General features: G+C 43.6%; 5 protein-coding genes across 14 annotated transcripts; 3 read left to right on the forward strand and 2 right to left on the reverse strand.

Moving 5' to 3' along the window:
- Positions 1 to 2,930: 2,930 nt before the first annotated feature.
- Positions 2,931 to 14,993, reverse strand: LOC143338980 (myosin-3-like). The gene is made up of 38 exons (XM_076759922.1): positions 14,786 to 14,993; positions 14,566 to 14,699; positions 13,572 to 13,728; positions 13,459 to 13,486; positions 13,242 to 13,356; positions 13,050 to 13,142; positions 12,905 to 12,968; positions 12,728 to 12,826; positions 12,495 to 12,598; positions 12,271 to 12,409; positions 12,035 to 12,153; positions 11,675 to 11,824; positions 11,432 to 11,602; positions 11,029 to 11,335; positions 10,861 to 10,928; positions 10,668 to 10,755; positions 10,455 to 10,572; positions 10,258 to 10,381; positions 9,717 to 9,853; positions 9,335 to 9,590; positions 8,848 to 9,090; positions 8,588 to 8,764; positions 7,919 to 8,064; positions 7,739 to 7,829; positions 7,272 to 7,661; positions 7,056 to 7,182; positions 6,846 to 6,964; positions 6,518 to 6,714; positions 6,242 to 6,425; positions 5,595 to 5,760; positions 5,316 to 5,440; positions 4,922 to 5,230; positions 4,619 to 4,822; positions 4,396 to 4,521; positions 4,026 to 4,196; positions 3,730 to 3,930; positions 3,501 to 3,632; positions 2,931 to 3,026 (listed from the first exon to the last, which is right to left on the reverse strand). The coding sequence occupies exons 1-38, from the start codon at positions 14,991 to 14,993 to the stop codon at positions 3,009 to 3,011; spliced, it is 5,805 nt and encodes a 1,934-aa protein (XP_076616037.1). The 3' UTR covers positions 2,931 to 3,008.
- Positions 14,994 to 19,814: 4,821 nt separating this feature from the next.
- On the forward strand, positions 19,815 to 22,594 carry rsph1 (radial spoke head component 1). Its single transcript, XM_076760561.1, has 8 exons — positions 19,815 to 19,962; positions 20,123 to 20,236; positions 20,507 to 20,612; positions 20,760 to 20,850; positions 21,019 to 21,154; positions 21,304 to 21,375; positions 21,944 to 22,052; positions 22,460 to 22,594. Exons 1-8 carry the CDS (start codon positions 19,912 to 19,914, stop codon positions 22,513 to 22,515), a joined length of 735 nt encoding a protein of 244 aa, XP_076616676.1. The 5' UTR covers positions 19,815 to 19,911; the 3' UTR covers positions 22,516 to 22,594.
- A 504-nt stretch (positions 22,595 to 23,098) lies between these two features.
- adprm (ADP-ribose/CDP-alcohol diphosphatase, manganese-dependent) lies at positions 23,099 to 26,364 on the forward strand. The gene is made up of 3 exons (XM_076759268.1): positions 23,099 to 23,884; positions 24,329 to 24,451; positions 24,758 to 26,364. The coding sequence occupies exons 1-3, from the start codon at positions 23,311 to 23,313 to the stop codon at positions 25,081 to 25,083; spliced, it is 1,023 nt and encodes a 340-aa protein (XP_076615383.1). The 5' UTR covers positions 23,099 to 23,310; the 3' UTR covers positions 25,084 to 26,364.
- A 74-nt stretch (positions 26,365 to 26,438) lies between these two features.
- map2k4b (mitogen-activated protein kinase kinase 4b) lies at positions 26,439 to 37,649 on the forward strand. 4 transcript variants are annotated; one of them, XM_076759317.1, is made up of 13 exons: positions 26,514 to 26,707; positions 28,392 to 28,427; positions 30,241 to 30,273; positions 31,484 to 31,586; positions 31,939 to 32,113; positions 32,731 to 32,850; positions 32,929 to 33,048; positions 33,146 to 33,197; positions 33,354 to 33,481; positions 33,654 to 33,731; positions 33,852 to 34,000; positions 34,113 to 34,158; positions 34,621 to 37,649. In XM_076759317.1, the coding sequence occupies exons 1-13, from the start codon at positions 26,596 to 26,598 to the stop codon at positions 34,732 to 34,734; spliced, it is 1,266 nt and encodes a 421-aa protein (XP_076615432.1). In that variant the 5' UTR covers positions 26,514 to 26,595; the 3' UTR covers positions 34,735 to 37,649. The 4 variants fall into 4 exon arrangements, with proteins under 4 accessions (XP_076615433.1, XP_076615432.1, XP_076615434.1 ...); XM_076759318.1 differs by lacking the exon at positions 30,241 to 30,273 and having other exon boundaries at positions 26,439 to 26,707; XM_076759319.1 differs by lacking the exon at positions 28,392 to 28,427.
- Positions 37,650 to 37,732: 83 nt separating this feature from the next.
- On the reverse strand, positions 37,733 to 119,549 carry myocd (myocardin). Of its 7 annotated transcripts, none has more exons than XM_076759312.1 (13): positions 119,502 to 119,549; positions 85,393 to 85,614; positions 55,570 to 55,635; positions 46,222 to 46,406; positions 44,842 to 44,946; positions 44,397 to 44,725; positions 43,774 to 43,930; positions 43,145 to 43,678; positions 42,475 to 42,972; positions 42,252 to 42,386; positions 41,688 to 41,816; positions 41,064 to 41,121; positions 37,733 to 40,821 (listed from the first exon to the last, which is right to left on the reverse strand). In XM_076759312.1, the coding sequence occupies exons 2-13, from the start codon at positions 85,556 to 85,558 to the stop codon at positions 40,283 to 40,285; spliced, it is 2,901 nt and encodes a 966-aa protein (XP_076615427.1). In that variant the 5' UTR covers positions 85,559 to 85,614; positions 119,502 to 119,549; the 3' UTR covers positions 37,733 to 40,282. The 7 variants fall into 7 exon arrangements, with proteins under 7 accessions (XP_076615427.1, XP_076615424.1, XP_076615425.1 ...); XM_076759309.1 differs by having other exon boundaries at positions 37,733 to 40,899; XM_076759310.1 differs by lacking the exon at positions 55,570 to 55,635 and having other exon boundaries at positions 37,733 to 40,899.
- Between the last annotated feature and the right edge of the window lie 319 nt (positions 119,550 to 119,868).

Here is a 119,868-nt window from a genome sequence, read left to right on the forward strand (position 1 = left end):
ATGGATAACAAAATCTTTCTTCATTTTAAAGGTACCAGGGAACCCTGGCAAAAGGGTCGGAGGCAAGAAAAATCTCCTTCTGGCTGAACTGGTAAATACAACATATGTGACTGATACATTATGTAAAAGTGCATACAAAGCCTATGTAACATTTGCTAAACAGTGTCATAGTTAATGGTAATATAGTGAAACAGTTGCACAAATGTATAAAAGTCATAAAGTCAGCATAAAATATGTTTTGTTTTGTTTTTTTCCAAATTATTATAATGGATTACAGTTTTGTTTGTAGAAACATGAGCCAATCCCAGGGTACCATGCATTTTCTATCAGCGTCCTTCTTTAATGTTACCTCTGGGTGGCAGCAGAGAGGGAGATTTTCAATTCTTACATACAGCAGCTTTAAATATACGGTTTTTATCTAGTCTGTGGTACCTTGACGCACATGTATAGCTAAAATACAGCTATAATGAATCTGTAAATTCATAGTTCCCAGAAGAAAAATTGATTTTGGAATAACAGTGAATGACTTGTCTACAGGCAAGTATACAATTCAACACAAAGGGAAGTAAAGCAAAGTTTTGGGAGGTTGACAAATCTCTCCGATCCATGAGGTATTGATAGTCAAGTCAAACAAACAAACTATAAAAAAGTGTACAAACACTTATGTGCGGCCAACAGTAGTAACAAATGAAGTTCCAACTTAAAGTCTCTGTTTCAAATGATAAAACTCAAAACAAAAAGGGCACATTGTTGACCTGAGATGATTAGTACAATCCTGACTTGTCATATAAAGTATGAAGAGCTCACAAGAGAGAAACGCCTTTCACTGTGGCTCCAGCAAAAAGGTAAAGATGCAGTGAGTCACATGCTCCTCCTCTGACATCACTCCCTCACTCTTCTTCTCTCCTTATCTTCCGACCATAAAGGTCACATTGGAGGGTCTTCAAATGTTTCTCTCCATCATCCACACAAAAGCGGAGCAGGATGTTCAAACCTTCCTCTGCCACCTGTCCAACGAGCAGCTCAGCTCTGTACCAGGCTCTCACTTCAGCACGCGTTCCAGACTGACACTGCTGGCCAAGCTTCAGCGGACCACTGCACCTCCAGTACCGCAGGTGGCGGGAACTGCTCCTCCTGGATGACCTAAAGCCACTCGCTGAGGTCAGGACCTCCCAGACCGAGGGTGCCGTCATGGGCAGGGACTCAGGTTTTGCCTCCGCTCTGAGAAACAGGGCTGCAGCTGCCAGCGCTCTGATTGGCAAACAGCTGGCTGATGCAGCAGCTACGTCTGTCTGAACACACCTTTCACTTGAGCTCGTCTCCGGAGCTGCACATCAGTGGCCCAGCACGTGGTCAAAGCCATTTCTAAAAGATTTGTTGACCGCTCCAGTACCTTCCACCTCATGGACTTTGATGAAAGCGTCATCACTGCCGGAGAGGGCGTCGTCTGTGCCACCAAGAACATGGACAACAGAGTGCCGAGCGCTGCATGCAACTGGGCTCTCCGTCATCTGCTGAAGAACCCCACTGTAGTAAGCCCTGCTAACAGTGAATCACACTAGCTGCAACTGTAATCTCAATTACATCTATCATACTTATCTAATAAATTACACTAAGTGTAAAGCATATCGATGCGTTCTCCTCTGTGTTTACTGTTTCCACATTAAATTTTACTTACTAATGTGTAACTTTGTGTCATGGGAAAGGTGTTGCTCATAATGAGGAGTCCACAGAGTCATATCCACACTCTAAGTTCCCCAAACTCTTCATCTTGTGAAGCTCAGAGACTCTTTATGACACATGCAGCTCAGCTTACTGTGTCTTCATTTGACTTAAAAGATACACAGAAGTCCACTCCATGTGCAGCCTGTGACAGATAACAACAAGAAAGGGATTTTCCAGGTGTGTAATGAAATTCTTTGAACAAGCTTAATCCTCTTTTGGGTCTTTCTCCCTCCGTGCTTCTCCTCTTGTTCGAGGGAGCCCTCTAGCTGCTGTTACTGTATTATTACAGACGGCACAGGAACACTTTGACATTACCTGGTTTATAGTCTTCCTTGCAAGAATCACCTGATCATTAAAAATGTAGAAAATGAAGGGCAGCTCCTGACAGACACATGTACTTCTGGAAGGTTCTGGAGACCCATTTTTAATGGGTGAACTGAACATCAAAACTTATGGGCTGTTACAGAGTATTTGCTGCTGAGTTTTCCCGTGAGTGCCTGTATGTATGCAAGTGTTGATGAGTATTATACTCCCATGCCACACTTTAACCTCTAATCTGGGTCTCAGACAAATGAAATTCCTGTAATGATGAGGACAGCGACTGAGAAACTAAAGAAAACAGTGGAGAATCCCTCTGTCTGGAGCGCTAAACAAACAGGCTGGAGGATGGAGTGACACAGCGAAACCCACGATGCTCTGCGGCCTCTCTGACTGCTCCATACGCTTCTTTGATTAGGCTGCTCTAATCGGGCTTAATCCACGTCTCTCATGCCAGCATTAGGTATAGTATGTAGATGAGCGACAGCGAAGAGGGGGGCTATTTTAACTCAGAATGTAAATGTCAGCAGGCGTTCTGTTGGGATCTGCCCTGATCTCTGCAAACAGATGCTCAAATTAGACGCAAAGTGCACACGCCGAGAGGGGGCTCCTATAAACTGAACGCTCCTTCTACGAAACCGATTATCTGTTACACTGACTCCTCTGACTGACTCATTAGCACTCCAAAGCTTCTACTAATCTGCTAATACACCGAGAGCTATGATAAACACTCAGTTTCCATTCATTTGTGTTGCTATTCAGAAACACGTTTGGCTGCACGGTATTTCTAATGAAAGACTGTAATGTCTTAAGATGTGGAGGAAAAACAGACAAAGCTGATGCTTCACACCACTTTATTCTGCTACGGTGTCACAGCAAAACAATAGGTTTATTTCATTCTGGTTAGTGTCTACTTGTACTAAGAACTTGCATAGAGGATGTCCTATGTTTCATCACTGCAAGGTCTACTCAGATTCAGCAGCCTGGCAGAGGACAGGACAGGACAGGTAAGGCAAGATGGAAAGGAAAGGAAAGGAAAGGAGAGGAAAGGAAAGGAAAGGAAAGGAAAAAAAACAGGTAAACAGGAGGAAGTTACCTCATTCGTGATACAAAGCAGCACAGAAAATGAAGGAAACATTCTCGATTGCAAGGGGAAAATAAGGAAAAGTGAAGTAGTAAGGAGTGACTGTTAACTGTGGTGTAAATAAAGTAGAACATCTAAAGGTACTTTGTGGACAGGTCGATGTTTTGTCTTTGAGATTGTGGTTTTTACCAACTTATATGATGCATTTTTTGTTTCAGTGATTTTGTTTCCACTTGTTTCATTCATAATTAGTGACTCAGATGTCGACCATGTATCAGATTGTTTTATAACCCCAGGAAGCTTAGCCAACAACTTAACCCATAAAGATCCAAATAAACCAAAGCAAAAAATATATAAATGTATGCAGTGTTACCTTTCCAAAGTCTCTGCTCTTCGTTCTCAGCTTGTTGACCTGGGACTCAGCAATGTCTGCCCGCTCCTGTGCTTCTTCCAGCTCGTGTTGCACCTTCCTTAACTTAGTGAGGTGAGCACTGGCCTGCTCCTCCTGCAGCGAAAGCAGACACAGTGAGCTACAATTGTCATTTAAAAAACAAAAAAACAATTGTTCTTGTTTGTTTTTCTGAAGTCACGAAAGATCTTACAGCTTCTTCATTCTGCCGCTTGTATGCTTTGACTTTGAGCTGCAGCTTGTCTACCAGGTCCTGCAGTCTCAAAACAGTCTTCTTGTCCTCTTCAGTCTGGTAAGTGAGCTCCTTCACTCTCCTCTCGTATTTACGGATTCCCTTGATGGCATCAGCAGCTCTTTTCTGTTCACTGTCCACTTCACCCTCCAGTTCACGCACCTAAAGAAAAGGAAGTCCCAACCCCACAAACAGCCTCTGCTGTAATTGCTGTTTTCTACAACGCCACATTAATCTCATATGGGCAAGTGTGATACCCGAGTTTCCAGTTTCTGGAGCTGTTTCTTGCCCCCTTTCAAAGCCAGGTTTTCGGCCTCGTCCAGGCGGTGCTGCAGATCCTTCACAGACACCTCCAGGTTCTTCTTCATCCTCTCCAGATGGCTGCTGGTGTCCTGTTCTTTCTTCAGCTCCTCTGCCATCATGGCTGCCTACACAAATACAGCAAGTGATGTCTGAGATCAATATTTGTTAATACCAACATTATCGATGCTCATAATCAAGCTGACCTGACAGCATCAACAGAGGCACCCAGGCTGCTTAACAATTATCTTGGCTTCTTGAAGTTACTAGTTACACTATTAGAAACCTGTAAGCAGAACAATTAGAAGTAAAGTCCGTTATACTTACATCAGTGATCGCCTTCTTGGCTTTTTCCTCTGCGTTGCGAGCCTCTTGGATTGCATCCTCCACTTCACTCTGCAGCTGGCTGACATCTGCATCCAGCTTCCTCTTGGAGTTGAGGAGACTTGTGTTCTATGGTCAAAGGACGGTTAAGAAAATGTAGTTTCTGAAGACATCACACATTCATGGTGCTGTCCCCTCACTGAGACACTGTGATCATGTTGCCCACCTGGGAGTGCAGTAGCCCGACTCTCTCACAGGCATCAGCCAGTTCCTGTTCAGCTAATTTGCGGCTTCTATCCGACTGCTCCAGAGCAGCCCTGAGCTCCTCCACCTCTGCCTGCATCAGGCAGTTCCTGCGCTCCACCATGGCCACCTGCTCCTTCAGGTCCTCCTGGTTCCGTAGTGCCTCATCCAGGTGAAGGGTTTGTTCCTGCAGAGAGGCAGGATGGTAAGAGCTGTATGAGTTCCCCAAAAAGGATTTTAAAAGCTAATAATCTCGTGTTAAAGCTGCCAGTGAACAGTATTTCACTTTGAGGTGAGCTTGGATGTTCCTCAGCTGCTTCTGGGCTTCAGCCGCCTGCCGATTGGCGTGGCTCAGCTGAATCTCCATCTCATTGAGGTCAGCCTCCATCTTCTTTCTGATTCTCATGGCATCGTTCTTACTGCGTGTCTCAGCATCTAAGGCAGACTGCATTGTTTCTACAACGCGCTGGTTGTTACGCTTCATCTGCTCGTTCTCCTCATCCTTCTCAGCCAGCCTGCGATCAACCTCTCCTTTGACTTGAGTGAGCTCCAGCTGGACGCGCAGAATTTTGGATTCCTCATGTTCCAGAGAAGCCTAGAGTGAGATAAAAATATGTATGCATGGATGAACATAGCGATGTGCCATGAGGCAACTACTTTCTTTATATTACAAAGGTTACCTCGGCTTCTTCCAGAGCAGTCTGGATCTCCGTCTTCTCCGTCTCAGTTTGTTTCTTAGTCTTCTCCAGCTCATGGATGGCTTTACCATTCTCTCCAAGTTGTTCACTCAAATCAGATATTTCCTCTAAATATGAAAAAATGTATCACACTCTGAGTGATGCACAGCTGTCAACATAAACTGACATATGAAGGTAAGATCTCAGTGTTTAGTTGCTATCATCTGATCAAGATGTCCCTTCCCTTTAAGAAAACACTATTTGACAGTATTATATACTTACGTTGCAGGTTTTTATTCTCTCGTTTTAGGACCTCAAGGTGCTCCAGAGCTTCCTCATAAGAGTTTTTTATTTTGAAGAGCTCAGTGCTGAGGGATCGAGACTCCTTTTGTGCTCCATCCAGCTCAGCTTGACTCTCTTCGTACTTCTGCTTCCACTCAGACAGAATCTAAAGATGACACCAACGACTGCTTTGTTTGTTTGATTTCGCAATGTCGCCATTTTTTTTACTTTTTGTGCTCATTGTGTGTTTCTGTCGGTGATGTGTGACAGTTATTGTTAACTACCCAGTTCTTCTATATTTCAAATTAACTTCTGCTGCTGCATGAACTGATTTATTCAGCCAATGTTAATTTAATTATGAAACTAACTCATTTGAAATAAAAAACTGCAAACAAAAACAAACTTTTCCTTCAAGACTTTTCCAGGGCCCCTTATTTGGGCCCTAGGTAGTCTGTCCCGCTTTTCACGCCACTACAATGCCCCTGATTACTGTGTATAGGTTGAGTCACTGGTATGTTAACCTCTATCAGTCAACAAATGCAACAAGAAAACAAACCTTGTTGAGAATGATAACCTTGCAACCTAGCATTTAGCATTTGTGGCTTGTTGTTGTTTAGCACAATTAACATGCAGGATGTCTTTGTCACCTTATCAAAGCTTCTCTGCTTTTTATCCAGGCCTGCTGCTTGAGCATTTGCTCTTTCCACATCAGCCATGAGGTCCTCCACCTCTCCTTGCAGCCTCTGCTTGGTCTTTTCCAGGGATGAGCACTTGGCATTCACAGCCTCAGTGGCCTCCTCAGCCTCCTGCAAACGTTGGGCTAGCTTTTTCCTGAGCAGAACAAAATGAAGTAGGAGTAATTATTGTCACTTTTTCACTTTCCAAATATCTCATTTCATAATATGTGTGTAAACAACTCTCACTTGGCCTCCTCCAGTTCATCGTTGCGCTGGATGGCATCAGTCTCATACTTGGTTCTCCACTGGGCCACCTCACTGTTGGCCTTGGACATTGCTCTCTGGAGCTCAGCCTTGGCCTCCTGCTCCTCCTCAAACTGCTCCCTCAGCAGATCACAGTCATGACGGGCAGATTGGAGAGCGTGAGCGAGGGCATTCTTACCCTGACAGAGAGGCAGGTTTGGATTTTAGCTGAATACACTTTGATATGTCTAGGCAATGCTAATTAGTTAGTCTACTGATCTTCAAACGTCATCAATATCACAGGCGTTGTTTGGTTGTTGGTGCAACAAACCTTGGTTTCTTCTTCAACCTGCCTCTTCAGTTCCTCAATCTGCTGCGTGGACGCCAGCTTGCCCCTCAGCATCTGAGAGAGTATTGCTTCTTTCTCCTCAAGAAGACGAGAAAGCTCGCCTGTTCAAGAGTTTTCAGAAAACAATGTAAGAAAAGAGAGAAGCATTTGACTCCAGAGGTCTGTTTAACAAAATTTAGTTGTGTTCAGTACCATTTTCATTCTGAAGCTTTGCCCTTTGAGTATTTATTTCAGTGATCAGACGAGCGTTCTCATCGTATTTTGTCTTGTAGTCGCTCAGTTGGTCTTCCAGAGAGTGACACATCTTCTCATAATTGATCTGTAATTATTATTAAATAATTGAAGGAAAATTGCTATTTTTCCAATGATATATTGAATATGTATACTATCTGTCGTGGTGTAGCTTACCTTTGACTTGACCGTGACCTCTATGTTTGCAGACAGGTCATCGATCTCCATCTTGTACTCACTCTTCTCCTTCTCCAGCTTCTGTTTGACCCGCTGAAGGTTGTCGATCTGCTCTCCCAGCTCAGCCACGCTGTCAGCGTGCTTCTTTCTTAAAGCTGCAGCGGTGGCCTCGTGATGCAGGGTCGACTCTTCGAGGTCTCGCCTCAGTTTCTGAAACTCGACCTCCCGCTTCTTGTTCATCTCTACCTGAGCAGTGGTGGCTCCCCCAGCCTCCTCCAGCCTCTCGCTGATCTCCTCGAGCTCCCTGGAGAGATCAGACCTTTGCTTTTCCACCTTAGCCCTGGCTACACGCTCCACTTCAATTTCCTCTTCCAGCTCTTCAATGCGTGCCTGGGTAAAGCAAGAAAAACCCAAGATCATTCATTGACTTGCAGCAGATTATCCGCTGACCTCTGAGTTTCAAGTACCTGAAGCTCCTTGATCCGCTTCTGAGATTGTACAGCCACATTCTGCTCATCTTCAATTTTGGCTAGTAGTTGGCTGAATTCAAAGTCTTTCCTGTTATTCAAAACCAAACCATGTGATTAGAGAATAAGTTAAGCACTTTTCTTATCATTATGCCCAAACACTGCTGCACCAGTACATACTTTTTGAGGTGTGCCTCCAGCTGTTGCTTGTCATTTTCCAAATCCATTACGGATTCTTGAGTTAGTTTCAGATCTCCCTCAAGCTTTCTTTTGGCCCTCTCAACATCCATCCGGACTTTTTTTTCTTGTTCCAGAGAGCCTTCAAGCTGACACATTTTCAGTAAAATTACCAAATCCTGCATTCGTCCATTGTTTAAAGAGTACTCAACTGATATTGCCTTGTTCAGTCAACACATTCTTCCTTGTCAAAACCTGCACAAACATTACTCACAATGCAACTTTAGTGCCAACAGTTCACTCAGAGCTTCTGCTGTGTTATGCTCGTTGTGGCTAATGTAGCTGTGAGCGGGTAGCCTCAAGCAGAGATGAGTAGCGGGCTACAGCGCTCTAATAAAAATCGCATCTTTTTCACTCAACACCCTCAGATTTTCTTAATTTTCAAACCTGCAGTCTTCAGCCCCAACCGACATTTACCAGATTTCATAAAGCTCCTTCTGGAGTCACAAAAGGCTTTATACAACTCTTCGCATATGCAGTAGTACTCCCCAACACCTGTAAACAGCCTGTGATGCATAAAATCAGAGTTCCCCTTTGAAATAAAAACACTCTCAAGAGCACCTTTAATTTACACATGCTATGATTTCTAGTAGGTAACTACCAAACACTTACATCATCAACTTGTTGCTCCAGCTTGACCTTGGCTTTGGTCAAAGAGTTGACTTTGTCTTCCTCTGCTTGCAGGTCCTCCAGTGTCTGCTGGTGGGCCTCCTGCAGGGCCAACTTCTCCTTGGATAACTTGGCAATGGTATCATCAAGAGTGGACATCTCCTCAGTCAGATTCTTCACCTGCACATGAAACAAAACGTCGTTTTTACTAAGTTTTTAATGTCCGGGCTTGCTGTTGAGATGACGAACCAGCAGATACACACCTTGTTTTCAGTGGCGTGTTTTTCCTTCTCCACTTTAGCCAACGTGAGCTCCAAATCATCAATGTCTTTCTTCAGCTCGGAGCACTCGTCCTCCAGCTTCCTCTTCTTGGCTGTGAGCTCAGCATTCACCTCCTCCTCATCTTCCAGTCTCTCGCTGAGCTCTTTGGCCTTGGCCTCCAGTAAAATCTTGTTCTTAATGAGCCCCTCACATCTTTCCTCTGCATCTGCCAGACTCTCACTTTCCTGTTTAATAACAACACAATGTCCAGAAGAACATGAAAGGAAGTGGAAAACAGCACATGCGCTTGTACCATGTTGAAGATAGCAGTGTTCATCTTTTCCTGATTTCCTCTTCTACAGCAGCATTCCTGTGTGCTTGCTGTAGACTGGTCCATAAGAGTATGTACACATAAATTGTTGTGGACAGTGTGCACACCCGCAGAGGAAATCACACCACGAGAAGCATGCATGCTTTTTTTCTACTTACTGACTGAATTTGCAGACGCAAGTCATTCTTCTCCTGAAGCAGAGAAACCATTTTGGCTTCCAGTTCCTTCCTCTTAGTCTCAGCTTTAGCTAAATCCTCCTTGCACTTGGCAAAGTCCACTTTCATGATGGCCATCTCTTTCTCAGTCTCAGCACTCCTCAAGAGTGGCTTGATCTTAAAGTAGAGCTTCATCCACGGCCAGTGTTTCACATTCATGAAGGAGCGAATGTTGTATTGGACGATATAAATTGACTCTCTGAAATGTGATGGAATTGTTCTTAGCTTTTGGGTTCAAAGTACATTCATATACTTTAGATCTATGGTATTTTACTATACATGTGACCAGTGATCTTAGATTTTGATCTACCACAATTCTGGTTACCTCCTCTCCATCATTTTCTGAAATTCCTTCCTCCTGAGGAAGCCACGACACAAGGCTTGAGTAATGGTGATGAGAGAGGCCAGTTTTTCATCCCTCATCTCTTCTAGTAGCCCCAGAAGTCCAGCTTTGAAGAACACCTTCAGGAGAGGGGAATTTGGTGTATCTTGAGATACTTATGAATGGTTTCTGTGACGTGTCCCCTCAAAAGTGGCATTATAGCCTTTTCTGGCTGCATCTCACATGGGCCCCCAAACTCTCCAAGAACTCAATGCCTTTGTGTTCTTTTGTAATTTCAACATAGTCAATCATACAAACAGGAAAGACAGTGCACATGGGACATAGTTCTCTTCTTGAATGCATTCATGCTATTGCACTCACGAAACCTGGCTTACTGTGACACCTCCACACACCTGTTCAACCACTCCGTAAAGTTGGTGTAACATCAGATGATCTGTTTTGCACAGTTACAGAAATCAGATGTTCCCACATGCACTGCAGATCAATCATAGTGACGTCCTTAGTCAGATTCAAAGTCATTTACCTTGGTATGTCCAAACTTATACTGCGTGTGATCCACATCAATAGACCCCAAAAGCTTTTCGGCAGCTTTCTTGTTGTCAATGAATTGTCCCTCAGGTATCACACTAGCATTCAATACTTTGTACCTACAAGAAAAACTCTTGTTAGAGAAAAGTTTTTTTTTCCAAATTCTCAAATAACCAAATCTTTGCTTCCTACCTTTGCTTGAAATCCCCGTACTGGATTCGACTGGGGAAGCCTTTCCTACAGATCCTGATTCCTTCCAGCACACCGTTGCATCGCAGCTGATGGATTACCAGATGGTGTTCCATAATGCCTGAAGGTCAGCCGGAGCGACATTATAATCCGCCTGACACACTAATTAAATGGTCAGATAGAAATTGTGTTTATAATATGACATTACTGAATTACCTGGAGTTTTAGTTTCATTTGGAATTAGACACCGAACAAAATGAGGATGGGTGCTCTTGAGATTTGTCATAAGCTTTCCCAAGTTCTCCTGTTAGAGAGAATCTGTGTCATTACTTTGTGACAGAAAATCATTTGTCTCAAAATTACTCTTAGAAAGTTAAGAGAATTGAGTATTATTTCAGTCTCCAGTTACCCGGAAGAGAGCTGACACAGTCTGAAAGGATGAGCCCTTCTTCTTTGTTGTTTTCTTACTACCACCAGCTCCGCTACTTCCCCCACCAGCAGTCTCTAGAAGAAGAAATATTGGTCGTATAAGGCTGCACCTTGAAGTAAAAAAGCATCCCCTGTCTCACATTCTTACCCTCAGATGAGGAATAGGTAGAATACAGGAAAGCCAGCAGTTTGAGGCAGGCTTTCTGGTAGAGCTGGACGACAGTATCATTCAGTGGGTCCTTGTTCTTGTCCAGCCAGCCTGTGATGCTGTAGTCCACAGTGCCAGCATAGTGCACCAGGGAGAAGTGAGCCTCTGCCTTGCCTTTGACAGGCTTGGGCTTCTGGAAGTTGTTGGATTTTCCAAGATGCTGGTCATACAGCTTGTTTTTGAAGGTGGTGTCTGATGCCTTGGGAAACATACACTCCTCTTCAAGGATGGAAAAGATGCCCATTGGCTATTGAGGACAAAAACACCTAGTTTTAACACAAACATCCACTCTTTGTAGAAATGTGTTTCTGTGACTTTGTATATCATATCTGTATATACTAACTTTTTCAATTAGCTCTATACAGGCAGCTAGGTCCATCCCGAAGTCAATGAACTCCCACTCGATGCCCTCCTTCTTATACTCTTCTTGCTCCAGCACAAACATGTGATGGTTGAAAAACTGCTGCAGTTTCTCGTTGGTGAAATTAATGCACAGCTGTTCCAGACTGTTAAACTGTAAAACAAACCATTTAGAGCATAACCACACTACAAATTCCGGTAAATACACTGTTCAATGTTAACTTACATCAAAAATTTCAAACCCAGCAATGTCCAGGACCCCGATAAAGAACTGCCTGGGCTGCTTGGTGTCCAGCATCTGGTTAATGCGGAGGACCATCCACAGAAACATCTTCTCATAGACTGATTTGGCCAAAGCACCAATAGAATTGTAGACCTGCAAAATGACAAGTGCCAGTCAAATCTCAACACATTAGTAACCTTTGCATAACCTCAAGTATTATACTGTAGACCATGAACATGAAATTCACCTGCCACCTGCTGTGGCTGATAATGATGATTATAAGGGTGTGGTTACAATAAACTATTATAAGGAGTGACATACTTTTGGGGTAATATAAAATTCCTTTTGGTTTATAACACGTACCTGCTGAACAGTCTGCCCTTTGGTCACATACTCATTCCCAACCTTCACTCTTGGATAACACAATGCTTTCAGCAGGTCTGCAGAGTTCAGACCCATCAGGTAAGCTGCTTTGTCAGCCACTGATTAAAAAAAAACAAAAACAAAAAACAAATAAGACAAATATAAAGCACACTGTGAGAGAAGAAAAGATATGAAGACATTAAAAGATTGAGGTAAATCCAGTGAATAACAGTTACCTTCTGTCCCATCTGGCTCTGCTTGCTCCTCTCTCTGCTTCTGCTTGAACTTCATATTCCCGTAATGCATCACAGCACCTGTTAGCTTGTAGATGCCAATCCTCTCCTCTCCAGTGAAGCCTAGGGTGTCAATAGCGCTCTGAAAAGACAGCACAACAAGGCTGATGTAAGGGCCAGCGAATGTGAGCAGCGACGGAGAAGAAAACACTGCGAATCTGACTCACATCCGTAGCCATCAGCTCTTCACTGTCATCAATACTGGCCACACAGATCTCCCCTTGGCTAACAAATGGGTAGTCGTAGGGGTTGGTGGTGATGAGGAGAGTCTCTAGATGCAAATAGTAATGTGTCAGTCAAATGAGCCTTTAAATATAAACACATTGTGCATACAATTTCTAACAATGTACAGAGAAAGCTGCTGCACATCAGTGTTACATGTGACATTACTTCATGTTACCTATCAGCTCAGGCTTCTTGTTGGACATGATCTGGTAGAAAATATGGTAACTCCTCTCTGCAGCCAGCTGAAACGTTACTCTGGATTTTTCCAACAAGTCTGTGAGTGAAAATTAAATGAGCTTGAACAAAAGCCTCCAACAACAAAACATTCTGTCTCCATCATATTCTGACTCACAAGTTTCAATATCAGCAGAAGACAGTTTTCCTGTGGTACCAAAGTGGATTCTTATGAATTTGCCCTGAAAAAAGAAAAAAAAAAAGAATGAAGGAAACAAGGTGGCAAATCAGCAGAATCTCCATCTTTTCACTTTTTCACTCACGAAACGTGAAGAGTTATCATTTCTGACAGTTTTGGCATTTCCAAAGGCCTCTAGCAGTGGGTTAGCAGAGATGATCTGGTCCTCCAGATTCCCCTATAGAGACAGAAAGAACAAAAATAAACAGTCTAAATGTAGATAAGCAGTGATTTGGTTACAAATATATGAAAGAACAGAAATTCATTATAACATTACATGTAATTTTCCAGAGGCAGCAGTATCTTTCTTCCTGTCTCCAGACCCAGCAATTGTCGCAAAGTACTGGATGACCCGTTTGGTGTTGACAGTCTTTCCTGCACCAGATTCTCCACTACAGAACAAGAAAAACACACAGCAGGAATCTTTCATTTCTTCTTTTTTAATAAAAAGTAGCAAAGATTGGCTGTAGTATTTGTATCAACATGCAGCTTACGTGATAAGGATGGACTGGTTTTCTCTATCTACAACAAACAACACCAGAGTTACAAATGAACCATGCGTTGCATCAGAACCTTGAAGAAAACTGAACAGAACAATTCAGTTTACCAGTGAGCATGAACTGATAGGCGTTGTCGGAGATGGAGAAGATATGCGGTGGAGCCTCCTGGCGCTTTTTGCCCCTGTAGGCCACCACCACCTCTTGGTTGTACACTGGGAGCCACTTGTAAGGGTTCACGGTGACACAGAACAGCCCAGAGTAGGTCTGAAAAATGTAAAACAAAACATTTGATGGGGGAAGCATTAATTGGATCATTTGCAGGTCAAAATATGTTAAGAAGCATAGGTTAAAATACATGGAAGCGTCTGCATTATTAGTTTCTTCTCGCCTCATAGCACAGGCATTATGCTCATATTGGACAATTACTGTCCTGCACATAACAATTTATTCCAATTCCAACTTCAGTGGTAATGCAGGGAGTAGCATGGGAAAATCTATTCATCAAACATGAATAAATATTACTTGTTGCTGAATAATACATTTATTTATATGTATTATTCAATACTTTTGGCCATCACACAGTAGTAAGAACAATAAAAAGGTGTCCAAATTGAGAACATGCATTTCTATGAAATCCATTAATAATTTCTGACCAATCAGGATATAATGCTAATGAATATTTTGTAGTTTTGTACACAGCAAGCAGATGAGGAATTTAGTAATCCATATGCATGAATTGTTAAATGGAGAGCACAAATGACTAATCTGAGAGGCCAACTATTACACTGACAGCATAAATTAGTAATTAGATTTTTTTTTTTCCACCCTGACCTCTCCCAGGCTCCGTACAGTCAGATCACCTCACTGCTTTCAAAACATCCCACCAAAGGACGGCTGTTCAAAATCAAATCCCTTGTCTTACCATGTGACACTTAAAGTGCATAAAAAGTAGCTACTGCTTACAGCCTTCGTCGAGGCAGACGATGCACTTTCAGCATCATACATCACAAACTTACTGCAGCTCTAATGTTGGTCCACGTGGTCTTTTGGCATTGTGTGGGAATGACCATCATCAACTACAGTAAATGCTGCATTACTCACGTAGATCATCCACGCTGCGTAACGCTCTTTGAGGTTAAACAGCACGGCGGCCTCATTGAGGTGGGTCATCATGGCCATGTCCTCGATCTTGTCGAACTTGGGCGGGTTCATGGGGAAGACTTCGTCATCCTTCACTGTTACAACCTGCGAAGAGAGACGTGCCCTTCAGTGCTGAGCAATATGCAGAGCGTAAGGCTGAGCCGCCTCATCCCCAGCCAACGTACCTGTCCTGCATTGGTTTTAACGGTTGCTTTGCCGCCGTCTTTGCTTTGCAGAGTGCCTTTGACAAACAGCTCCTTTGGATCCACCACAAACACTGCAGTTTTAGCATCAAAGGGTCTATTTTGGCATTCGATTCTCTCTCGCTCAGGTCTCCTCAGGTACGGGGCAGCCTCCCCGAACACACTCATCTCAGCATCAGAACTCATCTCTGCAACACACCCCGGAGGGGACTGAAAGGTCCAGGATTTAAGGTTAGAACAGTGACTGCAACATCTGTGGAATAATATCAGTCATCATAATCAATACCAACTCTTACCTCAGCGGGCTACAAAAGGTATGCTTACGCAGCCTCCACCTAGAGACACCTGATTCAGAGACAAGAAGAAATCCTACCAGTGAAGCGAGTATCTATAACAAACACACAACAATGAAACAGAAGCATGCCCTCACCAGGAGAAGACCCAGCTGAAAAATGCAGATGGCTTTGACCCTTACTGCTTTTATAAGGTCCCTCTTGGTGCATTAGGAGACACATCAAACACCTATATTTAGGTCAAAGCCTCAAATGAATGTGGGTGGAGAGAAGTGATTAGTTTGGCATGCGATATCACAGAGATGTCACTGAGCTTTTGTTATAAATCCGTGGCGGGGAGCAACTGCAGCTCAAGAAAAGAATGAATGCCAAAGGAGGGTGACCTCTGCCTGAGATCCAGCGCTCGCATAGATGCTGAAATGTTCCAAGCATGCAGGGACCGGCACGCTGTTTGTTTAGCATCTTCATTGCTGTGTTTGGAAGATTACAACTAAACGGCACTATTAAGGACGCATCTCTACCCTAAGCTGCTTTTAAACTGACATAACCAAATAAAGAAATTCTTCATAAGCATAATGTACGAGTCAGCATAGACATGTGGTTGATTAACTCAAGTTTCCTCAAGTTTGTCAGGCACGGCACAATGTGCAGGACACCGCCCTAGAGAACTCAAAACAAATACTATGATGGATATGGGTCATACAATATATTTTTGTTAATCTAATACATTTATTTAACCTTTATTTGATCAGCATGGTCTGTTGAGATCAAAACCTCTTTATTGGAGAGAGTGTTAAGAGTAAAATATGTACATGACTCTGTGTTTAAAGTCATATAACTAAGCGTGTTTTTGCTGTCTGTGTGAGAGTGAGATTTATTATTATTATTATAGTCTAAAGATTGGAAGCAGGAGTAAACAGCTGGCCTGGATCTGTCCAGAGTGATCTTGCCTGTTTAAAGAAACCTTCTATCACATATTGCAACTTGCCAAGACATTTCTCCAACACTTAACTTCTCCTTAAACCTTAAATTGTCAAATTTCTTTATGCTACAGGAAAAGGAAGCTCGGCTTGGCTGACCATGCACACTCCAGCTGAGCTGATATCAATCTTGTCATCTAACTCTCAGAAAGAAGTGACAACACCGGTTAAACTATTACTTAGAGGTGTGTATTGTGTGTTAATTCTGCCCTGATTCTGTACATTATCTACTTTGCCTAGTTGAACAGACAATGTTGGTGTACAGAGTATTTTGTCTTGCATGTCAGAATTCATGGAACATTATGCTGGAATATGTGTATCCTAGCAATGGTTTAGACTTGATAAATTCATGTAATTTATAGAGGAAAGGTTTAGGAAAGGTCACTTTAATCACTTTATACAGTTATTGTGTTCAAATGCAAATATTTCAGTGGTGGAAAACAAACAATACTACTGTCTCTGAGGCTTAAAAACTGTTGTGAAATATTACACAAAATGCACCCGTGACCCCTATGATTGCTATGACAGGCTGATAAACAAAGGCATAGCTGATGAATCCCTTGATAGAAATTCCCCCAGGATCCTCCTGGGGTGGCTTTAGAGATTACAGTGGACTAATAGTCGTGTCCTCTCTTTTCTGCTGCCATGATTTGCCAAAGAGGGACACCTCAGGACAGCAAGGAAAATAATGATCTATTATATTAAAAAACACCTACAGGATATCAATAACTTAAAGAAACAGCATAGAATTTATAGAAATATTCACTTTCTTTCCAAGACTGAGAGGAGACGACCGATATCACTCTCAAGTATTAAGTACAGCCCTGATTCCAATATAGGTGAACAGGTTCATTGGTAACAGGTGATAGTATAATGATTGGGTATGAAAGGGGCATCCTGGAAAGGCTCAGTCGTGAACACATGATTGTATAAAGCAGATCAGGACATGGACTCAGGGACACGTCATAAAACTGCTGTTGGTTACTAAAGTTTGTTTGCAAATGACTGCATTCTGTTTTTATCTGTTTTACAATGTGGTCCAACGCCTTTGGAACTGGGTTGTACAGAGCTGGAGCCAGTACGTGGTCAGCCCAGCTTAGCATAAAGAGTGGAGGAAGTGGAAAGCAGCTAACCGGTCTGTGTTAAAAAGATACACCAACTCCTCTTAAGCTCACAAGCAAAAATGTAAAATGACATTTTGTGGTTTTGGTTATCCATCCACACAGTATTTCTGTGCTTCTTCTCAGGCTTTGGCGTGGATTGCCATACTCACAGTGAGTGAGTCAGTGGCCAGTGAGGCTTTGGTGTAGGTTTCTGTACAGGTGGGCTACTCTGAATTGTATCCTAGCAATCTCAATGTCATGACAAGACTGGTCCTCTTATGTCCCAACTCTTGACCACAAGACTTGACAGTGATATTGATCCTCTGATGAATATCAATCAATCAAGATCAAAGCAACTAAGCATATTTCCCAACAAGATTATCTCAAGTAAGATCAGAATCTTGAATTAGTGTGCTTACTAGTTTGGGCAAAAATGTATCTACATGCAGGGAGATGCAACCAGCCCTATATTACACATACCAAGGTAACACGACATCAAAGTCCGTAAACAACTCTTGAGTAAAGCGAGGTCTTCAATCTGTCAATCATCTGTAATTCTCATGTCATGAGAGGGAGCTTAGGTGGCTGTAAACTGACAAGAAGGGTGCTAAATCATGAACAAGCAGCCAATGAACTTACGGCTTAGACTGCCTCCATCTTAAATATGGGGTACTTTAGGGAATTAATCATCAGTGGGATATTCTTAGGGACTGTCCTCAAAGGGACAATGATACTGCTCAGTGTGAGGACAATGATGCAATGCGGATTATCACTGCAGCCACAAACTGCCTTTCATTTGCCTTTTTTAACTGGCGTGGGTGTTTCTTTTGATTGAATAACTGCTTCAGACATTTTGAATATGGCCTCCTCATGAGTCTCAGAAAGCCAAAGTGAATGCAGTGGATCGCAACCAGAGTTCAGTCTAATCTTTAATGCAACAGATGGCAAAATCTCAGGGCTTATGAGTTAATGTCAAGTCAAGTTCAAGTTGTCTAAATAAAGGGCTGCTAAGCAAAGGTCACACGGTCCATTATCTGTCACTGATGCACTTTGATATCATTTAATGGTCAGCTGCAATTCATTAGTTATCATCAATAATATATAAAAACAAAAATTGTTGACATATTGAGTAGATTTGTGTAACTTATGTAAATTAACTTAGGACATTGCTGCTTAATCAATTAATAGATAGTCTACATTTATTTCCACCCCTGCATGTTGTCATTTTCTGGTACTGGATGGTCTTAAATATTTAGCGGTGCAGCTTGGATAAAGTTAAAAGAACATAAACAGAACTCAAACTTTAGAAGGAAGTTAGTCAATAGTGATATGTTTAAGGAGCATTATAAGGAAATCATTTTCCATTCCAATGAAAAAGTAGACCACAGCACCCTCCAGTGTCAGTGCTGGGAAACCACAGGCGCTGTATTTGAAGACTGCGTCATGCATTATATGGTCAGCATGCTGTACTCAGCAGGGAAGACTCAAGCTGTGTGAGGGCAGGGTGGAAAAAATGCAAAAGGCCACCAGCTGCATGTAGTGGGGCACCAACACGACAAAAGTTGGGATTAATTTATGGAGAAACGGCTCTAAAACCTGGTTAAGATTAAAACTGTTTATTATGTGATTCAGATTTAAAGTAGAACTACTGCACCTCTGCAATGAAACCTTTGTGGCTTTGCACTCGAAATGAGAATTTTGGAATTACTGTTAAGTATTGTAAAGAGAATGGCAGTATAACAACAACAACAGACAGTCCAAGTCCATTTTGTCAACAATACTTGTGTATTTTCACTGTGTGGTATGCCGACTTTAGTAACAGACCTGAGCAGCACAGGGTGAAAATAAGGCACAATGGAGGCCCCATGGCAGAGTTTGAGTGGGGTCCCCAAATCAACAAATCTGCCCCTGTGCATGACCACACAGTCCCCTTTGTCTGCATGTTCCATATGAAGGACTACAGTAGCCTGACACTGTTTTACTCATTACATATATCAGAAGTCATAAATTGGAGAGTGGCATTAAGCTAAACTTGACAACGTGAGCTTGTGAAGCTCAACATTCAAATGTGCAAAATTACGGAAATCTTAATGTCTAAATGTTTTTTGACATCTTAAGTATCACAAACTGTGTAGCTAGCTGTACACAACTTCCATAATCAAGAAGCTACTTCCGGTCTGTCAGTGAGTGAGCGCTCGCGCAGGGTTACCTGCTTAAAACGCCAGTACACCTTTCTGAAGCATTATACGATTGTGTTAAATTATATGAACGGTGACTTTGGGTTGCAGTTCTTTGCTTGCCAGAAATGATATTCTGCTCGTACTTGTAAAATAATAGACAAAACTAGACTAAGTAGCCCAGTTTCTCCAAGTTGAGACTTAACGTTTTCAGCACTATTGAAGGATTGCGCAGGCTGAAAAAAAGATGCTATCTCTTCTTTAAACCTTTAAAAACTCACCAGATAACCTTAAAGATGTTCAGTAACCAAGCTGCAGACGAGGCTATTTTCTGAAAAGCTGATATTTTGGATAGTTGGTTATGGTGAGCGACACCGCTCAGCAGGCGGGAGGACTGCACGACAAGCAGCTCTTGGTCACGTGTGATTGACAGTTGTCATGGCAACCGTAAACTAGCAAGCGCACGCTGCTGGCTGAGCATCTTTAAAGTTTGTCCCACTCAGCCTTAAACTGAAAATCACATCGGTCCGGACTAAAATATTGACAGAGAAATGTCTGACGCAGGGTCTGATGAGTTTGACGATGAGCGCAGTAAACTCGGGGTGAGAGATAGATGGCTAGTTAACTTTATCTGTGGAATAATGTTAGCTGGCTGAAGCTAGCGTTAGCATTACCACCTGTTAGCCATTGGTGCTCGTGTTTGTTGTCTATTGATGTGTGTTGCTTCCTCTTCGCCTTTGGATACAAATGTTTTTGGCGCAGGAATACGAAGGGGACAGAAATGAAGCGGGGGAGAGGCACGGAGTCGGTAAAGCTGTTCTGCCCAACGGAGACATTTATCAGGGGCAGTATGAGAACGGCAAAAGACACGGAGAGGTAACGAGATTAAAGACGTGCCTGTGCTGAGTCCATAGTATGTCAGTCCAATGGGAGTGAGTGAACACTGATGCCACAGCAAACCTGCGCCCACACAAGACATATGCACATTCAAACCTAGAATAATAATGATGTCGCTTCTTAAATGACATGAATTAGATGTATTTAAGAAGTGTCTCTTCTTCTTTACTCTATAATGAAAACAATTGCCTCAGAGGTTTCCATGATGTTACCTGAGAACTGTCTCTCTGACTAATCAATGTTTGATAGGGAACATATCGCTTCAAGAATGGCGCGAGATATGTGGGAGACTATTACCAGAACATGAAACATGGGCAGGGCACCTTCTACTATCCAGATGGTTCTAAATATGAAGGTACAACAAAGCTAACGCATATAAACTGAGACATGCCAACTCCTGGCAGTCCTGTGACGGTTCTTAAACCTTTTCAGCTGGCAGACGTAGGTCCAGCTGACACAGAGCCTCAGAAACCAAGCCCTGATTGTTGCCTCTGTCTGTCAGGGTCGTGGGTTGAGGACCTGAGACACGGCCGAGGCGTCTACACTTACCCCAATGGGGACACATACGATGGAGAGTGGCTGCATCATATGAGGTGTATCTACAGTTTTAAAATCATGTCACTGAGATGTTTGTATTTTTCATTTTTGAAAGCACACATTCCTCTGCCCGTTTGGACCACTTCCTGTATTCAGAAGCCACTTTCTGCTTTGGCTTCTCCATTTCAAGCTTGCTCGATGTTGTGGTGTTGTCTGATTGACAGGCATGGCCAGGGCATTTACCACTACCATGAAACTGGCTCAAAGTACAAGGGCTCATGGGTGAATGGCAAGATGGAGTCAGCTGGAGAGTACATCTACTCTAACCACAGATACGAGGGTAACTTTGTCAACAATAACGTAAGTTCCGCTTTGAATACTTATTCACAGAATGCCTGGTCAATGAATAATGAAATGATTTAAACTTTTACTGTGGCCTGAGTACGGTGTGCAGGGAACAGTGACAGCAGTGTTTGATCCGTCTTTGCCATCCCATTCTTATTTTGCAGCCGTCTGGCCCGGGGAAGTATGTGTTTGACATTGGGTGTGAGCAGCATGGTGAATACCACCAAACAGAGGAGGTAATTCAACAACAACCCAATCCAGTTTTTTTTTTAATGGCTTTAACTCTATATGTACTTCATTTACTCGCAGTAATCTGGAGGTAGAACACACTGAATGAATACCAGAACATAACCATGACAACTCTCTTGACTGAAACTCCAGCCAGCGACCGCTGAGGGGAACGGTAAAAATATGAAAGCACAGAGGTCACCCTACCCGGGTTCCAGGGAGAGTTATCTCACCTCAGGAGGAGCAGAGGAGGTGCTGCCACAGCCTTTACAGACACGTCTGTGTGTTGCATGATGGTGTTTTTTCATGCACAAGAATTCATTATGGCTAGTAGTATTATTCTTTTTCAGTGTGCACTCTTCCCTGTTCTACGTGCATGTTTGACTTAATGTGCATGATGTGATCATCATCAGTGACTATATAAATAATTCAGGATGCATGTTGTTAACTTAGAAGTATGCAAGTGTGTATCATGTTTAGTGAGCCTGGAGTTTGTATAATAAATACTGAACACAGTGAGGCCTGCTGTAATTTGTGAAAACATGAAGTCTCTCACTCTCCGTCCATTCTTCGCAGGACCAAGCTGAGGCCAATTGGGACGAGTTGGCCTCCACCACGGTCCTCAAGTGGATTCCCAAGTGTGTCACCGGCCTGACGCATCGGAGTTCAGGCAAAGAGACTTCAGGTGAGCTTCATCCACCAAAAGTAGAATCCCACCTACTGAAGATATTTTTACTAGCCATGAAGTATAACCAAGGAGGGGAATTTTTTTGGAATCACAGTTATCCATGCAGTTAGGGAAATGGTAATTTTTTACATTGGCTTTTAAATCATCAAAAACACTGACAGACCTGGACTTGTTATACTGTAGTAAAAGGGGTGGGGCTGGGGGTGGTGGGGTCAGAATTATAGAAATGTCTTATAATACAAATTCAAGACCTGCAGTAAATATAGCAATTTGCTAAAGTTCAGTATTTGTTGTTGTTTGTAGTGTTGCTGTCATATGTTTCAAATGCTGGAAGGGATCAAATCTATACTTAAGTTTGTGTATGTGTGTGTGTGTGTGTGTGTGTGTGTGTCTTCTTTTGTCAGCTGGAGAAAAGGACACAGGTTCAGCAGAGGAGGGGGCAGAGATCCAACCTGTGTGATCCACCCACGGTCCTGCATCTTTCAACCTTTGTCTAAAAAGCAAAGTAACATAAATATGTAAATAAATCTGTTAAATTTGTATTGTCCGTGTTTTTAGGAATATGTATGGTTACAGCAACTGGAAACTTTCCATTGCCTACTTTAATTATCATGGATGTATACAGGACATAACCAAAAACTAGAAGCCCCCATCACAAGTTTAAGGTCAGTATCTGAGGGGCCAGTCTCAGCCTTTTCAGGGGCCTTTGTTAAACACACTCCACACAGTGCTACATTCTGCAAAATGTGTGTGATAAAGAGCACAGGAAGTGAATTTCGGTAATCTAATGAATTCATTGACTTATTTTCTACAATTGCAACAGGGGAAGAATGTGTTTGTGAGCAGCATGTAGGTAAAAGCTTTAGGGCAGGTAGGCGAAACACCTGTTGTACCTGTTACAGTAAGACCCTTGTCCTAGGTCGCACAACACTGGCTCCTACTGGTAAAAGAATCACATCCACGGTCTTTACCGACAGGCTACCTGACAGCATTATTTTGAAGGGTAAACGCGGAAGTGGCTGCTTTTATTGCGCCTTATGTGCCGCTTGCCGCAGCGGCTGCGCTGGTAAGTGAACTGTCATCGTGTGGGGCGATTGAGGAAATTAGCACCACATCAGACAGGCTGGCTGGATTTCATCGTGTGAGGGGGCTACGAGGATACCGGCACCTGGTTATTGCTTCCTGTACGGTCAACTCCCTCCGGAGACACAGTAAACACACTCACACGTCGTTTGTTCCGAAGACAGTGTCGAGAATGGACGACCATCTTCAACAAACACCGCTGTTTACATTCGGCGTGATAGCTGACATTCAGTACGCAGATATCGACGACGGACACAACTACAGCCTGACGAGGAGGCGGTACTACCGGAGCAGCCTTCAGCTGCTGAGGAATGCCCAGGAAAGTTGGTCAAAGTCGGCTGTCAAACCCGAGTTCATCCTCCAGCTGGGAGACATTATCGACGGCTTCAACAAAGGCCACGGCGCCTCTGACCGAGCGCTGGACACGGTGCTGAGAGAGTTCAGCTCCGGCACCGCGGAGGTCCACCATGTGTGGGGCAACCACGAGTTTTATAACTTCAGCAGGAGCGCGCTGCTGCGTTCACGGCTCAATAGCAGCCTCCACACGGACGGGAGCCCGAGCAGAGCCCGGGCCGGCTCTGACATCTACGCCTACCACTTCAGCCCCTTCCCCGGCTTCACGTTTGTTGTGCTGGACGCTTATGATGTGAGCCTGCTGGGCAGAGAGGAGACCAGCGAACAGTACAGCGAAGCCATGAATCTGATAAAACAGTACAACAACAACAAGGATCTGAACTGTCCACCTGGTATGCTAGCCTGCTAACGGGATTTTGTTTTATAGTAATTTAAGATGTGATTCAGTACCATGCTAAGAACAATTAGGATAAATATTGTTGTTTTTATTATTATATATAGCTAAGTTGTGGATAATTGTAACGTTTTAGAGTTGGCTTCAGTAGTTAACGCGAGACTCTGGAATTCCCGTCCGAGAGGCTGAATTCATAAGCATTAAAATGCAGGGAAGAAGGTCTGCTAAGCATCTGTATGTTCTTAACAAAGACTCTGATTTCCATTAACACTGTTACAGCTGCTGCTGAGACATTTCACTGTCAGTCCCTGGGTGCAGCACCTTGCTCAAGGGCACTCTGTCAGCTGGCTGCAGTTGTGCAGAGGAGACACCATTAATCTAAAGGGCTGCACCCTGATGTCTCCATAGATTCTGAATTTCCTGTGTTGTGTTTATGTTTCAGAGTCTGGAGGTCTGCAGCGGAGGTTCACAATGTTCAACGGCGGTTTCAGTAAGGCTCAGCTGGACTGGCTGGATTGTGTTCTGACGTCGGCTGACGAGAAGCGGGAGAGAGTCACAATCGTCAGTAAGTAAACCATGTCGCTTTTGGTGGAATCCGTAAATATGTAATGCCATTTTTGCGATCTGCCCGTTGAAGCACTTGTTTCAACATTCTCTCATGCAGTTAACATGAACCGCTCAGTCATACTGGCTTTTTTAAAGATCTCCCCATTGTGTGGTGCAGGGTGTTCAGCCAGCCCTTGTACAACCAGTGGACTTTGAGTGCTGTTTACTCTGTGGCTGGACGGATAACCAGACTAACTAAGAGCACCAAGTTAGTCCATGCTGCAGCATATACCAGAAATAAATGCTTTTTTTCCTTCTTGCCCAGGTCACCTCCCCGTCCACCCCAACTCCACGGACGCCATCTGCCTCGCCTGGAACTTCGACGAGCTCTTGGCCATCATTCGGTCCCACAACAGTGTGGTGTGTTTCATGGCTGGACACGACCACGAAGGCGGATACCACCGGGACAGAGACACAGGGGTGCACCACCTGACATTAGAGGGGGTGATTGAGACTCCACCCGATGACAACGCCTTCGGCACGGTCTCTGTGTACGAGGACAGGATGGTGCTGAAAGGGAACGGGAGGATCACAGATCGAGTGTTTGTGTTTCCCGGGTGCCAAAGTGACACAGATCAGGGGGCAAAATGACACGTGGTGTAATGAAGATCCATAGATTGCTGCTTGGAAATTAGAGTTATATTCCAGATTGGAAAAGGAAAAAGTCAGGGAATTTTACAGGAAAAGATATACATGCAGCTATCCCTCATCCCATAGTAAAGGGCTTTCTTTGTTTTTCCCAGCGGAAAAACACATTCACAAATCAGGAAGGGATGAAGTTGTGGTGATGTGGTTCTCCAGTAATGGAGAAAGTAACGGTAATGGTTTAGTATGGTTTTTTATTTCTCTAGTTTTATTTAAAGGCCAAGGTGTGAATATCTTAAAAGGTGAAGTACAGGCAGGTCTTATGAAAACTTGTGCTTTTTAGGTGCATGTCCACTTACCTCAGCAGAACAAATACAGTGCCTCAGATAATTTATTGGACCTATGAGTTTTTATTGTTATTTTTTTAGTAATGACAAAGTGTGATATACACTATACGCTGGATGTGTTTTAATCTGGAGGGCACGCGGTAGAATTTGCATATTTACATGCACTGTTTTGAGAAGCAAGTGATTTTCTATTGCTATTGGTGCCTTTTTTTTGCATGTTGCATATTGTGCACACTGTGACGGATTTTGTTATGCTGTTATACTTACTGAAAAATGTTTTGTGCAATGTAGTGAGATACTTGATTGGTGCAGTGTAACTTTAAGTGATAATATTGACCAGTTTTCAGGTGATGAAGATCAGCACAAGATGAGTGCAATCTGTATGGTTTACAATGTAAAACAATACACTGAGTAATAAACATCTTTGCGATAGCAGTATTTGCACTTCGCTGCCCAGCTAAATGACACGTGCTTGTCTCTGGTATCTTACGCTGCATTCAAATATCAAAAAGTGCTAGATAAAAACATGATAAAATGCTATTGACAAGCGACTGTTAAACAGGGAGCGATGATGGTATTGTGGGGCTCAGCAGGTGGAGTTACATAAGTGTGGACATAGAGCAAATGCCTTTCTCTTAATAAACTGTATAACCATCTCCATGACAAGTGAGCAAACACAGACAATCGATTTGAATCAATGTGATTCAAACCTCTGATTCAGCTCGTAAAGTTATTTTATTTATAAGAGTGAACTTTGATGCTAAATGTCATACTGGATTATCTTTGACATGATGACATGTAACAGTAACAAGAATGTAACCGTGACATGTAGATGAAATATAAAATACTAATATGTTAAACTGTGATTCAAACTACACAAAGAACATGATTCAGAAGAACATGTACACTAATGTAGATTAAAGGAGTATACCTTGCGTACAATGCGTAGCGTGTACTAATTTGTCTAAGTGATGGAAATATGTGAATCACTGCGCTGTGAGGTCGTGATTTATTGTATTTCCGACAGCCCCTGAAGGCAGCAGCGGCACAGACGTGGCCGTGGTGCAGCTGTTGCGTTCAAGTGGCGCAGTGTCCCGACTGGAGGCAGAGAGGGCGAAGTTTCACTCTCTGCATTGCAGCCTGAGCGCTGCTGCCGGAATCCAACACAACAATGGCGACTCCCAGTCCTGACAGCAACTCCACAAGCTCCAGCAACAGCAGCAACATTGTAGGATCCACGTCGCACCATTTTCACCAGCAGACACAGAGCAGCAGCATGCAAGGTAGGCGACAATAGCCTTTATTTCATATTTTTCTATTTCAACTGAGGACACTGGAGTTAGTAGGAAAAGATAGCTTGTAGCTTCCCATAACCAGAGAAACCATTGTCAAGATGGACAGAGTAATTCAAATTTTCCGGTCAGAATTTTCAAAATAAAATGCGCGTTTTCTGTAAAACACCATCCATTATTTTGTTGTTGATAAGTTAATTTGAGATGTACAATGTTCTCCTCTCGTGAATACAGGAATAGATTTTGGACTGATTATATATATATATTTTAAATTCGGAAATGTATATTTCTGAATTGTTAATTCAACAGAGAGTGAAGCGGGCTGCATGTGTAGATGTAATTAGCCAGGATGATGTATAAGCACTAGCAGTCCTATATGGAAGGTTATTCATTATTTCCCCTGTATTAATCTATGGCCTGTTATTTAGAGAAATATTCTTATTGTGTTGTACAATTTAGTGTAAGACTGGCGTTTTACACATTACATGTTAACATGATACACTAGTGTATTTTTCGATTTTAATATCAAAGTATTTGTAACCCACAGTTACTGTTTAATACTAACAATACAATGTCGAATTTTGATTACAATTGTCTGTAGCATGAGCCTTTCGTCAAACTGCACGCTTTTATTATGAAGGCTGCACTACGCAGTTTCCGCTAACGCTCTAGCTTTCTTTGCGTAGCTTGAAGTGGCTCCCTGAAACTACACGGCTATCAGGTTAGCAGTGATGAAGTCGCCCCTGTTTAGCTGCTGGGCTGACATAGCTGCAGTGGCTCAGCGAAGCGATTCCATTCCTTCAGTCTAACATGATTCTCATGACGCACAAAGCTCAAATCCCAAATGTATAACAGCGTAAAGATGCGTTCAATGAACGTCTACTCCCCGATATTATTAGCAGCAGGCTGCTACAAGCACCACCAAGGCCTACACTGAAGTGTTTCTCTCTCCCTAGTCAGGCCACTGTTTGAACTCACTGATGTTTGCTGCAAAGAAGCTACACAAACAGTGCTGTCAAAGATCCTTGGAGTAGTTAAATCGACCATGCCAACATTCATTTACAAATGCTGATGATGAATCTGCTTCAGTCGTCTGATAACGTCACGAAGGTCCTCGTTTAGGACGTTGTTAGTTCTGTCGAGATATCAGCCGGATGAATAATACCATGACTTAAAATAAACCCCTCATTTTACCTCTACATCTGTCATGAAACAACATGTCTGTCGTTTGTTACCAGTATATTTCTAGCTAGCCAGTGTTCTCCGATGCAACCTCGCCTCTGAGTCCATTATCGGACGGAAAGCTAAGCCTGGTCGCGACCGACACCGATAACGTTAGCTCACTTGGTATTAAATTCAATTTGTAATTTTACTCCTAAACGTTTGTATCCAGTCATAACTAATAGTAAACCAGTTTAAAGGCAGAAGGACGTGTGTTCGTGTGATTTGCCGTCTTGATCTTAATAGAAAAAGGACGTCTGACAAGGTCGTGTCCGATAATGGACGTGTTGATGGTAGGTAAGTGAAGGGATTTCCATTGATTGATTGACTTTAAACATCCCATAACCTAATTAAGAGCAGTGCAGTCATGTGTCCAGTGATCAACAGATCTGAGTTGCATTTTCTCACCCTGTGGCAGATGTCTAGTATCAAATGTTTTATCTAAACCTTACAGAAACCAACACCTGCTGGAGATGTCAAAATGAAACAGGTATTCACACTTCCTTTACTAGGTTTCAGTCTGCTGTTTGGGGTTTAAACTGTGTTTGTTTAGGCCACATCTTGGCAAAAGGAATTTCTGGAAATGTCCCCTCTCCCCCTCCTTCTGTCGATCATTATTTGTTTCCAAATTTCAGTTATATTTTTGTGCATTTTCCCTCACTTATCTGCATGTTTCCCTCATGTTAGAATGACTTTATGTAGACACAGTAGACAGACCCCGTCCGATGAGACACTGCCCCGGTCGGCCCCGTTCGCGGGGGTTTCTCTCAGCCGCACAGATATCAGAACGTGGCTGTGGCAGTGACACCTCTCACTTCTGTGTGGTATGTTAACCTCTGGTATGTCGCTGCTGTTCTGCTGGCTTATGGCATATGTAAACAGAACGTCAGTCGTGTTCCGCTGGTGAATGCCACTTCCTGATAGCACAGACCAACTCTCACTGGCGTACACAGCTGCTGGTTACGGTATGTCACCGCTGTGTGCCACCTATTAACAGCTTGTCACTTGTGGTCCGCTGATAGATGCCACTCTCGGTGGCACATGCCAGTCAGGTGCCACTCTTGCTGTCCTTCCATATGCCCATTCTTAGTGGTATGACACATTGGCTATTTTTTCGTAAGACACATAAAAAGGACATGTTACCTGCATTCCACTGGCACATGACGATTCTCAGTGACACATTCCACTGCTGTAGTAATGATTTTGGAGAACGATATTATGTGGGAACGCAGCCTGCCGTACCTTAAATGGAATAGTATGATTATACCTCTGTGTTCTGCGGCTGAGGGATGGGAGCACGGTGTGATGCAGTGGCCTTGGATACTGTACAATATCATATTTAGCTATTTCACTGAGTCTCTTGCTACCAGCAGTGAATATTCGAAAAGCTTTGAGGCTTATCAGTACTTAATAATAAGATCAGACTCAGTGTTTTAAAGGAGGTAGAACAGAACCACGTCTATCTCAAAGCAGACGGAGAGCCCAGTCAGAGCCCCAGGGTCCCACATCATTCAGCTAACAATAAGATAACTGTTGCATCCTGCTTCCTGAGGCCACTTCTTCAGGTCACCCTCCAATTTCCACGGTTCATTTTCGTCTCTTTCACCACATTCTATCTTATTTGTTTATTAAGTCATGCAAGGTATCAAGGTGGCAGGAATAAGCTTGGAAAGCCCTCCAAACATCAGTGGCAGGCAGTTGTTATCATTGTCTTCCAGTGTAAAGTCATGGCCACCAGTACACGGTATCTGCCAGTGAAGAGTGGCACCTGTCAGTGGCATGTCATCATCGTGTGGCACGCAGCATCGGGATTCCAGCTGTCAGCAGCAGCACAGGCAAGCGAGACTTAGCAAATGCTGGTGGGGAGCGAAGCATGACTGATATACTGTAAGTGCTTCATGCTAAAAGAACAGCAGCAACATATGAATGACCAGCAGTGATATACTGCTTAGAACTGGCATATGCCACTAAAACAAGACGCAAAACATCAGCCACTTCTTTATCTCAGTGTCACTCATTTTGTGTAATGTCAAATGACGTTGACATGATAACTGCTGGGTGAAAGAAGGGACGAACCAAAGCAATCACATCGAGTTCCACATGCAGCTGCATGGCAGTGCACCGAACCAGACCCACCAAAGTATGGTGCCACGCTCTACCAGCTGAAGCACATTCAAAGTAACCTGCCCTCTATTCCACTTTCAGCATTGGCTCTTCCTGGGATGGCATTTTCGAATCACGACCCACTCACACCTAAACAAGCCGTGAGAAAATGTAGTAAAATGTTTTTTCCTTTACTTCAGGGTTTCAGATAAGCCTGTCTGGAGTGTCCCAAAGTAAGCAATAGTCTCACACACAAAGCACACCGACCTCTACTCTTTGTGGGTACACCTCAGTAGTCTAAAGTGGCTTCCTCTCCTCCTGGACCATCGTTGAGCCACGTTTCTGTTCAGTTCTTGCCTGACCCCTCAGTGATTGGTCGGCGTTGTTACTGAGTTCCAGATTCTTGATGTTTTTATCACGCTTGTGTTTAATTGGATAGAATCAGTGAAAGGAAGCCACTGTATACTATTGAAACAGCCTGTGTGGTGCTCTGGTAGTTGGGGAGTCTGTCCACTGTTCACTGCTATTGTCACCAATTCAGTTATGGCCGAGAGAGATTCATTTGCACTGGGGCTTAAAGGTTAAGGGACCTGTTTGCACTCGAGCTGGTTGAACAGGGCATGGCAAAGACGACTCAACGCTTAAACTCAGCACTTGGCAGAGAAACTAGTTTAATTGGCAGTTATATTCTGGAGGTACATCCTAACAAACGTGTACAGGTAACAGACGCTGTGGACTTATTCCAGTCTTAAACTGGAATCTAGTGCTTTTTAAGTGTTGGGTCACTTTGGTATCTCAAGGGAACTGTTCAGATCTTAATTGCAATTTTGAAAAGTTCTTAATGGAAATGTATTGGACAGGGATTCCCAATATCAGTATCTGGCACTGTGGCTCTGTCGTGGCAACAGCAGTACCAAAGACTTGCATGCATGTATGTATGGTTGGGATGCAAATGGGTCTAAAAGCTAAAAGAACTGGTGCAGCATCTGAGGATTGGGAACCCCTGTACATTCGGGCACTCTGCTTGTGTTCAGAATGCATTTTGTGCTTCCTCTGATCTTGAGAAGAGCTTGAGATAACCCAAAGGTCAGAGTGTGGATGAAAACAGCTGTTAATACACTGGATCTTTAAGTCATATTCATGCCACAGCGGTTTTCTCCTCACTGCTCTCCACTGACCTGTTAGCCAGATTTCACTGTACCAAGCACAAATTGTGCTGGTACTGGGCCTCATATTGTGGCATGTTTTTTTTTTTTTTTTTGGTTAATATTGCTTACTGCACACATTCAAAGGCGTATCTCAAGTGCACAGAGCCATAAGTTGCTGAGGTAAGACGAGCATTTTATCACGGTGTGTGTCCTCTGTTTGCACCAGCTGGTTGGACCCACAGTGTGGTGTGCATGCTGTGGGATTCTGGATCTGTTTCTCTCTTTGTCCCGCCAGGTAAACGTAAAGCTCTGAAGCTGAACTTCGCCAACCCTCCAGTGAAACCAGCCTCCAGGCTCCCGCTCAATCCAACACCTCCCTCTTTCCAGAACCCTCACATGTGAGTAGAGACGGCTGACGGTGGGATCTCGTGGGTTGTTGGTTTAGATCATGCATCAGGCCCTCGTCCTACGAACAAGCAAGCTTTCTCATATTGGCCCATTTCTGCAAATCAGAGAGAGTCAGATCATATAAGAAAGCTCTGATTACAGATCCACTTCATGGAACCTTCAAATGTTCCAGATTAGGGAATCACTGATTAATTATTGATCATATCCACATGAATCTATAATGCATGTTCCTCTCATGGCTCCACACTGTCCTCTCTCTCCCCCCCCTCTTCCTGTGGCCTCCTCCTCCTCCTGCTCTGCCTCATCCAATCCTGTCTCCTCTGTCCTCCGTGCTCCCCCCAGAGAGCGTCTGCGGACACACAGCATCGAGTCGTCGGGGAAGCTGAAGATCTCTCCCGAGCAGCACTGTGACTTCACCGCAGAGGATCTGAGGGACCTCGGGGAGATCGGCCGCGGGGCGTACGGCTCCGTCAACAAGATGGTCCACAAACCCACGGGCCAGATCATGGCTGTCAAGGTGACCTGATGATAGACAAGCCCCACGGTTTTTAATCTTCAGGGAGGATAATTTATTAAGAGAGGCAGTTGTTTAAACCACCGTCTAGTAACTACATTAGTGTGTCAGGATGTGTGATTTAGCTCATCAGGTGACTCATACAGTTGCTTTGCAGTAATTAATTAGAGCGGCCTGTTCCCAACAGAAAGAGGTTTGGTAATCACCAGTGGGATTTATATTTACATGTGATTTGTACCGGGATACTTCATCTGGAAGTCTGATCCCCACAGGCCTTTGTATTTACACCAGTTATCCATAATGTTACTCATCTCCGTTCTGCCTACACTGTGATGGGATCTCAGAGTCTTAAAGGCAGTATTGACCAGCTGGACTTGTATCAACAGTGGCTTGAAAATTGGTTTTGTTGCAGTGAAGCTGCATGATGGCGGCTTTAAACTAACCGTAGCAGCTCATAAGAAAAATATCTGCATTACACAAAGTGAAAAAACTGCTATTAATGACTCTGCTGAAACAAACTGGTCTGATAATGAGTGTGAATCGTGGCTGAGTAGATGGTGTGGAAAGTGCGACGACTCCGGATTGTGATGGTGTTTTGGTGTCGCGTGTGTGTCTCTCAGAGGATTCGCTCCACCGTGGATGAGAAGGAGCAGAAGCAGCTGCTGATGGATCTCGACGTGGTGATGAGGAGTAGTGACTGTCCCTACATTGTCCAGTTCTACGGCGCTCTCTTCAGAGAGGTCTGACCTCAAACGCACCTCATCGCGCTCTGCCTTTGAATGTTGACTGACAGACTAACTGCTGACTCTTCATTTCAGGGGGACTGTTGGATTTGCATGGAGCTTATGTCTACCTCATTAGACAAATTCTACAAATATGTATATTGTGCATTAGATCACGTCATTCCAGAGGAAATATTAGGCAAAATAACATTAGCGGTGAGTAGAGGATTCCCTTTTCCTTCACGCGTTTTGGATTTCATGCCGTGCACGTCCCGGAAACAGAGGTGATGCTTTTTTTTTTTGTCTTCAACAGACCGTTAAAGCACTGAACCACTTAAAAGAAAACTTGAAAATAATTCACAGAGGTGAGTTCATGATAATTGTAAAGTTGAATTAATCAAAATTCAGATCCTCTTAAATGTATCTAATGTCAAAAACCTTTTATTGTGCTTTCCTTAAAGCCTTGGATCAGTTCTGTTCACGTTCCTCTGGATGAAACCGCCTTTTTCTGTCATTTTCAGACATCAAACCTTCCAACATTCTCATGGACCGAAGGGGTAACATCAAGCTGTGTGATTTCGGCATCAGCGGCCAGCTGGTGGACTCCATAGCCAAGACCAGAGACGCAGGCTGCAGGCCTTACATGGCGGTAAGCAATCCAAAGTATCGAGTGGAAAAACTCCCAGTGAAATAGATCAGAGGCAAACGGATATCAGGACGCTCCAACACAAATGAATAAAAGGCTGTGCGCAGTAAAGCTGCTCAGTCTTTGAGCCTGACCTTTGACCTCCCACATCAGAGTCTTTTCTTGTGTGTTTCAGCCTGAAAGGATAGACCCCAGTGCTTCCAGACAAGGCTACGATGTCCGCTCTGACGTGTGGAGCTTGGGAATCACCCTGGTAAGACAAATCATGTCGCCCGCGTGAACTTTAACTTTTTGTCGCGTCAGAGCGAGTTTGAATTGAAGGGAAGTCGGGTCTGCAGGCCCCTCAGAGTCGCTGCTTTGTGTTTGCTTTCAGTACGAGCTGGCCACGGGAAGGTTCCCTTACCCAAAGTGGAATAGCGTTTTTGATCAGCTGACGCAGGTGGTGAAGGGTGAGCCCCCCCAGCTCAGCAACTCTGAGGAGAGGCAGTTCTCCCCCAAGTTCATCAACTTTGTCAACCTATGGTAAGCACCGTTACACTCAGCCTCACGTCCAGTCAGTGAGGCATTGCAGGCTTAGTGGATGGAATAAGTGTCGGTGCCGGAGTTTGATTTTTGTTTGTGTTTTTCTGTGCAGCCTTACAAAGGATGAATCAAAAAGGCCAAAGTACAAGGAGCTTCTGGTGAGTTCTTGGACTGCCCTTTTTTTCTACACCTCACAAATTGATACATCAGATGACCCCAAACTCATCAATTTGACTTTTGAACTGTTAAAGCTGCACTATAGTGTAAACAATAGATGCTGCGATGTGGAAGGGGGTCACTCACAGTGAAAAACCCACTGAGAGTTATCACTCAACTCTGCAGTTCCTCTGAGCTCTGTGGAGCCTTTTAGCCTCACTGTTTGTGCTTTCCTGCCACAAACGCAGTAGAAGGAAACACTTGTTTCGCTGCCCCCAAGTGGCCAAAAATATCAGTGCAGCATATTCTACCACATGAAATGTTAAAATGGAAAATTCGTGTTTCTTTAAAATCCATGTAAATTCCTGTAGAACTGCCTATCGTCCACCAGGCAACAGATCTTTTTGTGAAGTCAGAGAGTTCCTCAGTTCCTCACCCTGAGTCTCACTGTGTCTCTCCTCCAGAAACAGCCCTTCATTCTGATGTATGAAGAGCGTTTCGTGGATGTCGCCAGTTACGTATGTCGCATCCTGGATCAGATCCCCGCCTCTCCCATCTCTCCAATGTATGTGGACTGATGGAGTCAGGTTGGGGAGTTTGGGGAGGGGGGGGGGGGGTTGGGGTGGTGTGGGGGGGACACTAAGCTTTGTGATGCAACGCTTGACATCTTAGAGTTACGTAGGATCACCTGTTTATTCACACGTTCCAAAGAACAGAGGAACTCAGTCTGAATTGCCCGGTGCAATGAGATGAATATCGTTAAGCAAACCCTTCCACCTCCCATCACCTCATGATAAAGTCAGTGAAATCTAAAATATTATCCTCCATCTCCACCCAGAAAAACTTGAAGACATGACGGTGTCTCAGTAAAATGCAAATACAGAATCTACCAAATAAGATGTTGAACAGTGACCCTCGCGACGTATGAACAAACATAGCCACCTATGGGATTGTACTTTGTGGACTGTATGTATGCATATGTGTGTTCACCTCTGAACTGTTGACATGTACAGATGTCCGCAATAGACCTACTGTCTAAACACACACACACACACACACACACACACACACACACACACACTCTCTCTTTTCACACGTTTTGTTGTGGGCACCTTCACTCATGGTAAATGAGTATGCAAAAAGTGTTTTCTCTTTGGAAAGCTCATGGATTCGGTAGCGTGGCTTTACTTCTTCCTCCAATATGCAATCTGTGAGAGTTCGTCTTGACACATTATTGGGACATGTACATTTCTCACATCCAGCGTTAGCCCCGTTTTGGACCTCTCATGTGTTATGTTTGAGTCCCAGAGCTAAGCATGCGGTTTTCTAAAAGATACACACTCTTCGCACAGCAAAACTAACATCAGTATATACAAATATACCTGGTAGTAAAATAGCATCTTTGTCGGGTTTAGGAAATAGAGTCTTATCTTGTGAAGCGTCTGAAAGTCTGGATTCTTTAGAGCTCATCAGCAATTTATCTCCCATTAAAAAACTGCTGAGCTCCACGACTCAAACGTAGCGACAGTCCATAATGGGCACAAAGTGGGGCTAATGCACTGCTACATTGCCTGATGTAAAGTTACCTTAGGATGTTACGTCCGCTGATGTAAATGTGTATGTATATAGTACATCTAATCTGCTGTTCCTGGCAGGTCCTGCTTGACCGTTAAGGCTCATTCCTAAACGCAGATGATGGAGTCAAACGGTGGCGAGATGCGGACGCCGGGTGCAAACGCGTCTGTGCGTTTCAGTTTGAGAATGAGCCCTAACGCTCCTCGGCAGCCTGTCATAGCACTGTACAGTTAAACTGCTCATCCACACTGATCACAGATCCACCATGCTGCCATATAGAGGCAAACAGTAGTAACTACCTTTTTAAGAGTCCTGGCAAGGGTTTCCTGTCAAGAACAGCGACACCCAGAAATGCTGCTAAATGACGTCATTCTGTACCAACCACACACGTGTCAGGAGAGGATGAAGATCGCTCCTCGTAGTTACTGCTCTTTGACCCGTAAGGTCACCATGGACTCAGCATGTTCCTCCGTGACTCGGCATGTCTCTCTGGCTTGCACTGATGATAGAATGTTTCCCGCGCCAAACCATGTATTACACTCGTGATGCATCTCCATCGTCTGGAAGGCCTTGCCTCACCTGTGCTCCTCCACCGGCGCTGATATACCCCAGTTTAGCAGGTGAAGCAGAGGCCGCAGCTTGAGACTATTGAGATCCATCCGCCGTCATTCCCTCTCAGAAAGCCACGTCTACCAGGCGCAACTTGGCAGTTAGCTACTAAACCAAACTGTCTGTATGGATGGTGGTCCTTCAAGACTGGGACACTGTAGAGACTTATAATGGAATAAATGACTTTAAAGGATAAGGATGGCATTATTTTCTATTTTCTTTAAATCCCATTAATATATCATTGAATGTTGCCAGCTTTATCCTTTAATCCAGCAAATACTAATGATGTAATTTAACAGAACATGCGATAATAAGCCATGAGTATGCAGTAACCTCAGTCAGCTGTTGACTCTGTCACATGATGCAACATGATATTTTACGTGTCTGAGTATTATTATTATTGTTACTCGCTCAGCTTCATGTGGAAAAATACATTTGTCGTCTGTTTTCAACGCTGACATCGTCACAGTTCGAGGTTTGATCATATTTTTTTTGGCCTTTTTTTTCTCACTATGCTTTATTACATTTAGTTTCATTGCACTAAAGGAATTGCCACACTTAAAGGGCCACTCCAGCCATTTTAATAGTGAAATAACCATGTGAGAGACAGATTAACAAAGAATGGTCAAAATTCATGCCGCAGAGGCTGAGGTCTCCTTCGTGTGGGGGAAAAACCAAAAAGGCCAATCTTGCTGACATCATCAGGTTATTTTTCTAAGACTTGACAAAGCTCCTCCAGAACCACAGAAGACCGTATACAAGTGCGGAAAAGTACGCCTGATGACAGCTTCATTGACACACATCTGTAAAATTCCCTGGAGTTCCCCTGTAACGTTTGATTCAAAATGCTGTGACATAGGCCTCTACAGATGTCAGCCATGTTGGAAAATGGCCACCATCATTGGGAAGGCTCTGGGAGTTTGGGGACTTGCTGAGTAGTTGTGGGCTATTGGGAATGGGGATAAAACATAAATTTGGGGAGATGCAGTGTAGACCAGACATGATTCTCTCTATTGATGAAATGGAGTCATCGCGTCAGCTCTGTTTTTCCTTTGTCTATCATGCAAAATGGTGCAAAGCCTTGAGAAAAAGCCCACAGTCTCATGTCTCACTGCAGACCGTCTCCACATCTCTTATGGGATACATTTCCAGGAAGCTAACGCCACTGGTGAACATGAATCTCCAGGGTACATGTTGTATAAATTGCAATTTACTAGAATGTTCATATTAGATTATAAGATGATATTAAGGGCGATGAATATTATATTGTATCTTTATCAAGGGTTACAAATAAAGTCCCCATGGAAAAGATTCAAAAGCTGTATTGTGTGCTTCTTGTGAATTGGACGTGAATAAAAAGTGACTGCAGAAATGATTTTGCTGTGATAAGTTTATTGCTCTTCGTTCTGTAGTATACAGGGATGCAGGCAAATACTGGTTTTACAATAGTAAAGCAAGTCAGTGGCCAAGCAACATGGAAGCTTCTGTCAGATTTGATTGTCTTTTTTTTTTCTTGATTAGGGAAAATTACTGCAAAATGAAGCCCAGATAAAAAGGCCAGGAGATATTCTTTCAACAGAGGACGGGATGGAAAGAATATCAGCTTCGTCATATATTCAGGATGGGTGTTAATAGCCAACAGGCGACTGTTGAATCCATTTAACAAGTGCAACACTTCATAAGTAACAGGGAAAAAAAGCAACATTTGGTCTAAACAATAGAAAACGACACCCATGTTTACAGAGGACATCACTGAAAAGGCAAGAAATGAATTGGCCGATGCGCTTAAAGCAACAGTTTGACATTTTGGGAAGAATATTCACCCGCTCTCTCACTGAGAGTGGACTAGATGAGAAGATCGACACCGCTCTCGCACTTGTCTGCTAAATATATAGCCGGAGCCAGGACGCCGTTAGCGTAGCTTAGCACAACAAGCAAGCAAATAACTACCCTGACTCTGAGGGGAATAAAATCTGCCCACCAGCACCAATAAAGCTCAATACTCATCTGTACAGAAGGTGTGAAAACAACCTGTGATCTGATGATGGGTTATGTGCTGGATTAAATAAGAGGTATAACGTGTTCATGTGTGAGTGTTAGAGGAACTGGTGATGGACAGCGATGGAGGGAGCTGACTGTGGCCGGATGTCCCAGAGGATGAAGTGAGTTCGAGGTGTTGGTGGGTGGATTTTGTTACTTTCAGACAAAGGCAGGTTAGCAGTATCCACATTTCCAGTCTTTATGTAAGTTAAGCTAACAGGCTGCTGGCCTTTAGTGTATAGATGCGAGAGAGCTATCCATCGTTTCATCTGAGTCTTTTCAGTCTGTGTGGAAAACAGACAATTTCTGACCAAAACTCCAGTCTTAAAGGTGTTCCGAGTCTGAAATTGTCTCCTTAGTGTGACTACTGTGTGTATGGGCTGGCTCTGGTCCAAGTCTACGCTGTGGTAATATGCAGTATTCACAGTAAAGATCAGAATATATTACATTTTTCTATTCACAAGTGCTAATAATGGACATTTCCACTTCACAGGAGTCTTTAAAGAGAAGTGATTTAAGAAAGCATGGCTTTTCGAAGTGGTTCCTTCACTTTGTCTAACGTGTTTTTAAGAGAACTGATTTACTAAGAAGTGTCTGTGGTCAAAATGGCAGCACTGGAGTTTTCAGGTAAATCAGCGAGCCCCAATCTATTAGAAAGGAATGTCAGTATAAATACAGGATAAAATATAAATATAAAAACACAAAATAAATAACTGTGATTGGGAATAGAAAGGGTGAAAAAAAAACTACTTCGTAAGGAAAAATAGAGATGAACTTGTATTTTTAATGAACGTTTGCCCGATTTTGCAGCTAAAGGGAAACTGACGGAGCTTTCTAGATTAATCTGTCAACAGTTTTCAGGGACTTGATAACATTTTGTAAAGGGGAAACTGGTAGAAAATGTCTTCAATAAAAAGCAATAAGGCACAGTTTGTCTGCTGATTAGAACCCATAAGACCAAAGTTTTCTCAAAGACATTCATTTGTCTCCAGAATGTCACGCTGTGGATAGAAATGCCAAATAGTGTAAAGTAACTTGTATAAAAAAAAAAGGGGGGGGGGTCCTTCAAGGGAATGACAACCGTTTTTACACACATAGTCTAAGCTCAAGCAAACTGTGAAAAATGTGTATTTAGATAGAGGTGCACAGTGAGATTTTTTTTTTTTTGTCATATTTACATCAATTGATGAACTGATTACATAATACACTTGATTTGTGGTTTGTGTCGTCTCCCACACCACTGACAAAATATGCAGACGTCAACTTGTCTCTGTCAGTACAGATACTTAAGATATTTACAGAATGGCCATACTAAGCAATCCAATTCACCTTGTAATTCCTCTCATTTTTTTTTGGTTTTTTTTGTTTTTTTTTCCAGTAATACAAACATAGACCCCGAAAATATACAATGATTGTCAAAATGTGTCTTCAAGTCAAGGTGGCGTAACACTGATATTGCATAAAGTGTTGGTATAAAGCACTGTAATCATGTATCTCCATTATCTAGAAAATCCTTCATGTGTCCACTGTCATACTTATTTGGCTGTTGTGCGTGTCGTTGTCCAAAATGGACAAAGATCATGTCAGAAAGCACCTAGTCTTTGGATTCTGGGTATAACGACAACATGAGAACCTCATCTCAGCCAAGTGGAGAAAAGAATCAAAAAATATACTGTAATTCTGCAGTTCAACCTCGGACTTAGCCGTCAATGTTTGGATGTAGGTTATTCAATGTACATCCCACTCTCATAAAACAAGAGGCAAATTCTGGTGCTTAGACTTAAGGTAGGATTCAGTAACTCTTTGGTATGGTCATAGCTGATATGAGCGGACGTACAGCTACTTGCGAGCTGGTGTCTTGTGTTTTTGACGGCTGATGGCGCTTTGGTGGCGCTGATGTTTTCACCAGTGCTCCAGGTGAAGGTCCATGGCAGAGTTCAAGTTAATGTCTGTGACATCCAGGAACTCTGTGTTGAAGATGCTGGGCCCACTGGGTGGAGCAACGCTGAAGGCCGTGGCCGAGCTAGGTGGCGTCAGGTCCAGCCACTCCATCGTCTCCCACGGCGTCTCGCTGAAAGTCATGCTGACCATCCCCTGCACCTCTGGGACAGCGGACACCTTGGTGCTGATGGGTGACAGAGGGGTGTCCATCAGATCTCGGTTGGTCAGAAGTTTGTCCTGTTGAGGGTGATGAGGTTGACGGTGGTGGTTGTGGGGGCTGCTATACCCTTCGCCGTCTCTGTTCCCTTCATCTTCCTGCCCCCCGTCCTCAGCAGCCATTTTGAGAAGGGCCGCCTCCCCTCCCCGGACGATTGGACTTCCCAGCAGAGTCTCCAGGTGGCTCTCGGTGATGTGACTGGCCGAGTGGTCGTAAGGGAGCTGGGCAGAGGACAGGTGTTCGTAGTGTCTGTGGAACCTCGGGATGAGGAGGCCGGGACACCCTGGGGACACAGTAATGTGAGGCACAACTTTGGTTACAGAGCACCGCTCCCTCTCCTCTCTGGCGTTAGCTGGCATCTCTTGAAGAGAAAGAGGAGAGGAGGGAGGGTCACAGCAGGTACTAGTGGGATCTGATACCACTGTGATTCCAAACCAATGCACGTGGTGATTCACCACTTTTTAACCATCTTGCATATGCACTCACAGTGCTTTCTATGCTAACATCTGTTGAATGTCACCTTACCTCCACTCTCTATGAGCACATCCAAAAGCTCGTCCATCTGCTGACTCCTGGTCAGTTGCTGGAACAGGAATGAAAAGAGTTATTCTTTTATCAGTTGAACAACGCTTAAAAATTCAATGCAGTTATATCAAAGGGTTTTTCATGACAAATATGCAAGCTGTCAAGCAGTCTACAAAGACTTGCAGAATAGGGTTTGGTAATACAAACTTTTCTTGGAGACAGGCCAGTTTATTGGGTGAGATTACACTCACTGTTGGACAAACTATGTCATAGACACAGTTTGTCAAATATGTTTGACATTTCTGTGCTGTTAATGATATATTAGCTAATATCGGCTGTTCGTATCAGCCTGGCTAATAAGCTGGTTGGGTTCCAGTACCGACCTCTCCAAAGCGTTTGTATGACTAAAACACCAGTCTGCTTCAGACTTGGTAATAAAGGTTCGAAAGTTAGTGCGGTGAACACAGCGAATGGATGAATCAAAGAGGTGCAATGCAGGTGATGGACTTCAAGAGACAAAAAAAGGAGACAGGAGGAAAAGTGGAATTCCAGCAACGCCGATAGGTAAAATAAAATCTCTGGACAGCCAATCTCTACTGAATTTTACCATGATTTTGAGTTTACCTGCTTGACTGCATCCTCATAGCATGGGGGCTGTCTTAAGTCAGATGCATCTGAATCTGAGCTACTGAAGGCAGGGGGAGAGACCTGGCACTTTTGGCCAACATGACGAGGAGAGGGCAATACTGACATCTATATGAGAAATAGGTGAAAAGTGACATTAGCCCACCTATTAGAATAAGGGAGTTTACCAAATGTGAGTGAACTGCAGATTGAAAATAAGCAAAAAGATCTATAAATCAGGCCCTGGTGATCCAATCATCTCATCACATGAAATATTTCACTTTAAGAGGAGGGTTGGCGTTGTGTTCTTGTAAAGGCAAAGTCACCAACATGTGAAGGAATATGTGATGAAAACAGATGAACTCTGTTTTAAAGAGCAGAGCTATGACAAGAGTGACAATGAACCTCATAACAAAAGACAATTATATAGAGTCAGAGACAGACACAAACACAAATGAATAGAAAAGAGAAAAACGGTTACGTGACTGTGAGGTGATTCAGATGAAGTACATGACGCTGACACGACAACACTGCAAGTGCTGTTAATGTCGACATAATATTTACCTTTGGTTGCATATTCTCAGTCTTGGCTGAGCCACCGTGGCCACAGTCAGTTGAGTTGGGAAAGACTCCCTGAAGGCCTCTTTGGTCAGAAGGATAAGAGCAGTTTACGGCCTGGCCACCGTTCTTCTGCTGCATCTGTAGTTAAATAGTAAGTAGTTCCACAATCAATGAATTTGCTCATTTAGATTTATTTAATTATCATCTATCCATGAATCCAACATACCTGCATGTTACGTGCTCTGTTATTGCTATGGGGGTGGGGGTGAGCGCAGCCGTCTCTTCCCAGTGGAGGTGACAGCAGGTAGGGGTTATTAGGAGACGAAGGCTGGGGGCTGCTAGAAGGCTTTCCAATGGGGGAGTCTTGTGGTGAGCACTGTGGACTGAGGAAAGCTGACATTGTGGAAGGGCTGCCAGAGGACGGGGTTGTGTCCATACATTGTTGCCCACCGGTGGCCCCCATATTGGAGAGGGGGGCGTTGCAGTGTCCCATATCCTCCATGCAGCTGCCAGGAGAGCCCTTCAGCTGTTTGGGAGAGGACAGAGGACAGCTGGAGGACAAGGACATGGGCTCCTGCTTGATTGTCACCCCAAAGAAGTGCTGGCCCATCATGGCTGGAGTCTGCTGGTGGTGCATGGAGGGATGAGATGGAGGAGGGATGGTGTCCTGCGTTGCTCCATAGCAGCGTTTCCTCTTGTGAAGCTGCATCTTCAGCTCTTCAACCTAATACGAATGGTGACGAAGGTTAACATGTCAATCAAAGAAAAGCTTCTGAAGATGTTTGCAGCTTTAAACATCAACATTTTGCTCTTTAACATTGCGTCCTGTTATATTCTATGAAGGCCTGAACCTCCAGAAAGGCTTATCATCGACTGACAGGCTGCTAGTTACTCACCTGTCTCTGCTCCTGATGCAGCTTCCATGTCAACTCTTCAATCACCTTCTGCTTTTCCACGAGCATCTTATCTTTTTCAGCTTCCACGCCATCCATACCTCCACCCTCCCCCACCCTCAGTCCTCCCCCACCCAGGTTGCCTCCTCCCAGACCGTCCTCCATGCTGAGCTGGGCCGGAGACGGTTGCAGGGTGAACTGCGTTGGTGAGGACATGGGCACGTCGCTGAAGCTGTCGGGGAGTGAGCCGCTGAGGGACAGCTCGGAGGAGGCTGGAGAGATTGGAGGGGTGGAGGAGGTGCTGGGGTAAGGGTAGTAGCCTCCCTGGGACAGGGCGCTGGAGGAGGATGGGGACTGGTAGGAGGAGAGGGACCCTGTGGGTGTGACAGGGAAGGTCACTGTGGTGATGTCAGAGGAGCTGGAGGGCGAGGAGCCGGCATTGGAGTCCTTGAAGGGTCGGAGTCGCTCGATGAGGGCCGTCTTGGTGCCGGAGACAGGCATGCCGCGAATACGCAAGTGCTGCCTGAGCTCTGATACCTTACACAGCACAAAAAGAGATTACATTAACCTCCTTCTTATTGTATCTCCAGCACATTTCTGATCTTATGGTCATTTTACTTTGTAAAACCTACTTTTAGGTCATCCAGATTAGCTGGCAGGGGCCCAGGTTTGGCCGGTGAGATGTTGCTTTGGTTGGGATATGTATTCTTGACTGGGGAGGAGGAGTTGCTGTTGGTTTGGCTGGACGGACCACTGGAGCCACAAGCTGATAGCTGCTCACTGGCTCCTCTAGAATGGGAGAATTCAAGTGGGTTAGTGAACATAGTAAGTCAAAATAGCATCAGTGGAAACGTACATCGACTTGGTACCACTTTTAAAATAAGACACCATTTATAAATAGATAACAAGTTGTAAATAATGACATTATTAATGGTAACTATGTCCTCTACCTTGTAGATCAATTGTAAACAACTAAAAGACAAAAGAAAAATTGAACTGAAACCAATGCTAAATAATGCAAAGTTTCCTGTTTTCCTAACCAAAGCTATAATTTTCCTGTGTGTATGATGATGAGTCCGACACTGAGGGCCACCTCTCAGGCAAAACTGAGACAAGTGTACCATTAAGAGCATGCAGAATTAGCTATTAGCAGTTCCTGTTTGTAGTGTACCCACAAATGTACAGACAGCTAGCACTGGATTACTTTTATATCTTTTATCAGATTTCTTATTATTTGTCCATGAGTGTGACTTACTTCTGGGTCTGAGTCTGGGGGTGAGGCTGGTAGCTGAAAGCAGGCTGCCGCTGTTGAGCCTGGGCCTGGGCCTGTGTCTGTGGACTGTGTGTGTGCTGCTGTGACTGCTGCGACTGTGGATGTGTGTGAGCGTGTTTCTGCTGGCTGAGGATCTGCAGCTGCAGGAAGAGCTGCTGCTGCTGGAGGAGTCGGGCATAGGCCGAGTCCATGGGCGGAGGGGACTTCTCTGCCTTCTGGTCCGGAGGAATGTACTGGTGGTACTTGAGCTTCTTCACCTTTGGCTTCACATCTTTGGGCTTCTTGTGTCGGTTCTTGTCTGATGTCTTGGACTGTTCAAGGTAAGGAGGGTGAGATAGTATGAGCGTGCAAGCTGATGGGCTCAACTCAGCACTGGGGAAAAGAATAAACTGTAAAGTGAAGATGGTAGTAAATTCTTGTTGCTGACCTTGACAATAGCAGGTACAGGTATTGTGGGAGTAGCCTGGCCGTTGTTGGCACCAGACAGGCCTTCATCCTGGCTTTGATCAGGTGGATCTCGGGGTGCGCTTCCCTGTTCACAAACAAAAACAACACACTGTTTACTGCTCTGTTGGTCACAGTGATGCTCTGATGCTTGCTAATATGCTGACATTAACAAGTAAATGCAAAATGAAAGTCTTGGTTTAGCATGTTGGAATGCTAATATTTGCAAAGTAGTACTAAACACTAAGGATGATGGGAATGTCCTTAGTTTTGCAGGTAGTATTTGATCTATATTAAACCTGAAGGTGGCACTAGATGAAAGGTCACCAAAGTTATTACAACTCACTCTGAGGGCAGTGGTGGGAAGTGGCTGATTGCATTTATTCAAATATTTTCCCATTGGAGTGGTGGGCTGACGCTAACATCTGTGGAGCCACGCTGCTAGCATGGCTTGAAAAAATACTTAGTGCAGCTCAAACCAAACATTGTGCATATTAAGAATACAGTGGTTTCTCTTCATGTTGCTTTTGGAGTGTTTAGAAGCTCAAACAGGTTTATCCATCAAGCTGTTTTATGATCCCCGCCTTGTGCTAAACAACACTAAACACTTAGATCACAGTATATAATAAACGTGAATAAAAGTATACTAAATGACTTCCTTCATATGAATATTTTGTAAACTCTGGGGACGTTATTTGTGCTATTGTTGCCTTAGATTCTATGATTTTAGTCTGAATTTATCTGTTTTCCTCATCCGCCTGCGATACTGATTTCTCCCTCAGGTTATGAAGTTGGGTTGAGGAGGCATGGGGACAGTTTATAAGACAGTCTGTCCTCCAAATGGAATAATTACACTCAGAAATGCACATGTATTGATGTTTCATTTGCAAAAGTATTACAAAAAGCTCTAAACAGAAATAAGGCAGTGAGAGTTGGTGATTCAGTTGAAACATTTCAGAGAGAAGCTCAGCAGATATAAACAATCCTGTTCTGGCATGATTTTCAATCGTGCGACCGTTGCTGATGGCGTCCGTTGGAATGAGGTCATGATGAGTGAAAGGTAAGCACTGAGGAAGTAAAGGCAGCTGTGCTGATGGGACGGCTCAGCATGCAGGAATGTGACACCTGCCTAGTTTAACTCAGTCCAACGGTCAGTGGAAAACAGAGGAGGCTGAGGATGGTGGTGCAGTGCACTCTGCCACCACAGGAGGGCAGAAGAAGAAAAGCAGTGCCAACACCTGCTAGAGGTACAACAATGTCGGAGTGAAGACAGATGGAGGAAAGCAGAGAGGAGACAGAAGGAATTCTGGGATAAAAGGCATCTTCTACCACCGCGCCATCAAGATAGAGAGGCATCCTTTACCTGTCGTGGGCTGGTGAGGGCAGGTGAGGAGGAGGAGGAGGGCGTGCTGCCAACAGCCTCAGACGAAGGGCAGGCCGAGCCCTGCGACTCATCACTGTGGTGCTGCTCTGGAGACAGACTCTCACTGCTGCTGTCCTCCTCAAATGCATAAGAGTCCTCCTGCTTGGGGAACTTACCATGGTTTACTGGAAGGAGAGCAAAAAGGGAGAAGGGTGAGCGGTCAGTAGGCATTACCTCGAGATCAGTGAGGAAAGGAAGAGGGACAACAGAGCATGCGTCTAACTTATAACTCCAGTTTGTTACAGCTAGGGTCTTATTTTCAGTGTTTGGCCATAAGTGGTCTGATGGGGCAGGTTTATCCAGATTATTTAAACCACTTTATTTGGAGGTCAAATTGAAGGTGAGCACATCCAGAATATCTCTAATAATCCCTCATATAACAGGACACACAGCTACAGTAAGGACAGAGGGTCTGCAAACCCTGATGACTGCCCACAACTGACAATTTGGCTAACAACATCTACCATCTAACCTGATTCAAAGCCGTGATTGTCTGACTGCTTGTGTTTCTTGCTCTGTCTGACTTCTTTTTAGTGATGTCACCACATTTCCAGATCTCAACAAATAACTTCAAATCGCCAAAAAACATCTTATTGAATATAATCTTGTAAGTGCAGATATGAACGTTGGCCAAAATTATGAAAGTAAGATCCAAGTTCAAGGCTTGATTACCAACAAGGTGAAGCAGCAACTGCCCAAGACCATCAGAGGGGCCAAAGCCTCCATGTTTAACGTTGTATCAACACTAACAAACACTCTAATTCATGATTGGTAATACCTGTTGGTTATATGCAGCTTGCACGTTGTACACAATGTATGTTCCCTATGTGACCAGTGGTATTCACACACAGCCTGTCTGTCACTGACACCTAGTACGACACTCAGCCCGAAGGTGTTACGCTGTGTGGGTGACCGCCACTTTACATCTACCACGCTCCTGATTGGCTGGGCTGATAGTGACTGCAGCTTTCATTGGAGGAGCTAAGAGCGGCTATCTAACAGAGCTGAAGGGACAGAGCCAGGGGAGGGAGGTGGCAAAGGTTGGTGTGTGCATGTGTGAGTGTGTTGTGTGTGTGCAGAGGTATAAGTTTCTCTTTTTGTATCCAAACATGTGACAGGCAGGAACAGACCCTGGTTTCAATCACAGCACCAGGCCCATGTGCAACTCAGTGACCTCGGAATACACACAAACACACACACTCCCAGAGCTTAACACTCAGCTTAGTGCACAGCATTGTCCTAAATGCCATTTCCTCCCACCTGTTCATTTTTAACTCCTTCCCTCTCTGCAGTCACACACACACCACAACACACACACTGAATGGCTCATGTGTGAATGTGCTCATCATGGTGCAGTTTGTCTCTGCGACATGCAGTCCAGCACATGCTGTTTCCATGAGTCTTTAAGTCAATTCGATGTCACCAGGAGATTGAGATGGCAGAATTGCAGGAAATCTGCGAGCTGTGCACACTTCCGCTTTCCAAGTGGCTGGTTTAGAAGTTACGGCGGGTCACATAGTTTTCAACATTACTGGACAGAGGTTGAAACAATCGTTGGGAGTGCTGTGGACAGGGATATAGAGCTTTAAGGTGAGGGGTTAATGCTGCAGGCGAGGGGAAGGCAACAGCCTGGTCCTGTCACAGAGCTTTGTAGGTGGCTGAACTGGTGGCCTGTTAAACGCAGAGACAAAGCAGGGAGGAGGAGGGAAGGGACAAACATACACACAGGTACACCCACACATACACACAAGGATGCACTCAAACTCAAACACACATCGCCACTTCTAAAGAAAAAGGGTGGACCCAAATACAGCTGCTGTTCGTCTCAATAAACGGCGCTCCCCTCCTCCTGCAGAGGTAGTGTAAACCAGCTGACGGCAGCTCGCCGTCTCCTTTACGCAACATGTTTACTGGAAGCTCAAGGGGGCAAACATAAAACTGCTAAAACGCCAGAGTCTAAAATACACTAGTTGCACTGCCAAGAATGATATAGAGAGAGTGAGTAACATGTTGAGTATTAAAAGACAAACAGTGCGAGGACAGAGGGCCACGGTCGAATGGCTCGGGCCCGATCCTTCGCACAGCGCTAAATCAGCGCAACGTCTAAGCATGCATGTTGTGCATTTCCTTAAATCAAACACGGGGAGAGGCGGAGGTCTCCAGAGGGCTCGCCATACACCTTAGTCCACTATATGCATTTGTGAAGAGAACTGCCAAAGCTCTGCCTCTTTTAGATAATCTACCTTTTAAATGCCACAATGAGAACATTTTTGGAGATCTACACTGGGTTCAGGAGATTTCAACCAAATATGTAAATAACATTCTGTGTCCAGGGAATACAAATAAATACATTTTCCTGCCAAGACATGTGGATCGCATTAAGAAGGAACAACAGGAAACACGTGTTGAGAGAGTCCAGGAGAATGTAAAGGTGGGGAGATCAAGACTCACCAATTTCTTCTGAGTGAAAATGTCGTTAGGCATTTTTAATTCATGGTTAATTAACATTTATTAAATCTTTATAGATCAGTTATTAGATTCTAATAAGAACTAATGTTGGCTTGTGAAAACCTCCTGGGTTGTTTGTTTATTTTCCTGTTTGGTTGTAAATGAGTTACAAATGTTGGTATCTATGAATAAATGATGCTGAGGTCATTTCTGAAGGGTTCATGCAGCTGGCAGTGATGATAAGCTGTTAATAAATGGATTTTACTCAAAGTAAATTGTCAAAAAACACTTCCTGGTTCCATCTCTTTTCATGTTGTGACCTGTGATGTGTCTTATAACATGAACGGTTAGTAAGAGAGGAAGTAAGTTTGAGGGTTTGAGGGCACAGTTAAAGTATCTCAGACGTCAGATCTTCAGTCATTCGCAGGATAGATGTAACGTCGTCATGCTGGTGTTACAAACGAGGAACACAATGCTGATGAATCTACAATAAACATTCTATGTGCTTGTTTGACAAAATGACGTGACTGTGTTGAAGTCCAGCACTGCAGTCATTAAAGCACATGCTTGCTTGAGTCGATAACAATCTCTCACAGAGTGCTTTGTACTGCTTAGCTTATGACTTGAACAATGGTTTGTTAATACACACACACAAAAACACACAAACAAGTAGTCATGAGGAAGGCTTGCTCTCCTCTTCATGGAAACAAACTGATGCTACTACCAAACACACACGTGTGGAGTCACGCAGCCGGAGCTGCAGCAGGTGTTAAAAGGTAGGTCACACGGCACGGCAGCGTCTCTCTGCTGATACCTGTCATCGTGACGGCAGAGTCTAGGGGAATGATATTCTTTTGGACCAGCTCCAGGGGCCCCGGCCTGAGAGCCAGCTTCTCATTCAGGTCCTGGGCGAGCCGGGCTCGCTTTAGCCTCATCTGGGCCTCCAGAGAGGAGCCGTCTGAGGCCGGGTCTGCACAACACACAGCAGCACCACACCATCAACAACATGGGACACACCAGGGAAACACACGTCCTACACTGCCTACACACGTCTGCACATACTTCACTACATTTGCTCAAGGTTGCATATAAGTACAATTTGGTTTGGTATTGCTTTTATTAAAAAAAATGTTTTTGATCATATAGACAATTCAAGATTGGTTTATGGGAATTAAACACAGTGCCACATATAATAATTGAAGATATTAGTCCAATAACATACATTATTGGACTGTCATTCTGTGGCTAATTATACTTTTTAATATAAAAAAGTATAATTTTCAAGTGTTGCTAGCCTACTAGCCATGCTAACTCCAGCAGTTCATGCTTATTCCCCAGCAGAGAACATTTCAAGCAGTAACATTTAACCATGAACATACAGACTGTAAGTTATAGCAGATTCTGTAATTGTCCCTATCAATGTCCACATTCTGAATCTACAAATAGTGTTTTGCTTTTTCCATCTCATTTTGTCCATCTATCACATCATTCATTCATGCAGTTCAACCCTGCTGTATTTAAAGCTGACATTTCCCTAACAAACACATTGCACATGACTCCCCTCGGCCATCAATAATCAATATTTCTGTTTTAGATCTAATATCTGTCCAGCTGCTGCGCTCCCAGCACAGCCAGATACTTTGAGTGCTAGAAAAATAAATGGAGTGGCTGTAATTAAAGGGCAGCATTGGGTGAGATTTTCAACCTTCCACAATCTCCCTCTGTTAAGTCCAGTATAAATAATCAGGGCCAGAGCTAACCTGGCTTGGCACACAGTCTATCCACAGCACTCACAGGACTGATTACCCAGCAGTGAGGAGAGAACACCACATCAGTTTGATTATCTGAGAGCAAGAAAGAGCAACAGCACTTATTTGGTCAAATATAATTTTAGTGGGATATTTCTGAGGGCTGACATAGGATACAGTGCCAAAATGAAAGGAATGATATTGAGCTTTGTGCTGGACAACTCAGGTAGAGTATTACTGGCTGATGAAAAATGGAGCTGAAATGTAATACTTCATAAGAAACTTTCAAAAATAACTTTAACATCAAAACTAAGTTAAGATTAATGTGCAATATTGAGCATTTTTATCCTCCAGATACAGCAAATATTTGTCTTAATGTCTCACTTGAATTAGACTTGTGTAATTCTTTAGGAAACTCAGAGGATGAGGGAGAGGAGGACAGAAGAATGTCCCTGAAGGACGAGGAAAGGATGGGAGAAAATATGGAAGGAAGGAGGAATACTTGGGTGGGAGATAATGAAAGACAACATGGAGGAAGGAAAAATGGACCTATGGAGAAAGTGAGGAAGAAAAATAAAATGAAGAATGGGTTGAAAGATGATATGTTTATGATGTATGCTGACCCCCCCGAACAGGATCCATGAACAGAAAAGGAATGGATGGATGGAGGAAATGAAGAAAGACCGTTATGGATGTAAGACATTATAGCCGAAAACAAATATTGGAGGGATGAATAAAAGAATAAATGAAATAAAGAAACATGGAAAAAGAGATTGAGGAAAGAAAGAAAGAAAGAAGTATGACGAATGACAAATGCAGAAGACTTAAAAGACTTATAAAGACTTATAAAAAATGAAAGAAGAGAAGAAAACAATGGACAAAAAGGTGCATGATGGGAAGGAAGGAAGGAGGGACAAAGGGATGCAACGACACATTGAAGGAGCAGATGCCACACAGATGGAGGGCAGCGGATGGATCCAGTATGGAAGCCTGATTCCAGTGCCCTTCCCGCCTCAGAGGGGAGGTGGGGAAGGATCAGCTGCCGGTCACGTTGGCGAGCCGTCGCTGTCCACCAGCAGGATGACATCATCATCTGTTTATAACTCAGCTAGCCCACCGTGCCTCCCGCCTCACCTGTCATTGACTGGCCTGATTTAAGACCTGATTTGACATCGCGGGGACACACGGAGCTTTAAGTGTGCCTCGACTGTGTAACCAAACTACTTAAAAAACGTGTTCGACCGTGGCTGCGCTGGCCCGCACGGGCATGCTGTAACATTATCCGGTGTGTCTGGAGCTGGCTTACAGACTTTTAAACATTCTGCAGCAGAATTAAAACACACGACGCACTTTAAACCTACTGTAATACATATACCTGCTGACTGTATCTGCCCAATGTAAACACTACACTAAGAGGTAAGACATATGGTGCTTTAGGCAGAATTATTCCCTTTGTGTTTCCATCCACTGAGGATTAAAGCACCGCTGCCGAGCGAATGAAAACGGGGTGTTTTTATGCACAAACGTTTGCAGGAAAAAGCACAGTAAACCTGCAGCTATAGCCCTATTATCTTTATGAGGAAATATTAGATTGAATGTGTGTGTGTATGTGTGTTCAGACCTGTGGCCAGCAGGCAGACAGTGTGCTCCTATGCAGGCCACACGCCAGTCAGGCCTGAGAGGCTGGGGCGGATTCTTGAATAGCCTAATAAACACCAGATGTTCGCTGGGTAATATATACACAGACCCTGTGCCGTGTCCATCTCCCCAGCAGGAATAACACAGCCAGGCTGAACCAGCCAGCATCGGGGGGGGATCACATCTACAGCAGCACAGAGGAGAAGGATGCTGAAACCTCCTGAAAATGGCTTCTTTTAGGACATAACGAGCCGGGTGAGGCCAATTATTTTGCTGCTTTAGAGAGTTTTAAAACATCCAGCGTGTGGGTGTAAGAAAGTGTGTACTAACAAACACAAGTCTTTGAAAGCCTCTCGCATCTGCGCCACCGCCTGCAATCAAGAGATAAACAGCCAATTGAAACTTCTTTTTCAAAAAAAAAAAAAAAGTGCTTGGAGCCCCGCTGGCCAATTGCAGTTCTCCTTGCTACCTTATCTGTGACAGACTCCTAGAAACTGATAGGGCCTCGCCGGGCCCCTGGATTCCGTTCCCCCGCACACTTACCAGCAGTTTATCTGGAGGCTGGAGCCTCTGTGAAATGGCAAACGGTGCCAGAGATATCATTCGACAAATCCCTGGCCTGCAGTCCCAGTCCCCTTGTTGTTCCTGCAGGCAACTAACCAGAGAAAAAAAAAAAAAAACACACTACACGCTGCACGCTGCCATCGCTCACTGCTCCCATGTTTGCCAGTGCTGCAGTTTAAGGAATTGATAAGATCTTAGTTTATAAGTGGCTGTCTGCTGTGTAACGTCTCATGCTAAACAAAATTTCTGATGAATTTTCAAAATTTTGTATCCCAAAAGTGCACGGCAGAATGACTTGTCTTGTGTCGTGTAGTGTAGCCTGTTGGCAGTCAGAGCTGAGGGAGATACATTACAGTGCTACCATGACCCAAAGAACACGAGAGGCCCTTAATCACGGCGGTGAGGATTTAAGAGTACGCCCGGTACAGTCAGGTCTACTTGTTCTCATCACTGTGTCTTACGTGACATTAAAAGCACAAAGCCTCGGTCTTATAAATGGCAGCTCACGCTCCCTGTTGTTGTGCATAGGCGCGCCTCTGCTTTGATGTGGCGCTCTGCAGGCGCTGTGCTGTAAACAGGTAACGTCTCTGTAAATCTGGCCCGAGCAGTCGCTGATTCTTCTGAGGGCCCGAGCCTCTTCCAGCACGAGAGCATTCCTCGGCGGTCACTCACCGACCTGTCTGCCCTACTCGCTGGCTGCAGGCGCTATCTGCCTGTCTCTCTGCCTGTCGGGCGCACGCTGCATATCCACCTGCTTCCTCCGTGTGCACCTTTTGTATCTGTCACTACCTGTGGATTTATCCGTCTGTGGAGTCTGGATCTGCTCGTCTTTAGAGCATCTGTCATCTCCACTGTTTTCTTTTCTCCCTACCTGTTTCTCTCCGTCTGTTTTTAATGCTTTAATCTGCGGCGTAAGCCTTTTGTTCAGTGGCAGAGTTTCTAAGTTGACCTCAGCTCTAATGCAAGTTGACGTTTCTCCTCTCAGCGAGGAAAGTGCAAAAAAAAAAAAAAAACCTGTATGCGCTCGCAGCAATCTGCAGGTTTCCACTTTGATTCCAAAGAAACAGCTACAGCAGCTGATTTCACTGATTGGCTGCCTCGTTCTGGTCGGAGTTCATCAGTGAAATCATCTGCTGACTCCTGAGTCTCCATCGTTCTTTCTCTCCCTCCCTCCCTCACTCTTCTGTTCCTTTACAAGCAGCTGACATCTGACTTAACTGTTTCATTTCCAAACTGCAACAGGTAATATCAAATCAGTCATATCTTTATCTTTTTACATGTCAGAATCAATGATCTGATTCACGTGAAACTTGAGGAGGTGATGCTTCTCACACCTGCCTTCCAAGATTTTTAAAAATGATACTGATTGAGCCGAGGGGACCTAGAATTAAAGGGCCACTCATGGACTGAATGCTTGAACCTTTCCATCCACGTTGCTCTCACCACACACAATGTTAGATTTCTCATTGTCCTAAATTATTTCAAAAATCTCCTCATTTGTCTACTTAATAGTTAATTGCATCATTTGTGTATTTAAAGCTTCTCTAACTCACAGTGTGAGCGTTGCTTCCAGACACAGCAGGCATCTGTTTTCAATGATTAAACCCACTGGACACTACATGTCCACATCAGACACTAAGCAGACAATGTTAGTGATTAGCTGGTGAACATAGTCGAGCATTTGGCAGCTAAAGAGACAGATGTCTTCCTCAGGAGCTTGTGGACACCGAAAACAGAGGAAGAAGAGGGTGAATATTGGGTGTAAATTTGCCAGATGGTGTAAATAAGCAACTGCTTGCTAACAAGTTGGCTATGCAAATTGTATAGAGTGATAATATGGCCGTGTTTAGTTGCAAGCCTGTTCCACTGCCCCCAAGTGGCTGAAAAAATATTATTACAGCTTTAACCAACTTTACGTCCAAATTCTAAATAGAAACCAGTGCCATTCAAATATAATGATCCTGATAATTGTCATGTGACACAGCTCAGTTCATAACCCAGTTTGGGAGTCGTGGTTGGGTGCAAGTACAGTACAACAAAGAAAAAACAAATCCAAGGATACGTTTGATATCATCTGGGTGATGCTGTTGAATGTGGAGCAACACCCACACACCGTCCTCGTCTTACCCACAACTCTCTCCATTGTTGTCGCTGACCAGCTAATCTGAATTGCACCCAAACAACTGATATAATGGATGCAGGATTTGCGCTCACCATAGTGTGACTGATTGTTGTGAACCTTTCTGCACTACATGCATCAATCGATATACCATGTGGTCTCCAAGCATTGGATCGTGACCCCTGTTCATCCCTGTACAGCTTGAATACACAAACCATTACAGCCCGATGTGACACACTTTAGTTTAAAGTATCTGATCACACAAACTGAATGAAACGCACTTCATCTCCTACTCCTAGTATCTGGTATTTATCCATGAAAATAGTTTTGGTTGGATTTTGTTTGTGGCGCTCACAGCACTGAAAAACAACATTTAAAAAAAATGGAACAGCAACATCTTGAAACAGTGTCCCCATTACTGTGGATAATCAGCAAAACAAATGGCGGACAGTCTCTGCAGGGACTATTTCTTCAGTAAAAAGACAACATGGCCACATACCACAACAGATAAGTGGAGAAAAAAAAGGGGTTTTATGTCAGTTGGGGTTTATTTGTACCTTTATATCTTGATTTTAACTGTCCAAAGGGTTGATGTGTTCCTGTGATTGTTCATCATGTGTCTCACTCTTTCCCTCTGTCTTACTCACACTGCAGTCTAAAAGCGAGTCTAAGTGTGTGTGTGTGTGTGTGTGTGTGTGTGTGTGTGTGTGTGTGTGTTCGTGTGTGCGCGCCTGCATGTGCGGCAGCTCAGTGATGGAGGGCGTTACTCACGAGGCATGATGCCTTGGTCTGCCAGCTGTTCTCGTGTCCTCCTCTGCTGAAGTCTTAACTGTAGGACTGAAGTTGGAGGGAGGAGGAGGAGGAGGAGGAGATAGATGGAGGGGAAGAGCAAAAAGAAGGGAAAAGATGAGAGAGACATGTGGAAAGACAGGTAAGGGACAGACAAAAAGCGGGGAAAGGCTGAGAATTCAGCCCACTTTGAATTTCACAACTCGAGCTTGTAGTTTGATTTCATTTCACTTCTTAACCTGCAGGCTGATTGAAAACAAGCTGCTGATGTCAATCCGGTGGTTCACAGATGCACATGTGTGCATGAATGTATGTATGTATGTATGTATATCTGCGTACGCATGCAGACAACACAGAAAAAAAAAAAAAAAAAAACAACGCCGCTTGCTCACAAATATTTCTGTGAGCAGGATGTAGGGAATGATAAACACAGCTCCTGGCTTTTAAACAGATCTGCTCGGCAGTGTGTGGTCCGCAGTGTGTGTGCACGTTTCTGCGTGCTCCTTGTGTCTGTGTGTGTGTGTAGAAGTGGTCTAGGTGGGAGTGCGGGGCCATAAACATAGAGTCTCCCCCGTGTCTGTTGGTCTGCTCGTGTCTGTGGCTCTTTTGCTTTCTTTCCCTTTCTTTGTACATGAGTGTTTTTCCTCCTCGCTGTTATCTGACGGTCTCTCGGCGAGACCCTGGATCTGACACACGAGTATGAAATGTTCCTCCTTTTCTGCAAGGCCCTCACCGCTCTCTGCTCGTCTAATCTATTCTTAATGATCTCCATCAGGTGGTTCCTGTTCCCGCACATTTAGCTACATTCGAGCATTTGATGAATTTCCTCAAGCCTTCCACCTTTGATGTAATCCCTTTTTTTTTTTTTTTGAACCGTTGCACTGAGTATCGGTGAGCTCGGGTGCCACATCGGAGCGCTCGCTTGGGAGAGCACCTCCATTATGTAACAGCAGGCCCTTCCCTTCATCTGACATCTGCTTTAGTTTACAGTGAGGGGGTCGCGACCTGCTGGTCGCAACATCACAGAGAGCAAGCGCAGGCATTAGTTCCTGCCTGAAAGCTGACCGTTAACGTGTCAGTTTTTTGTCATCTCCCCTCCAATAATGACCACCCGTCAATGCATGCAGGCACGCAGAGAGTCAAAGAAAACACAAGTTACAAAAGGAATGCAGCTGCTGGTTTTAGCTAATTCTGCAGAGAGTCTTTGATTTTAACCCCAGGGATGGCTCCTCGTTCCTCTGTGTTATATGACGAAGCTATCACATAATCTGCTCTTTCTCCTTTGAGAGGGAAGAAGTTGGGGTTTTACAGCTTTGCTCACAAAGCAAAACATTTGGAGCAGACAGTTTATATGAACAAGTTTGTTCGAACTGAACCCACATCGCCTAATCTCTGACCCTAAATTCTGTGGTAGATCTGGCCTTGTTTCTGTCATTTGTGGTGCCTCCACTGTTTTACTTGAGTGATGAGAACGCAGTGGCATGTCAGCTTAGACACTTATGCAGGTTTAACCTCTGTCATGGAAAGAGCAAGGTGACAATGAATGTAACTTGTAGTATTGGTAAATTCTGCAGCCCCTCTTTGATTTGAACTGAAGAGCTGGCTCCTTGCTGCTCTGTATTATGCTTACTGAATAATTCTGTCTGGAAAAGCACAGAAGATGCAAGATAATCTGCCTTTTTCTTAAAAAAAAAAAACAAACAAACTTTGTCGTTAAGGCAGATTCTTTAACAATTTTGCACATAACTCCTTATGTTCAATTCTAACACAACCCACGTAGCCCCATCCCTATGCTGGGGCTACGTGGGTTATGCTGGAGGAGTTCTGTTCATTTGCGGTGCTTCTAACGAGCTAATGCGACGCGCTGACTTTACAGGGAGGCACAGAGAAAGCAAGGTGACAAACTGCATGTAACTGTTACTGTTAGCTCATTCTGCATCGGCTGCTTTGATTTCAGCTGAAGGAACGGCTCTTTGCTGCTGCGTGTTTACCGAGAGCTTATCAATAATTCTGTCTGAAACAGCACAGCAGCTGCCATATCATCTGCTCTTTCTCTGCAGGAAAGCAGAGGCTCGTCTGTCCTGACTGCAGAGCCTACATGTTATAGAAAGAGGACCTGAGCCAGGCTGTGTAATCACAGATCACTGAACCATACGATACTCGGCCTCCCTCACTGTTGACTTTGAAACCAAAGACATTTGTTTTAACTCGGGCTTTCTTGACAACAAAGGACATACAAATCCACAGCCACATTTACAAGTTTTCAGATTTATAGTGTAAATAAATTATCATTTGGCCTGGTTTGCACCGGTGAAGTGGTGATAATTACACAAGCCGGTGTAGTGATATTCTGATTTATGGTCCTCCTGTGCCTCGCACATCCACAGCCACCACACGGAAAAGAAACAAGCTAATAATAACAGCGCACTTTTATGCTTAAACTCCACCATCTCAGCGAAAGAGACCGGTTGCATTTGTTCCATGAATTCTCCTGAACTTTCCCTCCGCTCTTGCAGGAATGTGTTTGCGACAGATGTATGAGCGCGACTGTATAACTTCTAATAAACAGGTATCCCTAAATGAAGTATTAGGTTTATTTTAGTCTAATACCTCAGCATAAAGGGAAAATCTACCTTAAAACACATCTCACATATTTTATTCCTATGGTCTTGGACAGTTTTAGGCAGATTTGTGAACGTGAGCCAGAGCCAGATGCAGGGGAGCCAGCAGTCCACCATTAAGATACAGTTTCTGGAGCAGCTCCATTGACAGTGACTTATAGTCAACAGTGGGATAGTAGGGTGATGAGGAAAAGAAAAAAAAAAAAACCACAAGTGTACAAGCCAACCAATTCCACAGGTAAGTGCTTTTTTATCTGCTGCCAGACCGCTATTCAGTGTCAGTGGAGTGTTTTTCGGGTTTGTCTCTCATATCATTACTGATGGTCAGTTATGGCAGAGTTATTAGCAAGGGCATAGAATTGGCCAGGATCACTGCAGGAACATTTGCTAAAGGAACAATTGATACGCAACGACAGCAGTTGAGGCTGTCGCCTTGTGCTGTTATGGTCAGACAGTTGCATTTTAAGTCAACAGCCTTAATTTTATCTATGATATATTTAGCAATAACAGAATTTTTTCCTGTTTCACCCGTGATGATTTGGTTTCGTGACTATCCGTTTGACACCGCTCGCAAGCTTTCTCCACTTTATTTTAGCTTAGAGGACAATAGTTTGTGTGAGTGTGGGCTCTGCAGTGAAGCAATGTTGTGCTTCTGCATATGAATTATGAATTCACAGATCAGTGCACATGCAGTATATATATATATATATTTTTATGGTGGTTATGGAAAATAACATGTTGGAGGTTTTTATTAACCACCGCAGAGAAGCAGATTTTGAATGAATTACAGTAGTGTTTTTCCATCTAAGTCAGGTGAAAACATCCAGCATCTGGGTGCGGAAGCTGATACAAACAAGGAGCTTCGTAACTACAAGCGGCTTCGTGTGGTGCTGATTCCCTTTTCAACCTATGCTCGACACCTTGGAGTATCGACTTATATTTGACGCTTCTGCCAAGCGATTATGTAATGGCAGCCAGCTCCAGAGCACGGACTACAGCCCTTTGAGCTGTTAATCAAATCGGCATGAGAACAAGTCAGTAACATACACACTCAGAAAACATTTGGCAGTCCGCAGGGAGCACTTAAATGAGATCTTTATCTGTCCTTTTAGCTTCAACCATGCAGCAGCAGTTCCCATGGCTTTGACAATATAGTACCAGCGTGGTGCAAAAAGGAGCAGCAGTCGCCGGTTTTCATGGGGCGCAGACTGTAAGTCGAGCTGCAGCAGCTTAAAGAAAACTGTAAATCCTGGACAACCTGATTGTCTAAGACTCCCTCTGTCATCAGCGGTTATCACACAGAGAATTATGGGCAGTTTCACTTCTCTTACGCTCCATATTTCACTCACGCACCCCTAAATTCACTCCACCAGTCATGTCAGTTGTACCTTGTATCACCCAACATTAATCCCTACAACTGCAACACCCAGCAGACTTGTAGGAAGATGACCTTTATCTCTACATCTGTGCCATATTAACCAGCTAGACGACGCAACGGTGCCTTGGCGAAAAGCCTCCTGCTGCTTTTGAACACAGCTCTCATGCTCCCCGGAGCACCGGGGGTCATTTCCCACCCTGCCGATCCGCTCTAAACAGCTCAGAGGAAAAGCATCATTTGCTCTGCCATTTCTGGTACGCAATTAGAGCTCGCAAGTCAGGACTGAAGCCAGTCTTGCCAACATTTTGTAGGCTCACAGCGGTGTGGAGTGCCACTTTCAGAGGCGGCGGCGTGCACGTCGAGCTTCACACGCCAGAGAGCAGGAGTTGAACTCCGTTGCTCTGCTGTTGCCACCATCAGTTACATTTTCCTCAGGGAGATGGCAGTGTTGGTCAGACTACACACACTACGAGCAGCACAGCACACACATCACAGAAAGTATCTTCAAAATAAAGACTCAGAAAGTGTGTGTGTGTGTGTAAGAGAGAGTAATGGAATTAAAAGTGTGTGTGTGCATGTGTATGTGAGGGAGATAGATGAATACAAAGCCCCAACAGCTGCTGTGTGTTAAGAGGAGTTTAAATCAGTGCTGTAGTTCATACCCTTCCTCCCTCTTTGCTATGCCCAGGTTAGATGCACACACACACACACACACACACACACACACACACACACACACACACACACAAGCGCCATCAGCTTCCAATTCAGCCATATTAAGATAACCTGTGACCTCTCCACAGAGTCTAATCTCCCTTTATCAGCGTGCACAGAGTGAGGACGCCTCGCTGGCTTGCCTCAGCAGCGGCAACAGGTTGGCGGCTGGCACGGAGCAAGTGCGCTGACCTGCCCGAGACAACACCCTCACATGTCGAGCTTTTATGAGGAGGCGGATGAACATTAAAGAACACGCCCTGCTGTAAATCCATCACGCTGTGACAGGGGCCTGTTGTTAGGGCTTGGCGCTCGGGAGGATTTCTGACTTAGGCTGGCCTCCCTCTGGTATTCCTCGCACACCGTCACATGCCTGCAGTATATTGCACACACCTGTCACTTCGCTGGTGTTGCTGAGGAGAGCGTCGTGAGTGTCAACACAACTCATCCGTGAAGACAGATGAATGACATAATGTACACAGCATAGCCTATAAATGCCAAGTGTTGACAGACAAACTGTTTACGAGAGCATAAACACAGCTGTTCACAGAAACTGTTCACCAATCAAGTTGACAGAGCATACACAGATACAGAGGAGTACAAACAAGTCACGTGTCAATCATCATTTGGCTTACCTGATCTAAACTTGCTTCGTATCAGTATGGAGTGTTCAGAGCCCAGAAGAGTCATAATGCTTACAGTACAGTTCCAGTGGTCAAGAGTCGCAAAATAAAGTCACACACACTTGAGAAGCGGTACACACTTCGACCCCCCGGGCCACCTCTGGACGCCAGACTGAGATGAGATGGAGCTGACCCAGCCTGCCTCATCAAAAGCTCTAGAAGAACACTAGTCTAAGAAAAAAATCACACACTCACACACACACACACTGGCTTTCTTGTCTGTCTCTCAGCCAGTGTGCACCAGCAGCAGCCCTCCGCTCTCTGTTCTACTTTCTCTTCCTGCCTCCTCTTCTCTGCTCTCTCTCCCCCAGAGGCTGATGTGGGAGTGTGTGAGTCTGGGGCCAGCGAAGCTTTGGTCCCATCTAGCTGAGAACTCTGAGCAGGGCCAGGGACAGCACACAGAGATATGCCCTGCTTGGGGAGGGGCTAGCCGGCCAGGGTTTCCTCGAAGCCCCGCCTGCCACAGCCCGGAGGCTGGACAGGGCTTGGCTGATGACTCCTTCCTCCCTTGCCAACAGTGTAAATATATCTGCCTATCAGCCCTGCTGACTGTCATTAGAGAAGAGGGAGGGAGAGCAAGATTGGGGCAAAATCAAGATAGAGACACAGACGTTGATAGTGGAGCAGTAGTACAGCCAGGAGGAAGAAAGTGGGAAAAGCAAGGATGGCAACAAGTTTCACTTCTCACCTTGCGGCAGCTGAAAAATCACCTGTCAGCCTGCATTTAACAGCTGTCACATCTGCACGGTACATGTGTGATATACACTGCTGACACTGTGTACTGAGCAGTTTTACCATACTGTGCCAAAAACACAGACTCGACCTCATCAGCTTCATTCATTTTTGTAAATATCTGCTTATTCTGAATTTGATGCAGCAGCACGTTTCAAACACGTTGGGACAAAAGACTGGGAAAGCTGTGGAACGCTCCAAAAACACCTGTTTGGAACATTCCACAGGTAAACAGGTTCATTGGTAACAGGTGATAGTATCATGATTGGGTATGAAAGAGGCATCCTAAGGCTCAGTCATTCAAAACTTTGTGAACACGTGATCTTATAAAGGATATTAGCACATGGGTACATTTTGGCCTTAAATCCATCACGTGGACATGACTCCAAATCAATGTAAATGTTACATTGAAATGTTTTTTTTTCTCTATATGCTTTGGCAACACAACTGTATTTAGAGTAAATGTGATGCCAAGAAAGCAAACAGCAGTTGGAAAAAGAAAAAAAAAAAAAAGACAGAGCTACTCAGAAGGATTATGGGTCATCGTGAAGGTTAAGAGTTTGTCAGACTGGGATTTGAACTTCATCAAATGCAACATGCCTTTAAAGTAATCAAACTCTAATTGATTTCAGGGTACGTGAACGCCAAGTCACAGAGTGTGCTTCTGTTAATGCTGAAGTAAAGGACACAGAGGGCTTCCTACGAGAGAGAAATGATGTATTGGCTGCTTAGATTTTTGCTTATATTGCCAGATAAAAGCATTCTGTGTTTATCTCTGTAAGCTGGTTGTTGCCTCGTTCTACTTTCATTTATTGACACAGTGTACAGTAAGTGATCGGCTGACTGCAGTCAGTCACACAGCAGCTGAGAAACAGCAGGTTTATCTTATCAGCAGTGTGATAGCAGATTCTCCAGCCTGCATTCAACAAAGCATCCCTTCCTCCAGCTCCCACACAACCAGGCGGACATTTGTCAGAGTTAAAGTAAGCTCTGTGCCCGCTCGCCTCGGATGGGCGGCGTTAGCCAACTGCAGCTCCCGTACACCGCAGAGCCTCCTGAGCGTCCGTCAACACAGGACGTCAGCTGGGCCCGTCGAGGCTTCCTCCGCAGTTGCTTATTCCCGGGCTCGATTTGGACATAATAAGGAATGTGACACAACGCTTCAAAGTAGGCGCAGAAGAAACACACCAAAAGCATATGTTGTGGGAATTTAACTTAGAGTATGTGTTCTTGTTTTCGTTGCGCAGCAGGTGTCAAAGGGCTACTGTCTCGCTAAAGCCTGATTAAAGGGTTCAGTGGTTGCAGCTGAGAATGTGGGGAGGCTAAATGGTGAAATACAGTATGCATCCCTGGACGACTGTCTTCCTGGCTCCCTGGTCCTACATACACTGTGTTCGTGTCATTCAAAAATACATCTACTAACACCTGTCAAGCTCACTAATAAAATATTTGATCATGTTTTCACAGTCAAACAAACAAGGCACGTGTTAATTAGTGACCTTTGGAGCTGCTGCTTGCTATATTTTTGAACTATGGAGAGAGCCAGGCTAGCTTATTTTCTCACCTGCTTCCAGTCTTTGTGCTAAGCTAAGCTAATGCCTTCTTGACTTTTGCTCAGTACTCAGCACACGTCATAAGAGTGGTATCTTATTTAATTTTTACTTAGCATATTTAGCAATTAGCAAATTTCCCAACAACTTATGACTTTAAAAGAAGGCAAAATTTATTTGCTTATTCCAAGAATAAGATCAGTCTTGTAACAATGAAAGACACTAATATTGTTTTCTTTTACTGAATTAAAAACACAGTGCACATATCTACATAAGGAGGAGTTTAACATTTGGATTAAAGGCAGATTGCTGCATTGGTGTTAAGAAATATTTGGCTTTTTGGACACTTGTTTTCCTGACTGGAAGATTTCTTTTAATGGTGGCGTTTCTCTCAATCACACAACATATTTTGCTTGTTCATACAATGGAATTCATGCAGCACTTCCTCCCTGTCCTCGTGTCATTCTTCCCCTCATTTGATCTCAATGCCTCTTTCCTTTTTTAACCTCTTCTATCTACCTTTTGTATCCCCTTCAGCCTCATCTCCGGCTAGACTTTGTCCCAAAGTTATTATTCCCTTAAAATATCCACCAATTTCCGACCCTGCCACCTCACGGTTTGCTACTGTAAATAAAAAGAATCCCAAAGAGAAGTGTGTGATTACTACAGACCTTTTCTCCACATTGTGTAAAAACTGCAGTGACACAGCACTAATCAGTCATTGAGAGCTTTGTCCAGCAACAGCTCACTGCTCCTGCCTCGCCGCAATCCATTTTAATCTCTTCACACCATAAACACTGCTTGGCTTTTGTTGCCGAGGAGCCTCTGCACACAGCAGCGAGATGCACACACCAAAACATGCAATAATTTAATGTAATAAATGACACGGCCTGTCTCTTCGCTGTGGCTTGTGCGCCGACGTGCACTGGAGTGAACTCCAGAAAAACCCATACAATGCTCAAGTCAAATATTTACATAGAAGCGTCTCGGGCTGCAAATCTATCACTCACATTCACGGGTACATCTGTCTTGTTTGCACGGTGAATGAACACACACATGCACGCACAAATTACACAGATGTACATGCACACACACACACATACACACACACACACAACAGTCCTGCGTCTTAATTAGCAGGTGAAAGTGCTTAAAGGGAAGGTCTGTCAGAGGGTTTGACAGTGTACACACAGCGTCTCAGAAAGATTCCTGAAGAGGTCACCCAGCCCTGGCTTAATCCTCCCCTTTAATTGGGCCCTATGTCAACGGACGTGACAAGTCTCATCTGAACTGTCTGGAGCTGCACATGTTGGTGTGTGTGTTAGACTGTGTGTAATAAAAAGAAAGAGACAGAGAAAGAGACCGATTGGACAGATTGAAGTGCACATTTTGCACATTATATACAATAAGCGTGCAGCAGGATGTCACAGTCTGTCTCTTTTCTCTCTGTTGCATGATGCATATTGTAAAATAATGCCCCTCTCATGCAGTAAATCATACCCCTTTGCATGTTAAAAACACACATTTCATAATAAGTGAGCACAATGTGTTTATTGGCCGACTGCGCAGACATCTAGATCAAAAAAAGGACTGTTAGTGTTTTGTGTGATTTCGTGTGTTTTAGATAAAGCAGATGTGACTAGTTGAAATGCCCAAAGTGGACAAAATATCATAAAAATGATGTCCAAGTTACAAATATTTATCAAAAAAATACAATGTTTTTTTTAATAGAGTTGTCGTCACATCGTCGGAGTCATCAGTTCCAATCAATGATGAATCGGCGCTATGTAGCTCCCCTCGCTGCTGATAGGAACAGACACGTATTTGAAATGCTTCACATGTCTCTACTCATATGCCATCCGTGGAATCCAGCTGTCCCTCAGCCATTTGTCTGAGAGAGTGTCACAGGAGGAAGTGTACTGGAATGCAGCGTAGTATGAATGGAACATGTGCTGGACACCATGGGAGCTGCACTCAGCTGTTACGCTACAGGAAATGAGAAGAGACTTGAAGGTTTTATTTCCTTCATCTCTTTATCTTCAAGCCTCCTCTGTCCTCATGTTGCCTGCCTGCTTCCATCAGAGGAAGGACAGAGATAGACTTTCAAACCAGGGTCGAGGCTGGACTACCAACCAGGGATGGGGGGCAACTACTCTGCTGGCACCAGATGCCTTAAACCCCCAGGTTACCTGCATGCCAATTGCTTTTGCATTATTATCTTATCTTGTGGCCTTGTCTTTTGGAGGGTCCCATTGTGAGAAACTAGTTTTTACCAGGACAGTGTGTCTTAGTTCCAGACCTCATCGGTGATTGTTATGTGATTTAAATAGGTCTGAAATTTGGCCTTTTTGACTGCTGTTTCTCTTGGTTTCTGAAACAAGCAGCGAATCAGAGGTTTGTAAAGCAGGATTAAGAGAGAGAACCTACTGGTCCTACACAGCTAGCTCGCCACCTGGCTGTATAAAGGAAACACAGGGACAGAAAACGGACACAAAAACTGCAAGTGTGAAGACAGATGCACCACTAGACAGCGGAAACAATCTGGCAACGAGTCCTCTGCAGTCCACAGCCTTTATACTGTGCTTGATTGTGATGAGTCCCAGCTGTGTTGGAGCCAGCGCCCAAGCCACCTGGAGAACCACACCCACCCTCTGCCAAAAAAGGAAACACAGGAACCAGTGCCCCACACCTCTCCACAGCACACAAGAAAATAACTGAATTTCCCAAACCACCACATCAATGCCATTTAAGATACTACTTGTTGATCACGTGGGATTGGGTGAAAATAAACTGTGTGTTCATGGTAATGAACAGCCAGTTCAACAGTGTGGCTCACTGATGTGATTTTAATAGATTTTGGAGCTCTATGGCACAGAAGAATAAGATGGATCAGGCTTTGATACACACACAATACTTGTTGGATACATTGACTGTTGGTTTGGGTCTTTTCATCAAATTAACTGATGATAAAAAATGTGGTTCATATTCTTTTAAAAAGTTGTGTTTAAGTTCTCTGACCATTTAATTCGGCCATCCATATTTGAGGAAAGAATGTAAAGGTATTGGAAGAGCTAGTATGGAGGTGTGGGTGTATGTGCGTGCGCACTGGACATTGCACTGGAGGAGGAGGAGGATGGGAGATAGAAGGTTGATATAGTGCGAGTAAAGAGTTTGTTTGATGACAAGAGATGAGTTTCTCAGGTCAGCAGTGCACAGGATGTGTGTGGGGGGTCTTGGAGGGCACTGTGTGTGTGTGTCTGTTTGTATGCATGCTTGTAAAGGGGCAAACATAGTGGCCCCTGTGGCCCCAGCAGCAGCAGCAGCAGCAGCAGCAGCTGTGTCCAATCAGTCTGAGTGTTGTGTTGCTGCTCAGTCTCAGATAACAGCTCTCCTCTGCTCACTCTCCCTGAGCAGGTAAACGCTGATATTTAATCAACCAATCACAGTGCTGGAGAAAGAGGCATTACTGAGTTGTACCAGTGAGGAATGAATGAATTGACAGTTAAACCACTTCCACAAGAGAGTGTGATTTCCAATGGCAATGAGCACATCATTAGCTACCGTAACTTCAAGCTACTACTTTGAAGTTTACCCACCAGCAGCCCCATCAACATCTGTTAGCCAAGACTGTGTTACTTTTCCTGATGACATCAGGCAATCCTCATCCTAAAAGCCTCTTGCAAAATGAACTGTTACGACCAATGTAAGCTAATCAGCCCGTGTCAGTTATGGTCGAATGAAACAACAGTCTGATCTCACATTTTTACTCATCACACTTATAATGTCATCTATACATTGCAATACAGAAAAAGCATGTTCCTTTATTTCCATGAAGATCCTAACTGTTTGTCTGGGACACGCAGCTTCATCCTCAGTGTTGTCGGATGATATCATGTTAGACAAGTCAGCTGTAAACAAAAAGCCAGCTGGAGACAGCGATTTCAACCAACTCGTGGAGCAAATGCTAGCTTATTTAGCTTAATTAGCGTAGCTACTTTTGTCTACCCCTCTGACATTACAACCCAATGCTTCATCAATTAATTCCAATGACCAAAATTCCACGATTATTTCCGTAAACTGTGGCGTGGCAGAAAGCTTGACAAGCATAGCAACAGTAACGAAGGGAAGAAGGGTTTAGCCAATAGTCAGCGGCCATTTGACTTTGATTGGTCTGAAAAACTGACTTCATCTGTTTCTTTTATGTAATCTGCGTCAGTATTAACGTGAACTTGTGTTTTTGTAAGCTATTATTTAACATTTAGCTCCACTGTACAAAAAAAAGAAGAGTTAGCAAGTCAGTGGGGTGATACGGGGTTAGATGATGGAAGTTGGACTCGTCAACAGAGAGACTTGAGAGTGATTCAGTCCTTTATCAGCGCCCAATCAGTCTTATCAGAAAACTGAGGAGTTTCTCACGGCACAAAGCGACCGGCTGAAATCAAAAAGACGGGAGGGAAAAGTGGAGATCATGGAACGCAAACAAAGTGAGTGAAGTATAAAGAATATAAGAGGACAGAGAGAGGAAAAGAGGGCATGGTGTAGCAGCGAGGGTGGAGGAGCCAGAAATATACTGTGAGAGGAGAAGGAGAGGTGAAGGAGGGTGGGAAAGAGAGAATGAGACGTGGACGCAGCCAGACGTGGAGTCAGGTTCAGCGCTTCCCCTCTGCCTCTGAGCTGCGGTTTATAATGAAGAAGTTCCAGGGGGAGCGAGCCGAATCCAAACCAGCAGTGACAGAAAGACGAGGCCGAGCCAGCAGCCTCCCCTCCTGTCTCCACATGCATCTCTCCTTTGGGCTCTCTCTCCATCTTTATCTTGTCTGCAGCTTGGTCACCTTCCCTCTCCTCAGGCCTTGCAGGCCCGTGGGTCCGAGCGGCGCTCGTCTGCCGCCGGGGTGGAAATGTCAGTGGGTTTGAGACAGCGGCGCTGCAACCAATCCGAATGGAATCCCAAAACACAACAAGAGCGCAAGAGAGATAGGCTGTCTCCACATCATGTTAAAACCGAAAACACAGGGAGATGCTGTTTTGTGTTTTTGTGGTTGTTTAGATTTCGGCAATTGACTCTGCCTCCGTTGTAGTCTGCAGGCGCTGGCCGGTGGCCACGGCAGCGTGGGCAGGAGGCGGAGGGGAGGGATGTGTGTGTGTCTGTGAGGCTTCAGCACAGAGACAGGCCTGCATCACCACAGCTTAACTCTAACTCCTGCCTATTACCGAGGGCTATGGGCTGGCTTTATGCGGTATTCCCAAAACTTCACTATCAGAAATTTAATAACTCAAAGTCTACTTTGTTGTTGTTAATGTGTGTGTCCGTGACTAACGGGCCAGATGAAAGGCACATCAAGAGGAACAACCATCTATGCCAAACAAATGTCTTTCATCATGCTTGACGGAGTTATAAAGAGAAACTAATTAAGTAAAAATTAGTGAAATCGAAATAGAATGATTCAGTATTAGCTGAAATAATTCCTGGGAAAGCAGTATGGAATAAAGTGTGGCATGCCACTGCTGGGTTTGTTGGCCGCCATATCAACATATGGTGCAGCAGCATTGCCTCAGGTGAACCAGTGTATCAGTGAATCAGTGCGTCTTTGTCTTTGCAGAATCCAGTTGTGATGCTCTCAGACAGTCTGGTTTATCCTTCAGTGTGTGCTGCAAATTGCATATAAATGTACAAATTAGTTATAGCTGTCAAACCAATGTAGTGGAGTAAAATGTGTAACATTCTCAGAAAGCCCTATAAAGCTAGGTCTTATATCCCTACAGCAGTGACACTCTCTTCCATCCATTCATACTCAAACTATTGCTCACAACGACTGTTATAGAACATGTGTAGTGCCACCGACATACCAAGTGATGGCATCTCTGACCAGCCTGATGCTAAAAATAACATACCTGTCGCAACTACTCCATAAGCCTGTAAATAAAGGGTGTGTAAACTGAGCCAAAGCATCGTAGGGTCCAAACTATTTAAAGAATGGCCCTCTAAATCTGCATCTCCTTCACATGTGCAGTCACAGTGATGCAGGCCCACCACGGCATCATTACACAACTCAGAGAAGGCATAAAGAAAAGATCCAATTGTGCAAATATTTAGCTATCTGGATCTCCTGAGCTGGTCCAGCACTTCCAAATGGCCTGGCTGAAATGGCCTGTCAGCCAGCACATTCTTTCTCTCAATGAGGACCGACCGGAGCCATGTTTTTGTTGGTATGACCCCACCCCAGCGACCCCGTTATCCCCACAACCCCTCCTTCCACCGCTGACGTCTATTTGACAGAGTAAAACATGCTGCTCCAGACGCTGATACGGGGTCAGATTTGGGTTCTCGCATAAAAAACAGTTTTGCCGAGGTTCCACTGCTGTGTAATCTGATCTGGGTACAGCATTTGAGGCGGTTGACAGACAGAGTGCAGACACAGGGGTTGCCACGGGCCACAGACTGATCCCTGGGTACAGAGCTGGTATCTGCTGGGCTGGACTCCACTTGACCCCACAGGACCAAAGACTTATTTATAGGACTACGTCTGTGTGTGTGTGTGTGTTTATCTGTCCATGCGTGCACGTGTGTTGTCCTGTGTGTTTCCACACTCGCCCAGAGGGGAGTTCGTCTTATCAGCACCACGGAGCATTCATCAGGGGTGACATTTTCTGCCATTCCACGTTCAAACCAAACACATGGCTACATGTGCTATCTCCACTCTGCGGGATGTTGAGAGGCCTGACTTATGCGACTTGTCAGTAAGAAATTACACTATCGTCACGCCAACCCATTGATTCGGTATGTTGCCTTTTGTATTATTTTTCCTGTGATAGGTAATTTGGTCGGACAAACCTTTCTTTCTTCCTTGCCCGATTCTGAAAGCTGAAACAACAAAGGGGCACCAACAGCTACATGGTGCTGCTTGTTTTTAACACCCCAGGGACCCTCGGTGGGTCATGATCAAATGTTGTTCTAGGTTTCTGAAAGGGGCTGCATGTGTGTGTTTCTTGGTGTCTTTTTTCCTACCTTTGTCTGTGTGTGTGTGTGTGTGTGTGTGTGTGTGTGTGTGTGTGTGTGTGTGTGTGTGTTAACCCCCCCACACCTTTCCAAGTGGGTTTGGAAACTTGTAGAACTGTCGTGATTGAGAGTAATAGGATAAAGCAAAGCTGATACTGTTGACTCAGCTAACAGGATTGTGAACTGTGGAAAACTATTGCCTTTACCTCATTGGTTATGGCAATTTTCATGGCCTGGAGGCAGCCTGGGTTCTGAGTGGGGTGGACAATCTCCACTGAGGGCCGAATGGAAAAGACAAACCAAACTGAAAGTGAGACAGAGAGACTCAAAGTCCTCTTACTTGCTTTGTTTCCAGAGCTTTCAACCCCATGTTGTGATAGTAGAGCAATGGCAGGAAATGAGGGGAGAGAGAGATGGGGAACAATATGCAACAAAAGGTCCCCAGCCAGACAAGAACCAGCGATGCTGGGGTTCATGGTTGGTGCCTTAACCCTAAGGCCACCAGGTCACTTCCTCATTTAAGAGATGGAGATATGGAGAGTCTAGTTTTCTGCGCTGCTCTCTGCTGAGCTGTACCAAGCCTTGCGCACACGCCATTGTTTCGCGCGCACAGTGTCTCAAGAACCCATGTTACATTCAAGATGAAAACAGGAGTCACATTATTCCAGATCCAAGAGATCCAAAGAGGTTTCTCTGAGCTCAACTGAGCTTTATTTCATTGCAGCAGAGACAGCTTTGAAACACAAAATGCTCCTATATCCTGCGATAATCACCCAGTGTACGGTCACAGTGTCCACACTGTTTGCTCAGGACACCGTCTACGGATTTACACTGCTGAAATGACAGTAGCTCTATTACAAATGATTCTAAATGTCACGCAGATTAGAGATGAGAGGGTTGGCTTGTTCGTTATTTGCTTTTGTATATACACGCTCTGGTACAGAATGACACGCTCCAAATGTGAAGGATAAGTTTAAGCATATTTGTTTTCAAGTTCTGAATTCTGTTATTAGTGTGTGTTTTCCTTCAGAGCCTGCAGGTTATGGTTCATAGCATTTATTACAGAAATCAAGTATCACAACTTTCTCAATGTTGCGTTCAGTACTGTTAGAATTTGCACCTTTTTGTCCAAAGCAGAGTTAGCTTAGTACTTCAAGCACAATTAGATCTGACTCACAGCGTGAACTTGGTGGGTGAGACAGATAGTGTGTCACAGTGACCAGAGGTGTCATTTTCTGCCCCCCCCCCGCCCCCCCCCCCAACAGATACACATATCCACGGTGAAGTATGATGTCATTGGCTGCCTGTCCGCTGAGTCGTGGACCAGCGCCATGATCACAGACTGAACAACTCACAGGCTCCACACGAGCCGGGAGGACGAAGGCGAGGGAGGGAGAGTAAATGGCAGGGAGGAAGGATGGAGACAACTCCACGGTGTCCTCGACTGCAGAGAAATGATGCTGGAATCAGAGAGACTGCCAGTGATTCATCTACCCCCCCCAGAAGTGATATCATGTTTTAGCCTGTTAATGTGTACTTTATGAATGAACTGTCTTCCTCGGCTGCCCATGTTGTACACAATGTGCATTCAAATAGCAATAAAAAAGCAAAAAACAAGTACAGCATATATTTAGTGAATGAGTTAAGGCCTTGACCAGGCCTTTACAAAATTTCCCCGTACGCACAGGAATGTGAAAGCTACGCCGAACGCTCAAAAAAGCATGCCTGGCCAGTAGGTGGCGATAAAGTCGACATCAAAGATACATGAAATACCAGCGCAGAGTTGAGGTGATGACATCATCGTTCTGAAACGCTCCATTTTTCATGTTCTTACAGTTACACAGAGGCCGGAGTTCTGAAAAATCTGGACTTTAGAGAAAAAAAACTGGACAGTTTTGGTGAAAAGGAGGAAATAACTCGTGCTCGTACAGTGATAGTTTGGCTTTTGAAGTCAAACTTAAGTCACATTTTGAAGCAAACCAACAAAGTTAGGTGTGAAACTACCGTCAGCTCATTTCAACTTTCTGATCTTCAGTTGAGGAGCATGAGCATAAAACTGGCAAATGGAATAAATTCAGACACCACGCAGCTGGTCCTGACTAAAACTGTCAATGTACTGATCCATCTTTGGATCTATGGCTCTGATCTAATTGATTCTACATTCAGATTCATTCACTGAGTCATGTTATATATAATATATATGGTACAGTACATTGGTCACATGTTAGCAGCACTACAGGTGACAGCGGTCTGCAGAGCCTCTGTTTGGTAGAGATGCCTGGATTAAACTCACAGGCTTCCACGTATGTATACACACACAGACACACACACGCAGATCCCTGTCAGCAGTGTTCTACATTTGCGTGTGATGGGAGACGCCTCAGCACCGTGCTGACAAGGAGGACTTTCACTCTCTACATAGTTCACACAAGCCTGCAAACTGTCCAATGCTCCTCTCAGCCGTTCATCAGCTTGACTGACAGCTCGCAAATGTTTGTGCTTCTCGACATGTCCGAGGGCGCAATTTGTCAGATAAACAACTCTCAGAAGCAGACAGCAACCGGCTCGTCAGACGAGGAGGCGGAAGACAGCAAATTGGAGAACTTGAACGCAACAGAGAGGTCATTGGTGTTATCTCTGTCAGTGTGTCCTTTTCACTAATCAGGCCATTAGTGAAAGAGATAACGGGAATCTCTCTCTCTGGACTTCTGAGTGTTTTCACCACTTGCGTGGAAAAACACACCTTTCTGAGTGAAAAAAAAAACAAAGTATCACCTTCAGCACGTTGTAAAAGCTTCAGAGTCAACCTGTGGGGACATGTGTGGGATGTCAAAGATTCGACTGGAAAAAAGGAGCCGACTGCCTCTGCAGAGGGAGCCTTTTTTTCGAGTCTGACCTTGTATTGTACTGCGGGATTTGGCTGCATGGTGATTGGGAACGTGCTGCCTGGCGACTCTTATCATTCCTGTCTGTCAGAGACGGGAACACTCATGGCCTGTGGGGATGGCTGCCTGAAATTCTCTGGAGAGGTCTGCTGTTGGCTCAGACTCTGCAGGTCAGAGATCACATCGGCCACCGGCCACATACCAGGGAGACAGGAGGCAGGATGGTAGAGGTTGTGGAGGTACTAAATGGCTATGGTAGGTGTTGCATTTACAGAGAAAAACTGTAATTATATGGTATTTTAAAATGGGCTGGACAGGTGAGAGAGATGAAGAGAGAAACATAAGCGAGACGGGAGTAAGACAAACATGTGGGTAAAAGGAGACAATCACATGGAAAGAGAATAATATGATCATAAATTTGGATAAAGAAATAGTTGCATGTGGAGAAAGTAGCACGAGGGCCAGGAAAAGTACGATTTACATTGACGTACATTTGAGGGTAATTAAATATGAACTTGAGGTATTGCGGGCGAGTGCCAACTCAGAATCCCATGAATTATGGTCATATTGGATGATTCAAGACCTAATGTAACTAATTTCCATCCTGTGCCAACTTTCAGTGCCAGTGCAGGATGTACAGTGCCCTTCATGCAGTGGAAAGTAAGGGTATCAGTATGCTTCAAAGAGCTTTTTGGATTGTCTGATGGCACCTATCCCACCTCGGTGTTGGGAGGGGGATTGGGGGAGCAGGAAAAGCTGCAACAAAACCAATAATCCAACAATTATGCCCACATTATGCAGGGATTTGCCAGGTTGAGGCAAATCAGTTGCATTCATGCAATCACGCCAACTCAGTTCTACCGCCACAGCAATGTCTGGCCTCACGTTTTATAAAATGATTCGGCTTTTAGTCAAGAAAACAGGAAATAGAAAAAAAGTTAGATTGGTGCATCTCTAGTAAAAACCTTGGGCTTCGTGGTCAGATGTGGTCAGGTGACACGCTGTACGAACTAATTTATTTTAAGTATGCTGAACCCTTAAAGGGGAAACATGCCGATTTTACACATCAGAGTATGCATATGGGAAAGAAGTTGTTTAAAGCTGCTGCTACTGTGTGAAGTCTGAGAAATGTCCTCATGTGATGTCACTTGAGTCAGTGTCGGCTGGGGCTGAAGACTCTGTTAGAAAATGATAAAATCTGGAGGTGTGGAGTTAGTTTACCAGACTCTCTGTAGCCCACTGCTCGAGGTTAGCAGCTCGAGGCTACATGAACAGTTAGGACCGTAGCATAAAACACCAGAATATCCGATCAAATTGTCGCCGGTTGAGTTGCATTGTGGGTAATGGAGACACCAGGTTTTGAAAAGGAAGAAGAATGTGTGGAATAAAAAAGATGATATCTCAAGTTCTTGCAGAAGGGAAAGCTTTATGGAAAGAAAAGGTGTTGAACATTTTCCCCTACAGATTCCATAAATAGACAAAGCAGATATAGTTTGACGTAAGTACATATTTATTTTTCTGTATTAACATAAATCATAAAATGGACTCCTTTCACCCCATTCTCCCCTTCTTATTAGATACAAAGTCTCTCTTAGCCCAGTCTTTCCAGTTCGTAATTTCACAGGAAAGCCAACTTGCACAATGCTTAGTATCATTCGACAGCCGTCTACATCAAACCAAAGCAAACAGTGGATCAAAAGCCAGATACCTGTTGTAGCTCTTCTTCATTTTAATGAAATTTCCAAGGTGTATTGAAAATGAAGTGCAGTGTACATAAACAGAGAATGATCAGACTAGATTGCTGTCCTGAGCGTTAATTGAAGAACATCTGTAATGAACACATACTTGACCCCTGATAGGATCTCCATACAATTGGCTCGAGCGTGATCTCAATATAAAAGTTGTTGTTTTTGCTGAAGCCGATTCCCATAGCTCCTGGTATGTCAGCTGAAACCTTTGAAAATATGACCCTCTGTGCCATGTTATACTTGGCCTTTGGGATAGGCAGCATTTAGGAGACATTTGGAGGTAACATTTGATGGATTCTCTGTTCCACACTTTAATGAAGAACATATCTAGAACAGGGGAAAGGCCAGAATCTGAGCATTAGATAGCGAGGCTTATCAGTCACAACACTCAGCCTGAGTCTGCCTGCCAATAAAGCACACTATCATATGGTGAGCTGGGATTATCTTTTGGTGCTGCAGCGTGTTTCGATCACTATAGTTATATTACTGGTTCATTGCAGACACTCGTGTCTGTAATGGTGGAGACCAAACCGGGACTACAAAGAGACAGAGTACTGGAAACCTCACCAAATGTATGTTAAAACTTCTTTCCAAAACCTTTGACGAGCTCAGCCGTTTCACAGAAGACAGATGGAGGAACACTGCAGTCAGTGACATCCACACTGCCAGTACGACGGGCTGCTTTTAACACTAAATTCAGTTATAAGGTACTTTAAGTATCAGGTATCAGGACAAGCAGCCGGAATGATAACTAAAAAGCCGGTTCACTGCAGTGCGCCTTCTCTGGCTTCTGCTCCTGACAACACTGTCAAGAGAGGTGGTGACCACAGCGGCGTGCAGTCGGGGAAGCAGTCATTTCCATTGTCTGCTGTGGTTCAAGTAGATCTGACTTGGCAAACATTCCTCACGACTGTGTGTTGGTTTTTACGGAGCTTCAACTCCACCACTGGGCTGAAAAGTTACACTTGATGGGACGTTAATGTGACCTTTTCTTTTTTTTTTTTTTTTTCTGACAGGGGCTCACAGGTCACAGTGGTTTCTACATGTTTTCCATCAGCTTTCTCTTTTTTTCCATCATAGTTAGGTTGACAGTCACTGCATGCACTGCAGCGTCTGCTTAATTAGGCGTGCATGTGGACGGTGTTGCTGTCTCTGTACTCATTACTCATCGAGCCGACATCCCAAAAATGTGGCACAGCCATTAGATACATGGCTTGATGACATGTCAACTCATTATTTGACACTAAGTAGCATTTTGCTTTTTCGCAGCTGTACTATATTTCTGCACTGTCTCGATCTACAAAACAAATATCTGAACAGAAATCTGATCAGATCACCTTCATTCCCAGCACCTGTTAAAGGTTTGGCTCCGACAAACACCTGAAATTTGAAACACCTCAAAAACATTGTGTTGTGAGCTCTGTCGAGGCCTCTACGAGAGACAAGAACTTTGTGCTCAAACAAGCCCACATACTGAGAGGGAAGTAGTAAAATAAATTACATTATAATTTATGGAAAATGTAGTCTTTGTGTGGAGATTCTGCCCTGTCCATCAGCGCACTGATCTGCTCATAAACACAGCATACGGACGTGTCCTCAGTAAGCCTGTCCATCAGCCAGCTCCTTAAGATGAATCCTTTAGATCTTATAAATGTTTTTATTCTGATTTGAGCCCGTGTTGTTCTGTCCATTGTGCTCTCCCTGAGCACAGCCCAGTGCGTTTCTATCATCCACAGCATGGCCCTAATCACAAGCAGGTGCCTCCCATTCAAATTAACATATGGTTCTAACTTTCCCCCTATTTTGACAAATGCATACCTGGGTTGCTGACTAGTAAAACCGTAAAATGAATTCTTCTTTTTTATTATTCACAACACATGAGGATGGTTGAGAGAGCAAGGTGGAACAGAGCTGAGAATGATTTCACCTTGCATGCAGCCCTCCTCTGCTGGTACTGTGTACCTTGATACATGACTGGGATCGCAGTTATTGGAAGCAGGACCTATTGTATCTGGCTGCTCCAAATTCTTTTTTTTTTTTTTTTCATGAGTGTGTTATTTGGGTTATTGGTTGCATTTGAAGAGTGCAGTAACACAAGCTTTAATATGAGGTTTTCATGATCTGCGATTGCAGTGAAACAGACAAGTTCAAAGCGACGTTGCAGGCTGTGTTTTTGCACCGCAGCAGCTGCAAATGGATGCAAGTTGAAAGTCTCTTGGCAGTTTTAGTCCCAAGTCAAGATCCCGGTCGAGAAAGTCCTGATTTAAGTCCCACGTCAAGACATTTACGTCTCAGGTCAAGAGAGTTAAATCCTGAGTCTAATCCCAAATCAAGACAGGTAATCCCAAGTCATGCCCCAGTCTAATAACATTAGACTAACAGATTTTAGCCTACTTACACACCCCTTGTGTTTAATCACTGTACTAATCCTGATTCAGGACTAGTACAGTGATGATCTTAAATGAATATTTCATATTATATTGAATCTGATATGAACTGAAGCTTAACTGGGAGGTTTTTTGACAGTTGATGTGCTTCACACTTGTGTTTCATCTTACCGAGTCATTCCAGGGAAAAGGCTAAAAGTCTAAGTGAAGTTAGAGTTGAAGACTTTTTTTTTTTTTTTTTTTTTTTCTCAGCTCCAGGCACATGACTTGGCCAATAACACACTTCAGATTCACGTCCACACCTCTGCCTTACACTACAGAAAGGTGGACGCGGCAGTAACTCAAACGTGTTTAGTTTGTATCTCAGTCTTTCGGTGATTAGTCTCATTAAACTCGTGCCAATATGACAAACTGATTTGTAGGGATCAACCGCTTTTCACCGTTGCAGCTCCACTTTGTCATTCAGGCTGAAAATACAGTCGGGCTGAGACTCATTTTACATAAGAATCAAAAACGCATGTGGCAGTTTTAAGCAGTGCCAATGAAAGCAACGCTAGATGACTAACAGCCCAGGAAAGGACTGATGATGACAGAGCAATATGTAAAAGAGGTGACAGGATGGACTAAGATGTCTTTTTTCTTCATATTTATGTCAGGGTGTCAGACAGTATTATTTAAAGGTCTGAAGGGGAAGGGGGACCAGTCAACTTTTTTTTTTTTTTTTTTTTCACAAATAGCCCCCATGGGAATACACAGCACCAACTGCCTCCAGCCCCCATTCACATAAATGCCTACATGTGATCGATATCAGAGAATGATCCGGAGCTGGATTTCTCGCTTCCTTTCTCTCGGCTCTGGAATGCGCTCCCGCTCTTGCATCTGAGCCGTGAGCCGGATCAGAGCTGTATATTGTGTGACTGTTTTCATTTCTACCGTGAGGATTTCTCCCCTTGGTAAAAATTCACCGCCCAAAGCTCTTGTATCCACAATACAACACCTGGAAAAAGAAACTCTTCATTAATCTCCGCAGCCCTTAAGAATCTGTGGTTTTAAGCACTCCTGTTTCCAAACCACATGTGAGGCGGCATAGCGGCTGGTCGGCAGAGCCTTTGTTTTAGAATAACTCTGGGTTATTTTCAGGTCATTGTGGGCGAGTGGTTTCTTAATTGAATTTCTAAGCGTTTTGTTTAATATGCCACCGTTAAAGGGCCCTAAAAATAGCCCAGTGGATGCAATGACCTAATCTTTTCCGGAGTTTTGAAGAGATAGATAATCCTAGACGGTCTTTATCTCTCCGACTAATAGCTGATGAATGAATTATTACAGAGGAGCACAGATTAGATCACTGTCGGTGTTGTTCTTAACTTAAGTGTACTACATCATGTGGTGCTGCACTGATTGCTGATACCTCTGAGGATAGAGCCCATATGATAAACTGTATGGACTTTCTTGTTCCTGTCTCCCTCAGTGTGTGTGTTACTGTATCCCTATTAATTCCAGAGAAGCTTTTAAAGCCTTTATAATAAATACGGTTGGTATCTGTGGTGACAGATGAGAGAGGGCACTCCTTTAATTGCCTGCCTTCGTGAAGACCGTAACGAATAATGAAAACTTTGAATGGAAGCTTCTGAACTAAGCCCTTTAATTCCCTCTATATTACATTTGTCCTTGCTCATATCCACAGCGCATATTAGCGACAATCACGGAAAGTTTAAGAGCCGCCCAGCTGAGTTTTTGTTTCCAGTGGACAGTAGCTTCAAATCTGAAAATCCTTTTCATAATAATAAAAGCCATGAAATCATAATAACATCTATTCGCCCTCAAAAACTGTCCAAATGGGAGTCAGCCGATGAGATTAAACAATGTCATTTTTCCCGCTGCCTAAATATGGAGCCCCAGAGTATTTTATGTTAAATAAATACATTACATTACACAGAATCTGGATAGTAGTTTTGCATCTCACGGTTTAGTCACTTCGGGTTTAAACCCGGAGTTTGTTAAATCTGCTTTGCGAAACAGGCCTCAGGTAGCAGCTGTTGAGCCTGCTCGCCTGCTAAGTGATTTTTTTTGGCCACTTGGGGTCACCTGAAGCAAGCTATTAACACAACATCGTCATAATATAATATTTAAAGTGGTCGTCAACATGCTGGCCAGCTGTTGTCTCATCCAACAGATAGGGGGCAACTTCAGCAATCGATACACCTCAGTAATGTTTCAACGTCTCCTTTGGAAAAAGAGGGTTTTCTTGTCCAACAACAGTGTGAGAGTGAGTCACAAAATAATTCTCTGTGGGTTTGTTATTACAAGTGACCCCTTTCACGTACAAGACCCAATAAAGATACTGATCATAGCCACTTTAAACAAAGCTGGGGTCATGTGACGAGTAACCACACGACTGTCAACTCCAGTAAAACTGAACGATCTGTTTTATTATTTAACATGTCCACACTTGACACAACTGATTTGTTATTTACTTGATAATAACTTACTAACTGTTGTGAAATGAATCACTATAGGGCTTCACATCTAACCAGAGAGAAGCTGGGCAGTGAAGCGCTCTCTGGGAGGTGCGAGCGTCCAGTAAGCAGCCGGTTTGTCACCGAGGATCACCGACACGTTGATGTGTTTTCAATGGTGACCTCATATTCTTAATTACTTGTCAGTGATCGAGGGCAGGAGCAGAACACACACACACACTCACAGATTTATCAACATAAAAGCTAACATGACCACCTTTCACTTCACTGGAAGAGCCCATGACTAAGAGTTGCTCGCACTCCACACAAGGGCCTGCCATCTCTCTGCACTGCAGCAGCCGTGGCCTGTATTTATGTTAGCTGCAAAGCAATTTTAACTGTACATTCCAGATAGGTGAACAGCACTTGGCCCAGGCAGGCGAATATTTCAAAGCTTAGAAGAAAAAAAAAAAAAAAAAAAAAAAAAAAAATCGGCAATCAATGTCCAGTCAACAGAGCGCTTGGCATGAGGAGGTGCACAGCATTTTTGCAACAAAGGTAACAAAGACTTATTTATGTGTCTGAGCTCACAGAACCCTGGTATACCTTTCAATAAGTTTTACTGTAGTATAACTAAATATGAAACCAATTAGGAACTTGGGTCGGCACTACAAACACAGTCCTTGGGTTGAAATCTTTTTTTGAACCCTTCCTGTTGAATACACGTATTTATTTCATGTTCTCCCTTTTGGATTTTCATCACGTCACACAGACTGGTTTGATAAATAATAAATCTGTTTACTGCCCATGTGGACTGAGGTAATATTTGCCCTCAGAAATGTTCTATCCATCAACTGATTCCCGTCTCAGGGCCTGTTGCTCTCGACTTCGCTCGGATGATAAATGAACATGTGAGTAATTTCACGGATGAATTAGGAGCTAAAAACAACAGCGGGGAAAATGCATCGGCACACATTCCACCTGTTGCCTAACGCAGAAAAAGGCAGGTTTTTGTTATGGTGCTGAGGTTTTAATGCTGATCGTGGCTAAGATAGAGCGTCTGGCAGGTCTGCAGAAAACGCTTTTGATAATGACAATAGAAAGGTAAACATTTTTGTCTGTCCATATTTACAGAACAGGCTGTTCTTATCATGTCCAGAGTAATATCTGTTCATTACATTCATTTAAAATCTTTTTTTTTTTTTGACTCAGCTAAAGGTTCAAATATTCACCACAGGCATGGAGCTGAAGCTATTGCACAGTGCATGATTGTCTATAATCAGAAAGCTAAGTTAATTTCCCCTGATGAAAATGAATCATGTCAGTTTAGGGGCACAGCGCTACATAAACAAGCACGCTGTGCAGAGTCGATGTTAACCTGCAAAAAATGATGAAGTGTTGGGCTGATCATGTCTATCAGCATCACTGACTAATCTCCTCCAGATGAGAGTAATCTCCCAACTCCGGCCACCATCAAATCAGTGAGGAATCCACTCGGCTTGCAGGGGAAAGGTGCTGCACGAAAAGCCAGACTGGAGCAATAAGGCTTGTTTTTACAGCAGGTGTTAGAGAGTCCTGGGCTGCCAAACAACCCTCTTACCAACTCGGACCTCTCCTCCGCTCTTATTTGACTAAATCAAAAGAGCGTTGCCCAGATTCGTATCAGGTAAATCTCTGTTTTCATGTTAAACCCCGTGGATAATTAAAGTGGTGTTGGGCCACCTTCAACCGAGCGGTCGGAGCACTGGCCAATCAGCATCTCTGATGTGAGGCCAATGAAGTCTGATTGCGTGTTTTTTGGGAGCCGTTCATTAAAGAATTTTCAAAAAAAAAAAGAAGAAAAGGTGATTACAGACGTAGTTCAGGGACAAACTGATCAGTCAGTGAATGATTTGAAATTAAGGATAAAAGGATAAAACATACTGTGATTTCATGTCATGTAAATAAAGATCTTTACTGTCATGACATGAACATGGAAATGTGAATTAACAAAAAAAAAAAAAAAATATTGCCCATTCCAACAGGAGCAGGCTTTGAAAGTGTGAGCGGGCCCCAGTACACTGGTAACACCTCCAATGGCAAAATTGTGTTAATGATGCCATCATGTGGACTCTTATAAAGCTCTAGGAATGTCATAGTGAACAGATGTATTGTGTGTATCACGGGACAGCAAAAGAGGAACATAACTGAACTGAATCTGAATCTCTAGTCCACATTTCAGTCCTGTTGCTCCCACAGGAAGCAGCTCGTTTCAAAAAGAAATACGAATCAGTCATTTGAAGCCCCACGGAGAGCAAACATCACTGTGACGAGACGCCAGCTCTGGACATTTACCTCTGGCAGAGAACCATGCCTGACACTCAGTGCACAGTGTGAACACACCCCCTGTTTCTGTCCTCTCGCCCACACACACACACACACACACACACACACACACACACACACACACACACTGACAAAGACGCAGTTTGTGAGGCTCTGAATGCTCTGCTCAAATCCTTTCTATGTTATTTTGTATGCCTTTTACATTATTCTGCTGCACTCACCTGAAGGCTACGCTATCACCTGCTGTGACGCCTGCTGCCACTGCTGCTGTTCACATGGTTTTCACGAGCCCCCGCTTCCACCCCAGCATCTATCCCAGTTCACACATCATCATCATCATCACTCGCCACTCTCTGCTCTGCTGAGGCTGGTGCTTCAAAATAAACAAAAAAAAAGCTTTGCTCTGACTTGTATGGCAAAGTGAAGGATAGATTAATGCAGACAAATATAGTGATGTTTTCCCTCCATGGGGCTTCAAATGACTGATTCTTATTTCTTATTGAAACGAGCTGCTTCCTGTGAGAGCCACAGGACTGAAATGAGGGCTAGAGATTCAGATTCAGCTCAGGTATGTTCCTCTTTTGCTGTCCGGTCATACAGACAATACATCTCTTTACTCAGACATTCCCAGAGCCTTATATGAGTCATTGGTGATAGACTATCCATACACAAAATCCATGAAAATTGTTTAATTTTTTTTAGTGACACCAATTTAATTTTCTTTATATTTTCATCATTTCCATCATATTCCAAACAAACCTCAGGCGTCCTTCCTTATTAAAGATCTTCATGAATGTTAGGGACTGTAAAAAATTATTAGGGAGGAAGGAAGCGACGGAAAAGGGGAAGATGGAGTTCTATTTTTTTCTCTGATCCAATTTTCTTTTTTTTCCCCTCTTTTTTTCCCCCTTCCCTTGCAGTATTATAATATTTTATCACAGTATCAATAACACTGGGGAGGGCCATGATTTTTCAAAAAGGATTCACGCTCCAATAGCTTTCATACAGTCCCTCATTTTTTCCAATTTAAACTATTATACTGTATGATATATATGATTTATATATGAGGATTTTTATTTCACACTTAAACTTTAAAACTTTAAGATTGATGTTGACGTGAAAAGTCAGCCAGGCTCAAGCACACAGCGATGAAACGACGTTCATAAGGTTTGAACAGCAGACTGCGTTTCTACCATATCCCTCAGCAGTACATGAGGAAAAGGTCACTGTGTCATTCACAGTCTTATCTTTCAGTTGTGTTTGCAGTCTGTCATGTGGAGTTTGGCAGGACCACGAGGAGCCACGGTCTGGGCTCCTCACTTGTTTTGTTTCTCTTGTCCCTGACGTCTACAGGCTGATTTGAAGAATAAGGCGATTAGATGAATGGCTGAATCTGAGGAGATTCCAGTTTATGTTCATCTGCCTCTTCAATTACTCTCACTCCCTCAGCACCCATGACATCATGGAAAACTTTGTCGGGTCTAGGAGTACAGAGGGAAACGCTGCGTTGCTCTCGCTATTCTGAGAGTCCGCAGGGATACATCAGTCTAAAAATACCGATTTCAATCACAGGATTCCTCAGATACTTTCACCTTCAGCCCTGTGATGCGAGTGGCATTTAAGCCAGGTTGATTTGGGCTGTGAAGCTGAAAAGCAGAGATATTTCAGAATGGATTAATCATCAGACGGATTCAATAAAATGTTCAAACGACCTTGTTTTATCTGGCGTGGGGACGTTCTTGGCAAAGATGCGTGACTTGCATTCTTACCTATTTACCTGCCGTATGTATGTTGACTGAAATAATACTTGTAGTTGGGGTTTTGAAAAACGCTCCTAAAGATAACAAAACAAAAATGTTCATATCAACCTGAGGTGCGCTTGTTCGTGTTTCACTCTCTGCTTTTTTTTAAATTAAGTTAGACAACTTCATCAATCATTTGAAGGCTGCCGTTGTTGTCCCTGCAACTGTGAATGTCCGAAACAAGTATGCAAAAGTGCAGCTTACACACAGTTAGATGGATAAAGGCCATGTCATTTTGAGGTGAACAGCAAACAGGAACTCATATTCATACGAATGACTCCTCACCTTAGAGGTACCAATGCAAAAATGTCACTAAAATGAGGACTTTTGATGATAACATGCAGATTACTCAGAAATCAGGTGGTAAATCTCTATACATGATGAGGGTATATACGAAAATCATGACACATCCATACAATTTTCACTCCTGCGCCCTTTGCACTGCCTCCCACCTTTGCACTATTTTTAACCCTGCAGTCTGTACATGTAGCTATATAATGCAATTTGCTTATGTCAGTTTTTTTTGCTGTCTTTGTACAGCAGTGTGTGCACAGTGTGAGTATCCTCCTGGACAATGTTCATGGCACTGTGAGTAAACACTGGAAACTTCTCTCTGATTTTCCTTCTGAAAAATGCCAATCCAAATTTATGCTACGAGCAAAAACAACATCGTCAAATCAGAGTTTCTGATTGGTGCTGGAAACAGAGAAGATGGTCATTTGTTATGACATTAAAACACTAAAATGTACGAAATGTTTGACAGATCTTTTCCACTGTTTTCATTGTGGAGACGGAACATTTGCACAATTGCGGTTGCATTGAAAAATATTGGTTTATTTAATTACAATCGAGTTAGTTTCTTAAATTACAGGTGAATTGTGTAAGATCGATCAATGAGCTCATTTTGTTGGAAGTTTAGCATCTAGCTTGATTCAATTTCTAAAGTTTAAGATGTCTTGAGAGATTTAGACGGGGTCCTCTTGCATGTTTTGGAAACTTTGTTTGAAATCCTGTGTATTTCTGGGTAACATTAGATATCCATGGCTAAACAAGCAACAGTCAAAGTCACAGTTCTGAAAAGCTCAGCTGCTTTGTTTCATCGGCGCAGCGTTCGGCAAACGATCTCCAAACTAGCACCAGATTTTGTTTTGAACGTTGCTAAACTCTGATGGAAGCACGGGCGCGTCACGTGACAAGCCTGTGAGGGGAGCACAGACAGAAACCGAAGAGAAACATCTCTCAGGCAAAACAACCAAAGCTGCTCTAAACTTGGCAGAAAACTGTGTTTGTGTCGGACCCCATCGCTCAGAGTCAGAACTGCACATGAACTACTGTGCAGCGGAGCTAAAAGTGGAGCTATGCTGCAGCACGACTGCTCATCCTATGATCAGCCAATCATATGAGAGCTAAAGGCGGTGCTGTCCCTGTCTAATCTGTTTTCCTTTATTTTGAAAAGCATAATGCTGCTCGACGTCCTCAAAGACTAACGTACGAAACCTCCAACTGCACCGAACGGACCGCACTTACCGTTGTGGCCTTCTGTTGATGGCAGCTGCTTCTTCAGTACACGGGTTCTCCTCTCCTTCAGCTGCTCAGCATCTCCGTGACCCCGTGAGTCTCTCTGCAGGTGTCCAGGACCCTGTCTGTCCTCTGGACCATTGCCCACGACCTTAGAGCAGTTCACAGCATTCATGGCCCACGCTTCACTCGCCAGTAGATGACATCTCTTCTCGGGTCACCTCAAGTCCCCTTTCAGAGAGAACGAGACACAATGAAGGAGCATACTGATCACAGTGAGCGCACTTGACTCTGGCTATTGCCTCGCTCAGCTGTAACAGCTTGAGAGCCAGCATTAATTGAGTTTGAACCAGCATGAAAGACACAGCAAACAGTCATTTGAATGTTTGCATTTGAAAAATCCTCTGCGGTGCCGGGAGCTGGAGGAGAGCCATGTTAGTGTTAGCGCAGAACACAACGTGAGGTCCAGATTTTGTATTGTTTCTTTTCGGAGGTCCATCTCAGCTCAGGCAGACGGCAGGGCGCGTCTGTTTGTTTACAGAGCTTTAAGCTCACTGTCAGCCTCCCAGATGCATCCCTCCGTCAGCCACCACCATCCTCTGCCGCTGCCAACTTATCAATTTACACAATTTACAAAGAGCAGACTTTCCTACCTCCTGGACAAATATTAAACACATCTACTCTGTGGGTTCAGTAGCTTAGAGAGCCCCACAAGGTGTCGATGTGAAAAATGAGCCTTTTGCTCAGATCCCAGACAAGCCTTCTGTGCAGTCTGTCTGCGCTCCATGCACTACATCACCTCCTGAGGCCTGCACCATAGGGCACCACAAACATACATAACTGTTTTCTTTAATAAGCTCTGTTTGGAGAAGCGCTCATATACTTACTTACTTATATAAAACTCCCATAATTGTATGCAAGTTTTCAAAAAGGCTCCTTCAGAAGTTTATGATATTGTCAAGGGTGCAATTTTACTGCAGAATCTCTGCAACATAAAAATAGTATGTATAGATATATGCCAATAAAGCTGTGTGCACATACAGGGAGTTTGATATGTCTATATATACTGTATATAAAGCTCCACAATGTCACAAAAGAGGTATTTAACAAACAGTTTATTTAAAGGTATCTTTGGTGGAGCTTGGTGATGAAAGTAAAGTAACAACTAATGTAATGCATTACTTTTGCTGCTGTAATTAGTACAGTAATGCAGTTACTTTTCAGAGTAATGAGTAATCATGTTAGTGTTGGTCAGTTAGACTTTTGATGGAAGGCTAAAAAAAAACTTTAGCAAAGCTGGAAACAGCCGATTATGGTGCTCCCATCAAAATGTGCAAAACAAATGTTATTAATCAGAACTCAAGGAGGAATTATCATAATGAGCTCAGCCGGAGGATCCCCCATATTGATTGCAACAGAAATTCACAATGGGTATCATGCAGTGACCCATGAGACACTTTGAACCATTAGGTCCAGAATTATTGTGGAAGCCAGTTGGGTCCATTTCAACCCTGTCAGTCATTTAAATTGGATTGAATGGACCTCCATGTACAAAATACCTCATCCAGTGTGTTCAACTGCTCTGCAAAAATGGGAAGTGGTTCAACAAAAGTACCGTTCGTGTCCACTGCAAAACGTTCTTGGTGTGAGACTGACAGAGATGACTGTGTCTGAGGAGTATCTCAACCCATAAACCTCAGCCAGAGTGATTATTGCTTCCCTGTCTCTTCCTCAGCTTCTCCACTTGCTTCCCAGCTAGATAAAATGTTATCGCTCAACCGCATTCAGATGAATGATGCAATAGAATCTGCCAGGCTGATTGCATTGGCCCAAAACCAGCTCCAGCATTGTTAACTCAAGGTGATTTTCAGTCCACCAAAAAAAAAAAAAAAAAAAAAAAAAGGCCAAATCTGGCAGCCATATGTAGGCCAAAGGCAGCCCAGACCCAGCAGGCTACCTGGGCATCTGCCCACATTCGTAATGTCTGCCTCCATGAACTGCCAAGGCAGTTAACCCAAAAAGCAAATCTAGAATTCAACACTTCCTTTCAGAAATCTACGGGTGACTCCCATGTTTCTCTGTGGCCTTTGGTCAAAACCAGTAGAGAAGTCAACTTCAGTATGTCGTCTGTATCCACAAAGCTGAGCACATTTAGACACAACCAGCTGTTTGCAGCCTGTTTTGCCAAAGCCCTTCAACATGGCCGCCAAAGAGTGTGTTATCACCTGAAAGCCCTCAAGGATGCCCTGATGGTTTTCTGGGATTCCATTTGCCTCTTCCTGGAAACAACGCTGAAGACACTGCATCTACTCACGCCATATCTTGACACATGGATTACACGTCATGTGGATGAAGGAACGAAAAGGGGTTGCACGCTAAACTGTACATAAACATCAGCCGGGGCAAACAATAACAGAGCCGTGCATTTACCACAGAAACAAGACAACACTTAGAGTAAATCATAGTCTGTTAAAAGGCAAGAGGAGACTGGGACTCCTCCATGGAGCATCAGGGGGAACCTCTTTAATGAAGCCTTAACTGATGGGCCTGGCTTAAAAGCCCACCCAGAGCCCACCCAGACACAGAGAGGGCCCACTCTGACAATTTATACCACAGTGACAACCCCTGCTGGGAATAGGTGGAGATAGGCAGAGGAACGCTGCCTCAAAGTCATGGAGGGGACAACAATGACACCCGAGCACAACTTGATGTTTCACATCAGCTCACATTACGATAAGTTATCTGTGAATCTGCTGGTTATACGACACGAGATTCACCGAAGAAGAATGCCCATTTACCGAAAGGCTTGAAGGGAAAAGTGAGCATGGAGAAGAAAAAAAAAAAGAAAAAGAGAGAAAAGGAAAACAAGGCAGTCTTCAAAAGAACCAGGTTATAGTCTGATGCTATCTGAGGCTGCGTTGAGTGAATAGTGGCCTGTATCTCTGTGTCAACACAATGAGAGCCAAGACACGTGGCACTCGGAGCCCCATCAAGATGAGCCGATAGGAGGCTCTACTTAACAGTTGTCCTCTTATCGATTGCCTGGGCCGGGCCAAACGCTTGTTGTATTATCTGCCCTTCTCTCTAATGACTCAGGGATTAAGGAGTGACTGGATGGTAGACAGTTACTCGCCTCAGGATGTTTATGACCCCTCCTATATCTTCTGCGCGGGCGGATGTTAATCTTTATTAGCCGGCGGTGTCTAAGTTATCGGTCACAGAACTTGCTTGTGTGATGTCACGCTTGAAGACGCCATGTCGTAGATTTTGTCGGCGATGAAAATGTGAGGTGAGACATTGCAACGTTTCCAACTCTGATTTATCATTTAGTGGTGAAGGCTTTAAACTTGGACCGATGTTAAAATTGCTTGTAAAAATTTTAATAACAAAAGGAAGACATGTAAGTTTTATTTATTTTTCTTCGGTGCCTCCCACACTGGAGTTCCCTTTCCTTTTTTTTTTTCTTTCCATAGAGCTGTGAAGTGGGAGAAGCTATGTCATGTGCCCCTCGTTCTGGAGAGAAAAGTCCCATTAATTTTTCCCATAATCAGGGTCAGGTGATGACAGTTGGGACATTTTTGGGGCTCAGATCAACATGAAACTTCAGGGACAAAATCATTGGTACAAAAGATGAACAACTCAGAGTCAACTACGACTCCCAAGGTGCATTTCAGCAAGAACCAAGCATCAAATTCTGTTGCTGAGAAAACGGAAAATTGACTTTTGTTTTACAACTGCAACAATGAAATGCTTTGATTTTTGCAGCCACTGACGTCCTCCCCATAGCAACGGCAGTCGAGGCTCATGGGTATTGTAGTATTTAGAACCATCTGGCATGCCAGCTCACAGACAAAATGTGATTTCTCAGAATCACAGACATAACCTATATGGCTGCTACGTTATCCAGGAGAGTGAGGAACAATGGGAATATCATTTAAAGAAAAATTTTAAATGTGAATCACCGGCCCCTCCCACTCCCCAACGCTATTGGACAGCAATGACTTTGAAGAAACATTAGTGAAAGTACAGATGTAGTGGGTATACAGGTATACAAGCCCACGACTTACCTTTTTCAAAGCCAATTTGCCTCTTTTGAAGCTAACATATTGGGAACGTGGCACATATCCACTTCCCGAGTGGCGTGCAAACTCAGCAGCATGATGGATCCCCCCCGAAATTAAATTGCTTGTTGAAAAACAGGAAAAAACATCTGCATTACAGACTAAAATGAGACAAAAAGTATTTCTGGCACCGTAAAGCACTGAGGTCATCTCATCCCATTCATCTGACCATGACATAGTTAGGAAAAATATGCATGCACTACTTTGAAATTATATGAACTCTTCTAGTAGTCTACTTCCTATTATAGTATACTTATGCACTAACAATGTCATTAAGCAATTTCTTGTGGCATTCACGAGCAGCTTTACTGTAATCGAGCTTTTGTTTTATTTAACTTGGACTAAAAGCACAGGTCGCAGTATTTCATGGTGAATTATAATGCACTTTCTATTTCGAGGCATTTTATATCACGAGCCAAAGATTCACACATTTACTGAATATCCTCATCAGCTCCGCTCGTCTTTCATTGACAAATTATTCATTCGAGCGGTCACATCTGATGTTTTCCTTCCTGCTTCTCTCACACTCTCCGGGGCTCGCAGGCGACCACCAGCCGAGCTGAAGCCCGGCCAGATTTACGGGAGGCTTTCATGGCCTGTAGTATTTATGCTGGGTTTACTCCAGGATTTCCAACTGATGATTGTGAATTTATGTTGCAATCAATATGGGGGATCCTCCAGCTGAGCTCATTATGATAATTCCTCCTTGAGTTCTGATTAATAACATTTGTTTTGCACATTTTGATGGGAGCACCATAATTGGCTGTTTCCAGCTTTGCTAAAGTGTCATTACAATACAGGTCCTCTTATTTATGCCTTCCACCAAAAGTCTAACTGACCAACACTCACTATTGGAATTCTTTTATCTTAAAGACTCTTCCTCACACTATTATCAGGCCAAATGGTAATCTGCAATAATTTCAGCATCCAAGGCTGTGCAGTGCATCCTTAATCCAGCAGCATGATAATAGTTAGCAGCGTGGAATGCGAGCCTGTACCTGTGATGGGTGACAAACTGGATTTGAAGGAGACAACATCCCTCTCAGCAGGCCAGAGGGATGCTTTTATCCTGCTGTGGATAAAACAGCAGTGAGCGGCCAACGTCTTCACCCTTTGTGTAACGCTCTGCTCGAACCTGAGCCTTTACTCACACCGCTGTTGAAACAGGTGGTGTTTCGGGATTTGTTTGAAACTAAATAGACTTGCGAATAATGAAAAAAAAAAAGAAGAAGAAGAAGAAGAGGCATGGCGCTTCACTTTAGACAAGTTGTTATTAGATGATTTTTTAACAGAGGATTTGGCAAGATTTAGAACTTTTGCCATTCTATAATAAACAATGGTGTGTCCATAATGAAAATATTTACTTAATTCTCTAAAGTGACTTATGGCAACTTTGGCCACTAAACAGAGTGTCATGAGTGTTATGGCGTCAGGTGCCACGGTCTGTATAAATACTGCCTGTACACTTGTTTATAGGAAAACCCCCATCTGGCTTCAGCCAACACAGTCAGACACGCTGGTGACCCCTAGGATTTCTCGAATGGAAAATATAACAGGACTGTTTGCTAAGCGGGGGGATAGCTGTACGGCAGTCAACTGTCAAGTGACAGACAAGACAACGTTGTAAAAGACTGCAGGCTCCACATCCCTGAGCCCAGCCCTTTCCCAACCTGTAAACACAGAGCCTGGCTTTTGAAGAACTTTCCAGAAAAGCCCAGTGGCCTTCTTCATCCCCCATTTACGGGATTTATAAACGATGACGGCGTTATAATGCGGCGCAAACTTAAGTTCAAGTGGGTCATAACTGAAGGAATTAGCAGAAATATGTGCAAAAGGAATGTACCAATGACGAGGAAGCAAAAACTAAAAATCAGCCGCTCAGCAGTTCCTTAAAATGTAAACAAAACAATAAGACATGAAGATAAAATGTACGCTATCAATGCAGCTTTTCAGCCTCAGCTCATTCTGGAATTTATTATAGAACACGGGATTATTAAGCTTATTCATTTGAAACTGCGTTAAACAAGCCGAACATTTTTTGTTACTTTTACCTATTTTATGACCAATGTGGTTTAGTCTAGAAGGCCCCTAAAAGCAGCGGGTGACAGTTGATGCATACACAGAGCTGCTGTAAGTTATGGCAGATAGAGCGTTGGAGAAAGTTGAAAGGTCAGTGTTTCAAATAAACAAGCGAGGGCTACAATAACTGTTTTTGCTGCACATTGTGGAGGAATGGGGACATGAAAGGATGCTGGTGGAGGTAAAGAGTTTGGAGGAGAGCTTTTTGCACAACAGTGCTACTATTGTTCAGTATAATGAGGTTGCCTATATGGGCTGGATGCTGTCTGTTGCTTAGGATAAAGTTTGTGCAATCAGTTCTAAGGTTTAATGTCATTTTGTCTCTTCCTGTCGTCATTGTCTAAATCAGACACATTTGTGCAAACACAGCATATATGCAGGGTGTCAGTTTGGTGATGCATACTGGATTTCTTTGTTGCAGTGCTACTTTAAGATTCAGCGTGAATAGTTTGTGCTTATTTTTACCCCCAAAAATCTTCCTTTGTGTGGCTCCAACACATCTTCCAAACTTCTGTCAAATGGCTGCAGTAAGTGTGTGAATTTAGTGATTAGTATGAGCGGGTAAGTGAGGAGCTGCAGTCCGGCCGACATGTTTCCACTCTTGTCAATGCAGCTGGGCTTCTAGTATTCCCCTCCTTCAAACTGTTTAGCTTGACGGCCTTTATCCACATCAGTCACACGAGGAATCGAGCCATGGGCGTTTCATCAACAGCTTCCACAGTTAAAACAGTGGAAGATGTCCCAGACCCACTTACGCACAAATTAACTGGAATGGTGTGCAGCAGCAGGGGCTTGCGTCGTGTCTTGTCTGGTCGCACATGCCAAGAGAGATTAAGATATTCCAGAGAAGAGGATCCGTTAATATTTTACAGTTCACCAGACATGTCCAGAGTGTTATGAAAAACACGCTTTCGATGAATCCATCATCTTCCAGTCCTGCCCGGCCCTCAGAACTCACCAAATACTTCAAAGGCAGTGGCACGCGGTGGATGAGGAAATATTACTTCAACATTAAGAGCCCTAAGCAGATTCCCCTCTGGGTCCCTCCCACCCTGGTGCCAAAAGATGTTACAGCACCCAGCTGAGCTGCACAGGGAGGCGACCTGAGGAGGTCAAAGGTCTGAATCCAGCAAATATCAATACTGGAGTTCTCACATGCACACCGAGATACAAAAACAGACATGTGGAGAGTTAAATGGTCTGTGTTTGAAATGTTTTGTCACAGCCACAGCGCAATGTGCATGATTTGCACCTCCATGTTCACCCTGTGCGCATCAGGCCTCGTCCTGTACGTCATCCGCCACACATGTTGAAGGAGGATTTACAACCAAACTATGTGCAAGTTTAAACATTTTACTGCCAGCGTAAAAAACAGCAGTACGATCAGAACTCATCGCTTTCTTTGTCTTTCCCAAATTAAGAGAGACTAGACGACAGAACAACGAGATGAAAAATACAGAGGATAGATACGAGTGCAAGGAGGAGAAGTGACCATGACCTCCTCTGAACTGGCCTAAAACTGATCCAGCTCACAGGAACACCGAGGACCAATTGAAAGAGCTTTGGGTTCTTTCGCAGGAAAACACAGGAAACAATTTAATATTTATTGGCCACACAGTTCGAATCTTCAAGGTAAGAGTGTTGTAACCCAGAAACTGCAACTTGTCATCAATAAAATACACTGGCCAGTGATTAATTATTAACCCTGAGATACCATTGGGTGCGTATCTGTGACATCACATATGCAATGCGCTTTTGTTCTGTCCTCTGCATGGCTGCAAAACCCACTGGGTGCGTCTCAGAAGCCTGCTTTGCTTGTTTTGTTAACTTACTCAGATTTAGCTGGTTTGGTTATTCTTCCTTGATTTGTGCGTCTCTCCTGGGTAAGTAGGCGTCATAGCTAAATGTTTTTACTGCGTTTATTGTTGATGTATGATCAGGAGTCTGCACAGGGTGTTTTATTTTGAAAACTTACTAGATCTCTACACCGTTCTGATGTCTGACTTCCTGTCTTGCTCGATTTGCTCTGAGCAGATTGATGCGTTGTCGGTCAATTAACCTTGAATTCGGTGAAATTGACACTGGCAGAGTGTAAAGGCATACGGCTGCAGATGGCCTGCCACTGCCAGCTGTTTGCATTTCGTCAACAGTACACTACAAATGAACAACAGTGCAATACATATGAGTGTTTCACCACTATGGGCTAAGGCGCGGTCACACCAGACGGCGGCATTGTGAAATTCATCCATCAGTTTATTACCACCTGGGGTTCAGTTCTTGGGACTGTCATTTAATTCCATGAAGAGTAACTAAAGACAGACAAAAATGGTTGATACACTGAAAATGGATGGTGCATCACACCAAAGCTACAAAGGCTTGCCTCCACTTTGGACTCAAGACAGCTTGGTCAACAGTGAAAATTTGTGGTGCTTAAGGTCAGCATTATATAGTATATGTCCCATGTTGTGTTAAACTTAATCAGTCACGGATTTAACGTATAAACCAGGGACCATGCCAAGGGACCCAAATTGAAAACACCAACCACTATGAACGAGTGCAATGTCGCCTAAAATGCACATAGTGAACATTCAGTGGTGACTTCTGCACAAGCCTTTGTCCCATTTTTGACAATCCCTGTGACAGTTGCAGCTGCTACTTGGTTATTCTCCAAACTCAAAAGGAGGAGCCAGGTGTGTTTCATACAGACGTCTGTATGAGACGACAAGGGGAGGGACAATGCGGTCTATTTGAGGCTCTGAGAATGAGACGCAATGAGCACAGTTTGTTCCGTTGCATGTGCAGCACGTGTAATGTCTTTTATGTGTTTGTGTTAATTGACTGTGTGATGTTTTATTACACTGTTGATTGCGTAAAATGTCAGACTAGCTGATCTATGTAGATGTTTCACCCGCAGTTTGTAAGATTTGTCCTTTGCTGGTTCATAGACATCAGGCTGTACAGAGAAAAGCATCTGTATATTTCTCAGTAGCTGTCTGTTGTATGCGTAGCTGCAAAGAACACATCTATAGAAAAGGAGTGACTACCTGGTTTGAACCTAAAGGCCGCGTGACTCACTCCAGGGTCGATTGAGACTAGTCAGTATTATTTGGACACAATATATACATTTTCACAGACAGTACTGTACAGTCAGCTCTGCAAAACATCAATATCAACGATCAATTTATTTGTGCTAATTTCTGAAATGCGGTGCTTGTTAGTGAGTTAGTGACGTACACAGAAGTCTGCCAACACTCAACTTATCCTGCAATAACCTATATGACATCACTGCTCCTCAGCCCGGCAGCCACCATGCTGCTGAACAGGCTCCCTGCTGGCATCATGAATAATGGCCTGTGTGTTTAACTTGCTCAATACAAAGAAGCCATGTAATCTAAATACATAAGGTAATATAAATACAAAGGAACCGTATAATCTAACACACCGTGGTCGCGGACTCTGAGTGTGTGCGGACCGCGCGTGTGCGACTGTGACATTTTGGCTGTGCCTCCCGCTCCGTCTCTGGTTGGGTAGGCTGGCACTCTCTGTGTTTAAAAAGCTCCCGGAAAGTTTACAGAGAGTGTACTTCTGCTGGGCTTTGTGTGACAAGCTTTAACGCACCATACCCATCAGCAGGAAAACAGCCGCAGACCTCCCTGGAATCCACTCTGCCACTTTCCATTCAAGCATTTCCATGCATTCCCCTGCTTCCTTTAGTGTCCTGTCTCAAAAAACCCTTGTTGACAATTAATACTGGCTTTGTTTGTCAGGCTGCAAGCTAAGAGGCTACTGTGTGTTTACCTCGCCTTTGTCCTGCCATGTGTCAACATGTAGAATAGGCCTAATCCAAGATGGAAAAGAAGACTTAATTTCCAATGCAACAGTCAAGTCAGGCCTCCAATATTCAAGAAAATGGTCCCGGGCCTTCGATCACTGTTCTGAAAAGCTACGACCCCTAGCTAGCTATGCTGGTATTACACTTGTGAACATAGTGCCAACAAATATGCTTAGTGGCATCCAGAAATGGTTGGTTGGTTTTGGTTTTATTTGCTTGATTTCTTTGAGATTTCCACACAAAAACCAAAACTTTGCATGTCTAGATGCAGTAGGGGTAAGTGCAAAGTCTCAAGGCTTTAGGCCAGTGTGAGAAACCAACACTACTATCTATCAAAGTCTTTTTACCCTCCTCAGTTAATGACATAGGTCTGAAAAAGTGCTTTATAAATAAAGCTTTACTGACTTATTTGCTTACTTAATACACATATAAAACATGCAACACGTGGTTCTTTGTTGCCATATTGCTCAGCATATCTACAGAGTCAGGAGCTCGACTTCACCTCTCAGTCTTGTCACTTGAAATACAGCGTTAGCTTCCAAACTTCAAGCTTCACATTTTGTCTCTTTCAGCTAATATTTTACGAAAATGCTCGCCAAAACATTTCAACTGTCATGTTCCTAGACACGGGATATTTTATTTAACATTTGTATCACTTCAGGAATGATAATAACAAGGTTTTGGTATTCAAATAAAGTTTTTTTTTTTTTTCCTGTGTGTTCATATAACTTACTTCATTTTGAAGTAAATGTGATCAATGTTTTATTTGTGTTCGGACGCGACGGCCCACGAATGCTTCACATGCACTCCCTGACTGGATGGAACAAGCATCGTATGAGCGCAAGTGTGAGAGAAGACAACATCATCGATCTGTTGTTTTAACTCATCGCAGATATTGCTAATAATACCGTGTCTCCATGATGTCAGTTCTAGGAAGCCACATCCCTCAGAAACAATATTTACATTACACTAGGTGCTTGGGAGTTACAAAGTATTCTGAGTAATGCTCACAGTGGCGTTGTCATGACCGGAAAACAGTCTGGGGTAAAGAAGGGGAGAGATTTGGGTTACCAAATGTATTTCATGCATCCCTCATACACTCCTGGATTATGTAATCTCCATTTAAAGCACACACACATAAACAGACACGTTAACACTGTAGAGCTTTAACACTGAAGACATTTGTCCTAAAAACTCAATCTGTTCTTGCTAAAAGCTTATTTTGCCTGATAGTGAGGTGAATTATTACAAGTATGGAAAGAGATGAAAAACCTTGAAATCCCAGACATCATGTAAACATCTGCTTTGTGTCAAACTGTAGACACTTCAATACATGTGAATTTCTAAGTGACACCCTCATAACAGCCACGGCAGCAGCTGACTCTTCATGAGGATGAAGGTTTCCCTCTGTTTCGCCGCATTGCCGAAATGTCATCCTGACCTCGCTGCTTTCATTCAATCTCTTCTACAACATGAGACGCTTGTCATGCAGGCATCTACAGGCACTGAGTGCTGATGTAACGCTCCTCTGAAATGCATTTAGTCGAGAAAACAAACTGAAGCGGTCCAGGGAACGGCAGCGGCGGGGTGACAGTAATTATGAGTGGCAGCGAACACACTTGCCGCCTACTTAGGTCCCTCCAAGTTAAGACCTGAATCCAATGTGAGCTCCAGAATGAGACCTGGCAACTCCACCGGAGCTCACCAGCCATTACCTCACTGCTTTCAGGCCCTACATGGCCCTCTGAAGTCCTCTCCAAGACAATCTAATATTCCCACAAATGTTCCGTCTAAGGTCGCTTTACTAATGGTTGACCTCTATCCGTTTTGAGAATGACTCTGAAATATGCTGTGTTTTTATGTAATTTGAACACGACAAATACTGAACTGATCACTGTTACAGCACAAAGTGAGTTGACTTCATGAGACAAAACAGAAAGGGGACACTTTAGAGGACAAAATGTGGGAACTGTGGGAAGACACATAGGAACAAACGTCATTTTCTAATTTCTAGTATAACATTCTGAGTTAAAACAACTTACCAAAGTAACCATTGAGACCTGAGAACATGGTGAAAGTCAGACAGGGCATGAAATGAGCAGTGTGATTGGTTGCAAACACTCTAACAGTTTAGCCAGATTAGCTAAAACACTTTATTTGGACACTGGTGAAAGCCCCCAGGAAGATTGTGTGTGTGCACAACTATGGCAAGTATGACAGGTCAAAGTAGAACCAGAAAAGCCAGTGATGAATGTTCCCAACTGACAGTTTGGATAACAATTTTACCATTCAAGTCTCTTTTCTCTCTTCCAAAGTTTAGCTAAACTGCAAGCTTGTTCTGACTGCCTAACTATTTGTGTTTCTTGCCACGTCCAGCTTATCTTTAGCAACACTGCTCCCAGAGTTCCCAGATCTCTGCAACGAAATGATGGACGAACTATGAAAATAAGGCTAAAGTTGTAATAAATCATGAAGGTTTTGTGTCCACTATGGTGTTGGCATGTTTACCACATCCAAAAACAAAAGTGCGGGATGTCACACCTTTCTGACGGATCGGACAAACACACCATTTGATGTATACTGACACATTAACAGCCAGCTTCTTTTACTGCCTGTAAGCTGAATGAAAAAGGAACCTCACACTGTGAAATTCTAGAGTATCAAGACCCCAGACCAACCTACCACCATGATCCCAACTGTCTACATAATGCTGCATTCACATTAGAGCAGATGGTAGATGCTAACTCTTGCTTTTCTTGTAATGTCTCAGTGGGATTTCAAGCTCTGATCATATTTTCCAGGTGTTCCTACACCAAAATTATTAGCTTCTCGTTGTCCAGGTTGTTTTCTCCTTGGGTTTGGAAGCTACGTAACATCCAGTTATAAATTCAGTTGCAGAGGATGGCAAGAAGTCAAAATATTTTAACTTTGGATCGCAATGCTGTTTAGCGTTACCCTTGCCAGCGTGCTTGGCCGGCCTCGCCTAATTTTACTGTCCTGCTCTCAGTCATTAAACAATCTGGTTTGCCATCTACCGTCTGCCTGAAGCCATGTGAACGCAGCGTAAATGATACACAGTAAGACGTCTCAATGATAAATTGATGTCGCCCCTTGTAGGCTCATTCCCTTGTTGGAAATGTTAGTTAGCTTGACTACCTGTGCTACGCCACTGGATTTCATGACAAAAACGTCTCATTCCGCCGTGACCTTTTATCTTCAGAGGACCGGCAGACACACAGAGCACAGGAGATACACACCAGCACATTCCTCCACCCAAACATTCGAACGTGACACGCTGCAGGAGCGCCTCGCCCTGACGCGACTCTATCGAGCTGCTTGACGAGGGCCATGTGTGGTTTTTTTTTTTTCGCCAAATGCCCCCCCCCCCCCCTTTTTTTTTCTGGGACGTTATGAATAGATGTATATCTGCAAATGGTAAGAAAAGAATTGATGGGTCTGGTTCTCGGAGCGCAGCGTGTCTTACATCTGAGCCTGTGCTGGCCTCATCTGACACGGAAAACTGAAGGGAGACCAGCGAGATGCTGTTCTTGTTTAATAGGTGTCACATCAGCCTGAAAACACTAGAAACAGACAGCCAAAAGGTCTTTTTTTCCATTCCTGAGGCCCCAGATCAATGTAGCCTGTGTACTTTCACTGTTTTATAAGAGCGCAGACTGTAAGAGAAACACGTCGACAATGTTTTTTGTCAAAGATGTGGTGTTTGCTCCGCATGAGTGTATGAGTTGATGTGCCTGGCTGTTTAGTATTTAGTGCATGCCTTCACATCTCCAAATAGTTCAAAATACAAACCTCATAGACTGCATCACTTTGTTATATTTATTCAAGAGGAAATAATTCTGCATCTCTGAGTGTTTAGAGAGATCTAATGCAGATAAGTGCGGTAGGAATTTCTAATGAATGATGTCATCTAAATTGAAGCCTGCTGTTTCAATTGTATGTTGCTAATATAATAAATAGCTGCACTTTGGACAAAGAGCTTGAAAAATATCTATTTGTGATGAGTGCAGATAAGTGAGGACTAATATGGTGATTACGTTTTGTCTAATTGGCAAGGCTCAAAGATTCGCAAACTGTAAAATATGTGCTTCGTTCCCTCTGTTGTTTTACACTGTGTGCTTTTAAAATGTCCCACTATCTTGCCAAAAGGCTGCAGATAGTTGAGGAGCAGTGATACGAGGTGACGGGGACAGCCATCCCAGAATATGAGACTCGTTTCTGGGCACTGAAGTTGCGGGGTGTGCAGAACGAGCTGATTTAAGGAAAGAAAGCCATAAAAACAAAGGAGGACCTGACGCCCTGTCACACATGTTTGATGAGCTCTTGCTATTTGGAAAATAAAAGAGGGGTTCTGACGCGTGTAACATCTTATCTCCTTCGCTCTTTTTCTTTGTGATTTCTGTTGTATCTCCAAGACAAGCAAAGCCAGCGCCAGCAGAATCTGATGCACCTTGGATGGGCCCTCTTGGGAAGCAGCGCCCAAATAAGCCCCTTAGCCCCCGAGGTGGTAAGAGTTTGGCCCGGGATGGAAGGAGAGGAAGACGGGGGAGAAACTGAGGGGAGAGGAGAACAACGGGAGGGAGGAAACGACGAGACCGGAGCGATCAGATGAAGTGGTGACATCAAGGGTGAGCTGTTATCTGGGTGTGCAGAGTTATGGTGAGATGTGGCGATGATATTTAGGATGTGAGAAAGAACTTTAACATCGTGTTTTATGGTGCCTGAAATTACAGTCGTTCACAAAAGAGGAATGTGTCTGAGATTACGGCATCGCTTCGAGAATCAGAACGCAACAATTTATTTGGATTGAGATCTACGTGAAAACAGATCACATGAGCTTTCCAAATGATTTGTCTCAGTTAGCGCGTTAGCTGTATTTCTGTCAGGCGTCCAGCCCCGCAGGGATTTACAAGACACCAGGAAGACAAGACATAACTCCTTACATATAACATTTCACTGCAAACAAAGAGCTCCTGTCCTGTCCCAAGCTCCACAAATAACATCTGCCACAAGAAGGTACCCTCCCTCGAACACAACTCAACTTCTTTTTAATCACATAATCCAACCAAAAGAACTCATTTCACTCAAAAGGGGAGTCGCCCCCGAATCCACCTCTGATCTAACCAAACATATGTTACTATATGGTGGTTCAGGTAAATCTGATGAACTGGGATTGGTTCGTAATATCAGGTAGCTGGTAGAGGGACAATCCACACAGGTAATCACTGGAGTTTCGCCTCTCCAGTCCTGCTGCTGCTGACTCGGCACACCACCACCAAACTCGAGGCCAGTAAGTGACATTCGGTTTGGTCGAGCACAGCTGATTCTCTGCAGGTCCTCACTGATTCACACGCAGACACTTGTTTCAACACTCGCTCCTGTGGAGTGTCAATAATCGTCTTAATGTGAACTACGTCCCTGAAGAAATCCTCTGCGTGTTTGGTGGCCTGCTCAGTTTGCCTCCAGTGGTTCCCCTGGTCGAAACCTGGAGACGATGCCGAGAATCAGCTTTTAATCTCTATGCTATTTGTCACTCTCATGTCTTTTACGACTGGTGCTCTTCTAAACTTCTGTGCAGACGTTTGAAAAATAAAGGGTTGAATCGAGGTTATTATTTTGCTGATTATATTATAATCTGATTATGTTGTAATCAGTGTTACTTACCAATATGACAAAAGAAAAACACAAGAAAATAGACAAATTAATATTGCCTGGAAAGATCGTATAACGCTGTGGTCTTATTGGAATAAGTTAAATCTAAGCTTTCCTGTTGGATTTAGCCCATTTGAAGCCACTGGGCATATTAAGCCACACTAAGCACTTCTCTTCTGTGTGTGTGTGTCATGTGAAGGCCCTCTGTGTTTACAGGGCCAGTGAGCAGCGATCCACAGCATAACCATGGATACTGGTGCGGGGTCATATCAGTGCTGCACACTCAGCAGCAGGAAACAAACACTGGGGTGTCACGTTGAAACCTCAGCTTTTTAATTGGCTGCTAATTAGCAAACGAGTCTGACCTGCCGGCTCTTATTCTGCTGTAGGGGGCCTGTCAAAGACGGTGCAGACATTTTCATAGCCACAGCACTTGAAGCTGTCCTTGACGTCTAGAATCCTCAAAGTTTGCTAAACTTAGCTGATTTCAGGGACATAAATGAATACGACAAATACTATGAGGCCAGGTTTTTAATGTAAAGGTGTAAAATATTTCAGTGTGAGCCGAGGATGCGGCTGTGCAGCTTCATTATCTGGCTGTGCTGTCCCAATCTGAAGACCAGCGTGCACATAGCTCTACACAGAAGAATGTTGTGTATAATATTCCAGTGTTGAGATTTCTCCGAGACAAGCCAACGAGAGGAGGAAAAATTTTTTACTGGTCTTGATGTGCTCTCATGAATTCACAAAGTTAAACACACAGACAATAAAAATCAGTCTACAACACTTCCAAATCAAAGGAGATATTTTTTCACTGCAAGGTGTGAGAGCAGAGACAGAGTGTTTGAAGACACGCTCATCCGTCTCTGCAGCGCCGCGCACAAGCAGACAGAAGGCCTTCTGTCACCTTATTTTTCACAGGAAAGCTCTTTTCTCCAAAGAAAAAGCTTGGATGTGTACGGTGCTGATCTATCTGTGTCTCGGGGCTGCGCAAAGTGCTGAACGTGTTCCCTGTCTGGCCTGGCCTGCATCTCAGCAGCACTTCTAAAACGCCTTCAGATCGTCGTCCAAAGGCCGGCAAACCGTTTGTTGACTTTAATGTAAACCGCTTTTTGAATACGTTTGGCTCAAATGAAATAGTTTCTTGGCTTTGCCGGGACTTCTAAGTACTACAACGTACTACAAAGTGGATGAGAGGACTTGTTGTTGTACACTGTAAAAATGTTAAACTGGATTATTTGGCCTCAATAAGGAATTTTCGTTTGTTAGTGCTAAACTCATGTGAGGCTGCAGCAAAAGTGAACGAGCCCTGAGAAGAATCTGAGAAGAAATAACAAATTTATTTATCCCTTTATACCAGACTTTTATATTGAGTCAGACCCTCTATTATCAATAACCTAATGGAATTAAGTTTGAAGTTTGTCAGCTTCAAGTCAGGCCTTATATCATCGAAAAGTGATTTTCAGAACCAGAGTAAGTTCAGGTGCGTCTCATCAAAAGGAAGGAAGTGGACAAATGTCGCACGATGGAGACGTCCCAACCTCTGTTATCAAAGTCTACACTTTTCTCGACATCACGGGATAATAATGGATCAGGTAATTATAAATGATCGCTATTGACGTGCACTCGCCTGTGAAGGTGCAGCCGGGCTCGTCTTCTCCTGAAATGACGAGGACTGAGACCTCCACTGAAGTACAGTCTGACGCGTTGATCAATAACCCTTCATCTGACATGATCTCTGATAATCATTAGAACCACTAAATGGACAACAACCTTATGTTTGTGTTTGTTTGGGTTAATTATCTTGATAACCAAATAATTAACTTTTGATCTCAAGATAAAGCACAAAGAAAATTTGGCCGTTCTCAGCTTCCATATCGAGGAGATGCAGTTTCACAGATCAGGACTCGAAAAAGCAACTGGAACCAAGCCTGAAGAATGTAAAAATTCAAAGCTGTGACAGAAAATTAATTTAATAAAAAAAAAAGTTAAATACTTTTAATTTATCTCATCTGCTTGTTTTTGGGGGGATTTTTTAATCTCCTATGGGAAATAATCTACAAGATATATCCAAGTTCAGATGTCCGTCCTCCCCCGACTGGACCGGAGTTTCACAGCCGATCAAAACATGCCAACTATTCTACTAACATATATTAACATGTGACTCTGTCCAAAGCTGTCACATAACAATGTAATCTGTGCTGCTGCAGGTTCTGGGACAATGGAAGTGAAAAGCAACAGCTCTGTCTTTGATTAATGTGCCATTACTGTGTTTATTTTCTCCAATTCTGAATAACCAAATAAACAGCATTGCTCCACTTCATGAGAGCTCTCGTTTTTTTTTTTTCGTTTTTTTTTTTTGCTGTGGGGCTTGATGCAGTGCACATGTCAGTCAGTATTTAGTGGGAGCATGCTGCAGCTATTTGTGTGTTTGGAAATCAGGAGAAGGAAAAGTAAAGATGTGCCTGATGAAAGATTCTCAACATCTGCAAATAGCTGGATAATTGCTCCGTTCTGGTCTTTCTTTGCGGCTCCCGTACCTGTCAATCAACCTTTTGGGGTTTTGAAAAAGCAATAAAAATATTTTTTTTAGAAAAGAATAACAGAAACAAACCCTGATAAACAAAATTATCACATTCCTGCAAACAGCAAGTTAATGATTATTCTTGTGATTGTTGAGCCTCACTGCTGTTGACTCTGGAGTGATCGTACAGTCAATATTAATTCCTACTGTCAGCTCGAACTGCGGTCAGTCACTTGTGCTTCTTTATCTGCTTTGACTGTATTTCTTAAGTCTATCAGATCTGCTACAGCTGGCTACAGCTCAGGACTCTGAAGCAAATTTTTACATACTGAACGTTTAATACCTGTGAAACTGTCACGAATGTATGAATTTATGATGGACAACTAGTAACATTAGAGATGATATCAGTCAGGATTATTATTAAATCACATTTTTACATAACATCCTGGCAGTGCACAACAACAATTCCAAATGATATGATAAATGAAATTCATGTGACCTGGACCCTGATATGCCACATAAAATGGATGAAATTAATAAACTGACCAATGATTAATTCATTTAAGTGTTTGCTAAAATGATGCTCATTATGAGCTAATGGGCATTCTAGCTACTGTGGCCAACAGCAGTGAGTCCGGCTCTCTGATTCTGTATGTCGATGCAGCAGGCAAGGTAGAAACAAAAGTCCAAAGAAAGCAAAGGGGATGAAAGATAAGAAAAATGGAACATCCAGAGAGTAAGCGATGTGTGTTTATCACCGTTTTACAGCCCATGTCCCTTCATTCCTGCGGCTCATTGTGACACTTGTGTTTTGACGGAGTACACCGAAGCCTGCTGCCGGGGTAATCCCAGATTTCCTATGGCACAGCTCTGAGCTTAGCAGAGGGCTTGACTAATAGCTTTCTTTTCAAATGATCGCTTTGCTACACGACTTCAGAAGAAGGCAGCGAGCGTGAAATTCAATTATGGCGCACACGCTCCGCAGCCCTGCTCAGAGCTGTCCGCTTTAATCCCTCGTTTACCCTCAAGGATTCTCAACCTTTTGCAGATGGACTTCTTCTCCAAGAACTTGTGTTGTGTGCCCTCCTTCAAAACTTAAGAAGCTCCCACCAGCTGGATCTTTCTCATCACCACCTATCGTCCCTGACCTTTTCTTTGATAGTACATCCCTCTTAGCCTCTGTTTAAATATGAATTAGACACAAGTTTCCTGACATGGACTTCAAGGGGTCACATAAAATTGCATCATGCATCCTAAAAACCTTGCACAGAGGGGTCAGGCTGGAGGGATGTGTCAACAAAACATTAGATTTTGACATGGGAGACCGCAGTTTGTTTCCTGTTGCCTACAAGCAGTCAACATTTCTCCCCGAACCATTCCCCAACCTTAGTAGTTATTCTTTCAACAATGACGACAGAAGTACCCTTAATGAAATTGTTGTCTTGAACCCAAACCGCAATCTTTCACTAACTCTAAGAAGACGTGCCAAAACTGAGCCAAGTCAGAACATGGTGGAAACAGTCCTGTGGGTCAGTCTTGTAGCAGGGATTAGTAATAGTTTTGGAAGGCCTGTCCTGCCAGTACCTACGTGGACCCAGTGAGAAACGACGTGCTTTGACTTTTAGTTTGGAGCACTCATTTGCTGCACACATTGTAGCTAGTAACAGCTCTGATTAGATGCTGTATACATTTTTCTCACTGATTCACATTAATGCAGATCCTTTTATATGTTGTGCAACACACACGTTGCATCAGGACAACGCCAGGCCATTCCTAAAATCCCCGTTCTCCTTCTCAGCCCTCTCCCACCCCTCCCAGTCTCTGATGTGATTTATCTGTATCTTGGCCTGAGAAGACCACTACAAGTGAAAGTGGGGGTGGCAAACCACATATTACATCCCGAGGCCCCGTTAAGCACAACCTCTGACATGCTTTGGCCACTCTGCATTCCAAACATCCCTCAGAGTCGGAGTGACAGTGGGACAGAGGCAATGTTTTGAAGCTAGATGAGCAGTCAACATGTGCAATCCATTTTCACAACGAAGACCCAAGTTGACATCTATTAGCCATTAAAGCATTGCATTAAAGTTGGCAGTCAAGGGATGAAGAAGCATGTAGCAGTGACGCATCTCTTACACGTCTCTCTGGTCCTTTGCTGCAGAAGGATGCCACTGAAACAAAAGGAGTCTACATACTGAAGGCATTAATTGTTTACCTCAATGATGACCTTCAAACCTCATCAGGGAGTACCATGTCAGTGTCTTGGCCTCCGCTCTCCACAGAATTAGTCCCCAGACAACCAAAATGTGATCGCTGTTTGTTCTTTTTGGAGCTGATTCTAAACAAACTAGCGTGACCAAACTCTTCGCGATGAAGGAACATGTCACGCAGTGCAGAGGAGCAGCTCACTGGCTTGTTTTTAATAGTTTCTGGACAACAACAGTTTACAGTGTAGAAGAAGAAGAATAACATATTATCAGGCTTTGGATACACATACAATACTTGTTTTTAGAGTAGTTCATTGTTGGTTTGGGTCCACACATGAAATTGGTTGACAATAAGAAAAATATAGAACATTTTTAGACGTGTCCTGTGTGTTACCTGCAGTTTGTGGACTGTTGTTTGAAGGTAGAATTTATCGATGGTGCTGTTTAGTTTCTCAAATGTAACTTTTTGTAAAGCCTTTTCCATATCCATGGTACCAACAACAAATAATGTCACAACTAGAGAAGTTACACCAAATGGAGTCTGACGGCATGTAATCTGAGTCCAGACTGATGTCAGTTAGCAAAAGATTTTTTTTTCCTCTGGTGTGTGTGTGTGTGTGTTTTGGCTGAAGATTTATTTGTTCGTTTTTTTGGGATGCTGCAGGTCCCATAAGTTTCAATGAGATTTCTTTGCTAATTGGGCATTTTTGTACTACAGTCATGAATTTAACATAATTTTCAGGATGTAAAGTGAAACGATTGCTGTCAAATCAATTCGTCCGTTCTTAAACTGAATTGAGAAGAATCTCGTTTTGATTTAAATTTGTGTGTTTGAGAGGTGAGAGATGCTTTCGCAGATAACAGCTCGAGGAGTTCACTTACCATTTAGAGTCAAACAAGTTCAAGGTTTGACCTTTAAACATCTGTGACGGTTCAGTCCAGCTTCAGCTGTTATAGAGATGAAAGGTAAGGCTGGCAATTTTCTAAATTTTTCTTATTAAATTTATCAGGTTAACAAGAGTTGCCTTTGCCTCCAAAGTTTGATATGTCTATTTATGTTGTATTATAGAGTCCCATTGTTGCTGGTTTGGTCTCGACCTGTTGACATAATGAAGAATGTAGAGAAATCACCAGTCGTATCTGTAGGTCGGAGGCAGCTAACTGAGGTAGCTTTCTGTGTAAGAGTGAACATGAACAACGTTGATGACATGATCAGGTTTAATAAGTCCACCTCAAACAAAATGTCGAAAGTTATCGACTAAAAGTAAGAAGCAAATCTTTGATTACTTCTGTCTGAAATCAAAGACCCGTCATTCCAAAACTTTGAGTGGCCAATCTAACACACCTGTGATTGTGTGTATGTGCCAGGCGAGCACAGAAAGCTTCACAGGCATGGCAACAGTAACTAAGGAGGCAGGCCCACCGAAACTCCTCATCCAACTCGCACATAATGACCCTCGCTTGTTCTCCCCCTTCTCTCATTTCTCAAGCAGCAACACGACGCCAGATCAGCCCCCATGACAAAGACGAGGCATGCTGTGATCTCTGCAGGGGCGAGGTTTGAGGTGGGCCAGCAGCAGACGGTCTGAGCAGCCAGGACCGCCAAGAAATGCAGGGGAGGTTTCCTGCCCTGGATCCTGGGCTGGGAACACAGTATCCCATATCCCTCTCCCATCCCCAGCCCCCCTAGGAGACGAGAGACGGGGGCGGGGGGGAATCACACTGTGTTCCTATACTCAAAATACCTCCACTTAGCTCTGCTGGCTCTCCTCCCGAACCTTCTTCGTCTCTGTCCAAATCTGACCCCCTGGCTCTGTCTCGTGGTCACTGCCTTGGACTTTCGCTCTCACTTATTATTTCTGCCTTTTCTTCACTCCCCCCCCCCCCCCCTCGCTGTGACACTTCTTTTCCTGCCCTCTGCGTATGGGGGTGTGTACAGTATGTGTGCGTCTCAGAGGGGTCGACTGGAAGCAGCGGTTGTGGTCTGGCCTGTGGTCAGGCACTGATTCACTGAATCAAAACTGACGTAATACCATGATTTGTGCTACAAATTGTGGAATGGCAATAATGTTCCCCGGAGTGATTTTAATTTTGATATATGTCATGATTTCGAGGTTCTGGTGCCTTCAGAACTCAAAATTTAGCTGAAGCCAAGAGCCAAAACAGCAACAAAGACAGAAAACTCCTGACACATCCAGTCAAGAGCCTATCCTATGATTCTTCTAATATAATTACTTGAGAGCAATCATATATCATAGATTACAGGCTTCACTGAGCCAGTTCATACAAATCTGCAAAGGAGGAAAAAGTATTGAGACACTCTATGGTTGATAAGGGACATTACTATTCCCTTATCAGATCTGCTGCTAACACAGCCAGATGAATGTATGGGAAATCCCATGCTTTCTGTCTCAACAGACAGTGATTGTGTCATGGGGCAGAGAGGCTGGGGACCCACAAATCACTTCTGTGAATATCAGCCCTCTAAATCCAATATGATGTCCAGCGGCTCTCCGTGAACTTTCACACTGTCTGTTTACTTGGCTCTAGAAGTCTCGGTCTCATCCAATTATCTCGCTTAAGATTAAGTGACGGCCTGTAATGATTGGGAAAAAGAAAAAAAAAAAAGCTAAACAAAACGCTTCTGGGCGGATGCCAAAATGAGGGGCTCCCAGGGGTCGCTGGTGTAGGGGTGGAGAACAGTAGAATGGAAATAGCCATCCAGACTGCGGGGAAAGCCCCTGTAAATTCTGGGACAGTGACCGCAGGCCTGCCTGATGGACGCACAGCTGTAGTAGTGGTAGTTGTCGTAGGAGTGACGTGAAGTGATGGGCCTTTTGGAAGCCATCTGCAACATATTTTGTTTGGTTCTGTTTGTGGCCCAGAAGATGGGAAACAAGCTGGGTCCATGTTCTCGAGAGGTCCTCGGGGAGTGGAGGACCTGAGGGAGGAGATTCTGCCAAAATGCCACGTCGGCTTGGCATGACTGCGGCAACGCCATGCACCCCGCACCATGCGAGTACTGCTCAAGGGCACTGACTTTGTCTCAAAGAGAGGTCAATGGAAGACAACAGTTTGACATCAGAGCCATAGCTCACATAGTTACAGAAGTGCATAATGGCCATACTGGGCAACAGCACAAATAAACAACAATAAAGTGACAGTTTCTATGGACCTGATGGATAAGCTGAAGCAAGTTTTTTGAAATATCAAAGTAAATGAACAACTCTTGTTTTTTCAATCTTGACTAAATACACTGAACACTGAACTGAGGCCAGATGGATGAACGATGCATACCTGTATGAAAAAGATGTACAGGTGCTCACTTTACATATGCTTGAGGGCAGGTACAGAGGAATCAATACACTGAAGTTTAAATCTATTTGCACCCAGGTGAGAACAGTCACATGGCAGCTTTACACTCATCATCAAGTGTTGTCTTATAAAGAATGACAAAGTCCACAAAAGGAGGAAGTTGTGGTGGATGAATGGGACAGACATGGGGCTTTTACCCAGGAGACCGAGGCTTGAGTGCTGCGTGAAACTGAAAGCCAACTAAAAGGTTTTGTTTGACTTAGATGACTTATTATTATCAGTTTTCAGTCACAGTTTGGTTAGATTCAGGCACCAAAACAACAGGTTTATGAGACAATTATGGTTTGTTGGCTGTGGACAACTGGGTGCCACTAGCATCTGCCTAAAAAAAATAGTTGAGAAAGACTATAATTCACCATTATTAACTTTTTTTAGATTGGTTGCCAGTTTCTGCTTTTGCTGTTCCACATGTGTTACTTTATTTACCTGTGTTGTTCTTTTCCTTTTATTGTTCATTGTAAAATTATTTATTTTAGTCAGTTTTCCTGACTGATGTAGAGTAAACCATTATTGATTACCTTTCTTTTCTTTTGTTGATGATACTGAGATCTTACTGCCAAGATGTGTGTGTCTTTGTTGTGTGAGCGCGCGTGTGTGTGTATGACGAAATCATGTGGATGCTATAAATTGCTGCAGCTGGTTGTAATGGTAAGGGTGAGTTGATGTTGTTGAACAATTCTGCCGATGAAACACATAAATGAAAGTAGCTCCTCTCTGCTGCTTTAGCAGACAGAGGTATTTATATATAAACAGTACATGTAAATATGTTAATTCATGGCTTGGTGTGGGAGTAGATATCATAATTCTTAAAAAAAAAAAAAAAAAAAACTGAACAAGGAAGTATGTTAATGCCAAACGCAACCTCCAGGGCTGAAAAATGAAGCCAACGTGAACGTGTCAAACTGCAGTTCCATCAATGGCCACTTGAGGCTGGCTCCAAAAGTGAATTCATATTCATGGGCCCCTATGTTAAACACTCAACTGTACAGCAGAAATAAACAGTTTTGCTCTTAAACTAATTTCCCTGTTCATGATAACTGGACAGGGAATGAACTTTATACAACTTGGGTAAAGTTGTGCATAATTATGTGCTTGGCCTTTTGAGTGACAGCTGGCTGCAAGATTAAAGCAATCACACGCCATTTGGCCAACCTCTTTACCCATTTTTGAATTAGCCGGGAGTTTGGCACTGCCAAGATGGCGGCGACCAGAGCCACTGTCACTGCGCTTCACAGTGGCTCTTAAGAAATCTACTACATCCATGTTTCATAGAGCAAATGGCACCCTGAGCGCGCTCCCCAGTGGTTGTCACGTACTGTGAAATTGAGTTCACTCAGATCATAAAAAACAGACTTGATTTAATTTAATTACTATTTTTGTGTAGCATGGGGCAGCGCTGTATGCAAACTGAACATGCCAAGTACACCTGTTCCCATGGCAACAGCATCCACAATATAAGACCATGTTATCTGATAATTCCCACAGTCCCTCACGGCTGCAGACAGCACATGTGGAGCAGAGACTGTACTCTAAGCGCATGAAACACGAACATGTGCAACGGAAAGCATGATGATGACCCTAAAATATAGAAGGTCCCGTGAAAAATGATGCATCTCCATCATCCTGGGAAAATTACAAATATCGGGACAGTCAGTTCTTCGATGCCCTGCGAGTTTGAGTTGGGCGGGGGAGGGTGGGAGGGGTGGGAGTGACCAGTGCATTCTGAGCAGCCTTGTAGAAAAAATGTGCTGGTGATGCCATGTGCAGCTGGCAGTACCATAAGCAAACATCGTGCCCTTCACTGAGCTATGAATCAAAAGCAGGGGGAAGTTTGCAGACAGAGGCCCTTGTGAATGTGAATGTGATGGTGTGGATATAGCTCCGGTCATGTCAGACTGTGTGGGAAACACAAAGAGGGGCAGGCCGAGTCACATGGGTCGTCCTGCTCCCAAAGACAGCTCTCTCTCTCTGTCCTTTCAATTTCTCACTCATTCCGTCTCTCACTGTCAGGCCCACCCTCACACACACACACACACACACACACACACACACACACTCCACTGTGTATGCCTCATTTGAGGTATCTGTACTTTACTTAATTATCTTCTATACTTCTACTCCGCAGCATTTCACTAGTTACTGCTAAAAATCCAAACATTTCATGGTTCCTACTTCCCAAATGTAAGGTTTTGCTACTTTTCCTTCTAATAATGTGTTTAATATTGGACAAAACAAGCGCTAGGAAGGTGTCACTTTGGGCTCAGGCTAACTGTGACAGCATTTCTCACCACTTTCTGGTGTTTTTGAAACTGCACAATCAATCAAATGGACAAGATAATAAGCAGATGAACTCTGAGCTCTGCTTTATTTTTACATTAATGCACGAGTAACAATAATTCATTAATGAATGACATAATACATAATAACATATTAGTCCCAAGGGATATATGTACTTTCACTTTAAATACATTTTGCTAATTGTACATAAATACTTTTACCTAAGTAACATTTTAAATGCAGGACTTTTACTTATAATGGACTATTTTGACAGTTGTGTTAGTGTCTTCATACTTTTATTTAAGTAAAGGGTGTGAATTCTTTTTCTGCTCAGCCTTACTTGCTGTTTAATAATTTCATAACAAATTGTTATGCATTTCCTTAATTACACACAGTAGTAGTCAGTATTTGTATGGATGCGGCTGAAGACTGTGTGTCTCGTGTGTTTGAGCTGTGTCTGCACACAATATTACGTAACAGTGTACTGTATGCAGGAGTATGATGGAATGTGTACTTGCAAGTACAGTCCGTGTGTGTGTGCAGGGTACATAAATATGCATACAATATACAGTATGTGGGTCTCTGTATGAGTATGCATGCATGTGTTTATGCAGTTTGTTTTTTTTAATCTTTTAGTTTCATGACTGAAACTGAGCGAATTGTCTGATTGATCTGATATATTGATATATATCAAAATGAGAGGTTCAAGCTTTGAGTAGGTAACAATAGTGATTAGCATTTCATTTGGACAGTTATGTACTGTTCATACTAAAACACTGCTGTGGTGACAGGAGGGCATTGTATGATTTTAAAGGATCACAAGTTAAGATTGAAGGAGAAAACTCTTTTTTTTTTGTATGCAGGTATGTACACCCTTCACTGATCTCCCCTCACTTGACAGTTTACTGCATATGCTGTATTCTTCAGGAACAATTATTATAACAAATGAATTTATAATTGCCAGTAATCCATGAATAAATGTTCATGGGTTCTTTCATTTTTAATAATCCATCCAGTCTGCAGTGATAATGTGCCTGACTTTGGTCTGGTATTGGAAGGTAAATGGTCAAACAGGCTATTGAAGCAGCCTCACCGATGAATCCAACAGAAGACAAAGCAAGTTTTTCTTATTATTCTTCTCATTAAAGAGTTCCTTATTAGAGGGTGGAACTGCAAATCACATTGTGCAGCTGATTTAAAATGTTCTTCATGACATACTATAAAACTATATGTGATGAATGCATCCATAGAGAAAACCATACAAGCCCCATTGCCTCTGCTGCATGCTCAAACAGAAGCCAAACAAAAGAAAGCATATATCAAACTGTTGGGTAAAACCAAAGCTGTTTTAATCCTTCTGGTCACATTGCACCTGTTAACCAACCACTGCCACTGTTTTCTGAGGCCGACAGGAAAAGGTCTCGAAATAGCTTTCCCATGAGTCTCTGGTCAAAAATAAAATAAAGGGGTTGGCAGGAGCCGCCCACAGCACTGTTGCGACCCTGTCATGGGAACCATGCGAAACTGTCTGTGGAGATTTGAGCAGAATAAATGAAACCGTCATCCCCGAGTATCTCTATTTACATCGCTAATGCAAATGCTCATTTATCTTTAGCATATAATAAATAGACAAGAGAACGGAGGCTACTTCTCTGTGTATATTTGTCTGCGCGTTTGCATGCGTGCCAGTGCTCGCACGCAGGTTCAACACGTGCTCGTGCGTGTGGTGATGCCTTGTTGACTTGCCTCAGACGCGATGAGTGAGAAGAGGAATAAGCAAATCGCATTAAAAGTGCGGGAGTGAAGAGCCAATAAGACCTGTAAACAAAAAAGGGCATGCTAGCCATTATCGCCAAAGTAAACACGCGCGCACGCAGCACGCTTCAACAAAAACATTTACATTAAACACCACACAAAAGACCATTTATTAAAAGAAAACAATAATGCTTCACAACTTACAAAGCTGAAGCATCTCTGAAAACCCAAACAGGCTATATCCACCAAAGAAAAGTGAGGATTCCACTGAAATGAATCAGGTTTTTTGGGGGGCGATGAAGCAGAATCGGCTTAACTGAAGCACACCAAGCAGCGCCGTTCACCTTTCTCTGCTTCATTCTCAGACTGCACTCTATTTTAGGGACCTCTGATGACTCCTTCTTGGCCACATCTCTCTTTTTCCACTGCAGAAAAAAGTTATTCATAATCCTCCCAATAACTCAGCACTGTTTGTCCAGTGTGATAAAGCAAAGGGAGCGTTCACAATCTAAATTTGCATTCTTCAGAAGTGAATGGCTTTGTCAGCTGGAGTAATACAGTTTGCGGCATCTGCCTACTCCTGCTGCAGGGAGGCTGTTTACATGGGGACAGCTCAGAGATCCAGAGAGGAGACAACGCTCCTGGCTTCTCCCCACAAGAAAGGTCTCTGTGGGTGGGCAGCCTTTCACCCACTGATGCTCCGAGATCATTCCTGAGACACCAAAGGAGAATAAAACTTTTCGAGGAATTGACAGATTTTGTGCCAAATAGTCCATTTTACGACACGGCCCTCCTCTCGGCTACATTATCTGGACTAGAGAGCCTCTCACTTTGAAGGGACGAGTTGAAGAATGAACAGATATTATCGTCAAAATAGAACGAAAATAGAAACAGAAGGTCTCTGATGGAGGGAATCCCCTTTAATCTTGCCTGAGCCGTTGCGGGGGAACTTTAGGGTGCAGGTCAAGACCAGAGGTTAGAGGTGGGGCAACTGATCTGAGGGGTCATGGGGTCAGATCCTGTTCTGCTCTCAGATATCTTAGCTTAAAGTAATCAAGTATCTTGACTTTAAGTAATCGCAAGTTGGAGGGATTCCCAGAGCGTGTTCCTAGACGATACAGCTGAAAGAGCTTTGGCAGGCAGATAACATGGAGAACAAGGTCGGCCTTTTAGTGTGATGCTGACAAACAGTTTATTTGGTGTCTAAAGTGTTACAATACTCTATTATTGAGCCAAGTGAGAGCAATTTTCACTAAAATGTGGGTGGCCATGGATAGGTGCACCTGAGAGGCCATAAAAAGCAGCTCTTAGTCTTTTTTTTTTTTTTTTTTAAAGTGTGGTACAGTCTGTCCAGAGTGAGAAAGGAATCCTAATCAACACTTCAGCACTGCCATGCAGCTGTAAAGCACAGTCACACACAGCTGATGTCCCTCTTCAGCTATTTCCCGCTGTGTCCAAAGGTAAAAGCAGGAAAAGACTATCCCCAAAAAACAGCTGCGACATCAATGCATGACAGTGAGGTAAATATTCAAACTGGAGTGTGAAAGAAACTACGCTACACTGCCTGGAGTCACATTTATTTTATCTCTGCCACCAAAAATCCAGAGCGAAAACACAACACCAACGCTTTGATGGCATGCTGAGTGTAATCCAGAGCTGCTTGAGGATCACCTGCCAGGACGGCGCTTTATCTCCTCGCGCAGCCTCACTCCGACTACGCTGAACTTCTGCATGACTTTTTCTTTCAGCGGGGAATTTACGGGCATCAAACCGAAACACTTTGTTCTGCACTCAGCCTCCTGTCTCTGCTTTCTCCCACAGCCCAGAGGCGGTACCACGAAGCAGGCTTCCATCCTACCATCTGAACTTCATTACTTTGCTTGTTTATGACTTGGTATCTTGTCTTGTTTTTGACATAATTCACGGGTCACAAAGTCAGGCTTAAACCTGCGATTCACTGGAGATGGCACTGCCACTGAGGGTCGTTCTCATACTTATTTTACACAATGTAAAAAAAAAAAGGGAAAAACCTTCATCTGAGAAAAATGTCCAGAGCTACATTTTGGAATGAATTCTGCCTTAGTCCCTAAATATGGAGAAGTCAATCTTTATTATTTAATTTATATCCCCATGGGGCATCAATCACTGTTGTTTATAAGAATGTACATTATACTCCTCTGATCCAAAATCATACAGCTCAGTGAAAGCCAAAAGAAGAGTTTCTACCTCTCCAGCAATGTAAAGGGTGTGCTTTCCCATATTAAGGCTAAAAATAGCAATAGCTCTCTTTTGAGTGCTAATGAGTGAGATGGACAAAAAGAATGTTCCTAATGTACGGACACAATTTAATCTGTAAGTGAAAGAAGCGGTTCAGCCTTCCATATATGGAGCGATATAGATAGATTTTATCCAGAAAAGATCCCAGAGTCATTTCTCTGATCCCCCAGACCCACTCCCCCATCATTCCCTCAGACCACACTGACTTACGACGCTGTGCACGCGGGCATCGCTGACAGCAAAGTCCTCCTCTTCATCATAGTTCAAGCAACGCAGAGGAATTAAAGAAAGCAGGGATGTCGCCAGATGAAAATCCTCTCTAAGGTTCAGAGATGCTGTGATCTCACGAAAGAAACGTGCTATTTGAAAGAATCCCTCACAGCCTCGCTGTATGGCTTGGTGTATAGCTTTAGGAAGAACAGTTGGACCTCTGTGCTCACCTTTGACCCTGAGGAAGCTGTAAAAGAAGAGTCTGCTGTCAGTAAAAGGTATTAAGTGTCCTGAGGTCATGAAGCGGTGTGGGCATGATGTCCTCTCTAAACTCTAAACCCCTAAACTGACAACATCAAGGCGTCGTGAGATGAGGTAAGATTGGCTGGTCATACAGGGTGTGCATGCGTGACGGGGGAGGGGGCCTCATACGTACTGCTTATCTTTCCAGGAAAATGAATTGAAAAAAAAAAAAAATCGAACATAAAATACACATACAGAAACCAGAGGGATGCTTGAGTGACACTAGTTTGATGTTGCAGGTCTCCTGACACATGAGGCCGTTTGGAAATAAGCTCCACGCTGCCGAGGTTTGACACTAAAAAGGCCCTGTGAGCTTCCCTGTGACAGGCTGTAATAAATGTCACAACCATGAACTCTCTTCTCATCCAGACAAAAGGCACGCCATCGAGCAGGTAATGCGCACAGTAGGCCTGCAAAACCGCTACCGAGAGTCAAACTAAAACAGCTCCTGCAGATTGATATGCATTATGGTATTTTGGGAGGGAACTTTTATGGGGTGGAAAAATGTACAAAGTCCATTTTCATGAGGGCCTGTAATGTTTAAATCTCTGCAGACTAGCCATAAAATCATCATTCTGAGACGTTATATGAATGTCAGGGCTTTTTTTTTTTTTTCTTGGTTGTTCTTTCACATGGGACCAAATGCTAAAACTAACAGCTCTGGTACCTACAGTGCAGTGTTCGCTATGGGAAGGCAAGATAATCTTCTGGGTAATAAGGTTATTTAAGTAAGTAAGGGAGGTTTAAGTCTAAAAAAAAAGAGCAAAATAGAGCAGTCTCGCGGGCCAAAACTCCATCTGACCAGTTCAGTTTTACAGTGAAATTGAAGTCTGGAAAACATCCGTTTGAAAATCCAATTCAGCTCCACGTGATACACACTGGATGACTTGATCCTCCGAGCACCTCTTAAAACGAGGTGTTGCGCACGTAACAATTCTGCAACTCACGGTGTGTTTACTCAGAAACTAATTTTGGTGCTAAACAAGACATTTCCACAACAATTTCAGCGTTTTATGCCGACGTCTGAGGAAAGAGAACTGACGATCATCTGCCGCACAGCCAACGTGAAATCACATCTGTCTCAAACGAATTCTTGCCCCTGCCAGACCATAACGAGCAGAGCAAAAGTTGTCGGATGGCTCTGCCAGGGTACTTCACAACATCGTGTGCAAATAAATTTCATTTAAAGCGGCCGGGTGATGCACTGAGTTAGTAACTCAGCCCAGGATTATGCCTGTCTGATTTGATTCTCATTCATTCAAAGTAGACATACTCTAAGTTAAAGTATGTCTGTCTTCACTGAGTGAACTCGGCACTCCCCCGTTTAAACCCGAGTTTTCCATAGATACAGCCTGCTGTTGTGTAAATGAGGTTTGTGTAGGAAGGCTATGTGTCTGAGTGAGTAAGTAACATGATGTTATAAATGAGGCTAGCCTTCACCTTGAATCGCATATAAAAATGATGTAAAGTTGCCCTGAATCAAAGAATTGGCAGATGTTCAGACCGAGGGGCTGTTTGGTGTCGGGTGAGATTATAATATATGATCCAGGAAGTCCAGTTGGAGGAATACAAACATTCATTTTGATTTTAAAAGCTTGTAAGATGTCAAAACACCACAGTAGCAGCACAAGGCAGGACAGAAAGTCATTGTATTCTCACCAGTTCAGAGGCAAACCGTAGAAATCTGGCTTTTATGCTACAGTGTAAACTTCCATTAAAGTAGATATTGTAGATATTTGTCTGGCCAACACAAAGCATTGAAGGATGGTATATTGTGGCCACCACTAATGGCTGGACATGGAAGGAGCCATGGGCAGATTCAGGGGGAGGGCCACAGGGGCAAATATGCTGCATTCCAGGCAACACAACAGAAGTAATGGTAATTCCAATGTGATGGAGGCGGCATGGGATGAAATACGGACGTAACATTGGGGCAGCTCACCGATTACATCTGTCAGTGATCCACAGATTGATAACACTCCAACAAAAATGGTCTGGTAACATCAACAAAGGTCCGCACGATCCACTGCAGTAAAGATATTGAATCCAAACAGTGATAATAATCCACAGAGAGACATTTTCTTCTGTCAAATTAGTAGCCAATTTGCTTTTGTTACAACTTCCTGAAACCTTTACAGACAGGTGCCATCTTGTCTCCACTTACTCTGTGGAGCCTCATGTTCCAAATGACACCTCCCTTGACCAATCAAATCTGCCATATGAAGCCTAGCAACCAGAGAGGCCAGTCTCAGTTGAACAGTAGTTTGCAGATGACTGATGCTGGCGAGTAGCCAATGAAACAGCTCCAGACACAAACAGCAATATTTCAAACAATTTGAAGTGATAAATACAGTAAATGGCCTCAATATAAAGATGAATAGCCAAAATATACTTTAAATATGAATATAGATCCCCTTTTTTTTAAGGATGTCCAGATACCACTACAGAAAATATAAAAATATACAGTGTCTATGGTATTGTTTTCTGTTTTTATTGAACTTGGACCATGGTAAGGCTCCATGCTGTGGTTCCTCTGTGTTTTCCAGCTATCTACTTACAAATAAATATTCAGGCAAAACAAAAGCTCGTCTCCTGCAGTGTGTTCAAACAGTGATTCTGCCTGCTGGGGATAAAAGTTCAGAGTGCTAGCTTTCAAAAGAGACCAAAACCATACAATGTCCTCCAAGTATTTCCAGAGCAGATTTCAGTGCGCTCCGGGCATGCCTTGGATCGGCGTTTTAGGCTCGTTTTTAGTGAGCTGGTACGGGGGAACTGCAACAAAAAAATCTGAAAATTGTTCAGACTTTTTATTTCCTCTGCTTTTTTGAAGCACACAGTGTGCTTGAACAGGGCTCAGTTTGCAAAACAGATTCAATGATGTGTGTCTTCGCTCAAAGTTATAGAGCCACTGGCAAACGAGGACTGACTGGTGAAATGTACACCTCACTGAATAAGGAAATCAGCATGGATGTTGGACATATACTTGGCCCCTCTGTGTAAAATGTGGTCCCTTTATGGCTCCTGATTCAGTAAAACACTAGATCCGCCCCTGGCCGGGACACACTTGTTGTCCAACGAGAAAAACTTTCGAAACGTGTTCATTTTCCAACACGACTTAGCTGGCTTCAGATACTTCACAAACCATGGCAACAGCAAGTGTGTCCCAGTCGTGTTCGCTGCTTTTCAGTCCTCCAGGAAACGGTTGCTGTTGTCGTCTGTGCTCCTTGGAGCGTTTCTGTATTCGGTTGCATTCTCTGTTTTTGGCCATGCTTTCTCACTTTGCATTTTTTAAAGACATGCATGCGATGTCAAATTTGTTTTCTTAAGCTGCAGTGCATTGAGCTCTCAGTGCCACTGTACATAATAATACATATGCATAAAATAACACTGTTGTGGGCCCAGTCGGTTCCAAGCTCTTTTTAGTAACTCACATCTACAATATAACATAAACAGTCATTAAACAAACGTGTGGCTGACAGAAATCCTACCTGTTCACTGGCAGTCGCTCGGCATTCCCGTTTCAAGCTACACCCCGGTGTCCTCCACCTGTTAGAGAGAGAGATTTAATGATGGTGCTAAACATTCAATCCACATGATTAGTCACACCTGTACAGTCTGATGCAATCCAACACAATAGTTCTGCCATAATGTCTACTTTTATGATGCCTGTAATGTTCAGATATGTTTTCGCATTGAGGTCATATTTGGTGATGGTGCCGCGCTGGACTGCCTTCACGTATGTAAATAGGGAGGACCGAGGTACCTAATAATGTGGCCACTATTTCACAGTCACGTGCAAAAATTGTGTTTGACCGCCGTCGGCAGCAAACAACTTCATCTTCAACCTCGTCTTTC

This window comes from Chaetodon auriga, chromosome 20, assembly GCF_051107435.1.
Source record: "Chaetodon auriga isolate fChaAug3 chromosome 20, fChaAug3.hap1, whole genome shotgun sequence".
Taxonomy (NCBI): Eukaryota; Metazoa; Chordata; class Actinopteri; order Chaetodontiformes; family Chaetodontidae; genus Chaetodon; species Chaetodon auriga.

What these genes read in the sequence shown, in the direction of transcription:
- myocd (XM_076759309.1), bottom strand. Translation starts at nt 85,558, where the DNA reads ATGAATGCTGTGAACTGCTCTAAGGTCGTGGGCAATGGTCCAGAGGAC. An exon ending in CTAATCTGGATGACCTAAAA is followed by an intron (nt 43,679 to 43,773) that starts GTAGGTTTTACA and finishes GTGCTGTGTAAG; the next exon opens with GTATCAGAGCTCAGGCAGCA. An exon ending in ACAGAGCACGTAACATGCAG is followed by an intron (nt 42,387 to 42,474) that starts GTATGTTGGATT and finishes ATTTAACTACAG; the next exon opens with ATGCAGCAGAAGAACGGTGG.
- adprm (XM_076759268.1), top strand. Translation starts at nt 23,311, where the DNA reads ATGGACGACCATCTTCAACAAACACCGCTGTTTACATTCGGCGTGATA. An exon ending in GGATCTGAACTGTCCACCTG is followed by an intron (nt 23,885 to 24,328) that starts GTATGCTAGCCT and finishes TTTATGTTTCAG; the next exon opens with AGTCTGGAGGTCTGCAGCGG. An exon ending in GGAGAGAGTCACAATCGTCA is followed by an intron (nt 24,452 to 24,757) that starts GTAAGTAAACCA and finishes CTTCTTGCCCAG; the next exon opens with GTCACCTCCCCGTCCACCCC.
- LOC143338980 (XM_076759922.1), bottom strand. Translation starts at nt 14,993, where the DNA reads ATGAGTTCTGATGCTGAGATGAGTGTGTTCGGGGAGGCTGCCCCGTAC. An exon ending in CTATCAGTTCATGCTCACTG is followed by an intron (nt 13,487 to 13,571) that starts GTAAACTGAATT and finishes TGTTTGTTGTAG; the next exon opens with ATAGAGAAAACCAGTCCATC. An exon ending in TACGGGGATTTCAAGCAAAG is followed by an intron (nt 10,382 to 10,454) that starts GTAGGAAGCAAA and finishes TTTTTCTTGTAG; the next exon opens with GTACAAAGTATTGAATGCTA.
- rsph1 (XM_076760561.1), top strand. Translation starts at nt 19,912, where the DNA reads ATGTCTGACGCAGGGTCTGATGAGTTTGACGATGAGCGCAGTAAACTC. An exon ending in ATGAGCGCAGTAAACTCGGG is followed by an intron (nt 19,963 to 20,122) that starts GTGAGAGATAGA and finishes TTTTTGGCGCAG; the next exon opens with GAATACGAAGGGGACAGAAA. An exon ending in TTCAGGCAAAGAGACTTCAG is followed by an intron (nt 22,053 to 22,459) that starts GTGAGCTTCATC and finishes TTCTTTTGTCAG; the next exon opens with CTGGAGAAAAGGACACAGGT.
- map2k4b (XM_076759317.1), top strand. Translation starts at nt 26,596, where the DNA reads ATGGCGACTCCCAGTCCTGACAGCAACTCCACAAGCTCCAGCAACAGC. An exon ending in TAGGCAAAATAACATTAGCG is followed by an intron (nt 33,049 to 33,145) that starts GTGAGTAGAGGA and finishes TGTCTTCAACAG; the next exon opens with ACCGTTAAAGCACTGAACCA. An exon ending in GCTGCAGGCCTTACATGGCG is followed by an intron (nt 33,482 to 33,653) that starts GTAAGCAATCCA and finishes TGTGTGTTTCAG; the next exon opens with CCTGAAAGGATAGACCCCAG.